Source organism: Vipera berus, assembly GCF_964194415.1.
Source record: "Vipera berus genome assembly, chromosome: 1".
Lineage (NCBI taxonomy): Eukaryota > Metazoa > Chordata > Lepidosauria > Squamata > Viperidae > Vipera > Vipera berus.
In genome coordinates, this window is record NC_138202.1 from 102,277,117 (window position 1) to 102,386,773 (window position 109,657).

The window sequence follows — 109,657 nt, forward strand, 5'->3', positions numbered from 1 at the left end:
TTCTGTTCAATGATTGTAATAAAATATTTTTATTCTGATGTCAAATGCTCCCGTTTTAGTTCTTTATCCATTACTTTAAGTTCCTTTTTTAACTAATGTCATAACCACCCTTCTTTTGGTACTTCTACCCATTCACCTATCCAGATCAATGCTAGTTTTCCTTTCCTGTTAGTTTTCTTTTAGGGAAAAAAAAGACACAGAGCAGTACTACAGCAACTTTTAAATTTGTTTCCTTCTTTCTTACAGCAGACTTTTTAAACAATAAGGATCCTTAATATCTGTTTTGCGGAAATAGCTAATGGCAATGGTTTGCCACTATCAAGAAGCTGAATGTTTCTGATTAGTAGTATGAACGTCATTTATATGTGCCCAGAGGCCTTAAGTAGCAACTGTGAAATGCTCTTGAGTCAACAGTCCGAGTATGAGATAGGCCTTGTTCCATAGTTGATCATTTCATATTTGAATCAAGCTGATAAAAAAAAATCTCCTCCTCCATTTTCTGTGCATCCATGGCAACAGATATGATAGTCATGAACTGAAAGTAATTATCTCCTCACCTTTTCTCAAGTGCTCCTAGCAATGAAAACATGTCTTTGGACCCTGAAGGCCAGGTCTTAAGTGAGTGGAAAAAAAATCAGCCCATAGAAATAAAGATGTTCTTGCTTTTAACAGCACTTCTAATATTTTGAAAATGTACTTTTCAAAACTATTTCCAATGCTATACTTACACACCTTTACAAAGTAGACATGTATGTATGTATGTATGTATGTATGTATGTATGTATGTCAGTCACAAAGCACTTGGATGAATACTTGGAGAATTGTGGCCTCTAAAATGTTAGAGAAAAATATGCTGTCTCCAGTTATAACCCAAATTTCCCAGACATTAGAATACATTGCAGTGCTACCTAATAATATGTTGTCATAAAATAAAGTTCAGATCTAACTGAATGCAAGATACAACCTTAAAACTGAAAACGTGATTATTTCAGAAGAAAACAAAATGCAGTAGAAGATTCTAACTACAGATGCTGGGATATCTTTCTAATTTTTCCTTTCAGTTGACAACTATTCTGATAGAAATTGGAACTGACCAATACAGAAAGATGTGTTTTAAAAAAGAACGAATAAACAGCATGTATTGCTTCAGTTTAATGTAACTGCCTTAATCATCATTCATAACAACCATTAATTGTATTGTTCATATTTGTTGATTGAGGTAGCCAGACATTTTTCAGGTTTCCTCCCAAATTTGGAAAAAAAGATGCTACTGCTTTAAGAATCCACTTGTTGAAATTAAAATTAATTAAAATCAATCCAGGATGTAGAACAGCAACTAATGCAGCAACTAATACAGAAGTCTGAAAAAAAGTTGAACCAGTTTAGATTAATAACAGAGATATGCTATGTGCTTCTGTGAGAGCCAAAGCATTTCTCCAAATGTTCTTTTTAATGTGTGCGCAACCCTAATGTAGAGTCTCCCAAACAGGAATAAAGCAGTGTTTTCCAACCTTGGCAGTTTGAAGATGTGCACACTTCAACTCCCCAAATTCCTGGCTGTGAAATTTCAGGAGCTGAAGTCCCAAAACTGGTTGGGGAATTTGGGAAGCTGAAGTCCACACATCTTCAAGTTGCCAGAGTTGAGAAACACTGGTTTCTTATCGAGACTTATAACAGGAGTGGATAGATAAGAAATCTCCACCTGCTGCAGCCCTGCAGACAGCCTGAGAACTAAGCCAACTTCAACAGAGTTTAACATTTGGTTCCCAAGGACATCCTTCTAAAAAAAAAAAAGGCAGTTTCTAGCTGCTATGACTCCTCTGAGTTCTGCCTCTATCCCCCCAAAGGATTCCCTTCATTTTTATTTATTTTCTGCTGGACTTCAGTAACAATCAGTAGCAGTAGCCAACCAATGGTATAAGGCAGGGGTGTCAAACTCACAAGGTCACGTGACGTGTCATGACATATTGTGACTTTTTTGTCATTGCTGGCAATGGGGTGGGCGCAGTTTTGCTATGATGCATCTGGCCCCGGGCTGGCAGTTTGACACCCCTGGTGTAAGGTGTCAGAGGGAACTGCTGTTCCAACATTTAGGACTGAGTCTATAAGTTCATTTCATATGCTTTTGAGAATGCAAAACCAAAACAAAATCACCCATTTAATTCCCATCAGTTATTCTACTACTAGTTGCCATATTATTGCAGCGCTGCTCCCTATGGCCACATAATATCTGCAGCCAAAGTAAGGATTATTTAGCATGACTGATGCTATAGGTGAGGATAGAGTGAGGAGAAAAAGTGGATATGTACATAGGGAGCAGGGGTTAGGGTAAATTCCTTATAGTGGGTTTTTCCCCAATATAGTCAGGGTGCTTTCTGCTTGTTTTGTGGTTATATAATGCAAATGGTTGCTATATGCACTAAACACTGAATCAGAGAGTTAATAGAAAAAAGAAGGTGAAGGATAGCAGTAAGTAAGAAGCAGTAACTAAATCAGCAAAAGTGGCATTGGACTAGCATTAAAATTGTGCAAATATTTGGCTAGTTGAATATTTCTAACTAATACTACCATCATTTTGCTTGGTAAATGTGCTAATTTTTGAATTGAGTCTAAAAAGCAGAGGAGAAAGAGTGGGAGAGGGATAGAGAGAACATGTGGTCTGATTTAATATTTAAGTCAAAGATGGCTGATGGATACCAGTCCACATTTCAGGTAATAAATCAAGGACGTACAACCTCTGTCACCTGAGAGTTCCACTAGTTTTTATTTTCATTTCAAAGGCCACACTCCAGAAGTGGACCAAAGCAGGACCCAAGTGGGCCCAATGTTTTGAGGGGCTATGGAGATTGAAAAGTGAAATTACTCTAAGAGCACCAAAAGAGTAGTTGTAGACCATGCATGGCTTACATCCGGGGTGTCAAACTCAATTTCATTGAGGGCCGCATCAGCATTGTGGTTACCCTTGAGGGGCTGGGTGGCTGTGGCCAGGGTGGGCATGGTCTACTGGTTGGGCATGGCTGGAGTGTGTGTGACCTACTGGGTGGGCATGGCCAGCTCTACATTGTTTGCATCAATGGTGCCTATGGGGGCCTGGGCAGGAGTGGGACAAATCTGAGGGTCTCTGGCAGAAAGAGATGGGACTGGGGCAAGTGCCGAGGAATGGTCCACTGGAGGAGCCTCACTGTTCCTCTCAGGCCATGCGGGGGGGCAGAAGGCTGGACAGTGATGCGGAGGTCAAATGCCCAGCCTAGCCCTCAAGCACCCGCAGCACTAAGCCCACCCCCACTTCCCCAAGGGGGTGCCCAGCTGCTGTGCTTGCTCTCCTTAGCCAGGTTGCTCATGATGGGTATGAGGGCAACATCAGAGGCCCCACTTCCTCTCCATGTGAGGAGATCTGGCTTTGTATCCAAAGCTTCCTTAGCAATAGGATGGGAGACCACCCAGGTTAGGCCAGGAGGAGGGGGCAAGAGGATGGTGAAAGGGCAGCAGGGAAGGACTAAGGCAGGACTTCCCTCAGACCCTCCCTCTCCTACCTTCCTTCCTTCCTTCCTTCCTTCCTTCCTTCCTTCCTTCCTTCTTCCTTCCTTCCAACAGAGTGATGGGAAAATATTTGAGATGAGGGAGGGAGAAAAACAGGCAAGAAACGCAGCTGGGGAAGTGTCATCCTTCACGAGGAATGAAGAAATGTACCACCGCCTGGAAGTGGCCAGTACATGGCCCTCTCCTCACAGCGCCGAGAGGCTGAGCCGGGTGGCACAAATCTGAAGAGAAGCACAACGCTGCCCAGCCCCTAGCCTGCCCGAAGTAGGCAGGGCCATGTGCTGGCCACTTCCAGGTGATGGTGCATTTCTTCATTCCTCACAAAGGGTGATACCTCCCCAGCGTGCACCCGGGGGCGGGGCCGATGCGGCAGGGGCCGGTCCCTCACTGTTTCCAGATGGCCTTGTGGAGCTAAGACTGAATGTATTTCAGCATAGATGACCACCACAAAATTGTACATTGGCTCCTGGCTGGCCTGGGCCGGAGCCAAGGCAGCGGGGGCCGTTCCCTCACTGTTTCCAGGATGGCTTCACGGGCCACATGAAACCACTTCGCGGGCCAGATCTGGCCCCCGGGCCTTGTGTTTGACATGTCTGGCTTACATGCTACCCTTGTTTCTCTGCAATCAGTTATGAAACATATAGAAAATATACATTTATTTATTTATCTGCAAAATCTATGCCAGCATAGGCAAGCGAAATACGTTTCTTAATGCCTTGAAAATGTTTTTGACAGAAATATCCAAGGTTAAGATGAGATAATTGCAATGGACAATTCTTAGTCTACATAAGAGTAAGCCCATCTATTTAGGGGGAAAAAACCTCATCTAAACAACTGTATATCTGTATAGAATAGATTGTTTATCTTGTATGTGGTATGTGTAATAAAAAATGTAGCTACATCATGTATAGTTGACATATCTGTAGGGTCTTCTAGACAGAGGAGAAAATAAACTTGAGATCTTGCAGACAAGTATCCCGAGTAACATTAACATTTTCCACATCTGCTGATGCTTTAACAAGCTTGGAATCTGCTTATTCCTTGTAGTACTTCAATGCTAATGCAGCTACTCTTCCGTTAACACAAGTACCTCTAAGATCTTATTATTCAAGATGCAACACGTTCTTTGACTTCCCATTGCTATAGCCATCTATCTCAGACTTTTGGGAAACCAGTTATTATTATTAGTGGTCAATCATGATAATTGTAGGATTATTATTTTTAATGAGCAACAAAAACCTCTCTACAACTTCTCAATCTCCCAGCTTTAGTTTAGGGTAATTTAGGATCATTCTCGATCTGTCTGGAAATTGTTGGAGTTGGTCCCAAGATCCAAAATGAATCTGCAAACTCGCAGCTAAAATCTAGCAGTCCTGACCTTCACAACAGAGATGGGCAATGGAAAGGAGAAAGAATGTTGTCCATATTTCAGCCACTATCAGTTGTAACAGTAAATAACTATGGTGAACTTTAACAGTATTGTTAAATAAAAGCTATTGCTACAATAAATAATGTTTGGGTGTTGCTAATATAAACTAGCTGTTTATCAAAAAGGAATCCATTCAGAGAGGATATAATGGAACAAGACTACAAGAAGCATTGGCTACTTCCTATGTATTTTCATTTTCCTTTTTTTTAATTGCACAAAGTATTTGTTGCCAGGTTTTATATGACTACCAAACCCATGTTCTTCAATCCAGACACACAGCAATTAGTTCTTCCATGTTCAGATTTTCCCTTTTATGGTCCATCAATTACTTATTATTTAGGGATAACATATAGGCATATCAAGCTAATACATATACGTAATTACATTTTTTAAAAGGAGTCTGACACTTGATTAAAGCCTGTCAGGGTCTTGAAGTTCAATTATTTGTATGGTTTAACTTGCGCACACATCACTACCTATAACAGAAAAATGTCACTGGAATAATGCAGTAGGAAGGAAACCAATGGGGGGGGGGAAATGATACTTTGTTGCCAGATGATTGACAGCCTCCAAAAAGCAATATGGTTAGCTTTTGAGGAGAGGTCACCTTAATGCTTCAAGGAGACTTTGCAAAATTATGACGAAGAAAATCTCACCAACCTGTCCCCTTGGAGATTGCCTACAGATGAATTTCTAATTAAATTGTATAACACTTTTTGCAATTAAGCATGCGGCGTTCCTCTACACTTCGTTCTGGGGAAGCCACTTCTGTGGAAGAAGAAAAATAGGCACATCTCTAGGAACTTTCCAATCTCTAGTATACCTGGCTGAAGAGGGTGACTTTCTCTTGGAACTATAAGTTGGGGAAAAAAACAGGGAATCTGGTGTTGCCAGTTAATGTCCAAAGCGAAGGAAGGAAGGAAGGAAGGAAGGAAGGAAGGAAGGAAGGAAGGAAGGAAGGAAGGAAGGAAGGAAGGAAGGAAGGAAGGGAGGGAGGGAGGGAGGGAGGGAGGGAGGGAGGGAGGGAGGGAGGGAAGGAGGGAATGTGCTAGCTTTCCATTTCTAAACCCAGAACTGCTTCCGTAGGACAGCTGCAGAAGACTTGAGGCTTTGCTAAGGAATGAGCAACAATCAGTGTCAACCTGAGTGTGCACCTTTCCCCAATGGAAGGAGGAGGTGGGAGGGAACATAAAGAGTTTGATGCACAGTACCTGTCGTAACTCCATCGACTGTAAGACATAGTCCTGTTGCCACCGACACCATCCATCCTCTGCAGCTCAGCACTTGCTTGTAATCCTGGGCAGTCTTCTCGATTGTCAAATGAGACAAATAGCTGAATGAGCTGTTGAGTCTTGTGGTTCTAATTATTTGGAAATGGAGACGCACCTGTCTCTGAAAACCTGAGCTAGTTGGAAAGATGCTGCACAGGACCTGAAAGCTCTGAAAGATGGAAGTAGAATTAAATGCACAGCAACCAATTTAGTGGAGGTTCATAATCGGAGGAATGTACCACTGCCTTTTCAAGACCAGGGGATTCTGTCTGAGCTCTAGTTCACACATGCTGTGCCAGCACCAGGAATATGACTGCAGTTTTTTTTTCTGGGGCAGAGCTCAGGCTGGTGGCAGACTGCAGCTTTATGTAGAGATGCTTTCAAGTCATTGTGTAGATGTATAGCAGTTGATTTGAGGGATGCATCTCCTGCTAGAAGCTGCCTTTGTTATTTATCCTTGTTACCACAGATACAGCTCCATCTCATTTACATCACTTTTCTTTGGCCAATCACACAAACCCTCAATCTTTCAAACATTACCTGCAGATGGATTTGTGATCGTGGAGACCTCTGCTTGTAACTCAAATGAACCACAACCCCAGTTTAACCAGTTCATTGTTTTTGCTTGATGAAGATCACTGTTAAAAAAGAAAGAAAAAAAGAAAGTTCATCCCCTTTTGCCTCTACTCAGAGCTCTCTCTCTCTTTTTTTAAGTGAAACTGCAAAGGGGGATATCCAAGGCATTCTGGATTCAGTAAAACGAATCTCAGAAGCCAATGCATTCCTTCCCCACTGCAGTGAGAACTGGAAAGTCATATACTATCGCACAAAGAAGAGAAAAAAGAGATCAGAGATCTGCATAGCCTCATACATACAGGTGAAACTCGAAAAATTAGAATATCGTGCCAAAGTTCATTTATTTCAGTAATGCAACTTAAAAGGGGAAACTAATATATGAGATAGACTCATTACATGCAAAGCAAGATAGTTCAAGCCATGATTTGTCATAATTGTGATGATTATGGCTTACAGCTCATGAAAACCCCAAATCCACAATCTCAGAAAATTAGAATATTGTGAAAAGGTGCAATATTCTAGGCTCAAAGTGTTCCACTCTAATCAGCTAATTAAACCATAACACCTGCAAAGGGTTCCTGAGCCTTTAAATGGTCTCTCAGTCTGGTTCAGTAGGAATCACAATCATGGGGAAGACTGCTGACCTGACAGTTGTGCAGAAAACCATCATTGACACCCTCCATAAGGAGGGAAAGCCTCAAAAGGTAATTGCAAAAGAAGTTGGATGTACCCCAAGTGCTGTATCAAAGCACATTAATAGAAAGTTATGTGGAAGGGAAAAGTGTGGAAGAAAAAGGTGCACAAGCAGCAGGGATGACCGCAGCCTGGAGAGGATTGTCAGGAAAAGGCCATTCAAAAGTGTTGGGGACTTTCACAAGGAGTGGACTGAGACTGGAGTCAGTGCATCAAGAGTCACCACACACAGACGGATCCTGGACATGGGCTTCAAATGTCGTATTCTTCTTGTCAAGCCACTCCTGAACAACAAACAACGTCAGAAGCGTCTTACCTGGGCTAAAGAAAAACAGACCTGGTCTGTTGCTCAGTAGTCCAAAGTCCTCTTTTCTGATGAGAGCAACTTTTGCATCTCATTTGGAAACCAAAGATCCAGAGTCTGGAGAGGCACACACTGCAAGATGCTTGAAGTCCAGTGTGAAGTTTCCACAGTCTGTGTTGATTTGGGGAGCCATGTCATCTGCTGGTATTGGTCCACTGTGCTTCATTAAGTCCAGGGTCAATGCAGCCGTCTACCAGGAGATTTTGGAGCACTTCATGCTTCCTTCTGCAGACGAGCTTTATGGGAATGCTGACTTCATTTTCCAGCAGGACTTGGCACCTGCCCACACTGCCAAAAGCACCAAAACCTGGTTCAATGACCGTGGGACTACTGTGCTTGATTGGCCAGCAAACTCACCTGACCTGAAGCCCATAGAGAATCTATGGGGCATTGCCAAGAGAAAGATGAGAGACATGAGGCCGAACAATGCAGAAGAGCTGAAGGCCACTATTGAAGTATCCTGGTCTTCAATAACACCTCAGCAGTGCCACAGGCTGATAGCTTCCATGCCACGCCACATTGAGGCAGTAATTGCTGCAAAAGGGGCCCAAACCAAGTACTGAATACATATGCATGCTTATACTATTCAGAGGTCCGATATTGTTCTATGTACACTCCTTGTTTTATTGATTGCATGTAATATTCTAATTTTCTGAGATTGTGGATTTGGGGTTTTCATGAGCTGTACACCATAATCATCACAATTATGACAAATCACAGCTTGAACTATCTTTCTTTGCATGTAATGAGTCTATCTCATATATTAGTTTCCCCTTTTAAGTTGCATTACTGAAATAAATGAACTTTTGCACGATATTCTAATTTTTCAAGTTTCACCTGTAGTATACAGATAGTTGCAAATTTTAAAATAAGAAACACTTAAATATACAATGCATATCTATGTAATACTTTTCAGTGTAGTGGGAAGATGATGACCTGGGTGCCTGCTTGGTCTGCTGTCAAAGATCTAAGCACTGATTGGGCCTTGCTGTTGACTCTTCTGAAGATTTAGAATTTCTTCAGGTAGATTTGGACATAGCAGTCCTTCAGAGAGAAGGCTGACTTCTATAAAGGAGGGTCCAGAAATGGCTCAAACCAGGACCCAGAGAGAATATTGCACATGTTCAGTTTGTTTCATATGTATTTATTTATTGATCTGTTCAAAACAAATGCCTTGAAGGCTCCTGCTTCACAATGCAAGCACATATTTTCATTTTTCTACTTTGGAGGCAATACTCTCCACAAGAGTGAAGTAAGCAAGTGTCTGAGATGAACTGAAAGTTTGATAGTTACCTTCTAGCATCCAAAGAATGTAGCAGGTAAGAATGTGACCAACAGCTTTTCACTGGGCAAGGAAGCAAACAGAGAAGGTATAGAGGGAGAACATCTAGTAGGGAAAACAGTGACTATTGTTGGCTATGGAATCTGCAAATGTCACAGTCTTAAGATAAAAGAGGAAAGAAATTGCAGAGACTCAATTTATGCTTGACCAGCCACTGTGATGATTTCACCTTATATCTAGGATAATTGACATTAAAAAAACAGAGGCTCCCCAGAGCATTTCAGAATGAAATCCAGAAATCCAGTTTGCATCTGGTGCCAAAGAAAACAAGCACAACCAAAAATGGATCAGTTTGCATCCCAACACAAGGCAAAGTAGGCAGTGATTTAGGGACTAAGAATTCAAGAAAAAAAATATTCCTTTAGCATGAAGGAAGAATTATAGGGACTGTCACCAGAGGGTCTGATCTTTTCTTTTAATGTGCAAAGATAGTGAATGCAGATATATGTCATATGAGTTCCAGATATAGATGCATCGTTCCAAAGATTACACTTTACAGGCAGATCATAATAAAAAATGCTCATGTCTTCACATTAAAATTACCTGATATTTTGAGATTAAATATTTTGATAGCCTTCAAAATTATTTTTCTTTTTCTTTTAGAAGAAGTGGATTATATATGATTTATCCCTATTATCCTGTTAGTCTGCTTGTGATCAGCATGCTTGAGGAGCCTTGGTGGAGCAGTGGGCTAATGCCTCCTTAAGTAACACCAGCTGCCTGCAATTAGTGCAGGTTCGCATCCCACCAGGCTCAAGGTTGACTCAGCCTTCCATCCTTCCAAGGTAGGTAAAATGAGGACCCAGATTGTTGGGGGCAATAAGCTGACTTTGTAATAATGCCGCTTGGAGGGGCCCGAAAGCCCTAATAAGCAGGCATATACATAGAATGAAGGCTATTGCTAAGCACATTGGTTTGTGCTTAAATTGTAAGCCGCCCTGAGTCTTCGGAGAAGGGCGGGATATAAATGGGATTAAAATAAAATAAAAATAAAAAAAATAAATATGTGTATCTAGACACATTCAAATGCAATTTTTGAATGTTTCACATTCTGTAAATAACTATGTAATAATAGAAGCTCTCATCTCGCCACCCATTTTCACATTTTCTTGTGTTCTGGCTTTTTTCTCTTTCCAGCCATGCTTTATTCCCCTGGAGAACAGGTTGCTGTCTTTCCAGTAGAGTTGTGATAGCCGAACCATGTTTTATGAACATGAAGCGTCCTAGAAAATTAACTTTTGGAGTTCTGCATTTGCTATCTGAGTGCTAATATAAGATATCGAGAAAGAAATAACAGTAGTAAAATCTATTTCCAAAATGGTGCTTACTGATAGAATAAAATAGAACATGTGAAGTGATAGCAGAGACAAATCTGGTTAATATTACAATAGATTTCCTGAAAATACCAAGGCAGCAAATTAAATTGGGACTATTTAAAAAAATAATTCTGGAAGATGACATTTGCAAATTCTTTCTTTTTTTTTGTATCATTTCCAAGGAAATTACATAGATATGTCCATAAAAACCACAAGGAGCAGAACTCAACTTTTGAAGAAGATGTACTTTTTAAATATAACGGAAATTAAAATATAAGTTTCAGACAACTTGTCAACAATGAAGGGAGGGTGGGAAGGATATGAAAAGAAAAATGAAGTGGTATAAAGCAGGGCTTTTCAACCTTTTCACCCATTGTACCACTTTTAGGATATGGCAACATTTGAGTACCAGCAGTCGCCTAGCAAGGTGTCAAAAACTTGATGACCAAAAAAAAAGGAAAAAAGTGATGAAGTACAGGTAGTCCTCGACTTACAACAGTTTGCTTAGTGACTGTTTGAAGTTACAATGGCACTGAAAAAAGTGCCCCCCAAGCCACAGCCGAGCAAGACACCTGCCTGCCCGCCCAGCGGCACTCTTCCTCCTGTCCAAGGTTTTCATTGTTGTGAGCATTTCTGTTGAGAATTGGCAGTGGGGGTAGGGTGGGGGGGTGTTTGGTTTTTATCCCCCCCACATCTGCTGGGTAGTTGCAGCAGGTTTTTGTCACTTCACATGACCCTCTGACACTGTGACTGTCATAAATATGAATCAGTTGCCAAGCATCTGAATGTAAATCACAATACCCTGGAGATGCTGCAACATTCCAGATGACCAGCGTTTCTTCTAAGCTCAGCAGAAGTGCCAGGATCAGTGCTGCTTTCCAGCTGATTGGTGCTTCTTCAGGGCTCAGCAGAAGCACCAGGATCAGTGCTGAGCTCTAGCTGGAACCTGGCACTGATCCTGGCACTTCCACTGTGCCCTGACAGCCCTGCAGCTCCAGCCATCTCTTGCTCAAGCTTGTGCGGTGCTGCCATTCCCCTCCCCCGCTACCACTTTTCTAGGATGGTCGCATACCACCTGCCAGGTGCCAATGTACCACAGGTGGTACCCGTACCACTGGTTGAAAAGCCCTGGTATAAAGCATTCAATTTCTGGGTGGAAGGAAACTTTTGCACACTACTGTGTATAAACAGACAGCAAACACCACATTCACTTGCACTGATGGAGTTACCTTGGCAGGTAATTAAAAGTCTTCAAGCAAAGGATCAAGAGCAGAGAGCAGAATGGACTCCACAGGTAACTCTGCACATGTTAAATAAGTAACAGAGATACTTCATAGCCAAACATAGCTATATGTCAGCATTTCTCCTCTTTCACCATCTACACATATAGCTTACTGTTTTTCAATATTCTCGCAGCTTTCACAGCTTTCATCATTTTGGATACAAATATTACAGCATTCACTCAGTTGCAATCTTCAGCACATTGCTATCAGTTCCATACAATTTTCTAAAACATTCCTTGCAGTATTCCTTCATTTCAGTTTTATTTCAAATCATTTTATCACGTTTATTTTAAAGTTCCTTCTCTCTGCTGGAGGCTCCTTACTTAGCTCTCTAAACCACTTCTAAGGATTATTTTTATTTCCACTGAAATTGTTCTCAATTTTCTCTGCCTCTTCTGGTATTAACTATTTCTTGCTGTCTTTGACTATGTACTTTGCAACAACTGTATTTTTTCCCCTACTGAAGACATTCACAGAGCCTTGGTGGAGCAGTGGGCTAATGCCTCCTTAAGTAACACCAGCTGCCTGCAATTAGTGCAGGTTCGCATCCCACCAGGCTCAAGGTTGACTCAGCCTTCCATCCTTCCGAGGTAGGTAAAATGAGGACCCAGATTGTTGGGGGCAATTAAGCTGACTTTGTAATAATGCCGCTTGGGGGGTGTATGAAAGCCCTAATAAGCAGGCATATACATATAATGAAGGCTACTACTAAGCTTGTAAGCCGCCCTGAGTCTTCGGAGAAGGGCGGGATATAAATGGAATTAAAATTAAAAAAAAATTCTCATTTGGGCATCAATTGTTCTCTTATGTGCATTGTTTTTCATTAATTTCCTTTATGTAATCATTCCATTAGGCATCCTTTTACATACTTCTCAGTATTTTAACTCAATACACTTCTTTATTTTGACTCTGTTCCCAGTAGCAGTCTAATTGTCTTTTCTTACATCTATGTTCTACTCCAGAGGTCCCCAACCCCCAGTCCGTGGACCTGCACTGGTCCGTAGCATGTCAGAAACTGGTCTGCGCAAACAAGTGAAGACTCATCCATGGGATGCAGGGACCACACAAAACCACACCACCACTGGTCCACGGAAAAACCTCTTTCCACAGAACTGGTCTTTGGTGCCCAAAAGGTCGGGGGCCACTGTTCTGCTCCATTCCACTGAGGGTTAATTTGTCTTCTGATAGGTTTTCATGCAGGAAGTCACTCTTGTTTCTTCCCCCCCCCCATTCAGATCAGTAGACATCACCCACAAATTGTCTGTCCTTCATTCTGAACCTCTCATTGTCCCTTGACTCCTTCATTAATTCTTTCAGTCTTTCATAATAAAGTCAAATCAGTCATGCATTTAGATTTTCATTCATTACCTAGCAATATGAATAGGTGAATAAATTCATTTTTCAGCTATACAGTGGTACTTTGGTACTCATCGTTAATTGGTTCCAGGAGGTGAGATGAGTAGCAAAAACAGTGAGTACCAAACAATTTTTTCCCGTAAGAAATAATGTAGTGAGTCACAGGGCCTCCAACAGCAACAAATTCTAGCTTGTGCGATGAATACCAAGACAAAATTTTTACATCAAAATGCGTTGAGTACCAAATTTGATGAGTTTCAAAGCACTTGAGTATCAAGGTGCCACTGTATATCTGAAGCAAACATTTTTTTCCCTAAAACAATTATCTAGCAGTTTATTTCTCATTCTTCCTAAGTCTCTGAATAACTTGGGCACTTTTGCTTACCTTCTCTTTTTATCTCTACTCTAGATCCCATTCATTCAGAATATTGTACTGGTTTTTTCAAAAACTGATCTTTGGGCAGTATATCAGAAATGTTACCTGAACCAATTTTATTACAGTCTTCTCCTGGATTTCGGTACTGTGCAATCTAGGCTTCTAATCCAGAAAGTATTTTGCAAGTCAGTGTACTGTCTCCTGCATGGCACTAATTTAAAAGAGCACAAGGTATACTGACATACATTCAGAATCCAGAGATCACTATTTATTTGAATTTAATAGCGTATTTTTGTTTCGCTGATTTCAATTACCATTTCGTGTTCTTTATTCTGTTTATATTCCTAACTGCAATCTACTATGGTCATCATCACCCATCACAGTAATATTGAATAAGATAAAGAGTTGTAGACTAGTCCAACAACTTTAGTTTTAATGGGATTGCTCCAGTTCTCCTCAGGACCCAGGAGACATGCCTTCTTTCTTACAACATCTGTTCTATGTAGATCCAGATAGCTCCACCTTCTGGAAGATTGAGAAACCTAGTTTTTCCCACCGGTGTTTGGGCTGCGTTGTTAGCACTGCTTGATACAGGTGAAACTTTGGTTAGGGAAAATGTGTGAGATATCTCAAGCTTTTGGGTTTTGTATTGATTCTGTTTGTTTGAATTTGAATGTATGCTATTTTTATCCTTTGGCACTGTGAGTCATCCAGAGGTATTTGCTTAAGATGAGCAGCCATATAAATTTCATAGATGAATAAATTGCCAAGATTCATGCAACTGTACTTCAGTTGCCAAGAACAAATATTGTGGCAAGAATAAAACAGTATCACATGGGATAAATTAATATGCATCTATCAAAATGCTTGGGCTGGATGAATCTAGTAGGGTGGATTCTGAATAGATTTTCATTTTCCTTAGGGCTCTGAAAGAAATTGCTTGTCTCAAGGCAGATAGCAAATTTGCAGAACTATTCATACATAGCGAGTTAATTTTTATATTTTTAGCAACTGGGGGGGAGTTGTCATTTCACCTTATTTTGTTTGTTTAGGCACAAATATGGTTTAAGAAATCAAGAGATGCAGACTGTAGTAGTAAGATCAGAATTGCCCAAATGGGCACTGTTGGCGGGAAGCCCTTGCACACATGCATTTTCCTAAACAGATCCAACCCCATGGACACCCAGTTTTCTTTTATTTTTGTTGGTTTGCCCTTCAGATCATGTCATTTCATGGACTAGAAATGACATTAGTATTTATCAGTTACTCTGTGTTCAGTGTTCATCCTTGTAACATTCAGTCATTAACTTAACCTTCCTTTGAACTGAAAAGAGAAGCTTCTGTTTCCCATCTCAGTAATTGTTACTGTTCATGATCTTGAATGGGGTTGGTAGAAACTGAGGCCTTTCCACCAGCCCCAGATAAGACATGATCAATGAAACTGGGAGTTGTAGTCCAACTTCACTTGCAGAGAAGTAGGCTGCCCATTCCTAGAGTTGTTCTGTCCCAGCCTATGTACATCCTTGTTACTTCACAAAGCAACCCCTAATTTAGCAGTAGACTGGATAAATAAACCCCTTTTATTGAAGTTACAGACCTTGTCCACAAACAAAACAGAGCTCAAGCCAACAGGAAATAAATCACTGGTAAAATAAACAGACTATCATCTCTTGACACAGAAGTTCTTTGCAAACGGTTGCCTCCAGCAACCAGCCCTGCCCACACATTCTCTTTTTGTTACGCAGCCCCCAAGGTGTGACTTCTCACTGCTTTCTCCTTCTCCTCTGGAGTCGACCCATTGCCTCCCTCTGATTTACTCATGTGACCTGTCTACCTTTACATGTGTTTCTGAGGTCTTCCAGATATGCTGCCTCTGAGTCTAACTCATCCTCCCAGCACAGCTGGCTTTCAGCTTGACCACGAGTGGAGTGGCCAGGTTCTTCCTCACTTTGTAAGTCTTGTAACTCATCAGAGCCATCTGTAACTCTGATGGCTCCCCAGGCCCCTCCTCCTCCTCCTCTGATTCCCCAGACTCAGCTGCCAGGATCACAGGATGGCACAGAATCACAACAAGATGAGAAGCAAAACCTAGAGACAATGTCTCGTCTCTAGAACTTGAGAAGAAATGCTGAGCTTTTCTAAAAGTTGTCGTTCAAACTTATTTTATACAAATAAGCATTAAGCAATCAAGAGGTGCATCTGATAGCAGTAAGATCATGTACTTTTGGTAAGTGACAGAACAAACACCCTATCACTCAGAATACAGCAATACATAATCAGTATGCTGCCCTGCTTTTAGTGTCATTTTCACTTTGGCATGTTGCTGGTATAGCAATTATTTTATGAGTCTAGCTTATTGAAAAAGGTGCATTTGTTCTATCATCAATGGCAATTAGGCAACAGAGTGAAAAATCTGAGGAATGTTATTATAAAATTGGCATTGCAATGTATCTAAGGTTTTCTTCTCTGGTGAAAAGGGCTTCTATTTTTCTCAGGACATTTTTTTTTCTTTTGCATTACCCTTGGAAGTATTTTTCAGCTGACTTGGTTTATGTTAATATCAAATTTATTTTACATTAATTTTATGCTGGTCTTGGCAATTTATATCATACTCCTAATCCTATTCTTGTAGAAATGATGCAAGTTACATAATTTGCATCAATTTATATCAGTTATGTAACACCTTTATTGCACAAATAAGATAAAAGACACTTAATTAATTTACATTTTAATCAATGTTTGGAATAATAGGCACTCTTTCCTATTTATTTATTTATGCATGCATGCATGCCTCCAAGTCTCTGTTGATTCCTGGCAGCTGCTTGGCGTAGTCCTAAATATGCCTTTACATCAGATTTTCACCATAGTGCCCAACTTGAGAAAATGCACTAGAACAAATTTTCTCATGATGGGTTTTCTTAGTATATAATTAAAATGTATAAAATTGCTGAAGAGATGACTGTACAACCAAAGACAAGGGATGCACACAAATCCATTATCTGCTTTGCAGTAAGTTCCAGAAGACCACATTCTACTCAAGAAGAATTTCTCCAAAAAGCTCCTCTTTGAAAGAACTGAATGAAGAATCATAAGAAAAAAACAGATTAATTCTTAGAACATAGAATAACAGAGTTGAAAGTTACATTGGAGGTCATCTAGTCCAACTCCCTGAACAAGCAGAAGAGTCTATACCATTTCAGACAAGTGGCTGTCCAGTCTCTTCTTGAAAGCCTTCAATGATGGGGCACCCACAACTTCTGAAGGCAAAGCATTCCACTGGTTGATTGTTCTCACTGTTAGGAAATTTATCCTTAGTTCTAGGCTGCTTCTCTCCTTGATTAGTTTCCATCCATTTCTGCATGGCCATGGTGTAGGAGAGGGTTTTTTTCCCCTGTGGATGGTTGCACTTCCTTAATGGTAGCATGACAAAAACTCATCTTACAGAATACAGAATAACAGAGTTGGAAGAGATTTTAGAGGTCTTCTACTCCAACTCCTGATCAAGCAGGAGACCCTATTTTCTTCTTGAAAACTTCCAAATGCACACAACTTCTGGAAACAACCTGTGCACTGATTAATTGTTCTCACTATCAGGACATTTGTCCTTAGTTTTAGATTGGATCTCTCCTTGGTAAGTTTCCATCTGTTACTTTAATGGATTGTCACTTTGTGATGGAGAAATCCAAAGCAGATACATGTGCAGATAGGCTAGAGATAAAAAGGAGGAGAAATCATTGCTCTTCTTTCTCTCCCCTTGCCTCTCCTTCCTCTTTTTTTCCTTCTTTTTCCTAACACCCTTTCTTTTTCTATTATTCATTTTTCCATCCAGCTGCTGAGGGATCAGGAGCAACTGTAGGAAGAGTCAATGTTAAGATGACAACCATGCATTTGAAGCTTCACTCATATATATTAGCCAAAGCTACACACACATATAAAGGGGGCAGGACTTCACTGTGCTGTCACAATTACCATCTTAACTTTTTGATCCCCTCTGTAAACACTGCTGTGAAGGCCACTCTCACCAGGATCTGAAATGCATCACTTTCAGATACCCGTTGAAATTAAATCAAAACTGCATGAAATGAATCTGAGGGCTATGGGCATATCCACTCTTGATCTTCCCCACAAATAGCAAATGATCTTTTCCAAAAGGATTTGAATCTTCTTCATCATCATCATCATTGTCAAATCACTGTTATCAGTGTAGCTGTTGTCAAGTCAGTTGTTGATCCGTAAGCCACTTTTGCATGCTTGCTGCTCAAGAGTGAGTAACAATGCTTCTTCTATCAAATATTTTTACACTTGCCTTTTCATTTGTGATTCTGTGTTTGTTCCCTTGTTCTACCAACAACATCTGAAAAAGCTGGAAAATATAAAGAGAACTATGTTTCAGAACAATCCCACAGGTGTGCAAAACCTAAATGTAATTATACTGGTTAAGATAAATTTTCTTGAAGCATCTCATTCCACATACATTATCTCAGACATGTCAAACACAAGGCCCAGGGGCCGTATCTGGCCCGCGAAGTGGTTTCATGTGGCCTGCGAAGCCATCCTGGAAAGAGTGAGGGAACGGCCCCCATTGCCTTGGCCCTGGCCCAGAGACCCTCCTCCTGCCAGAGACCCTCAGATCTGTCCCACTCCTGCCCAGGCCCCCATAGGCACCCTTGATGCGAACGATGTAGAGCTGGCCACGCCCACCCAGTAGGCCATACACACTCTAGCCACGCCCACCCAGTAGGCCATGCCCACCCAGGCCACACCCACCCAGCCCCTTGAGGGCAACCGCAATGCTGATGCGGCCCTCAATGAAATTGAGTTTGACACCCCTGCATTATCTGCTGTAGCAGAAAGATTGTTCATGTGTTATGTTAATAAGATAAGGGATAAGATAACCGTTATTGACATTTTTTTTACTGTGGGGACATTGCCAAAAATTAAAAATGCAATTCTGTTGCCTGCTGTTAAAAGTGTACACATACATAACACACATATAAACATGCTACATACAACATATGTATAGACCTACACCCTTACATATAAATATTAACCATTGTCCATCTTGAATACGTAGCAGAAAGAGGAAGAGTTCACAAGGTTAATACTGTATGGAACAAAACTGTGACTGAATCTGGATGTTCTACTTCGGATACCACGAAGCCTCCTCCCAAAAGGTAACAAGGAAAACAGGCCGTGAAAAGGATGTGTAGTGTCCTAGACAATCCTGAGGACACTGGTCAAGCAATGCTTATATGACATGTCCTGGACAGAAGGGAGTGAACTGCCAATAATCTTTTCTGCCATCCTCACCACTCTCTGCACTGCCTTCCTGTCTGAAGCAGTGATGCTTCCAAAACAGACTGTAATGCAATATGACAGCATGCTCTCATAATCAAATCCTTTTATGGTATGAAACAGACTTCCCAAAACTGATGGGATCCAGATGTTTTGGGGCTATAATTGACTGTGGATTCAATCCCAAGTGAAATCCTTGGACAGCAGATTGGTGAAAGCTGGCATAAGTTGTTCTATGGTGCAGTGCGTAATTATCCCTCTTGAAGCAGCAGATCTCCAAGAAAACTTCACCAAGAGGGTTTTGGTTTCAGTTCTGGAATCAAGCCAGAATAAAGAATGAGAAAAATCCAATGTGAAATATAAATTAGACACATTTCAAAGGAGCCAGAGCAGGAGCATGTAGATAGCATGAAAAATAGTAACATGGTCATGCTAATCAGGAAAAAGGACAGTTGAAATCAACAAAAATGATTTATTGAAGGTATTCTGTGCTCGTATTTTCCTATGAATGCCAATTTGTACATAAGTTTGGGGGTTTTTTCCCCTAACTCTAAAATCAGGGAGGGGTTGTTGTTGTTTTTTGTTTGTTTGTTTTGTTGTTAATGTTTCTGTAACCTTCTCTTTCAAAGAATTGCCTGTAACTAAAATCCCCCACATCTGAATCAATTGCATTTATATAAAATAAGGAGCCTTCCTTTGCATTCTGACCAGGGGAATAAGTTTCCATATATCAGTTCTCAGCAAAGTTTTCTCCTTCATTTTTAGACCTGATTTATCTGAAACAATAAAACTCAGGAAAACACAAGCCACAATATCATCCAATGCTGAAAGAATGGCGAGAGTTTTAAACTGGGGTGCAATTATTACTTCAAACATGATGTCAGGCACTGAAAAGAGATTTGGAAACTAACTCTGCTATGCCTTGGTCCCAGTGAACTGTATTTGGCCCTAGAAAAACGTGACAGCTCTTCCTTTCTCATATTTTATCCATTACTGCGTTGCATAGCAAAGTATCCTTCTGTACAAGCACCAATCTTCAGGTGTTATAGTGAGGGGGAAAATGCACATAACAGAAGGTCCCAGTAAGCATGGGGCTGTAATAAATAAATCATGTATACAGGTTTGACTATGTGTTCTCCCCATTAATGAGACTAGTCTCTCCATTAACGACACAAGAACAGAGCAATTTAGATCTGTTAATGGAAAACCAAGGTTCTAATCTTTCCATTTGGCCAACCTTTCCAAACACTTGATTGCTTGCAAAAAAAGTAGAGAAAAATAACCCTTGTTTGCTTGCAAAAAGTGCAGGTATTGTTCAATGTGTTGTGGGTGCTAATACTGTATGATCCGTTTTCTTTCAAGGGTGACACTTTTTTTCCAGGCCCAGGCAGGAAAGAACAAGCAGAGAGATAATTGTACTTTCTATCCCAATTTCCACAATAATTGAGTCCTTTTTTTCTGGAAATACTTGTAAGAAAAGTAATTGCCAATTTTCAGTAGTGAAAAGGGGAGAAAAATTCAGTCAGTCAAAATGTTATACAATTTGGAACTGAACAGAACAATGAACAAAACAGAAAATTAAATTCATTTATTTATTTTTAATGGTAATGGTATGCTTGCAGAAAATGGTTTATGGAAGAATACAGTGTATTAGTGTTCTTTGAACTCTTGTGCGTATGAAAGCTTGCAAAATCCCATTGTCTAGAATTACACATTGAACAAAACCAAAACCATCACTTGCTTGGGGTTTGACCTAGCCATTTCTGTAATCCTAACCACTGCATCTTGTAAACTGTGGTTATGGCTGGCATATTGGGTGAAGCCACTCAATTATGATTTGAGAATCTACAGTTAAAACATGTTTTGCGTGGTAAGTGAACCCAGCCTGTCTACTTTTGAATTATAGAATGAACTGAATTAGCCATTCTACTGTAATTCTGTTCTAAACAACTTTGAATGTTGTTTTTTGAGCGGCTGATCAGAGTCCTGGATTCTGATAGGCCTGCTGCTCCTTTTATAACAAAACTATTTTTTAAAAAAATAAATGTATTTTAATTTCTTTAATTTTAATTAAATGTATTTTAACTAATGATTAAATGATTTATTCTTAAATAGCTTGCTGGAGCACATCTTATAACTGCTGTAAAAATACAGAGAAACTTTTTAAGGCAATAGTTTAAAATGTGGCAAACAGAAAGTCAAATAATGGCTTACGTAAATTTTAGTCTTTTGTTCCTTTGCCTTGGTCTTTTGGTTTATTTATGCAATCTTTTGCTATACTTTGAGGAATGAACTGAGTGAACTCGTGGTCATATAAAAAAGGCTACATATCACAATACTTAATTTTGCAAGCTGTTTTAAGCTAAAACCACGACTGTATTGGCAAAATACACTGCTCCTTGGTGGAGCAGTGGGCTAATGCCTCCTTAAGTAACACCAGCTGCCTGCAATTAGTGCAGATTCGCATCCCACCAGGCTCAAGGTTGACTCAGCCTTCCATCCTTCCGAGGTAGGTAAAATGAGGACCCAGATTGTTGGGGGCAATTAAGCTGACTTTGTAATAATGCCGCTTGGGGGGGGCGAAAGCCCTAATAAGCAGGCATATACATAGAATGAAGGCTATTGCTAAGCACATTGATTTGTGCTTAGATTGTAAGCCGCCCTGAGTCTTCAGAGAACGGCGGGATATAAATGGGATTTTTTTTAAAAAAGGACTAGCAAACCCAGAGTCATTCCTGCACCTTCAACACATTGTAAAAGAGATATGAATGTTGCTCTGGCTCACAGTTGTTTAGAACAAAATTATAACCTGTGACATCTGGGGTGGGGTGACGGTATAGGAGACTTTGATATAATGTAAAGTCCTAGGAGATGGCAAGATCTTTATTGCTAGTAGGGTGATGTATCACAGTCTTGAAAACCTATTAAATTAATTATCCACTACAATTTATATTTAGTCTAATTAAAGCAGAGGTACCGAGTCTCTTTCTCAGGCTCTGTCCTGTACCCAGACTCAAAAATCTCTTCTGTCTTAGCCCTGTTTCCTATTTAGTTGCCTTGCTGCCCCCTCAGTTTTCAGGGTCTATTAGGCATTGCAAAAATCATGATGCAAACCCCTCACCTTTGTGTGTGCATGCTGATAGTTGGCTGTATGTGTGAAAGGTGCAGCAGTTGTCCTTATAACAGAGCAGACCGCCCAGAAAAATTGTTAGCAGATGTGCTGCTTTCTTCCTTTCTCTTTAAGCCCTCTCCCGAGGCGTCTCAGCATGGGGAAGTTGAGTATAAAAGCTTTGCTGTGAAACAGCATGTGGGAGACAAGAGGGAAGGAGGTGTCTGTGGGAGGAAAGAGAACAGCCTAAATCAGCCAGAAAGGAGTGGTTTTTCTCTAGCAGTACTCACAAGAAGCAGTAGTAGCAGTAGAAGTAGCAGTAGTAGAAATAGTAGTAGAAGTAGTAGTAGTAGATGGGAAGAGTGAAAAAAAATAGTAGGTAGTATATGAATATGTTTGTGTGTTGTCTAGGGACTTTTTTGTTAGCTCTTTTGTGTCTTGAGCCCACCAAATTGGGTTTATTTAAAAGAATTTGTGACAAAGTGGTCACCGTGGTGGAATAGCCAAAAGAGAGTGGGATATCCATAAAAAGGTGGCACCCACATGGGTTGTATTGGCTCAGAGTCAAGGAATGTATACGTTCTCTGAAAAGAAAAACAGTAGCTGCAAAAGGGAGTTTGGCCCTCCCAGAGCTCAGGCTTTGTATGCAATAGCCAACATCCTGTGGGAGAAAAAGCACCTCTTATTACACCAAAACAAACAGGGATGAAAAAGGTAGAAGAGGCAGATTCTCGCTTAGACATAGAAGAGCCTACTGCTTTGGTAGAGATGGGTAGGTAGGTTAAAAAAAAAAAGTCACAGCAGCCAGAAAAGGGACAAGCTCATTACATCATTACAGAAATGTTGAAGCAACAGCAAGAGGAAAAGCTTTGATTCATTAAAAAGGAGGAAGAAGAGTGACTTTGGAGAGAGACAGAGAAGGAGAGGCCAAAATGGGAAAAGAGTGAAAGAGAAAAAAGGAGGTGAGAGTTCAGGAGGCTGGTAGACTTAAAGGGGTCTAGTCACTAAGAGAGGCACGTTCATCTCCAGGGTTTTCATAACATAGAGAGAGGGAAGAGGGCAGCAAAGATATAAAAATACCTAAGTTAATGGAAGAAGAAGATACAGAAGCCTGTTTAACCATGTTGCTATCTCTTGTAAATGGACAGAGAATGAATGAGTGTCATATTAGCCCCATGTTTAACAGGAAAAGCTCTAAGGGTTTCTAGCAGTGTTCCAGCTAGGGAAGTAATGGATTATTACCATGTTAAACAAGTAATCCTATACAGGAATGGCGTAATTCCTTATACCTATAGGCAGCGGTTTATTCATGAATCCCATGACAAACATAAAGGGATTCATAAATTGTGGGCAAGATTGGAAGTTCTAGGCAGGAAATGGTTGAGAAAAGAGCAAAGAAAAAGTAGAGGAAATAATTTTAGAACAGTTTCTACATGTACTGCCTAATGTGAGATTTTGGATTGAAAAGGTGTAAAGGAGAAAGGTGTAAATGAGCATTTAATGGCTGCCCAAAAGAAAGGAAGGCATTGGAAAGCTAGAGAACTTGGTATCTCTCTAAAGAAAGATACATATTTGTCAAAAAAAAATAACCTGTGAAAGTCAGAGAAAAGGAATATCTGCAGTAGTGCAAACACCACCTGGGAGAAAAATCATAACCCTAGCAAAAGTTAATGGGGTGACTATTACAGACATATTAGACACTGGGAGTAGATGGATACTGGTAGGTGTTCATTTAGTAAAAAAGGCAACATCTATGGGAAAAGACTGAGATGGTCCCATTTGTTAAAGCCATAGTAGAGGCACAGAAAAATGAACACATAATTGTGGTAGGAGTAATCCGTAATCTCCCATGTAACCTAGTGACAGGGAGAACAAAAAACCAATAGAAGGCAAAGATGAGGATGAAGCTGAAGCAAGAAGGGATGAAATTTGGAATCCTTCCTAGTCATACTTATTTAATAGAAGTGGGATGTCCTGGAAAGGAGAAAGCCTTATGAAAGGCCAAGAAAGCTAAGGATAGAGACTCCTAAATGGGAAATTCACTTAGGATCCTTACAAAAGAAAGACCAAAGGATAGAGACTCCTAAATGGGAAATTCACTTAGGGTCCTTACAAAAGAAAGACCTAATGTTAAGGCATTGTTAGTTAGTGGCAGAAGAGAGAGAAACAAGGAAATAATACCCAGATTACAAGAAAAATCAGAGTTGCTGTTGTGAATTAGGCTTCGTCCATATTCAAAGAAACAAGTTGAACAAATAGTAGTTCTTCAGGAATATTGCAAGGTTATATTGGAATTAGTCCATGAAAATCCATGGTCTGGACATATGGGAAGATATAGGACCATATTCAGAATATTAGGTAGATTTTATTGGCCAGGATTGGTAAAGATGTGGCCCATTACTGTAAATCCTGCTCATTTGTCACTTAGTGAAGCCAAAAGGGGAACACAATAAAGTTCCAATGGAGAGAGAGAGAGACAGCCTTTAATTCCTGATCCTTTTTCTAAAATAACCATGGACATTGTAGGCCCTCTGCCACGACACAGTAGAGGGAATGAATATTTCCTCATTGTCTATGATTTGCAACCCAACTTCCTGATGCAATTTCATTAAGGAATATGACAGCTAAAAGAATATCAAAGGAGCTAATAAAAATCTTTAATAGGGTAGGCATACCAAAGGAAATCAAGGATCTAATTTCCAATCAGCTCTGCTTAAATATCTTTAATCTTAAATATCTTTAAGCAGAGTTAGGAATAAAAGGGTGCATACCAGTCCAACCTGGTGCTCTTACTCATGGATGTGCAGATTGTCTTGTGTCAATATAAAATATATAATATAGTTAACACATATAAAAAACTTTATTTTTTGTATGATCTTGTGGGACTGCATTACTACTAGACAATCCGGGGCTGTATGAGGGCCATGGGTCAGACAGGTCTACTCTTACCAACCACACCCTAAAATTTATGCTTAGGAAATATGCAGACCCAAAACACTAAGATACATTGATGCCTTTTCTATTGTTTGCATATAGGGAAATTCCCTAGGCTCCATGGGATTTAGTCCCTTTGAGTTACTTTCTGGGAGACAACCTTGAGGGGTTATTAGGGAAGGCTGGTTTGAAAACCAAGAAGGCCCTAAAAACTTACTAAACTATACACTCAGAGGAATAAATTTAAAAGCCCTAGAACCCATTGCCAAGAACATTTAGAGTCATCCAGGGAAGGTCAAATGAATAAGACACTATGGTAAGGGTTTAAAGTCAAAGCAAACGTATTGTTATTGCCTAGTAAAGAAAATAAAATTACGGGCTAAGTGGCAGATCCATACATAGTGTTATGTGCTTCTGACTATTTTCCTTCATGACCAGAGGCAAGCTCGCCTGACCAATAACCAGCCAAGACACAGTGAAGGCCTTTTGTTTCATTTATTGCAATAAGCGGGGAGAGAAGCTATCAAAGCTTGGGTTCTCTCCAAAGTTCCAACCCAAAATATTCCCTTCTTTATACAGCCCTGTCCCTACCGCTACATCCCTCCTCTTTCCCCATTGGCTGAGGTACTATGAGGTTACACTCTTTCCAACTGCCTCCTACATATTTCCTGCTACATACTAAATCATACATCACATGTACATTAAAATTAAAAGATAATTTATGCAAGGTGTGTCAGTTAATATTAATCAACTAATTGCACATGCTCAGTTGCCTGAGTTCTGCCCCCCCCCCTTTTTATGACTTCTTAGAAAAATAAGTTCTTTCCTTGCTAGTTATTTTCTCTTACACCCATGAACTTGAGCCTCGATGGCTTTATCTAATCCTGGCCACCATAAATAGCTTCATGCCACAGCTTTCATTTCTCATTCTGAAGACCCAGATAACAATTTTGCCTATGTGTTTCTCTTACATCCTTCCTTTATTCTATCCTTTCCTGGTTCCCATCTATTATAGTTGCTTCTCCACTCAGTAAATTTCCACTGCAGCAAATTCAATTTTAAATTTCTCTTTCAATATTAAATTTTTGAAGACCTTTCCTTTACTTCTATTACATAGTAAAGAGAAGAATTGGGCCAGTGAATTATAAAATGGAACTGGAAAATGGAAAAAAGAAAATCTACCATGCTCATCTGGGGAACTGGCACAATAGATCTGAATTTAAAATGGCTTTGTTTGTACTGAAAGAAATGCCTCCAGAATTGTTGGACTTGGGATGTGATAATGCAGCCATCCTATGGAAAAGTATATATTAATTCTGACCTAGGGGGCAGTCAAAAGAAAAATATAGAAAAGATGTATGGGACTGTAAACATATGTTCACCATACAACCAGGTTTATTTGCTTTGGTACAGAATAGAAACAGGAGAAACACATTCCTTTAAGCTCTCTCCCTAGCCCCAGTACAGAAAAGTTGACTATAAAAGCATTGCTGTGAAATAGCCGAGTGTGTGTGAGAGAAAACAAAAGAGGTTTGTGTGTTTGCATGTGGAAGTAAAGCAGTCTGAAGCAGCTCAAAAAAGGGTGGGTTTTCTCTAGCAATACTTGTAAAAAGTAGAAGTGGAGAAAAGTGAGTGGTGGTGACTAGCGAGTAATGGTATATATGTGAGTATGAGTGTGTGTGGACCAGAGACCTATGTTGTTAGCTCTTTTATGTCTTGGAGCCACCAAATTGGGTATAGTTTAAAACAGAAGTCCCCAACCCATAGGCTGACACACACACACACAGAGAGAGAGAGAGAGAGAGAGAGAGAGAGAGAGAGAGAGAGAGAGAGAGAGAGAGAGAGAGAGAGAGAGAGAGAGAGAGAGAGAGAGAGAGAGAGATTTTGAAAGCGATGTTTTATTGCCAACAACATCTTTCCATACTGGGGGCACCAGGCATGGAATGAAAGTCAGACTGATCCAGAATTTCTCTCAACATGTGCAGGTTTATAAATAATGCATCAAGCTGGGAACAGAACCAGCACATTTTGTGTTTTCTCATGATATGTGACACAGGCTTATTTTTTATCCGGTGGATGACTGTCAGAGAATAAAATAATTTTTGCGTTCCTTTCATTTTCCAGAGTCCTGCACAGAGCTGAACATTTCCCCAGGGGGACTTTTTGATTCTGTTCCCCAGCAAATCCTTTTCTATATGAAACAGATACAGCAGGTAGGATGCTGATGTTCACAATTCCAAGTCCAAATAAAGTTCTTTAAAGAAAAACATCTTTGCATATGAATTAATTGCTGCAAAGAAAATGGGTGAAAGGCATCCAGAGTGAAAGATTCTGTGTTGCTAACAAGTCTGAACTGTTAATTTTTCAGATGCATGAGGGCAAGCTGATGCATTATTTCCTTTGAGACCCAGGAATGGTCACTGCTACATAACTGTTTATACAAAAGAAGAAGAAGAAGAAGAACTGATACAAGTCTATATGCACAATTTTACCACTGCACAGATGGCATTTGCAACCCACTGCTTAATGCCTCTTCTTATTTTTGTAATTAAAAGATTCTGTTTCGTGTTGCCACTGAGATCCAGAATAAAACCAAAATAAAATTAACATATAGTTCTTTCTATTTGAATAAATTTGAACACTTTCAACTTGATTTAAATATTTTCTAAACAAGGAAAAACATCGGTTGTATTCATTATTAACATATTCACCTCTCAAACTATCTTTCCTAGAGATCTAGTTTCTATTCGGGGAGGGGAGAGGAGAAGCACCAAATAAGTCATGCCAACCACAAGAATTGTAGTATGTTAACATCTGTACATATCTGTATTTCTTAACCCGCTTCCTCTTTTAGATACACACATCTGCGGCAAATACATCACAAGAAGGCCTTCCCCCCCGCAAGGTTTTGATGGAATTTCCTGATTCCCCTGGAATTGCTGCCAGATACTCATGGTGTGGGAAGTCATCCCCCTGAGAAAGAAATATTCTTGGAAATATTTAAAAGGGCAAAATATATTTCCCTAAAGGATTTTAAAAGCAGAAACCAACCCTGCCCCCAAGTCTCTCTGTCCCAAACAGAAATCAAGTCTGCAGAATTACAGATGTGTTAATCTTGTCAGAAAGACTGGAGTCAGGAAGATGGGATTAGATCCTTAAAATCAACAAAAATCTAAGAGTCATCTAAGAGTCATAATAGGATTAGCCCAGCACCATCATCAGAATACCAGAAAGGCACACCCAGACTCAGGTCAGAATACATGACACAGGAAATACAAAGCCTGAAACAGGAAATAACTCCAAACAAAAGGCTCCAGAGGGTATAAAAACACACTCCCTACATGTGCTCAGCCCCCTTTTTTTCCTGCTAAAGCCATATTTCTGTCTGGCTCTCCTCTTCAATAAACTGTAACCTTCTTCCTAAAGTAGTCGCCGTGTTGTTTATCCCTGGCTTGGACTGAACCATGATGAAGACTTTTCCTTCAATAATGGCATGCCAATGCACCACAAAGTTTTTGTAGAAATTAGGGGCTGTGGGAAGCATTTGGAAAAAGGTGCTTTAGAAAAAGGTGCAGGGTATGCTTACAAATCTCTTTTTGAACTATTAAAAACAGCCACATTTGTGAGGCTCACATGGCTGTTTCAGAAGCTGCTCCTACTTTTTCCACCATTCACCACTACTTTGCTTCTCTTCATGTTTTGCAGGAGCCTAATGGAAGTAACTGATAAAGCTCTAGAGCAGGGGTGTCAAACTGCCAGCCCACAAGCCGTTTTCATCATTCGGGAGCCGTGCCCACCCTATTTCGGGCAATGGGAAAAAAAGGTGCAATACGTCACAACACATTACATGAGTTGGACACCCCTGCTCTAGAGCCAGGACAAATCTTATGGATTGTCTTCCACGACTATCACCAAGTGAGACAGCAACTGATCAGGGCAGGGAACCTCCCATCTATCTTTGAACTGCTTGATCACTTTCATCCTCTTTGCTTCTGGTGTCAGATAAATAAATAAATAATGCCCCCACATTTCTACCCCACCTTGTCATCCCCCTCCAGTCTTTTTCCCCATCTCTTCATACATTTTCCTTCCTGCTTCCTCCTCATGCTTGTATTTTTTTCTCAAATTTCCTTGATGCAAGAGAAACATCACTGTAAGAAAATCCACTAAGATCTGCATTCAAGAAAAATCTAGATCCTCACACCAGCTTGCTGAGATGGCAGGAATGGATGGATGGTTTGTGCACAGCCATATCTTCTTTAGACCTACACAGATTTTGAGCAATATTTGAATAGAATTTTGGTTTAATAATTACTAAATGTGTTTCCTTAGCAAAATTTCTAACTTGCTGGCATGGAAATGGCATTGCCATTGTTCTTCTTAAAGATAGTTCTTGAAGAATAAGTCCAAGCACCTTCACCACTGAAAGAAAAAAATGGCTTTTTTTAAAAAAAAAAAAAGAGAAACCATCCTGGTGCTTTGTCTTAAGTAACCCAAGCTTTGCTTTTAATGTAGTTGTCTTACAAACATACTTAATGCAGTTGCTTACTAGTTTACAATGTCCTTCTTCCATTCCTATTGGCTAGAACTACAAATAGTAAAAAAAAAAGTTGCAGCCGTTTGTTCTCACATTCCAATTGTTAAGAGAAAACATTTCTGTCTGCTGTATGTTTAAGCCCCCTCTGCTGGACAAACAGTTGATTCAACTGTCAACACTGCCAAGAAAACGGTTGGGTCAGAGTTCCCAGCACAATATACAACGCAAAGAATATAGTTGTATCTATGTGAGAAAGACCTTGAGAGTCGAGATCCTGCCTAGGGAATGGTCAGATAAGAGAGGACATTGCCCACAACTGCTTAATAAGAGGCTCAGAAGGATTTCTCATCCCTTTTCAGTGAAGAAGGCGAGCAGATTTGTACATTTATACTTTGCAAGATTGTGTTAATGTTGTCTTACAATGAAAAGTAGAATTAGCTTATCTGGTCATTTTTTTTGGTCTGGTTTACCAGAGAAGGCTGACAACAATCTTGCAAGTCTGGAAGGCTATCTACTGAGAAACTAGTGGGCAAGAAAGAAAGAAAAAACACCAGTATATTTTCCTGCTAAAAAGCTGGTACTTTCGAGGATTTAATTCCTCAGACTTCAGTCATTTTTCCTACATTCAAAATATCACATTTTTAAAAAAGAGGATTTTCTCACAGCCAATCCGATCCTGTTGAATTACAAAATAAAGATAGTAAGACTTTTTTGTATGTGTGCGGGGATGGGGGATCACCACATTTCTGTAAAATCCAAAAAGGCGATAATTTAACTTTATTACTGCTACATCATACTAACAGATAGAATGTTGTAGAATAACAGTAGCAAAAAGATTGGTTCCTGCCTTCAGGAGGCTATAATCTATACTGTATCAAAGGTAAGACTAGGAGCAAACATGTTATCGATGACATTTTATATCTACTGCCTTAGTTCACTGGAGGAATGGATTGAGATTTTCAAGGGCTTTACAGACGAGGTGGAATTGGGGGGAAAAAGACAGTGATAAAAAGAAGAAATAGTGTGTAGATTAGGAAGTGAAATTAATATTTTGCTATTTTTTTTGTTTCCCATCTCTTCTTGCATCTGTTTCCTTCATATTAAAGAGTTTCATAATGTTTAGCTCCAATGTGGGGAAAAAAATGCCTGGATTTATTTTTAATGATACAGGACCCATCTGTGTGACCTGAGGACACTGGAAAATAGATTTCTACATGTATATTCATTCTGGCTATCTTAAAGTGGCACATGCTGTGACAATCTTAGTACTATCTTGTGTGTGTCTACAGGGAGGGCCATAAATAAAACTTCTGGACAGCACTCCAATCTTCTTACTGGCCATATTCCCATATAGTATTCTTGATCCGGTCAGCCACTAACTCAGTCCAGGGTCTCTTATTAGAGATTTTGGTAGCACAGAATCAAACTGAGTCAAAAATCACTTTTCTGGAAATATGAAGTGCCCACTCAGTGTCTACAGAATGAATCCAGCTTCCCATGCATCAAAAGAGTAAACAACTATCTACTCTGTAATTTCTCAGTTAATATTTTACCCTGGTTTCTGTGGGTTTTTAAAACTTTAAAATATTTTTTAAGAAAACCCATTACATTAGCAGACGTTAGCACCTCAAACAGCCTTCGACCCATTGGATACACTCCAGTGATGGCAAAAATCTCTTGACTGCAAAGCCTCAATCTAATCAGTAGTCACATCAGCTAGGAATTCTGGGAAATGTAGTCCTGTACTCCAAAGTGCTTCAAGTTAGAACAGGGGTCTTCAAACTTGGCCCTTTTATGACTTGTGGACTTCAACTCCCAGAATTCCTCAGCCATGGTTGCTGGCTGAGGAACTCTGGGAGCTGAAGTCCACAAATCATACAAGGGCCAGGTTTGAGGACCCCTGAGTTAGAACATCCCCATAGAGCAGTTTCTTGGGCTAAATGCACACCTCCCGCAGTTTGAACAATTTATATGAATCCTATTCCATGTGTAAGCCACTTTTAAAAAACACTGAATTGTATTCATTTTGTTGAACTGAAAACTGCACCTGGAAGATTATAATGAAACCAGGAGAATATTGAAGACTTCACACATATCATTCTTGATGGAAGAGAAAGCCTAAGTCTTAATGGCTTGCATCACCTTCCCCCAATTATAAGAGATGTACTCGAATAAATTATACCTCTTGATTTTTTTTTACTTGTGATTATTATCATTTCCTGCGGTCTACTTGCAAGGTTGACGTGACCATTTGCTTATTGCTCCAAAACATTTTGGAAGGTTATATATCAAAAGTACCTGGGAATTCTGGTCTGGACTAACAACAGGCACCAAGTGGTCTACTTGAAAGGTGGGACTTCTGGTCCACTACCAAAGTTGAAAAATAATGTAGGTTGCAGTCTGCATTTCATGTATACCTGCCTCCACAATTCATCTGTGGGCAAGCAGGGTGAAACAAGCTATTTCACATTAATATTGTTCACTGTAATTTCTACTGATGTGGGGCTTGCAATTGACAGTTTAAGGCAGGCATCTTCCAACTTGGCCCTTGTATGACTTGTGGACTTCAACTCCAGCTTGCTTGCACTTTATTTAAATCATTTCAGAGCAGGAAGATTCAGGGAATGTAACACATTTCGTGTCTAAGACAGGGGTAGGCAGCCTTGGCTCTTTTATGACTTGTGGACTTCAACTCCCAGAATTCCTGAGCCAGCATTCTGGGACATCCACGAGTCATAAAAGAGCCAAGGTTGCCTACCCCTCATCTAAGACTAGGATCACAAGAAGCTTGTCATTCTGATTTTTTTTCTTGAGCTGAAATCCAAAACTCTAAACTCATATTTACATAGAATTTAACTGGTCTTCATAAAATGTCAGTTCTCAGCTATTACAATTCATTCTTCTTCCTCCGGAGATTGGGCAGTGTGTTTTGAACATACATTAAATCATCACCTCTGTAACTCCAGAAGGGATTTTCCAAACTCCAAACTTTTCTTCCTGGGAATTAAAGTCCCAATCTATTTAAAAAAAATAAATCAGTAGATAACACCTGTGAAAAATGATATGAGTCCTAACCTCTCCTCAAAGAATATTCAAAGATGTTAGAGAATCATCAAGACACAGTTTTATAAAAATTTTATATTTTTGCAACATAGCAATACTCCAATAAAGCCACATCAATTAGGCTTGATTTACTTGGTTGTGGATAGGTGCTCAGAGCTTTGGGATGGGACAAAGTGAAGGAAACAACATGACTGTTAAGCCATCACATGAAACTGACTTTTCTGCAGTCTATAAAGTTTGCACAATGTTTTCTTAAAGTTCTACAATCACTGTAATGAGATAATTGATTTGAAACATGGGGAAAACTTATTAGTGACTGTCAACAGTACAGGAAAGCCAAAAACAAACAAACATGGGACTTCAATATAACTGTGCACTTTAATGTATACATCAATCAGTTACACATCAAGGAAGAGCCCAACACTGGGAATCTGGTAGAGATAAAAGTTTCCTGATTTTTTTTTTTTTTGCCACTGTACACTAATGTTGCTCTTCTTCTACAAAAAGAGCAAATGTATCTAAATTGTGTTATTCATCCTGCTTGCTCTAGTTAACTTTGTAAATGACAGCTTACATGTACTCACTTGGCTGACATTACCTGCTTTCAAATAGTTAAAAAGGTAAAGGTAAAGGTTCCTCCGCACATGCGTGCTAGTTGTTTCCGACTCTACGGGCTGGTGCTCATCTCCGTTTCAAAGCCGAAGAGCCAGCGCTTGTCCGAGGACGTCTCCGTGGTCATGTGGCCGGCATGACTAGACGCCAAAGGCGCACGGAACGCTGTTACCTTCCCACCATAGTGGTCCCTATTTTTCTACTTGCATTTTTACGTGCTTTCGAAATGCTAGGTTGGCAGAAGCTGGGACGAGTAACAGGCGCTCACTCTGTTACGCGGCACTCAGCATTCGACCCGCCAAACTACCAACCTTCTGATCGACAAGCTCAGCGTCCTAACCCACTGAGCCAGTTAGTCCTAGTAGGAAAGACTACCAGGAAATAATAGTTGTATTTTTGTCTGGAAATCTCAGGAAGCTGTAGTGGCACATCATTTCCATATTGTTGCCCAAATTATAAGGATATGTCCCTAACATCACAGGGAGTGAAGATATATATATATATATATATATATATATATATATATATATATATATATATATATATATATATATATATATATATATATATATATATATATATATATATATATATATATATATATATATATATATATATATATATATATATATATATATATATATATATATATATATATATATATATATATATATATAACTAAAGGTGTAGGGGCGACGTTTCGACGGAATCCCATCCGTCATCATCAGGCTGGTGGCTTCTGCTTCCTTCTTCTGGCAGAAGCATGTGGCTGTTTGTTCCTCTTTTTTAAACTGCCAGAGGGGGTGTGTTCTGTGGGTGGAGGTGTGCTCTGATTGGGTGGGGGAGTAAGTGTGTTCTGATTGGGTGGGAGTGTGTTTTGAATGGTGGGTGTGTTCTGATTGGGTGGGGGTGTGTTTTGAGTGGATGGGCTGGTCTCAGCTGCCAGCCTTAGACCTGAGCTGGTGAGTTGTGCTGCTTTTGTTCGGCTTCGTGTTTGTGGTTAACAACAGAATAATCAGAGAAGCCATTGAGATAGAAAAACGCCCCCACAGCATAAACAAACGAGATGATACCTCTCGCCTACCAACCATTTGGAAACCCGCCTTGATTGACAGACGAGTCCCAACCACCAAGAATGATAGACCCAAAGTCATGATAACACCACATGACATCACCACCACACAACCATTCAAAAAGCAAATCCGAACCCACAATGATAACGAGGCACAACCACAAAACAGAAACCTAACTACAGCTGCAACATCAGCCACTTTAAACCCCTCCAAACCACACAATAAGCAAACTGACACCCACTATAAAAACATGGCACCACCACAAACACGAAGCCGAACAAAAGCAGCACAACTCACCAGCTCAGGTCTAAGGCTGGCAGCTGAGACCAGCCCATCCACTCAAAACACACCCCCACCCAATCAGAACACACCCACCATTCAAAACACACTCCCACCCAATCAGAACACACTTACTCCCCCACCCAATCAGAGCACACCTCCACCCACAGAACACACCCCCTCTGGCAGTTTAAAAAAGAGGAACAAACAGCCACATGCTTCTCCCAGAAGAAGGAAGCAGAAGCCACCAGCCTGATGATGACGGATGGGATTCCGTCGAAACGTCGCCCCTACACCTTTAGTTCTACGCGGGGAAAAACCCGAATAACCAAAGATCCATATATATATATATATATATATATATATATATATATATATATATATATATATATATATATATATATATATATATATATATATATATATATATATATATATATATATATATATATATATATATATATATATATATATATATATATATATATATATATATATATATAAACTACAGTACCAGGAGCTGTATTAAGGAGAACTATGGCCTCCATCTCCTATTGTGCTGTGAATGTATGTGCAGTTCTAAAATATTTTATGCTCAAATTCTGTTTCAATAATTTGTTTAGTATATACTCACAACATAATTTAGATTATAAAGCAACTCTGCTCAGTTTTCATTAGGTGAATTTGGAACATTCTGATTTTTAAGTAATTTCAGCCTGAAAATGGTTATTTGAGGTCTTTTTCACCTCTCCATTGTGGATCTGTCAATTATTGCCTTAAATTCAGTTTAATGTTACTTAAGAATATACTGAATAATCAAATAATCAAACTTTGTAAAATGATCAGTATGGCACTCTTTTACAATGTCAGAAAATGACAAATTATCAATCCCACTAAGTATGTAATCCCACAGAGTAAACCCAAAATTCTTAACCATAATTAGCATACTTTAAAGTTGTATATTGCCCACTGAACTGAACATTCAGTTAAACATTTGTACAGTTTAATAGTTATATAATGGTCAGTCATTTGTGGAGCATACGGAAGGTTTTTTGGAAAACATGATACGATAATGGATACTGTATATTGGGCAGACATCGGCTTGCCATCATTCAGTAAAGCTGGAACAAGAAAGAGTTCTACCACAGTTCTACAAATCTTGCATTATGTAGTTCCATCAGTTGAAAGTATACTGTGAGAATTAAATACTCATCTTTACATATACACAACTTATGCCATGAAAGCATATTTGCTTACAAACATATAAAAATACTTGTTAACTAGTTTGATAAGAAAATAATGTATAAAAGTATATAGCAAAAAACATTTAATCATCTGACAATGGAAAGAGCAAAATCCTCTTTTTATATTACATGAAAAACAAAAGCTACAGATTAACTTTTCTGGAATCTCTTACCTGGAAATACAAAAAGGAAGACACAATTTTACTCCAAATCAAGATGTAACATTATTTAAAACTAAAATGCTCCAGTCCATAATGAGCCCAGGTATTTGGCCATAAAGCTGTAATACTAAAAATCCTGTAGCTATTGCTGGAGCCATAAAATAAATACAGTAGACAGTTGAGCACTGGGGAAAAACTGCAGCATAAACAAGAGCTGTAACAGAAAACTTTGCCAATGAAATTCAGTGTATTGGCTTCCTGTAAGGCAGGCTGAATTTTGTTGTCTAATCTAATTAAAGGGTAAAACCTCCAAATCTACTCTTTAAAAAAATACTCTACATATTGATTAGAGAACTCTCTCTTGAGTATGATCAACAAAGATCTCACGGGGGAAGGGGGGAGAATACCCATACAGCCATTTTAAGCTTGACCTCAATAGACTCCTAAAACTACTTTTTTGTCCATTGTGAATAAAACTCCACAAAGTGCAAGTTTCTTGACTCAAGGGAAAAAGAATTTGGGAGTATTAAAAGAAGCCTTAGTGTATTGACCTCTGATGTGAGATGACTAAGGTGTCTTCTAGGTCTGGACCAGTCTGATTCTTTCCAACTAAGGCTATTTTGGTGACCATTTATACAACATGCACACGTAAAGCAAGACAAAACATCAAGATACACAGGAAGAAAAGTGAGGAGAATTAATCTGGCAGTCGATAGCTTGTTTTAAAGGATTTTTAGACGATGACGCAGTGGCACCCTTTCTTGTCCTTCTCCTTCCTCGTTGGCTCTGGGGAAGGAGGACATTCTTGTTCCTGAAATTTCCTAAGAAAGAAAAAAAATCAGATATATTTTAAGGCTTCAATCTATGCAGTTCCATATATAAGTCTGCTTAGCTTGTGCATTGCTCCAACTTTCTCTGACTATATCATGCAGACCAATGCCTGGTTTCCTCCCATGCATCCACTCAACCACCCACCCCACCCACCCCCCACACACAAAAAGGGAATAAATTTTAATTTTAGGAATTCATTGATGAAGATGTTATCCGTTTGATCATGTCCAACTCTTGGTGATTCTTTGGGCCAGGTCTTTCCACATCTTCCAATCTTGCACTACTATTTTGAATTGTACTATGCTTTGGCTGGTGTTAGCTTTGATGGTGTCCATGTTCTTTGGTGGCCTGGCTTCCTTTTACCACTAACTCTTCCATACATAATTGCTTTCTCCAGGGAATTCCCCCACATGACTTGGCCAAAAATAAGTGGGACACAGTTTTGTGATTTTGCCTTCCATTGACACGTCTGGTGTTATGGATTCTGGTACTTGCTTGGTAGTCACCTTTGCTGTCCCAAGGAGTACACAGAAGTCTTCTCCAGCACCACAGCCCAAACAAGTCCATTTTCTTCCTGTCTTTGCTTTTTTAAGGTCCAACTCCATTGAGCCCAGGCTAATTACAGCACTTTGCACCCACATAAAAGTGAAGTGGATGGAAATGAATTTTTTCACACTAATGGGTTTAACTGAGATGGGCCATTTAGATATTTGTTCAGCACGTCTTGTCAGCAATATCCTGAATGTTTCCATTCAGCTTCCTCTCTTATAGTATAGCATATCCTGCCAATATTTAGTTGGCGTGCTCAACTTTTACATTCCAGGCTTAACTTTTGTGGTCATATTTGAAAGGTCAGGAATTGGATTTCCAATATTTTAGACTCAGACTGGGAACATCCAGGTTGATATCAACATTCAAGCACAGAACTATCCTAAGCCTATCACAAAATAATACTTGGGGAAGTGGCAAGAAGATAATCCATGCTACCTTATTCCTTTACAGAAAGATCAAACTTGAAAACAAATATGAAAATGTGATAAAGAACTGACTATACAGCTGCTCCTAGAAAAGGTATTGTAGGATACAGAGGAATGTATTATCTATTGCGTAGTAACAAATACCTCATTTTTAGATTGCTCAAAAGAGTGATGATAAAACAGCTGCAAAAGTAGTTGGAAGACATCAATTATCTAGAATAGGAAGTAGGCAATCTGTTGAAATCTCCGAAGCTTCTATTAGTGGCCCTCAGCACCTCACCTGACTGCCAAATTCACAAAAAGTCCCTTTCCAAGACTTCTCCCTACAAACCCTGCACCATCCACATAGCTCAGAGGTAGGCAACCTTGGCTCTTTTATGACTCGTGGACTTCAACTCCCAGAATGCTGACTCAGGAATTCTGGGATTTGAAGTCCACGAGTCATAAAAGCGCCAAGGTTGCCTACCCCTGACATAGCTGATCAGGGTCATCTGCTTTATAGCCCCGCCCCCCCCCAAATGTTAAGCACTTTCCCCACCATCTTTCCCCACCATCCTCATACTAATTTGATCATTCCAATTAAGTTCTGCCTAATTAAGGGACAAGAAAATCTTTAGTCATCCTAATGAATGAGTGTCATCAGGAAGTCTGTAGTTGGGATAGGCTAAGATGCCTGCATTAGTATACAAAGAAAGCCTTAATAATTTGGGACCAAGAAAACTCTCCATTACATCAGGCTTTTTGGCCTCTACAACCTTTGTGGGGAATTTTGTTTTCTGTGTCTTAATATCTAAGTGTTGGTTGTGATGCTGATGTCCTTTTCCATGGACTATGTTTCAGAATCATTTCTCCTCTACATATCTCAGTAGTGATGGATTGCAGGTATCATACAAAACATCTTTTTACTTTTTTAGCCATTAACTTTGTCAGAGCTTGCACTGTCTTATTGCACTGAGGTAACCCAGGAGTAAATACAGTACATAATGGTTTGTATTTAAATGATGTACATTATAGTATCTACAAATATACTCTAGAAACAAGATGCATACATGTGCCCATTCCGCAAACTCCAATACACAGCAATTACAGCAGGAAATGGACGAGAAACTCCAGCAAGGCCTTCCCTTTTATACTCAAGCTCTTAAAGGGATACAGACTCCTGCTGAGTCATTCCTAACATTCCATTATTTAGCTTCTAAATCATTACTTTGACAAACTTCCCCTGATATTTCTATTTGAATGGATAGCTCTTCCATTTTATTTTTATTCTGCTTGATATTAGAATGATATTATTATTTATGTAACCCATTTGAGACTTTGTACGTGAGATTTTTTTTATTTATTTTTATTTTATTAAATTTATATACCGCCCTATTCCCGTAGGACTCAGGGCAGTTTACAGGGAAAAAACCATACAAAAATTAAAATCAGATTAAAAATTAATTAAATCAAGTCCCCAAAATGTAAACTAAAACCCAATAAAAATTAAAACCCCTCAGCCTGGGCCAGACAGCTCAAAGAGCCAAGTTTTCAGGTCCCGGCGAAATGAGCGAAGGTCGGGGGCAGTCCCAAATTCCATGGGGAGTTGGTTCCATAGGGCCGGCGTGCCCACAGAGAACGCTCTTCCCCTGGGAATAACCCGCCAGCATGTCATATACAAAGACTTTTAATTAAAAAAATCTTAGCAGAAGTATAAATTCAGTAATGCTAACAAAATATAATAAAAGTTAATAAAAAAGGTCTCTGGTATAGTCAAAGTATGTAGTAGAAGGAAATTTTTATTGATAACATTAATAACAAAAAGCAAGGATGGCAAAGAAAAGAGTCTCCAAATCTTGGGAAAAGTTTCATGCATCAAATTGGACTTGTGAACAAAAATAACTTTCCAAAGAATGTCATGCTAATAGAAAAAATAAGCACTCTCTTTTAAGAAACGGATTAAAAATGAAGTGAAAACTGATTTGAAAAAAAAGTGTTCATTTTGATCCATTGTTAGTGTTACATTACTGAAATAGTCTCATTATATCATCTAAGGCAGAGGTCCCCAACCTTTTGGGCACCAGGGACTGGTTACCTGGAGAGACATTTTTCTATGGACCGGAGGGGGTGTAGTTTTGTGTGCTGCCTGTATCCCACAGATGGGGCTTTGCTTGTTTGTGCGGACCGGTTGCTGGCATGCTGGGCCCAGGTGGGGGGGATCCCTGATATAAGGAACAGAGCATCCTGTAGCTCTTGGCAAATTATTTACCTGAGACACAGAAGCTAATGTTGTTGAGATTACTACATCTGAAACAGTGTATTTTCTGTTTATAAAGAGAATTCATATACATGTAAGTTTGGGGCTTTTTATAAAAACATGACAATTTTATGTATGACTTTGGCCCTCTCTCTGTATATAAAACAATCAAAGAATAAACTCCATGAATAATAAGAGAAAAGAAGAAAATCTACTTTTTAAAAGAAAAGAAATTAAAATGTATTTCAGTGCATTTGCAATTCAAGGTTTACCTTATAACCCGAACAAGTTCATGAAAAGCTTGATCTACGTTGAGTCGTATTTTTGCTGAAGCTTCCATATAGGTTACTTTCAACTGCCGTGCTAGTTGCTGACCTTCATCCTGTGTTACCTGAGAACAGAAATAAAAGATATGCTGCAGGTAACAGCAAACACTAGTGTGTTTTGGCTAACTAGGGTAACCTAATTCAGGCTCCTCACCATGGAACAAATACTTATGCTGGATTGCAATTTCTCCCATCAACTGTGATTAAATTATTTTCAACAGTAAAGATGCTTTTTGAGACCACAAGAGACTAAGCAAAGCAGAGATAAAGACTATCAACCAATGAAGCCAAATATCCAATTTGTTATAATAAATTATGCTATATAAATGTTACAGTCATACATAACAGCATTCCATTTCAGTAGCCACTGTGATGTAATAATGGACATGGTGTTCAGGGGGAGGGGAGGGAAAGTGATGTCATGTGCACCATGTGCAAATTATGACCTATATATCATATTGCCATGGCATCTGGGTCATCCCTTCAACAAGGCATCCATGATGCTGGCTGTTTGATGGGGAAAGGAGAACAGAGGCATCTCCCATAAATGCCAAGTACTGACAGGAAGATTCTACTATTTTTCATCCATATTGCTAAATGATTTCCTCTTTACATGCTATTTATTTCAAAATAACTTCTCTTTTAATTCTAATAAATCAATTTTCTGAAAGTGATATTATTATTATTATTATTATTATTATTATTATTATTATTATTATTATTATTATTACTATTACTACTACTACTACTACTACTACAAATGAAAAACAATCCTCAGTCTCAAATGCTATGAGTAATTGTTGGTATCGGAAATGCTGGAAACATAATTGGAAAGAGAGTCATGCTTTAATAATGATGTCATGATAATTGTCTCATCGCTTAGATATTGTCCTGAATAACATTCATGTGGCAATTGTTCAGGGAAAAAGCTGACTTAATGCAGAAATGCTTTCATAAATTAAGAAGAATGGCTTCCTATCTAAATATTTAAGTATGAAACTTCTTAACTGCAGAGCAAGACAGCCTGACCTACTTTATGCCAGAATGTGGTTGCTAAAAGTCAATGCCAACCTGATGGCAAATAATTAATGCATCAAGAGGGTAACCTCCTGAAAAATTAGAGCAGTACCTCTCCAGAGTTTCAAATGGAAGCATTCTATCTGGAGATGTCAATAACTGAACTCACTGCCATATATTCTTCTATACCTACATTAAGAAAAAGCCACATTCTTTTTGGCATGTCATTCCTACCAAATTCTTACCTGTCTCTGATGGTCCAGGTCAGCTTTGTTTCCAACTAGAATCATAGGGAACTCATCGCGATCTTTTACTCTAAGAATTTGTCTTTGAAATTTATAAATTTCTTCAAAACTGGGAAATAAGGGAAGAAAAACTGTTAGGGACTATCCAAATTGGTAGTTCTGTTATCTCACAACACTTAATAGAATAATAGAGTTGGAAGGGACCTTGGAGGTCATCTAGTCCAACCCCCTGCTCAGGCAGGAAATCCTATACCATTTCAGACAAATGGCTGTCCAGTCTCTTCTTAAAAACTTCCAGTGTTGGAGCATTCACAACTTCTGGAGGCAGGTTGTTCCACTGGTTAATTGTTCTAACAGTCAGGAAATTTCTCCTTAGTTCTAGGTTGCTTTTCTCCTTGATTAATTTCCATCCATTGCTTCTTGTCCTGTCCTGAAACTCTTCTTTGTGGGATGGTAAAGCTATACTCAACAAAACTAAATCCACCATTTTCTTGTTTGAACTGAATTAGTCAGACATTTCCATGGATCTTTGCAGAAAGATTATTTCACTGTGTCAAAAACCAGGGCCAAATACTCCTGGGTTACTTATTCTAGCTACAGTAGATCTGACAGATCTCATACCCACTTCCATTACCTTCCTCTGTCTGTGACTGAAAAGACAAGCAGAAAGCCTTCTCCAGTCCTCATATATTGTTCCCGCATAGCTCCAAATTCTTCTTGGCCTGCTGTATCTAGAACTAAAAATAAAAAGACTAGTTAAGTTTCCCTACCTAAAAAAACTTTCTTTGCAACCTCCGTGCATTAACTGTAGTTTAAATTATTTTTAAAAACTAAGGTTATATTCTCTTAAACTAAACATGCCCCCACCCGTGCCTTTCTGCTACATACTCCAACGCTTCTTTTAAACTTTGTCTCCAGATGAACTGGAATATTGAAAGTCAACAAAGAGGAAACTTCAAACAGTCAAATGTTGGGAGGTACAATAGCGGATATTTCCCTGACATACCACACATACTTTATTTAATCTTTAAAAATTAACTCTAACATGACTTTGCAGGAAAGCAAACGTGATACATATTTTATTATACAGACACATGTATACCATGTCCAATACTGCCTTATAGAACTTGAAACACCTCTAGAACAAAAGGTGTGAGGTTTTCTCCATCCTATAATACTGTTCTATAATAATTCTACACATGGGAGATAGAAGGTTACATAGATTTAATTTCTGCATGGGAAGACTATAGAAAATCATTGTAGAGGAGCAAAGGAGCTGATATGCTCCTCCTTCCACGTATGTAGAAGTTCTACATGCTTACAGAAAGTCAAGAGAGGAACAATTAAAGAAGTGAATACAAATAATGAAAATAGGCCCAATCCTTAAATAAACGTTCCACACCCAACACAAAATGAGTAAGAAACTTACTGTCTAATCTGGCTGCTCTTTCATCTATTACACATTGTTTTGTGTAGGAGTCTTCAATTGTGGGATCATAATCTGTAACAAAGTACGACTGCAGGAAAAAAAGAAGAAAAAAGAAACACATTAAAACCTAAAGTTATTGTGAAACCATCACAATAACCAAGATGACTCCAATCCTGAATATGACTCCAACATGGCTCCAATCCTGAAGGAGAAAAGAAGATCACTGCAATGCAATCCTCCATACTCTCAATCCACTGAGCTGATCCAAAAGAATACCATGTCCGATAGTAGCAAAAGCCTTGATAGAGCCTTGGTGGAGCAGTGGGCTAATGCCTCCTTAAGTAACACCAGCTGCCTGCAATTAGTGCAGGTTTGAGTCCCACCAGGCTCAAGGTTGACTCAGCCTTCCATCCTTCCGAGGTAGGTAAAATGAGGACCCAGATTGTTGGGGGCAATAAGCTGACTTTGTAATAATGCCGCTTGGGGGCCCCCCGAAAGCCCTAATAAGCAGGCATATACATAGAATGAAGGCTATTGCTAAGCACATTGGTTTGTGCTTAAATTGTAAGCCGCCCTGAGTCTTCGGAGAAGGGCGGGATATAAATGGGATAAAAAAAAAGCCACTGAAAAGTCTCAAAGATGCATTTGCCAGTGTCTGGATCCTTTACATGAGCCCACTCTGGAAGCTGGGGAGGTGGTCATGGATTTAACAGGTAATTCCCCCAACAGCCCCAAGGACTTTCTCTGCTTCATCAGGGCTAAAAGGGAAGGCCTGTCCAGTGTCTATCTGAATGCCATTAGAGACCTCCATGAGACTGAGTTTTCCAATTGTATCATCCAATCTGTCTTTTAACAAACCACAGTTTAGTTCTGTAGCCAGTGATGTGGGGTGAAAGTGTTTCTATTTTTAACTAACATGTTAGAATAAATTAATACAACTTCACACAATTGGAATTAGTGTTATAGCCGTTGAATGTAAAATACATAGATATTATTTTTCTTTTTACATGACTGATTATACCTAAAAAGCAGCTAGGCAGACATGCTTAGTAGATATGCTATACCCTCACGAGTGCCTCACCTTTTGAGGTTCCAGGGCAAGACTGGGGTATGCACTTCTAAAAGTAAACAAGATTAGGACAGAAAACGTGTTAGCTTTAATTTTGATTCATTAATTAAATATAATTAAGCTGAATGAAATATGGTTATACTTCTTCAAAATGCATTGTTAACTTTCCTGTTCTTTCTCATTAAAAAAATTACAATTTTGGTGGCAAGTTTTTAAGACACTGGGACTACACTCAATACTTCTGGGTGCTTTTGTGAGTCACTGGGGTCTCATGTGTTCCTGCTGGATTTAGTAATACTAAAGAGTTTCTTAGTCCTTTTTTGTTAATTGAAATAATAAAAGTGTATGCAATTAAGCTGTTTATACTTTATTATTTACTAATACTCCATAAAATGCAAACATTTCCACACAAAGGTTTGAATGCAGAACCAAGCCCAGATTCAATATGCTTAGATTCTTTTCCCCAGATGTTTGAATTCCAAAGTTAAAATACTTGTCAAATAAAGGCTACCTACAATTTTCTATCCCACGTTTTTCAGAGAACCTACTGAAAGGTATTCCAAGAGAAAAACGTCAGAAGGCAACCTGTTTCCTGCCTCACTCTTAATTTAGGTTTTAAAAAGCAAGCTGCAGAATGTTGCTTAGCAGCAGCAGCAACAACAACAATAGCAGCAACTTCCAAAAACTAGAGGGGACACCATCCTTTCCTAGTGCCCATACATACTGTACAAGAGAAGATGGTCCAAAAACACACATTGCTATAGTACAACAGTTGTTTTTATTTTTGGCTGCAGGTGTGAAAGTCTCTCAGAGGCCAGCAAGACAAACGAATCTGTGGACTTCCCTCTGAAGCACACTCAGGGGATTTTCAACCAAAACCAAACAAAAGCAAGTTTTGAATCATTTGAGGTAATAGCTGTAACATATTTAAGAGGTCTATGCTACTCAATAGCCACCATGTAGAGGTCCATGGAAACAACTGCCACTAAAATATAATCAGCTATCTTTTGAAATTCTTGGGAAAATTAAATACTTCCCATCTCCAGTACAGAGCACTACTTGATAACTTACTTCCACTACTCTGGAAGTATAATACAGATCCTGAAAAAGTGATGCAACAACTGACCACTTAGAAACAAGCATTCCTAGTAAAAGTGAAAAAAAAAGAATAAAAGTCATGTTATAGCAATTTTAGTAAAGAAAATGTCCTCTTATCAGGAACAGTCCCAGTGTATGACTCCATAAATAAAAAATCAGTTCTAATGAGTCATTAAAATAAAATGATTTGACTAAACCCAGCAGAACAGATGTTGAATTAACTTAGAATTTTGAGTTATTACTCAGGGACTTTCCTAACCTGGCTACTTGCCAAATAACTCTCTACTCACCCAGCCACCAAGCCGTATTTCAAAAAAGTATGAATTTTTATAATATCTAAGAGCATTATTCTATATTTGCTCTCCAAACTGAACCCGGAAGAGAACAAAATATTTGTCATTGTTCTTGATAATGTAACTGTTTTCCTCAACTCTCAAAATCTTATGCTTCTGGGTCTCCCCCCCGCCCCCGCTGTGGCCTACCTGATCCTGCTAAATTTTAGTTTGTGCTTGTTTCTGTAAATGTGGCAAAAATATTCTTGTTGACTCTTCTCCTTCTAGTAGGAAAAAAACTATTGGGTACAGAATGGATTTTTTTTCCTTACATTTTATTTATTGGTCTCATTATAAAATGTTTTCAAATGTTTCTATGGATTGGCTATGCTAATTGTTTCTGCATGTATTTGTGTGCATTTGTCCCACAAACATTCTTCTGTAGGTACTACAGTCAGTTGACACTTTCCAAAAAGGGACCATTACCTATTCCCATCATATATCCTTTTCTATGCAGCATCTTTCCACTATCAATCAATGAGAATAGAGCTGGAAGGGACCTTGGAGGTCTTCTAATCCAACCCCCTGCTCAAGCAGGAGACCCTATACCAGGGGTGTCAAACTCAATTTCATTGAGGGCCGCATCAGCATTGTGGTTGCCCTCAAGGGGCCGGGTGGGTGTGGCCTGGGTGGGTGTGGCCTACTGGGTGGGTGTGGCTAGAGTACGTATGGCCTACTGGGTGGGCGTGGGCAGCTCTACATCATTGGCATCAAGGGTGCCTATGGGGGCCTGAGCAGGAGTGGGACAGATCTGAGGGTCTCTGGCAGAAGGAGGGTCTCTGGGCCAGGGCCAAGGCAGTGGGGGCCGTTCCCTGTTTCCAGGATGGCTTCGCGGGCCGCATGAAACCACTTCGCGGGCCGGATCCGGCCCCCGGGCCTTGTGTTCGACATGTCTGCCCTATACCATTTCAGACAGGTGGCTGTCCAATCTCTTCTTAAAAGCCTCCAGTGATGAAACACCCACAACTTGCAAAGGCAAGCTGTTCCACTGGTTAACTGTCCAGTGTTAACTGTTAGGAAGTTTCTCCTTAATTCCAGGTCGCTTCTCTCCTTGATTAGTTTTGATCCGTTGTTTCTTGTCACTAGAATGGCCAGTGGGCTCAAAGTAAGTTTATATTTAATGTTTTCAATCAGATAACTTTTAGATAACTTCTTGATCTATGCCATGGTTTTTAAATTTTAGGTTGAAAGTAGGTTTCGGCCACACTCTCAACTCAAAAGAGAAAAGGTCCTATGGAGTATGATCATAGCATCTGTTGGCAACTCCTGAATTCAAAGGTTCAAAGAACAAAAGCAAAGACCGTAATCTTCTCATGAGCACTGATGAGAATCAGCCATAGTCACTGCTTTACAATAGTTGTTCCTTTCTTTAATCATTCTGAAAAGTGGTGTTTTTTTTAGTTTCCAAATAAGTCAGCTAGGCAATTCTTATAAATTGAAAGAATTTTCTGTGGCATCTTTGAGGACATTTATTCTTGCCTGTGACCAAAACAGGTCTATATAAATCAATCATAGGAAATCTTTGCAGCAGGTCAAAAGTAATAGTTAAGATTTATTTTTTTGTGTCTCAGGATAAAGTTGGAGATTTTCTCTTTAAAGTGTGTTTTCAGTATCAATTATCTTTGGTAGCCAGATGAAAATATTTCCAGATGGACTGGTCAGTTTTATCAGTTCTGAAAAGAATGTAGAAATAAACTGTCCTGCCCTCTGGTGCTTTGGAGAATCGTCTGACCCCCTCTTCTTTGCGGCAGCCCCTCAAATACTGGAATACTGCTATCATGACTCCCCTATTTCTTCTTTTCTTTAGACTAGCCAAATCCAGGTCCTGCAGCCATTCTTCATATGTTTTAGTCTCCAGGCCTTGGATCATCTTTTAGTTGCTCTTCTCTGAACTTTTTCCAAGGTCTCAACATCTTTTTTGTAGTATGGTGACCAAAATTGGCTGCAGTATTCCAGGTGTGGTCTCACTAGGGTTTTATAAAGCGGTACTAGTACTTTGCGTGATCTTGATTCTATGCCTCTGTTTATACAACCCAGGATTGTATTAGCTTTTTTGGCTGCTGCTGCACACTGCTGGCTCATAGTCAAGTGATTGTCCACTAGGACTCCGAGGTTCCTCTCACAGTTACTGTTTTTGAGCCAGGTCTCACCTAATCTGTACTTATACCTTTAGTTTTTCCTGCCTAAATGTAAGACTTTGCTTTTCTCCACGTTGAAACTGATTTTGTTGAATAGGGCCCATTGTTCAAGTTTGTCAAGATCTTTTTGGATCCTGAGCTTGTCTTCTGGGATGTTGGCTATTCCTGCCAGTTTAGTGTCATCTGCAAATCTGATGAGTTCCACTTCTACTTCCTCATCTAAGTCATTTATAAAGATATTGAAGAGTACTGGGCCTAAGATGGAGCCTTACGATACACCACTGCTTATTTCTCTCCAAGTGGATGTAGTGCCATTGAGGACTATTCATTGAGTACGGTTTGTCAGCGAGCTACAAATTCATCTGGTGGTGATGTTGTAATTCCGCCTCTTTCTAGCTTACCAAGAAGTAGGTTGTGGTCTACTTTGTCAAAGGCCTTACTGAAATCTAAGTATACTATATTTATAATGTATTTATGGGTTATTGTTGCCATTTATAGGTTCTACAGCAGGGGTGTCAAACTCAATTTCATTGAGGGCCACATCAGCATTGCGGTTGCCCTCAAGGGGCCGGGTGGGTGTGGCCTGGGTAGGCGTGGTCTACTGGGTGGGCGTGGCTAGAGTGCGTATGGCCTACTGGGTGGGCGTGGCCAGCTCTACATCGTTCGCATCAAGGGTGCCTATGGGGGCCTGGGCAGGAGTGGGACAGATCTGAGGGTCTCTGGCAGAAGGAGGGTCTCTGGGCCAGGGCCAAGGCAGTGGGGGCCATTCCCTCACTGTTTCCAGGATGGCTTCGCGGGCCACATGAAACCATTTCGCGGGCCGGATCCGGCCCCCGGGCCTTGTGTTTGACATGTCTGTTCTACAGTACCACGGCAGAACTTCGAAAGGATTCTGGTTGCAGCCTCAAACAAACTGAATGCCTAATCTTAATTCAGCCTAATTAAATTATTATGTTGCCTACAAAAACTCTCAGTTTATTAGAGGTGCATCTCCCTGATGCCCAAGTCCAAGGTGGATCAGAATAATTTGGAACAGATTTTAACATGGGTGGACCAAATAGGTTGAAATCCAAGTTTCCACAAAATTACATTCTTGGTGTGTTCAGAGAGCGATCCATCAAACTTCATTCCTGCTTTGGATTCCAAGTCAGACCTTTGCAAGCCTTGTTAGATTCTTTACAATGCTCCAAATTCACAATGAAAGCAGAATGGATAATTTCTAAACACCCATTTTTTATCCTTATTTAATTCTTTTCTATAATTTAAAGACAAAACAATTTTGGTCCTCTTCATATATCCCCAAAAATCAAAAGGATGAGGAACAAGCACATTTTTGAGACACATAAGCTTTTGTGAAGTAAGCTCATTTCATCAGAGGTTGCAGCTCATGAAAGATTGTACCTTCTTAATAAAGTGTATGTTTAAAAAGGTGCTACCAGATTTCTCCTGATATTTTTGCCACCGCAGACTAGTATGAACTCTCCTACCACGTCCATGTATCCAAGTACATTTGATTAAAGTGACTTAACAATTAACAAAATTTGGCTTATTAAACCACCATAATGAATTATTTTAAACCTATAAAATTTTCATCTACAGTCATACTCGAAATTGTTGGCACCCCAGAAATTTTTCCAGAAAATCAAGTATTTCTCACAGAAAAGTATTGCAGGAACACATGTTTTGCTATACACAGGTTTATTCCCTTTGTGTGTATTGGAACACAACAAAAAAAGGGAGGAAAAAAAGCAAATTGGACATAATGTCAAACAAAACTCCAAAAATGGGCCGGACAAAATTATTGGCACCCTTAACTTAATATTTGGTTGCACACCCTTTGGAAAAAATAACTGAAATCAGTCGCTTCCTATAACCATCAATAAGCTTCTTACACCTCTCACCCGGAATTTTGGACCACTCTTCCTTTACAAACTGCTCCAGGTCTCTCTTATTGGAAGGACGCCTTTTCCCAACAGCAATTTTAAGATCTCTCCACAGGTGTTCAATGGGATTCAGATCTGGACTCATTGCTGGCCACTTCAGAACTCTCCAGCGCTTTCTTGCCATCCATTTCTGGGTGCTTTTTGACGTATGTTTGGGGTCATTGTCCTGCTGGAAGACCCAAGATCTCGGACACAAACCCAGCTTTCTGACACTGGGCTCTACAGTGCGACCCAAAATCCATTGGTAATCCTCAGATTTCATGATCCCTTGCACACATTCAAGGCACCCAGTGCCAGAGGCAGCAAAACAACCCCAAAACATCATTGAACCTCCACCACATTTCACTGTAGGTACTGTGTTCTTTTCTTTGTAGGCCTCATTTCGTTTTCGGTAAACAGTAGAATGATGTGCTTTACCAAAAAGCTCTATCTTGGTCTCATCTGTCCACAAGACGTTTTCCCAGAAGGATTTTGGCTTACTCAAGTACATTTTAGCAAACTCTAATCTTGCTTTTTTATGTCTCTGTGTCAGCAGTGGGGTCCTCCTGAGTCTCCTGCCATAGCGTTTCATTTCATTTAAATGTCGACGGATACTTTGCGCTGACACTGATGCTCCCTGAGCCTGCAGGACAGCTTGCATTCCTTTGGAACTTGTTTGGGGCTGCTTATCCACCATCCGGACTATCCTGCGTTGCAACCTTTCATCAATTTTTCTCTTCTGTCCACGACCAGGGACATTCGCTACAGTGCCATGGGTTGCAAACTTCTTGATAATGTTGCGCACTGTGGACAAAGGCAAATCTAGATCTCTGGAGATGGACTTGTAACCTTGAGATTGTTGATATTTGTCCACAATTTTGGTTCTCAAGTCCTCAGACAGTTCTCTTCTCCTCTTTCTGTTGTCCATGCTTAGTGTGGCACACACAGACACACAATGCAAAGACTAAGTGAACTTCTCTCCTTTTTATCTGCTTTCAGGTGTGATTTTTATATTGCCCACACCTGTTACTTGCCCCAGGTGAGTTTAAAGGAGCATCACATGCTTGAAACAATTTTATTTACCCACAATTTTGAAAGGGTGCCAATAATTTTGTCCGGCCCATTTTTGGAGTTTTGTTTGACATTATGTCCAATTTGCTTTTTTTCCTCCCTTTTTTGTTGTGTTCCAATACACACAAAGGGAATAAACCTGTGTATAGCAAAACATGTGTTCCTGCAATACTTTTCTGTGAGAAATACTTGATTTTCTGGAAAAATTTCTGGGGTGCCAACAATTTCGAGCATGACTATATAAATGGACTTGAACCTGACCTTAGCCCCTTTTTCAAATTACAGATTTAGCTGAAGCCCATATCCACCATTTCATCCTGAGAGACTCCCAGAACAGCTCATATAACAACAAAAATGAGACATCTCTTGCTCCTCGGGCTTACAATCCAAATGTATGACCTTGAAGAAAAACAAATGAACTTGGGTACTAGTTTTATATTTTCAAGGACTGCTCATAGAAAGCCCACATATTACAGATTTTCCTTGTGAAAAAGGTTTTATAGTCCCTTCCCTAACAACAATGGGGCCCATGGGCCTCCATTAAGAACATCTACTCCCTCCATGTCAATTCATCACAGCAGCACTGAAGAAGATGGCAAAATAGAACATACCATATACACATTCTTTTTACGCAAAAAGAGATGCTGCATTTTGTTTTTCATCCCTGCAGTAGATAAGGGTTGCAAAGAAGAGATCCTGATACTCTACTCTTACAATACAGTAACTGGATGCAAATAGAGTGTTTAAAAGACTGCATCAGCAGATTACCAGCACAAAACAAGTTGTGATGACTAAAATCTATCTTTTGACATTTCTTAGAAAATGTCCTTTGTCAATATCAACCCACATTTCAGAAATGCATTATCTTTGAAAGGCAAAACCAAGTTGAAGTGGGAAATTACATGTGGCTGCTCTCAGAGAATCAAGTAATTAAAGGAACAGAGGTCCGATGCTTGAAATAGTGTTAAGACTGCACACCACAGTGTCAAAACCAAGCTTTTCATTTTAGTGTATAAAAAGCAAAGCTTACTACAAAAACATGTTTATTAACACTGACTTGTCTTCTGGTCACAATTGACAATTATAAAATTGAGCAAACAGGCTCATATCCTCCTGGTTTTCACCTCAGTCCCAAGTGTGCTTTTAGCCCTTAAAAACAACTGTCGTATTAACTAAACTCTTGCTAATCACAAACCTAGTATTATTATTTTTTTTGCAGAAGCCTATCAATTGGCACACAGAAATCAAATTAGGTATATGAATTCATCTTTCCAGTCTACAATGAACTATATTTCTCACTAAGTCCCACCTTCCCCCAAAGGACCCTGTGAGAATTAGTCAGTCCAACACATTTGGATGCCTCAAGGTTTGAAGTGTTGGCAATCTCAGGAAAAGCTGTTTTTTTAGAGTTAGTAAACATCACAAGCTGTCTTTGATATTCAAAAGCCAGCTCAAAACCATAGGATATCTAATTCTTAATTGTTTGCCAAAGCTGGCTTTCTGATTGTTGCTAATTTTAGTTCAGTATATAAGGGAGGGCAAGTGAGAAGCCACCACGAACTGGCACAAGTTCAAGAAAATAATGTTAATCTACAATAACAATTATGAGTAGAGGTGCCTTACTTCAATTTAACATCACTCATGTTTTTAGCCACTTCAAAGAAAATCCAAATATGCCTGTAAACAGCAGCAAGCTTTGCTTAAGTTTGCTTTGATGTATTAAGCATCCTCTGAGCAGAAAACTGGAATGTAAACTGATATACATAAAATAAACTAGACTTTTGCTTTGTGTTCCCAGAAATATTCAAAGCTAGGAAAAACATTATCTATCAGTTCTTCCCATTTCTCTAACCAAATATAAAATAGCCAAAGCTAATTCTAGCTAATTAAGAGACAGGAGGAGATAGAAGAAGCATATGTTAGAGAAGTCACCTATCATCAGTGTTTAAATTATTTTTGGAAGAGAATGGTGATTTACTTTGTATTTAGAAAAGTGAATAGAGAACCAGATCAGGTAACATTCTTGAGCCTGTACTCCTCAACTGGGGCCAGGTTAGATACAACCAGGGCTTTTTTTGTCATAGAACGCCCAGAACGGAGTTCCGGCACCTTTTTTGAATGGAACCTTGTAGAGTAGGCAAGGTGGGTTATATGATGTGTATGAGTTCCAGCACCCTTTTTCAAAAAAAAAGCACTGGATACAACATATACAAAACATATCATAAAGTTTTATTTGGATGTTGAATCTTTACACAGAAAGAAAGACAAATAAGTATGACTGTTAAAGATCCCAAAATTTCATGGATTTCCATCTATATAGGCAAAAGAATGACGTTTTAAATTTTATTTAAGGTCATGGACCAACACTAAGAAGTGCAAAGCTACAGACTTATCCTCATCTTACATCCCTCTTAAGCTAGATACCTAAGTTACAAACATCCATTTTAATTGTTTTTATTTTTTTGTATTCATGGTTTTAACTGCCCTGTAAACCGCCCTGAGTCCTATGGGAATAGGGCGGTATACAAATCCAATAAAATAAATAAATAAATATCACATGAATCTGATAATGAGTTTCCCATCAGTGGCTAGAAGCTTAATATATGTGTGTGATATATTCAGAATAGAATAGTCTAAGTTAATGAGTTTATGCATCTTTGGAGAAGCTAAATAATATACTTACTTTCTTTAGTTCAATCTACAAAGAGAGCTCCACTTTTTCATCCAACAAAAACAAAAAGTACTGATTAATAAAATTTCTTAAACCCTATCCTCCATTATAATATTACCCTACATTAATCCCCAATTTTACAACCACATTTAAAATCCAATGGTTATTGTGTTTTATATATATTACATCAAAAATTCTCAAACAATTCTAAGTGGCTAACAATAATTTTAAAAACCAGGAAATAAAGCAAGAAAAATAAAATAGACAATTGGCAGCCAAAATTAAGAACAATTACACTCCCCCCCCAAAAAAACACCCCATTAAAATAGAAACAAGACAAATATTTCAAACTAATTCACAGGTTGCAACAGACATTCCAACCCCCAAGCCCAAAAATACAGCCTTCATCGCTGCAGTCTTCTGGGTCCTACAAAAGGCGACCAGGGCTGGGGGTCAACTCTAAAAGCAAAAAGAGGAAGTTCAGGTCAGGGTAACACCACAAAAAGCTATTACTATGAGTTCTCAATGATGGCAACCACGATGATCGTGCTATGAAAAATACCTTATCATAACTTACAGACAGATACAGGGAGATAGATAATAAAATCCTGAGCACTGAAAGGCTTCATTTATCAAAACTATCTGTCAGTGATGACAAATAACAGCCAGTGAAGTTTGTTATATGGTTTCACAGTTCCAAAACTAGTCAACAGTCCTTAAGTAATCACTAGGTGAAACCAAGTCTATAGCTTACTAGAGGTTTTCTCTTGCTTTACAGACCTGAAACGGTTGCAGATATAAGGACCAGTCACAAAGTTACTTCTTCATCACTGTCATAACAGTCACTAAACAAGTCACTAAATGAGGACTACTCGTAATACGGTAATATCGTAGCTTGCAAGGACAAAACAGAATCAGAGCATATCCAGAGACCAATCACCAAGTTGAGGACTACATGTAATGATTTAGGTCTGGGCCTTTTTCATGGTGCAGTCAATTTAGATACTTAGGTTATATTCCCATCAATTCCCAGTAGTATGGCCACAAGAGTTGAGTTCCAATACAACTGGAAGTCCACAACTATACAAATTAGCTTTCAAAGTACATTCTATCTGTCTGGGAAAGGGGGACATAGCTGGAGCAAAGAACCATCATCCTCATCCCTTTAGTTTATAAGTCAACATTTAAAATGGCTCCTTCCATCTACTTACAAGTCTACAGATAAAATGAACATGTCGTTTTTGTGGTGAAACTTTTGCTCAACAATTTGAAGCTCTTTTCTTTCAGTAATTACTTACAGTCATACCACAGTTAGCCTCAATGGAATTTCAGGAATGCCAGTCCAAATGAGTCTCTATTCTGATGGGCAGCTGGGAACCACATTTTTTAAATACTTGGGTAGACATAAAGTTAGACTGATGAGAGGGAAAGTTAAAAAAAAATATAATGTTACTAATAGCTACGTTTGGAGAAGACATCTCCTCTTACTTCATTTTCTAACTTTATTTCAGTATCTCTTTTTTGTAATTCCTTCCATTTCTGTCCACTGTCCTTTTAAATTCCTCCCTTCACCATGATCTCATTTCTGATCATTTATTCTGGTAGTGCTATTGCCAAAAGTCTCCATTTGTCAGTACAACTCAGGCAGGAAGGGTGGTGGAAGAACACAGATAACATTGGTCAAAATACAATCAATACAGAACGAAGCATAAGTTTCTTTTGCAGGGCTAACAAATAACATTAAAATATTTGCTAAGTATGTTTTTTAAGTAAAAACAAATCAAACTAGAGAATATTTTTTGGAACAAATACTGATTTCTGGTAGAAACCAAGATTTGTATTTCTGTCTGAGAAATGTATATATACTAATGGACAAAATGAAAGACGAGTAAACCAAGAGAAGATCTTTAAAAGTAATTATAGAGGGAACCTGCAAAGCTATCTCCCTTTTTAAAGTTAAAAAATGTACATGTGGCAGTTATCTAAATTTATACACCAAAACGTTCAGGAAAAAAAAACATAAATTTTTTGGGGGAAAACACCTCCAAAAAGATTTTTGTTTGGAATCATTCCATACAGCATAAATGAAAAGTGTCATAATTTGCTAAGAGATATGTTTACGGTGGTAAGAATAATTTTGGTACAACATTGAACAACATTCAGCAATATCAAAACTATATTCATAACAGAGGGTTAACCAAATTTAAACAGCAATGGCTCCCTTATATACAGCATACTACGTAGAAAGGTTAATTAGACATTTAGAATGCATTTTTTTAGGAAAATAGTGAAGAGATTAGTTAGAAATATAAAATAAAATTATTTTAGCAGCTACAGTATAAGCAATAAACATTCAGTATTTAATATTCAAGCCTAGCATAAATTCTTAGTACTTAGTGGGATAATGGAAGGGGAATGGGAAGGGGAGAATGTGTACCCAAAGTACACCAAATTTGTACTTTTTTGTCTTGATATCTGAATCTCTATTTTTGGAACTTATATTATTGTACAATTTCTGGTTAAGCTAATGCAGCAATTATAAATCAAAACAAAAGCACAAAAATTCACTTATATGTAGTGTAGATCAGGGCTTTTCAACTTTTTCACCCATTGTACCACTTTTAGGATATGGCAACATCCGAGTACCACCAGTCACCTAAGCAAGGTGTCAAAAAACTTGATGACCAAAAAAAAAAGGGAAAAAGTGATGAAGTACAGGTAGTCCTTGACTTACAACAGTTCACTTAGTGACGGTTTGAAGTTACAATGGCACTGAAAAAAGTGCCTCCCAAGCCACAGCTGAGCAAGACAACTGCCTGCCTAGCCGGTGGTGCTCTTCCTTCTGTCTGAGGTTTTCATTGTTGTAAGCATTTCTGTTGAGGATTGGCAGCGGGGGTGGGGTGGGGGTGTGTTTGGTTTTTATTTCCCCCCCTCTGCTGGGTGGTTGCAGCAGGTTTTGGTCACTTCACATGACCCTGGGACACTGTGGCCATCATAAATATGAATCAGTTGCCAAGCATCTGAATGTAAATCACAAGACCCTGGAGATGCTGCAACATTCCAGCTGATCGGTGTTTCTTCTGGGCTCAGAAGCGCCAGGATCAGCGCTGAGCTCCAGGTGGAGCCTGGTGCTGATCCTGGCGCTTTCTCTGAGGCCTGACAGTCCCGAAGAAGCGCTGATCCTGGCGCTTCCACTGAGCCCTGTCAGCCCTGCAGCTCCAGCCGTCTCTCGCTCAAGCTTGTGCGATGCTGCCACCAGTTCTCATTCCCCTCCCCCACTACCACTTTTCTAGGATGGTCGCGTACCACCCGCCAGGTACCAATGTAACACAGGTGGTACCTGTACCACAGTTGAAAAGCCCGGGTGTATTATTGTCTTCTTTTCTTAAGAGGAGCTAAACTGTTGGCAATTGAGAGAAAGTGCTTTCAGAACTGGACATGCGTCAACAACTTTATCCTTTTTATCCTAAAGCTTATATGTTTTAAATTAAGTTTTGGGACCTTTTGGCATAAGTTCATCTTCCTAGAGGAATAAATCAACTATTTTAAGGAATGGATTTTTCCAAGATCTAAATAAAGTGATTCCTTTTAAGTCCAAGGCACTTATTTAACAAAACATTCCCTCTACATAAGTGAAATTAGGACTAATATACTCTGGAACTGGAGTTTTAGACTAATTCTCATAACACATGTTCTTATCCATTAACAGCATTAATTTGGCACTAGGACCATTAGAAAAAGTAATTAACATTATACACAGGACACTAAGAGCTGGAATTCTCTGAATGGTAAGCTGGACAGCCCCTGGTTAAATGCCATTAAGATTCCCTGAAGTCCTAATTTCTTTCTCTTCTAATAAACAAAGCAAAAAGGTATTTGCTTAGTTTTTATCCCAAAAGACATGGAAAATACTGCTTTCAAATTTTCTCTGATTTTTAAACCTTGTAAATCTAGGGTGCATTACCAACACTTTTGAAATTTTAAAAGCTTTTACTAAATAAATATTGCTGCTCCGCTTGTTGGATGCTATTTAAAAATAGTTCAGTATTTGGTTTACAGAGTAAAAGGTGAAATAGAAAGAAAAGGAGGCAAAAAAAATTAGTCCTAGATCTTGGATTATTCTAGATATTTCTATATTCTAACAATCCAACATGAAATATTTCTATTAGGAGGTGTATTCGTTTCTAAGAGTTTTGCAACTGGTAGGATCAGGCAAGAAACTGAAAGAATGGATGCTTTGGGGCAGAAGTTCCAGATTCCATATTATTCATCACTGAATAAAGAAGTGTAGCCACACCCAAAAAAAAGTTAGACAATGAGAGGAACTCTGCTGAATCAGGCCCCAGATCTACAAAACTTTAGACCTTGTTTCCCACAACGACCAACCAGATATCTATGACAAATCTGCCAGCAATTATCTTATTTTTATTCCCAGCGACTATTATTAAGAAGCACGTTGCCTCAGATAAAATAACATTGCATTTCACACCTGCTAATGTTTACCATTTAATATTCAAATAAATGCACGTTCTTGCCATGTGTGGTTTCTCCTTTATTATTTATTTACCATATTTAGATTGCTGCCCATGTCACAAAAGCACGACAGGGCGGCATACCACAGTGGATTAAAAAGAAAAGCCAATCAATGTATAAACACAGCCATCATTTTAAAAAATGAGGAAAGCTATTTAAAAGCAGAAAAGCCTCAATAAGGTCCCCTGGGATCTCTAGCCACATTGAAAGGAATGGAGCTAAACTCACTTCTGGGGGAGAAGATTCCATAATGCAGGTGCCTGAGCAGAGAAATGCTTACCTCCTGGGACCAAGCAGGTGTAATTCCCCAATAGACAAGACTTACAGCATGCCTTCTCTATCAGATCTGGTTGACAAACTAGATGGGGAGAGATGGTCCCTCAGATCAGGACTTTTCAACCTTTTCACCCATGATACCACTCTTAGGATATGGCAACATCCAAGTACCACCAGTCGCCTAGCAAGGTGTCAAAAACTTGATGACCAAAAAAAAAAGGAAAAAAACTGATGAAGCACAGGTAGTCCTCGACTTACAACAGTTCGCTTAGTGATTGTTTGAAGTTACAATGACACTGAAAAAAGTGCCCCACAAGCCAAGACACCTGCCTGCCCTCCTGGCGGCGCTCTTCCTCCTGTCCGAGGTTTTCACTGTTGTGAGCATTTCTGTTGAGTATTGGCAGTGGGGGTGGGGTGGGGTGGGGTGGGGTGTTTGGTTTTTATTTCCCTCCTGTCAATACACGTCCTTCAATGAAAGCAAGCACGAGTCTCCAACAGGAACGTGTGACATACAGGAGAGTCTTTATTCAGCTCCAAACCACAAAAAGCAAAAGTGAAGTCAGTGTGGGGAGTTAATTGCTCCCAACGCTTACATAGCTGGTCAGAGACAGGACTCTGACCCCAAACCACAAACTAGCATCCGCCCACAATCCATTATAATCCCTCCTTCCCCCTACAGCCCCGTTTGCTGCTCTCTCCTATTCACCATCCCCCCGCACGTTCATCAGTCTTTTTTCCCTCAGGTCCAACAGTCCACCGGCAACTAGGCGAGTAGTCCACGCAACCCCCACCCTTACTTCCAGGTGTCCAGGCCCACCGCATCCAGCTCCATGAGGCGACTCAACAGCACCCAACAACACTCCCTGAATCAGCTGTCCAGCGGCAGAACCATCAGGGAACTCCGGCTGCTCTGCAGCCTCCGCTGACGTTCCCAAGACCAGCTGGCCGGCAGTAGAACCAGCAGGGAACTCTGGCTGCTCCGTGGCCTCCGCCGACGTTCCCTGGACCAGCTGGCCTGTGGTAGCTCTAACAGGGAGGCCCGGCTGCGCAGCGGCACCCTCCGGGGATTCTGAAAGCAGCTGATAGGTGGCGGAAGTAACAAGACGCCCAGGGTAACCGACTGCATCAGCAGGACACAGCGAAGGCCCCGAACTCGGCTGACAGTCGTTGAGGCCTGTGGGGAGCTCGGCAGGAGTGGCGGTTCCCAGTACAGAAACAGCGGCGCGGTCAGCTGTCTGGAGGCCCCCTCCGACGCGTCCAGGATCCAGGGGAAAGGAGCCGATGTGAGGCTCCACCTCCCCCCCACTGAATGTTGGGCCCACGGGGCTCGACACCTCCCTGGTTGCAGCAGGTTTCGGTCACTTCACATGACCCTGGGATACTGTGACCGCCATAAATATGAATCAGTTGCCAAGCATCTGAATGTAAATCACAAGACCCTGGAGAGGCTGCAGCATTCCAGTTGATTGACGCTTCTTCTGGGCTCAGAAATGCCAGGATCAGCGCCAAGCTCTAGCTGGAGCCAGGCACTGATCCTTGCACTTCCGCTGAGCCCTGAGAGCCCCGAAGAAGCGCTGATCCTGGCGCTTCCACTGAACCCTGACAGCCCTGCAGCTCCAGCCGTCTCTCACTCACTGGTTTAGCTGATTCCCCTCCCCCGCTACCACTTTTCTAGGATGGTCGTGTACCACCTGCCAGGTGCCAATGTACCACAGGTGGTATCTGTACCACTGGTTGAAAAGCCCTGATATGTGCCTTGGAATGGCACATATTATATCTCTGCTCTGTGAGCTGCATTGGTTGCCATTGTGCTGGTGGATCCAATTCAAGGTGCTGGTTTTGATCTTAAAAAGCTCTTATGGCCTGCATCGGGTTATCTGAGGCAGGGCTTTTCAACCAGTGGTACGGGTACCACCTGTGGTACATTGGCACCTGGCAGGTGGTATGCAACCATCCTAGAAAAGTGGTAGTGGGGAGGGGAATGAGCTGAACTGGTGGCAGCACTGCATAAGCTTGAGTGAGAGATGGCTGGAGCTGCAGAGCTGTCAGGGCTTAGCGGAAGTGCCAGGATCAGTGCCGCTTCCCAACTGATCGGCGCTTCTTCGGGGCTGTCAGGGCTCAGTGGAAGCGCCAGGATCAGTGCCAGACTCTAACTGGAGCTCGATGCTGATCCGGGTGCTTCTGCTGAGCCCTGAAGAAGCACCAATCAGCTGGAAAGCAGCACTGATCCTGGCACTTCTGCTGAGCCCAGAAGAAGCACCGATCAGCTGGAATGTTGCAGCATCTCCAGGGTCTTGTGATTTACATTCAGATGCTTAGCAACTGATTCATATTTATGATGGTCACAGTATCCCAGGGTCATGTGAAGTGACCAAAACCTGCTGCAACCACCTAGCAGAGGGGGGGGGGAAATAAAAACCAAACACACCCCCACCCCACCCCCACTGCCAATCCTGAACAGAAATGCTCACAACAATGAAAACCTCGGACAGGAGGAAGAGCACCGTTGGGCGGGCAGGCAGGTGTCTTGCTCGGCTGTGGCTTGTGAGGCACTTTTTTCAGTGGCATTGTAACTTCAAACAGTCACTAAGCGAATTGTTGTAAGTCGAGGACTACCTGTACTTCATCACTTTTTTCCTTTTTGGGGGGAGGTCATCAAGTTTTTGACACCTTGCTAGGTGACTGGTGGTACTTGGATGTTGCCATATCCTAAAAGTGGTACAATGGGGGAAAAGGTTGAAAAGCCCTGGCACACATAACTGCCCATGCCAGTACATTTTGCACCAGCTCAAGCTAGAACTCCAACTACCTAGAGCAGACATGTCAAACACAGGGCCCGGGGGCTGGATGCAGCCCACGAAGTGGTTTCATGTGGTCCACTAAGCCATCCTGGAAACAGTGAGGGAACGGCCCCCACTGCCTTGGCCCTGGCCCAGAGACCCTCCTTCTGCCAGAGACCCTCAGATCTGTCCCACTCCTGCCCAGGCCCCTTGATGCGAACAATGTAGAGCTGGCCACGCCCACCCAGTAGGCCATATGCACTCTAGCCACGCCCACCCAATAGGCCACGCCCATCCTGGCCATACCCACCCGGCCCCCTGAGGGCAACCGCAATGCTGATGCGGCCCTCAATGAAATTGAGTTTGACACCCCTGACCTAGAGCAAGAGTGACAGTGAGCATCGCTCTCCAACCCAGGAACTGCCGCAGCTGGCACACTACACAAAGCTGTGCAAAGGCCTTCTTAGCCATGACTACTACTTGCTCTTCAAGCAGGAGACAGGAGTCCAGGATGATGCAATACTGCAGGCTAGATTTTGTCTGCGGAAGTGGCACCCTATCCAATACTAAGTATGGCATGTTCCTAGAACTGGAAGGCCCCATAACAAGGCTATTCAGCCTTGCCAAGGATTCAGCAGAAGCCTGTTGTTCCCCCTCCAGAGCCTCAGAGCCCTCCAGGCCCCAGGGGGAGACATTCACAGTAATGCTTAATTCATCAGGTATTGAAAGCTGCAGAATGACCCTCATCCTGCCCTTGCCAGAGATCATCCAAAAGCACAACCAATGCCATGCCCAACTCTGAATCCTACTGAAAGGGATCTAGATGATCCACTTCAGCCAAGGTCCTTTGAAGCTGTTGTGCAATCATCTTCTCGGTATACCTTCCCCCTTAAAAGGGATGTTAGATTCGGGACAAAAATTATCCAGTAGAGTGGGGGTCTAGTGAGAGCTTCTTGAGGAGGTGAATCAAAGCTTCCTTAAGAGGGGAAGGAACAAACCCCATTACTCAGGAAAGAATTAACCATCATCAGAACCCATTGCATGATAAACAGGCTGCTTTATCAAGCTAGAAGGGGCTTGAATCTAAAGAGCAGGTGGCTGAGCTCAGAGCCTCAAGGACCCTGTCCACTTTCTGAGAATTTCAATCCGTTCCCAGATAATAGGGAAAGACTCCTCCCTACCCACCTCTAATAGCTCCATTACACGGGTGTCAAACTCGCCATGTCATGTGACATGTCACGACGTATCGCGACTCTTTTTGTATTGCCGGCAATAGGGTGGGCGCAGCTTTGGTATGATGAAACCAGCCTGCGGGCCGGCAGTTTGACTCCCCTGCTCTATAACAAAGTTGGCACCCAACTGAGAACAAATCTGAGTGACTTTGTCTGACTGAGCAAATTCTTTCACATGCCCCTGCAAGAGGGCTTGTGTCACCTAGAACAGGGCAGCAATAAGTGGAAAAGTGATGATACTTTGTCACTCTTACCACCACTAAACAAGCTTTAATGATGGCTCTAGCCCATGTTCGCAACTTGGGCGTCCTCCTCGATTCATGGCTCAATTTTGAAGATCACATAGGAGCTGTGACCAGGGGGGCTTTTGCCCAGGTTCGCCTGGTGCGACCCTATCTGGACCGAGATGCCCTATGCACAGTCACTCATGCGCTCGTGACCTCCCGTTTAGACTACTGCAACGCTCTCTACATGGGGCTGCCCTTGAGGACCACTTGGAGGCTTCAACTGGTGCAGAATGCAGCCGCGCGAGTTGTGATGGGGTCTTCCTGATACTCCCATGTAACACCTCTACTCCGCAAGCTGCATTGGCTTCCGGTTGCCCTTCGGTTGAGATTCAAGGTGCTGGTGATGACCTATAAAGCCCTAAATGGCTTGGGTCCAGGTTATCTGAGGGAACACCTGCTGCCGGCATCAAGCTCCCTTCGTCCCGTGCGCTCCCATAGGGAGGGCCTTCTCAGGATACCGCCGGTTAGGGAATGCCGGTGGGTTATTCCCAGGGGAAGAGCATTCTCTGTGGGCGCGCCGGCCCTATGGAACCAGCTCCCCATGGAACTTAGGACTGCCCCCGACCTTCGCTCATTCCACAGGGACCTGAAAACTTGGCTCTTTGAGCTGTCTGGCCCAGGCTGAGGGGTTTTAATTTTTTATTAGGCTTTAGTTTTAAATTTCGGGGACTGACTTTATTTAATTAATTGTTTTAATCTGATTTTAATTTTTGTATGTTTGTTTTAATCTTCCCTGTACACCGCCCTGAGTCCTCCGGGAATAGGGCGGTATATAAATTTAATAAAATAAAATAAAAAATAAAATGTTCAGTCAAATTTGTCCACTGTCAAGCCCCAGTAATGCTCCAGATATCTCTTTTCTTTTCATCTTTCTCAACTCTTCCATAAATCACAGGAAGTGCCGAGATCCCCAAGAGGAGAGAGGTTGCATGGGTGCAATTTAAGTTCCCATCTCCTTATTCCAAGTAACAACCAGGGCTTTGGAGGGACTGTTCAACAGACCAGCAGGTATAAAGCCCCACCTCCCTCTGGAAGCAGGGTTCATTAGTTGCCAGGGACAGTCCGTTAGTCAGCAGGGGCAGAGAGCTAGCTGGTTGGCTCTTCTTAGCTCTCCTTCCACAGTGTAGTAAGAATGCACCCCCCATCCCTTCCCTGTACCCTTAAAGACACAGGTTCACAAAATAAACACATAAACTCCATTTTTTTTTCTTTAAGCTGCTTTGTGTCACGTGTCACAATGTTGCAATCAAAGACTGAAAGGCTCCAGCAATTGCGAAAAGCTTTAGCTTTAAAATTAAACCTTACCTTCAAAAAAAAAACTTTCTAAAAGCCATAGACAGACTAAGATAAGGGGGTAAAACTAATTACATTTGTTTAAAGGGATTAAACCTATGGAAGTCAACACTTTGGACTCACTGCTAGCCTAAAATACAGACTAAAATATTCCAATAACCAAAGCAGACAAAGGAGCCTCTGAATTACAAAATGCTGTAAAAACCTTACAAAAATCATTATGGTAACCCAATCAGGCTCTCAACATCATTTTATAATGTGGTGACCAAAACTTCATCCCCACAATGGCAGCCCCATCTCCATCAAAGTCCCTCACTTCCCAAGACAAGAAGCCACCTACTGTCCCCTGACCATCCCTGGGAGGAAAAGCTGGACCCTCTGAAGCAGTTTAGCTTTACCAGCTCTCGGCAACATCAGGATATCCAGCGACCATATCCCCACTTTATTACAACACCCTCACACAGACTAACTAGCATACCATAGATCTAGCCCCAGAATGCTTTTAGGTGAGATATTTGTCCTGGAACAGCACCTCACCTGTTCATCTATATAATTTCATGAACAATCCAGAGACAGCTATTTTGCATTTGTATTGCATGTTTCCATTTTTTTTCCTTTTTTTTATTAGAAGCCATCTGACTGGAAGAAATCTGAAAAAATAAGATACTATTTCTTAGAGCAGAGAATTCTAAACCATATATAATGACATTCTCAAATTTTAAAAATTGCCAAGACTATAGCCCTTCCTCCCTTTACACTATTGTTGCTATAGTCTACAGTGATTAGCTAGTAACTGTCAAAATAAAAGACCCAAACAAGAAAATCTGTCTATTCTAAATTAGGTAATGTCTTACCTTTAATTACATATTATTCCCATCAGCCACTGATGAAGTATTTTTTTCTCCAAGGATCCTTTAAGATCTTTCAACAGAATATTTCATATCCTTGCCATTGCTGATGTTCTCTTACCACTCACTGCTTGAAAGCTGATCTGGCTTCTGCTTTGTACAATAATTTATCTTCTTTGTATATATACAAACTATCAAACTATTCACTGCAGATGTTTCATATCCTGCATACATATTTGGAAATTCCTAGCAGGGTTTTAAAAACTTTTAACAGCAAGCCAAAATGAGAAAACAGACAGAAATTCCCTAGTTATGAAAATAGTAACCTGTTATTATAACTTAGAATTCTGAATTTGTAGTCTGAGATGCTTCTAAGGCCTGAATATTTTTATAAGCGCAACTGCATTTTTTCCCCAGTAGTGCTTTATATTCTTTTTTTTTTAAGAACACAAAGCATCTTGATGATAATTCTCAATGTTTGTCAGCCCTCCCAGGTAAACAAGACCGGAAATCTGAGTAGATGAGCTAATTCTATTTTATTTTAAGGCTACACTAACAAAATCTTGCAAGTCTGAAGGTTACAAACTTCCCCCTGCCCCATTTAACTGCTTGATCAATTAGAGCAGACATGTCAAACACAAGGCCCGGGGGCCGGATCCGGCCCGCGAAGTGGTTTCATGTGGCCCGCAAAGCCATCCTGGAAACAGTGAGGGAACGGCCCCCACTGCCTTGGCCCTGGCCCAGAGACCCCCCTTCTGCCAGAGACCCTCAGATCTGTCCCACTCCTGCCCAGGACCCCATAGGCACCCTTGATGCGAACGATGTAGAGCTGGCCACGCCCACCCAGTAGGCCGTACGCACTTTAGCCATGCCTACCCAGGCCACGCCCACCTGGCCCCCTGAGGGCAACCGCAATACTGATGCGGCCCTCAATGAAATTGAATTTGACACCCCTGAATTAGAGCAAGACCTTCCTCAGTTTCTTTCTCTGACTGTTAAGCCACTGGGAGGTCCTGCCTCTCTTGTTGGATTGTTTCCTAGGCTCCATCTCTTCCCTTTTTTCCCCAAAGTCATTCACACACATTCCACTACATTGTTACACTTAGAAGCTCTGCACACACCAACTAACTTAGCTTTAACTGAAACATGCTATCTTAAAACTTTGCAGGAGTTAGAGATCCTTTTCTGAATGGCAATGAAACTATGCAGGCTTTTTGTGATTGTTGATATTTTTGCTGCTAAATGATTAGGCTGGACTTATATACACTGCATCATTCACAGACTGTTTAAGGTTGAATACTTTGAATATACAGTATTCTCCTAATCTGGTTTGCTAGACCAGAGGTCCCCAACCTTTTGGGCACCAGGGACCGGTTCTGTGGCGAGAGGTTTTTCCATGGACCGGAGGGGGTGCAGTTTTGTGTGTTGCCTGCATCCTGCAGATGGGGCTTTACCTGTTTGTGTGGACCGGTTGCTGGCATGCTGCGGCCTGGTACTGGTCCATGGACTGGGGGTTGGGAACCCCTGCGCTAGACCTATTTATCCCATATCTAAGCTGCAAAAATCAATTTCATCACTAGGCGGCAGCAAAAAGTAAGAAAATTCTATCTTTTTTGCTGCCACCTAGGGATGAAATAAAGGGATGCGGTGGCTCAGTGGGTTAGGACGCTGAGCTTGTCGATCAGAAGGTCGGCAGTTTGGCGGGTCGAATCCCGAGTGCCGCGTAGCAGAGTGAGCGCCTGTTACTTGTCCCAGCTTCTGCCCACCTAGCAGTTCGAAAGCACATTAAAATGCAAGTAGAAAAATAGGGACCAGTACAGTGGGAAGGTAACAGCGTTCCATGCGCCTTTGGCATCTAGTCATGCCGGCCATATGACCACGGAGACATCCTCGGACAAGCACTGGCTCTTCGGCTTCGAAACAGAGATGAGCACCGGCCCCTAGAGTCGGAAACGACTAGCACGCATGTGCGGAGGAACCTTTACCTTTACCTTTAGGGATGAAATGGCTATTTTCCAGACTCAAGATATGATAGCCCTAGATCAGGGGTAGGTAACCTTGGCTCTTTTATGACTTGTGGAGTTCAACTCCCAGAATTCCTGAACCAGCCATGCTGACTCAGAAATTCTGGGAGTTGAAGTCCACAAGTCATAAAAGAGCCAAGGTTGCCTACCCCTGCCCTAGATCAAGCAAAGAACATGAGAAAAATACATTCAAAGCACCTCGCGTTAGACTGGGAAAATCCTTCCCATTGCATATCATGTCCCAAAGGAAAAAAGAAAAAGTCATACTCCAGATAACATCACTGTTTTCACATACAGCACATACATAAGACAGCTGGGTTAATCTTTAGCTGCTAATGATTAGATCAGCAAATCAGATTGGACACTGTTTAGATGTTGGAACAAAGTTAATCATTAATTTACATCAGGGCAAAATACTTAAGATAATCTGGCTATGACTAATCATGCCCACCACCCAATTTACTGAGGGACAACATTGAAGCAAGACAAATATAGCAATAATTTTCATCTACCCCCCTATCCCCTACCCCCAAATTTAAAATAACTTCTATTGGTGTAGTAATTCAGACATCAGGCTAGACCAGGGGTAGGCAACCTTGCTCTTTTATGACTCGTGGACTTCAACTCCCAGAATTCCTGAGCCAGCATGGCTCAGCATGGCTGGCTCAGGAATTCTGGGAGTTGAAGTCCACGAGTCATAAAAGAGCCAAGGTTGCCTACCCCTGGGCTAGACATCAGGAGTCACAAGCCTTGCCAAAAAAGCTGCAAGGACTTGCCAGACAGTCACCAGGAGCCAACACTCACTAGAAGGCACACACTATTTCGCAACCATGCTAAATGCAATGCAGTGGGGCAGAATAGCAAATATATCTACAATACCTACAACAAAAAAAGAAATAACATTAGATCTTTGAACACTAATTAAGAATATGAAACTTGCTTTTCAAAACATGAATTTGGGGAACATAGAGTATATAGGCCAGAAAAGGAACTTGGGGGAAAAAATGACTCTGAAGAAAGCAATGGCAAACCACTTCCATACTATTGCAAACAAATCTGCTTGGATGCATCTGTGAAGTCACCAGGAGTTGATCTTTCACTCAAGGCTGCATGAGAAAACATGTACCATAAAATCAAAATAAAATTCAGATCATTTAAATATAAATAAATAAGAATATACACACTTAGGTACAAACACACATATACACTAACTGCAGGGGATTTCCAAAAAGGTGCTTCCCCTTGATATCTTTCATCCCAACTAATTCTCATGCCTTGTTCTTTGCATAACAGTTGTTCTCAGGTTACAAATAAACTGCCTTCTAAAACAGTGAAAAAACAATGAAGCAATGTTGGCTATCTGAACGGGAAAGAAAAGCAGACCAAATAGCACAGTTGTTCTCGGCAGGATTCTTATGTTTTGAATTTCACGGTCATAAAGCTTCCATGTTTGCAACATTAAATGAAGGATAACCTGCATATTTAAAAAGGTACATACTGAAGACTCTAAGTCTGGACTTTATCTGAAACAGTTAAGAATCATCTGCTAACAAATACCAATTTCCATCTCTCATAGTTACATAAATCTTTTCGATCATTAATTCCAGGCTGCAGAAAAACAGTAATTCCGTCAATTAAAACATCCTGAAATCTAATTCAACTCCTGGTGACCATTCACTATGGAAGTGAATACCACTATCAAGCTTAATTTCAACTTCCCTGTCTAGCTATCAGTCCTGGAATTCCTAGCACGCTGGCTGAGGAATTCTGGGAGTTGAAGTCCAGAAGTCATAAAAGGGCCAAGTTTGAAGACCCCTGCCCTATGGTGTAGTTGGTTAATGTTTGAAAAGGATTTGCAATAGACTCACTCAATGCCCAGATTGTAAGGATGGAACAGTGTAATTCAGAGTAGAATTTAGAATTAATTCTACCTTTATGGAGGTGAATTGGAAACATTCCCTTTTGAACTACCATAAAGGTCCAGTTTTGAAAGGCTGAAGACTGAGGAAAAGAATTAATTCTACAATTTATTTTAAGCAATAGCCATGCAGCCTTATATCCTAAAAAGTAGTTTCATACCATTTTATAATTTACATTTCCACAAAAAATATTTTATGGAAAAGACCATTGTGTTACTCTTTTATACTTCCACTTCTGACAATCAGCTCCATTGCATTCAGAATGGGCATCCTCATTTCTTAAGAGAATGTCTTTTCTTAATCCTATGAAGCTTGCCAAGCTTCACCCCAGCATAGAAATATAACTTTCATATGAATTCCATCTCACTCGCATAAAAATGAACTGATACTCGTAATTTTCCCCAAACACTATTTCCTTTTCACATTTCAGTTCCAAAAATGTAAAGGTAAAGGTTCCCCCGCACATGCGTGCTAGTCGTTTCCGACTCTAGGGGCCGGTGCTCATCTCCGTTTCAAAGCCAAAGAGCCAGTGCTTGTCCGAGGACGTCTCCGTGGTCATGTGGCTGGCATGACTAGATGCCAAAGGCGCACGGAACACTGTTACCTTCCCACCGTAGCGGTCCCTATTTTTCTACTCGCATTTTTACGTGCTTTTGAACTGCTAGGTTGGCAGAAGCTGGGACGAGTAACAGGCGCTCACTCTGTTACGCGGCACTCGGGATTCGACCCGCCAAACTGCCGACCTTCTGACCAAGCTCAGCGTCCTAACCCACTGAGCCACCGCGTCCCTTCACCGCATTCAGTTCCAAACATCAAAACAAATCAGGCTTCTAAATTGGAGAAGGTGACAATTTAAAGCAGAATATCTGTTTTATAAGTTTCATCACCAGTGAAACTACCTACTCAATGGTATTTTGACTTCCTAAGCACATTTGGAACTTACTAACTTGATTTAGAGTAAAATAAGTGGAGGGGACGGAAGAGGAAAATGTTAATAGCTGAGAGTAAAGGAAAAAACAGCAGACTTAAGATATCAATGGCTTATAAGCTTAAATAAATTTCTTGGGCAGCTAAGTGTTATCATAGAGGAGCTTCCGAACTGGCTATATGTAAGTTGAAACTAGAACTTAAAACTATTTCATTAAAAGTAATTCTAAAGCAGACTTGACACAAGAAAAAAAATTGGTATGTGAAATGTAGCTCTTCCCAAGTACATTTTTAGCATTTTTACTTTCTATATAAGTATTTGTGGTTGCTTTGTTTTTTTAAAAAAATAAAAGGATATGCAGGATGCATATGCAGTATTTCTGTCAAGCATCTGGTAAGCTGCGATTTGAGTTCTTAAGCCACTTTCTTTTTATTTGCAAAATAAAAGCTTTTTTGCCTTTTTTGGCAAATAAAAAGAATTCACTAAATTGCAATTTTGTGCATTGGAGCATTGTATCAGTTTCTGAACTCCAGAAAAAGGTTTTAAGGAGACAATACATCTCACTCCTATTTTGCTGGTTTGCTAGTTTTAAAGAAGACAAGATGCTTTGTAAAATAAGCTTAGCTCATATATTCCAATTATTAATTTACTTCAAGAACCTCATCCTCTCACAAATGATCCTTGAATTAGAAAGTACCCCCTACTCACAAAGCTTGCATTTATATCCTTAGAGAAGCTTACATGGAAGCTTTCTGCATTGTTTGACAAGAAACAATGTCTGCAAACCACTTTCATATGTTTTTTCATGATAAGGATAATAAATGATACTGATATTATCCAAGGATTTGATAGTAACCCTGTGTAATCCTGCCACATATTACTCTTGAAAATGCACTCAAAAAGCTGTTTTGTAGAGAATTGGAAGGATCTTTGTAATGAACAGAAAATTAATTTGCTCACAGCTTATAGAATCCAATCTCTTAGTAAGAAAATTTGCCACTTCCACTCTGTGGTAAGTCAATGTGCCATTTGGTGGCTCAAACTGAGGCAGAAGGAAACTTGTACTACAGGAACAGGCTTTATCTCAAGGTGTATCATAGTTATTAATTAATCTTCTGTAACCCATTTCTCTCCAAATGTTGTGGAACTGTAAACCCCTAAATTTTGATTTTATATAGAGGTCCTGCATTCCTATGGAAGGAAAGAGAAGAGGACTCTGCAGTAAGGTGGATGGACTTAGTTACAATGGTGACGAGTACATTGTTTGAAGAACTGAAAGACCAGGTTATGGACAGATCATCATGGAGGAAATCTATATATGCAGTTGCTCAGATGATGGCATATTATCATCATCCTACATTTCTGAAGTGCCTTATGTACCTCATATTTGGATCCAGTGATTCAGACTATCAAGTTATCATTTAATGTTGCTTTGGCATTTCTATCTGATGAGCCATTTTTATGGCATTTTCTTCTACCTTAACTGACCATCACAAAATTCCTATAAGTGTGCTGGTGTTTGTGGTAAATACTTCTTTGTGGTACATCTTTTAGCCATGACAGATTCAAAAGTTCTTTTTTTTAAGTTCCACAAAAGGGAATAGATAATTATGGTTGTATTTCAGAAAAGTATTTTAACATATTATGAGGAAATTCAGCTTGTTTCGCACTGTAAAAATTTAAGATTAAATCTTACTCAATATGACTGGAACCCAACCTCTTTTCAAATCAGACTCCTTCCCCCACTTCTGTTAAGGAAAAGATTGTTTTTCTACTGTCCTAACAGCAGGTTTGCAGTAATTATAAGCCACAAAACCAAATTGTTCAAAGTACTGTGGCTGCTGGCCTCCTCTATTTGGATAAAAGCTGTGGTTCCATGAGGCTAAACACTATTATCTGAAAAAGTCCTGAAGTGAACAGACTTTGAAATAAAAGTATGTGCAGCCCCTAGATAAGGCTCCTGCAACGGGATTGCAAACATCCAAATTACAACTTGACACGAAATATTGATGCTAGTTTCCCTCTGATGCCATATGGATTTTTGTAGGTCAAATATCACATGCCTAACATGCATTAAACGGAGTTCTTTCAAGAAAGTCCCTGTGGCTACTAGAGTTCAATACATGCCATGTCTGATGGGGAAAGATGTATTTGTGGCTCTCCTTCGGTTATTTACCATACATACTTGCATATAAGCCCATCTTCTGAACCAGATTTTTGGGTGTATTTTGCTATCCTATCCCTGTGATATGTGAATCTGTGAACCAACAAATTTGCATCAGGTTAGCCCAGGCATTCTTATCTCTTCTAGCTATTCTCTGGAATTCTGCATTCAATTGGGTGTATTTTTCTTTTTCTCCCTTGCCTTTCGCTTCCCTCCTGCCTTCTTAAATGAACAGTGCAAAGAAATAGAAGAAAACAATAGAACAGGGAGGACTAGAGATCTCTTCAAGAAAATTGGAGAGATGAAGGGAACGTTTCATGCAAAAATGGGTATGATAAAGGACCAAAATGGCAGGGACCTAACAGAGGCAGAAGAGATTAAGAAGAGGTGGCAAAATTACACAGAAGAACTATACAAGAATGAGCTTAACATCCCAGATAACCATGATGAGGTGGTCACTGACCTCGAGCCAGACATCCTAGAATGTGAAGTGAAATGGGCCTTAGGAAAGCTGAGCAACAACAAAGCTAGTGGAGGTGACAGTATTCCAGCTGAGCTATTCAAAATCTTAAAAGACGATGCAGTAAAAGTGTTACACTCAATTTGACAGCAAATTTGGAAAACTCAACAGTGGCCACAGGATTGGAAAAGATCAGTTTACATTCCAATTCCAAAGAAAGGCAGTGCCAAAGAATGTTCAAACTATTGCACCATTGTACTCATAAAAGAGCCTTGGTGGAGCAGTGGGCTAATGCCTCCTTAAGTAACACCAGCTGCCTGCAATTAGTGCAGGTTCGAGTCCCACCAGGCTCAAGGTTGACTCAGCCTTCCATCCTTCCAAGGTAGGTAAAATGAGGACCCAGATTGTTGGGGGCAATAAGCTGACTTTGTAATAATGCCGCTTGGGGGTGTGTGTGAAAGCCCTAATAAGCAGGCATATACATAGAATGAAGGCTACTGCTAAGCTTGTAAGCTGCCCTGAGTCTTCGGAGAAGGGCGGGATATAAATGGAATTAAAATAAAAATAAATAAAAATTTCACATGCTAGTAAAGTTATGCTTAAAATCCTACAAGCTAGACTCCAGCAGTATGTGGATTGAGAACTACCAGAAGTACAAGCAGGATCTCGAAGAGGCAGAGGAACTAGAAATCAAATTGCCATATGCTGGATCATGGAGAAAGCTAGGGAGTTCCAGAAAAACATCTACTTCTGCTTCATTGACTATGCTAAAGCATTTGATTGTGTGGATCACAACAAACTGTGGCAAGTTCTTAAAGAGATGGGAGTATCAGACCATCTTATTTATCTCTTGAGAAACCTATATGTGGGTCAAGAAGCAACAGTGAGAACTGGACACGGAACCACTGACTGGTTCAAAATTGAGAAAGGAGTCCGGCAAGGCTGTATACTGTCACCCTGCCTGTTTAACTTATATGCAGAGCACATCATGAAAAGGCAGGGCTAGATGAATCAAAAGTTGGAATTAAGATTGCTGGGAGAAATACCAACAACCTAAGATATGCAGATGATACCACTCTAATGGCAGAAAGTGAAGAGGAAATAAAGAGCCTCTTGTTGCGAGTGAAGAAGGAGAGTGCAAAAGTTGGCTTGAAACTGAACATTAAGAAAATCAAGATCATGGCATCCGGCCCTCTCAATTCCTGGCAAATAGATGGGGAAGAAATTGAGGTAGTGACAGATTTTATTTTCCTGGGCTCCAAGATCACCACAGACAGGGACTGCAGCCAAGAAATTAAAAGACGCTTGCTGCTGGGGAGGAAAGCCATGGCAAACCTAGACAGCACACTAAAAAGCAGAGACATCACCCTGTCAACAAAAGTCCGTATAGTCAAGGCTATGGTCTTCCCAGTTGCAATGTATGGCAGTGAAAGTTGGACCATAAGAAAGGCTGAGCGCCAAAGAATTGAGGTCTTTGAACTATTGTGCTGGAGAAGAAACCTGCGAGTCCCTTGGACTGCTAGGTGATGCAACCGGTCAGTCCTAGAGGAGATCAACCCTGACTGCTCTTTAGAAGGCCAGATCCTGAAGTTGAAACTCAAATACTTTGGCCACCTAATGAGAAGGAAGGACTCACTGGAGAAGAGCCTAATGCTGGGAAAGATTGAGGGCAAGAGAAGAAGGGGACGACAGAGAATGAGGTGGCTGGATGGAGTCACTGAAGCAGTAGGCGTGAGCTTAAATGGACTCCAGAAGATGGTAGAGGACAGGAAGGCCTGGAGGAACGTTGTCCATAGGGTCGCGATGGGTCAGACATGACTTCGCAATTAACAAGAACAGCCCAGGCAATTCACCCTTCATTACTTTCCAAGTTAGCTAACAGAAATAAATTATATGCCAATTTATTCTTCCAGAAATTATATAAACTATGTGATCTTTATATTAAATGTTTTGAAAGATTACATTGATACATTTAGAATTAGTACCAATTTACTCTGCAGATTTTTTTCAATTAGATGAAAAGGGAACTGCTTATTATTCACTTTTTCACTGTCAAATGTTCATAAAATTGTAGTCTTTATAGTTACCTTTAAATAGTAGTAGCTGAATCTGTATATGTGCTCTGTGTGTGTATGAGAGACAGAGAATGAGAGAGAGAGAGAATATGAACATGTGAGATACAAACCCTTTTTTAAAATGATAAAATTATCACCCCAGTGGTCTGTAGCCTCCCTGGCATCCTATCATCCTGCTCAGCTGTAAGGGAAGACATCATGGGGACAATTTTTTTTTAAATCTATGAATGAGTTCAGGCAAGGCAGTGACATGTGAAAGAAGGCACTGCCACTGCCACTTCAGGATGGGAGACACCAGCGCAACACCATCAGTACCTTCCAACAACAATAGTTGTAACAAATATGTACGGCATATTTTGCCTTGAAAAGTTGTGCATAATGTTTGTGCCTTCTCTCAGCCCCCTTGCCTGTTCACATTCTTTAACATTAGGCTGCTTAACTGGGTTTTCATACAGAGCAGGCCTGCACAGCATGCCACACAGCCTAGTGCAGCTCACCAGTGTGTTTTAAAAACAAATAACTCGGCCATTGCTGACTCAAAGTGTTTCCAAGCCTTACTACCACCAGTGCTAGTTCCAGTGCTGCCACTGCTTTGCTAATACCTGAACAGTTGACCTGCACAGCAAAAATTCCTTTGCAGCTGTGATGACTTTTACTTTATTATTGTGGCTCTACAAGAGATGGCCTTTTTTCTTTATTAACCACAACAACAACTCCCACATGAAAAATAGTAAAAAATACTCTGTTCTCAAATTAAACCTCTGATTTTATGTGTTGTTCAGTTGCTAAGGCATGTCTGACTCTTTGCGACCCCATGGACCAGGGGTGTCAAACTCGCCATGTCACGTGACATGTGACATATCACAACTTTTTTCCCCTTCCCGGGGCTGGGGTGAGCACGGTTTCCATGTGATGCATCCAGCCCCATGGACCGGAAGTTTGACACCCCTGCCATGGGCCATAGCACATCAGTGCCCCCCTCTTCCACTGTCTCCCGGAGTTTGCCCAAATTCATATTCATTACGTTGATGACACTATTTAACCATCTCTTCCTCTGCTACCCCTTTCTTCTGATTTTATGTATCTTTAGATAAACTCACTGGAAATGAATGCTAATTAGATATACAGATTATTATACTGTAGGAATGTCATTTACCAATTAAGTTATTTCCCATATCTGTTTATTATCAGTTTTTGCTTATGGAAAGTTCAAGATACCTTGACTAAAAATAATAATCTTGTTTTATATTCTTTCATGTATACAGAGATAAAAAACAACTATTTGTTGTACAACTAACTTTTAATTATAAACTTAGAACACTTTACATTTAATTGTGAGCAAAATCATATGAACATAATAAGCTATGTTTCACTTTGAGTGAACATGCTTCGTAATATCAATACCAAGTTAAACTTACTCAAAAGTGGGTAAAATTACAAGTGAGATAAGACACTAGCATCTGGGCTTCCAGATAGGTGGCGTGGCGTGATGGACACAGGAAGATGAGGCTCTGTCTTCCATGTTTGATTTCGTCCCACTGGGGACCCTAAAAAGGGTCAAAAGCCACCCTGGAGAGGCGACAAAGGAGGGGACCCTTGTTGATTGTGGAGGGGCAGCGGTCCTTCTGTTTTGATCTGAGGAAGCCCTCCAAACTGGCAGGGGAAAGACTGGCTACAAATGTGGCCAGTCAGAAGCTGCTGACAACTGAAGAAAATAAATATTAACCAGCAACTTTTGAGCAATGTGGATGGAACTGGATGAGACTTTACTCTCTCATTATGAATTTAAGACCTTTTCCTGGAAAAAAATGTCCAAAGCAAAGAATCCTCCCTGATGAGAGAGGGAAGAGGAATTTCTGCCCCATTCTCTCAGGAAAAGAAAAGCGGAGAACTAATTTCTTGGGGGAAAACAGAGAAAATTATAAGATTAATTTAGAATCAATACAGATATATAAGTTTGAAATTTGGGGACTAAAAGTGCTTTTGAGACTTTGTTAGAAAAGAGACTTGAAAAGCTTGCAATATAAGTTTGGATTTAAAAAACTGGAAGACGGTGTCGATGCCATCTAGTGGCAAACCACAGCACTACAATATATTATCCTTAAAGGAAACTTGGCTTGAAGCCCAGACTCAGATAAGACTTTTGTTGTCCTTGGAAACTTTCACTTTTGAAGACTGCAGCTAGGAAAAGGGGGGGGGAACCTCTTGGGCTGCCTATCTGTGTGGCAGAGACAATAAACTATTTTGAAACTGGCCTGCCAGGATTACGAATACAAATATTAACTGACTTTTAGAGCTGTGTTATGGAGCTATTTCCCTGTATAAGAAACATGCATTACTGATTGAGATGATGGAATATCTTGGATTATAAACCTTTAATTGATGAACAACTTTTAATTGATTTTTTTTTTCTCTTGACAGAAAAAACTGGAATTTTGGACAGAAAAACTGGAATTTTGCTTATATTTGTTTAGGAGAGGCTTAAAGACAGACTGATAGGCCAGCTGGATAATTTAGAGTTCAAATGACAATTGACTGAAACTTTTTTAAAATCCCTAAATAGACTGGACTATAAATTTAATTTAATTTAATTTAATAATTTGATTTCTATACCGCCCTTCTCCCGAAGGACTCAGGGCGGTGAACAGGGCAATACACAATAAAAATCAGATACAAAAATTAAAAAACCATTAAAAACCAATTAAACATCATGCCCATAAAATCAATACATATTGAGTTAAGAACTAATTTTAAAAACCCAACCCCATCCCGTCAGACCAGGCCAGCTTGTTCGAAAAAGAATGTTTTAAGATTGCGCCGGAAGGAGCGAAGGTCGGGGGCCGTCCGGAGCTCAACCGGTAAGCTGTTCCAAAGGTCTGGCGCGCCCAATAAAGACCACATACAAAAACAAAATGGATGTTCCTTAGCCTTAAATGGTAAAAAATCATTCCTAACACTTGTCTTCAAAACCCCCAGCTTGACATACCAACAAGAAAATATTGATGAATCTCAGAAAAAAATTCTTTCTATGTTGAAATCAATACAACAGACAATTGCCTTAACTCATGATAAGACTAAAAATAACGCAAAGGAGATAAAAGAACAATTTTCTAATCTAAACCTATAAATTCAGAAAATGGCTACAAAGAAGGAACTAGTAACCCAGAAAATAGAAGGAAAATTAGAGGAAGCAGATCCAGAGATGGAGGACCTAAAGGAAGGAATCAACAGACAGACTCAGACAAATGAAGAATTAGAAGACGTAGTGATAATACCGGAAATGGAAAAGATATCTTACTTGCCAAGATCTCAGAATACATTTGAGGATAAGGAAGAAGAGCTGGTTGAATGGAAGATAAAGCTGTTAGGAGAATTGTGGAAAATTAGAGAAGGAGGGAGGCTACTTAATGAATATAAATGGGCTGAGTCTTCTTCCAAAAATACTTTAATCAAATTGTCTTTCTTATTCCAAACAATATACACAAAAATAGAGGAAGAACAAATGCATTGACTTGGAAAGTTAGTTGGCAAAAGAAGAAAGCTAGAGTAAGACTGAAGAAAATAGAGATTTTGACCCATTAGATGGGATATTATATTATTAAATAGATGTTTGAACATGGCTAAGAGAATAGATAATTGTTAGAAATAAAAGTATTATTATAACTAGAAAGATAGGATCTGCAACTAGATTATATTTTGGTATAAGAAGGGAAATATAAAAATGTTAAGAGGGTCTGAATAAAGGAAGTTTCTGGTTACCCAAATATAATATAAGCGATAGACATTCTGAACACTGATGGGAAATCAAAATTTTAAAAAGTGGGAAAAACAGGATATTGATTGAACAAATGGATTTTAAGTGCAAATGCAATTGAGATGTGTTTTGGTTAGAAAAGATATTTTAAACTGACACTATTGATATTATGTATAATATTAAAAAAATGTGATAAAGATGTTGATATTCAATTGTATACATATTAGCAACAATAAGAATTGTATTTGCTTAGTGTGAAAAAATGTATACCACTGAAGAAGAGAGGAAGCACTGGATGGTGTAGTATTGGATCTAGATTGAGGAAGTTAATATGTTACTATTGGACCCAGACAACACCTTGTTTGTTAAGTACTTATGATTTCAAAACTAGAAAATTAATAAAATATTTATTTTTTTAAAAAGACACTAGCATATGTACACAGGCCAAGGTCATTTATAAACAGTCCTACCAGTTTTGCCCAAAAAGAAAATTATTTTTAACTTCTATGATGCACATAGACATGTACATAAGTCATTGCATTTAATACATGTTGCATTCAACTATCCAAGCATCTATTTAATGTCAGCTAGAATTGTTCAGCTTTAGCTCCCTTCAATCTTAACCATAGCCACAGAGAATTTAAAATGTGTGTATGATCTTATTTATTAAGCCATATACCAGAGTGTTATTTTAAGAGCGTATATCATACATTCACATTCTACTTTAGGGTGTGTGGTTCTACTTTTTTTTCTTTTTGGTAAAGTCAGGTCTTAAACACTTTGTTTACCACTTCCTTTACTCTATCCTACCAAACACATCCAGAAAGAAAAGTGTAAAAACCTCAAAAACAGCTTAAATACCAGCCCAGTGAAAAACAGTCAGTCTCCTGGTTTTAAATTGTTGAAAGTTAAGCATTTTCAACACCCAATATCAATACTTAGTTATCAATTCAAACAGTTATCAATTCTCCCCAAAATAAAATTGTTTCCTCCTATCTATTTGTATATCTCTTAGAAATCCTAAATGTCAAAGTGTATCTCCATTTGTGTATTATTTCTATATTTGTTGTAGTGGTTAATGTATTTGCATCAGCCTTATCGAAATATTGACAATAAAACATTTCTCAGCTTCAAGTTTCTTTCTCGATATATTTATCAATTTAAGAGTTTTACAATTTCAGTGTGATATAGAGGTACCAGCTTCTGCTGTCTCCCCATCACCAGCACATACATATTTGTAATATTTTAGTATTTTAAATTCCTAATTTAATGGAGAAAAGTGAGCACAGATTATCAAAGTACCTGTCAGAAGCTGTTGTGAAATCAAAAATATGCCTGCAACAAAAATGGGTTGTTTTTTTTAAAAAAATAGTCATATCTATTAGGATTGGGGATGTAAGAAGAATAAGCATTCTTTTTTTCCTGCTTAAAAAAACAAGAAAAAAAACAGGTCACTTTTGGAGCTTGACTTTTAAAATTTTAAAAATTGGCATATCCTGTAATTTCACCAAAAATCTATTTATATTGGGAAATATGGTGCTATTTAAGTTAATGCGTACAGCAAATTAATGTGTTCAGAATCAGATAAATTTAAAAAAAATCAAAGTATAAAATATAGGACAAGAATAAGACCATGTGTTGTAGGCAGAGTAAATTAAGTAAAAGAAATATAAATCATATTTCTGTGTTACTCCTACAATTTACCCCAATCAGATCCACATATAGTTCTCAGTTGTACTGTTGGTAAAAGGCTGTATTATGTAATTTTTGGATAAAACAGCTGTATTATACAATTTTGGGATTCTGATTGCCCATGAAATATGTTGTTTTAATTTAAGGATCCCAATAGGCTGTTTGCCAAATATGCTATCCAAAATATTGAATGACACTGTAATCAACTGTTTTTTAATGGACAACAGGCAAAAAAGGAAAATATCTAAGATATACAACATCCTTACACTTCTATTACCCCATTTTTTGCACATCACTTTATTTGTATCATGAACCATCCAACCAAGGTGAGCCACATAAATTATCAACTCTCCAAAAGTTTAATGAATAGTGGCTTACTCTGAATTATGCTGTCCTGCCCCCATAATAAAGATCTTCGCCTTCCATATTCTGAGAATGAACTTAATGCTGGCAAAGGCAGGTTTGCTGCAATCACACAACCATATCCCCACTAAAATAAGCTAAAATGCTTATGAAGTTAAATCAGTTACCTTTAGATTGCTAAAAAGATGAAACATATAGTAACATACGTGTTTATGGGAAAAACCTAAGGCTGCTCTTCAAATTTTGTGCGTAAAATAAGTAAAAAGTAAGTTGCTGTTAATAGGTTTTTAAAAACTACTAGACAACTTATGACCTGTTGGATCATTCTTTGAGAAAAAGGTAGTGCAGCGTGATGTGACCAGAATTAACATTATTTTTTTTCTGAATGGTACTGCTATTACTTTGACAGGAGGGCAAAAAACAAACAAACAGTGGGAACAAAAGCAATTTCCAATTTTCTGCCAGCTTTCCCTTTTACTTTGCTTGTGGGAAGCTGGCAGGAAGCATTGGAAATCACTATCACATGACTGCACCTGACTGGTGGTGCGGCAGCACTGCAGCAGCCACAACTTTGCCAACACAACTGATCTGAAGATCTTTGAAATTTCAATTCCACTAGAGTAGTGGGTCTTGAGTTTTGTACATGTTCTTTAAGTTAGCTGCTTGAGATACATTGGTTCAAAATGTTGCACCATTTCAGCTAACTGAAGGTTACAAACAGACAAATACGGGCAGTTTTAGTAGTCTACAAATGCAGCAATTCCACTACACTCCGTTCTTCAGAGAAGCACAAATGTTACGAGGGTTAAATTGGAAGATAATGCAGAGTTATACTGCGAAAGGCTGGCGTGCGACAGCTGGGGAAAGCTCCATGACAGCAGCTGCTCTTGTTATATAGTAAATCACAAAGGAGCTCATTTCTACCTTATTTCAGGCAAAAGCAATTTATTCAGGTCACTTTTCCAAGCAATTGGCCAAGATCAGATTCTTCAAGGAGTTCAGCATATAAACTGCTTTGTCTCCATCCTCATCTCCCCGCTGAAATAACTAACCTTATCTTACCCGTGTTTAATGTAGCATTTCTTTTTCAGATATCCAAACTGGGGCATATTTGACTATTATTGATGTTTTGTTTGCAAGCAGAAAAGAATAAGGATTACTTACATCCAGAAAATTATTTTTTCTGTATTTCCTCATCAGTCAATAGTCCATTCACAATTCCTAATTAGAATTAATGACTGAAATGACATAAAAAAACAAAAGACCACAATCCAAATAAGTTAACATATCATAATATCTCTGTGTTATTGCTCTTCCCATTGTGTCTGGTGACTTATGTTGGTGTGCACACTTGGAGAATTGTCTTGCTCCTGATTTAACACTGATCCAATTGTAAACACCACTGTTTGCCACTCTGAAACAGTCCTTTAAATATGGCACCCTGCTACTGTTGCTTAATCAAGCTATACAACAAACGTATCTTGATCTATTCCATCACAAAAGGAGGGGGATTTTGATTCAGGATGGCCAGTATAAGTTGAAAACAAAGGAGAGCAGTATTATGAGCACAGCAGCATAATAAATGAAAACAAAGCAGTTTAAGTTTGAAATAGTGCAAGAATTCATAGACTGAAAACACTTCATCTATCTCCGCATTGAGTAACAGAGATATGGCAAACAGTCCTCGCACTGTTAAAGAGACTGTAACGTGGATCTAATACTACTTAATTTTAGACATTCCTAAGAACTCTCCTACAATCAGTTCATTCTTTCCCTGCCAAAAAGATGATAGCAATTCTCCTTCCCACACCCAGTTGTTCAGAATAGAACTGGGGCTGGTTTATATAATAGTAATAACTTTATTTAGCCTTTAAAAGACCCCATTTGATTGCTAAAATTAAATGAATGTTTTATTGTGTTTCTATGTCAATTATGAAGGGTTTTGTGCGGAGACAATGAATGGATTGTGGAAATAGTTGGCATAATTAAGAAGCCTACCAACACACTAACTTTGATCTAGAATTCTCTGCCACTCTCATGAAGCTACTGTTCAGACCTGGCTCAGTTATCACATATTTTCCCATATTTTTAATTGCTACTTAGCAATTAAATTTCTTTTTTAATATAATTTCATTAAAACTTTTATGAAAGAAAATAAAAAAGAACAGAAATTAATATAAAGCAAGAAAAAGGTAAGGGTCCAGAAGCAAAGAAAATACAAAGAGGTAGATTTCAATTTTCTTCACAGCAGTTACAAATACAATAATAAATTTACCTCTTGCTCTATGATTGCAGTATTACTCAGGTTTTTTTTTCTATAGTCTATCCTATCTAATCATCAAAAGCATAAATCGTAAGTTCATTTTTTTCCCCTGTTTCCTGTAAAAAGTCCCTGAGGGTTTTCCAGTCAGCAATAGATGTAGATAAAGTCTTCTGTTTAATCAACTAAGTCAGCTTGGCCATTTCCCACAAATTCCATCATCTTCACCACCCATTCCTCCATTGCGGATAATTCCAAATCTTTCCGTAATCTCACCGCAATTGTCATGCATAAAACCGAATTTCCATGACTTTTTTTTAGAACTATTCACTTATCAGTACAAAATGGAAAGCCTTCAGTTTCAATTGCATATTAATTTTTAAAGCGCTCTGCATTAACGTATGTATCTGTATCCAAAACTTTCTGGCTTTTTTACAAGTCCACCAAGCATGGTAAGAAGTACACCAAAATTCATATCTTCCAATACCTTGAACAAAAAAAGGGCTAGTTCAAATTGTCAAAGGCCTTTTCTGCATCCAAGAAAATTAGTGTGGCTTGTTTTTCATTAGATTGCTCTAAGTATTCCAAAATGTCCAACACATTTCTAACACTGTTTTTTAATTATCTTTTAGGTTAAAAAAACCACACTGATCCTCATGAATGAAATCTCGCATAATTATTCTCAATCTATCAGCTAGAATCATGAACAACTTATAATCGTTATTCAATAGTGATATCAAACTATAGTTTTTTGTTAAATTCCAATCTTGTCCCTCTTCAGATATTAATGCTAATTAGCTTCTTTCCAAGTCTTACTGTTAACATAGATAACCGGCATTGTAACAGCTTAAACTGCTAGGAAATATTAATCTTCTTGAGGAATTTCTTTTATTCTTCTTGAATTTACTGTAATTTATTGTATAAAATAGCTTCCAATAAAAGCCAATTTGTATCCTAAACCATTCTTAGTGACTTTGCCTATATTATCGTTAAAAAAATATTTTAATTTCTTTTTATAATCCTCCAGTATTGCTGTTTTGTAGCAGCATTATATTTAGTCTCCATCTAAAAGACCTGGGTTGGCTTTTATAAAAACACAACTGAGCAATTAAATTTCTATAGCAAGAAAGAAGTTTAACCAAGATATCATAGAAACTGTGCAAATATATTCAAAACATTTAATTTGTTATATATTCGGGCTGTGATTAGTTTTCTATGTGCTTCTGACACGAATACAGACTTTAGATTCAAGGCCAAAACAGAAAATATGAGGGCACCAACCTGGCATCTGCCTGCAACTCATTAAGCTAGCTGTGTCTTTCTCCATGATGATGCAAATCCCCTCTGTAGCTGCCCTGCAATTTCTGGAAAAACCATCTTTGCTTTAGGGAAGTTACAGACAGTATGCATCCCTGTGCATTCTAAAGTGCCTTTTTGCCTCTGTATACAATGTGCTACACAGTCTATATTATATATATATATATATTTATTTTAATTCCATTTATATCCCGCCCTTCTCCGAAGACTCAGGGCGGCTTACAAGCTTAGCAATATATTGGCATTACAGATGACTGTGTTGTTCCTCATGAGACACTCCACACTATAGTCAGATTTTACAAAATTGGGCACAACTGCAGTGTACCACACATCTTCAGAACAGTGTCCAGACTCAAATCTGCTCTTGGAGTTCAATATATAATTGATGCTGAAGCTCTTCCAATAAATGCCTGAACTGTATTATCTCTACTTGCTTCCCAGTGGAAGCAGCAACTGACCTGCTACACACCAAAAGATAGGGCACATGGATAACTCCTTCCATTTCAATTACGTGTTGCTAAAATTATGTCAACGGTAAAATCAATGAAGTAAACTAAGCTCAAGTCTAGACAGCAAATGTTGTCAACAGCATTAACTTTCTAAAGTAAGACAAAGCAAATGTGAACCCAGTGATCTTTGCCTAAAAGAAATTTTTGCAAAGTCTGCACAGCTGACAAGAGATGTGCACTGAAGCCCAATAAGAACAAGTCTGTTTATCATTCAGATGTAACAATGAAAGAAGAACAAACAATTTTATCCAGAAGGAAAACTGTTCAATATAGTCCCAACAGGGTAAAGTTAATCTAGTAAAATACATCTTCCCATCTTCTTAGGTAATTTAAAGTCAATTATTAATTTGGCAAACATAACCTATTCAGTTATTAACAACTATCTGGAGTCATGTGTACCTTAATAAATGCTGATAGCAGATTAGACATTTCAATGGAACAGAAGATAAGACAGCATCAAACATATACCTTGATTCCAGTAAAGGGGAGGGTGAAGAGTCGGGAGGAGAGGAAAGAGGAGGGGTGGGGAGGAGAGGAGGTACTGTAGTTCCCTAGGTATTTTATTTTGATGATGCTGAGCCAAAGAAACTTGACTAAATAATAGCTTTGTGATCTGTTTCTCAGATAGTAAATGACACAACTTGATTCTAGAATTCTGCTTCAGATACAGGTTAAGTCTCTCATGACCAAATGTAAAACAAAATATATGCAACCAAACAAGAGAATGAAGTATCACATGGAATACTATGTATCAAAAGGATTCTATCTTGGTTTCTCTCCAGAACCCACCCCCATAAACTAGTTTTCTTCTATTTGCAGGCTTAACAGTATATCCTAAAAATACACCATCCCCAAGCAAATTCAGTGACAGAAGAGATGGTACACCTCCACTTTCAGCTTTAAGAGCTTCGAAAATTCTTAGAGGCAACCGTGTACAGTATGCGCAGACAGGAGCTCACCCTGGTTTAAATCCCTTGCTAATCTCTTGCCATTGCTACCCACTGATCTCTATACAGAATCACTCTGCTGAGGACAAATGAAGCACCGCTTCCCTTCTATGTATTTCTGCCTTTGGGGCCTCATGAGATGAAAGCCTGCTTGGCAGGCCAGATCCTAAGCTCATAAAAGCTTCCACCGTGCAGCTTTACAATGCCACATCAATCAATCTGTGCTACAAAAGATTATCAAGACGATCCTTCTGTACATTAAAACTATCTAGCCATAGTCAGCATCCAGACAGCACTATCTAAGCACAGCCTGCCTGAATGTGAACTATAGCTTCAGCCATGCAGGGATAAGCTAATTATCTCCGTCCATCAGTAAAGATCCACTGATAAGATTAACAAAATAGGATTATAATAATTCTAATCCCAGTATTTCAGAGATGCCAAACTATTCGGATCTTTGCTGCCACATGACAACAATGGAAGACAGCAAACATTCAGCGTGATAAACAAATCCAACAGTATGCGTGGATAGCCACAAACAGTCCTTTAATTCAAACCAGGACTCAAATGTAAATGGATACTTTTTTGATGCTGCCTGGGCTTTCGTTTTCGGCTTTATTAGTCTGGCATCCAACATCACATCAGTAGAGAGCCAGAACTCAAGAGTCATCAGATACAGTAACAACTCAGTTCTGGGCATACTTAGGTTTAATTGCAAGTAACACTGTGTTCAGTTGGGAGGATTCCATGGAAAGAATATATAAGCTTATTGTCTTAAAATGCAGCAACAGTTTACAGGCTTTATGACACGCTATCTAAGGCCAATGCAAAACTTTTAAAAATAAATTGTTTATCAAATATTTTCCCCGCCTCCAGAACAGGATAAAGGCTCTGGCTTCCCTTGGAACAAGTTTTTTAAAATGACCACAGAGTAAAGAAAGAGGAATCCAAAAAAGGGTGCTAAATAAGAGACTAACAGCTGTTACAAACTGGAGCCTCCTTCCCTTGTCTTCAGCCAGATTTGAGTTTCCTATTCAGGCTGCTCACTTGTAACAGTCTTCATCTGCTCCAAGACCCAAGATTAAAGTTTCACAAAAGCTTGTCGGGGAAGCGGGTGAGGGAACGCAGTCCCCTCCCCACAACATAGTTAGCACGAAGGGCAGCGGTTAACAAAAAAGGAAACAGGTTTAGACAGTGCATTAGGTTAAACCAGGGGTCTTCAAACTTGGCCCTTTTATGACTTGTGGACTTCAACTCCCAGAATTCCTCAGCCAGCTTTGCTGGCTGAGGAATTCTGGGAGTTGAAGTCCACAAGTCATAAAAGGGCCAAGTTTGAAGACCCCTGGGTTAAACAGACGACACAGTGCTTGTGAAAAGCCGCTGCGCAGTGTTTTTCGATAAAAGAAATGAACCGGAAAAGATGTTGAACTTTATGGAGTTTAAAACATGAGGGTAGCGCCGTGGAAGTAAAGTATCGCACGGCGTTTGGTCAGCCATGATGCGAGCAGAGGATTCGGAATGGATCGAAGCGGGATAAAAGCAAACTGGAAATGGATGATAAATGCAACGAGGGCGGCCGGACGCTGCTGGCTGGGTTCCGGACAGCGATCGAGGGAACCTGTTGAAAGGCATTGGGAGAGTCCCGCTTTTCACCGCACCAGAAGCGATCAGCCTGCAACTCCAGCGAGCGCCGGCTTCCGCGGACCTTACGGCTAAAGAAGGGGAGCGAAGCAGGCAGCCCCGAACGGCACTGCGCCCAGAAAGCTGGAGCTCGGCTTCACACAACAGCGATGAGGCAAATCATGGGCTTTACAAGGCGCTTTGGCTCAAGCCAGCCTGGAGCTGCCGTCAGTCCCGCAAAAAGCCGGCAGCGGAGGTCGGATACCTCTTAGACCAGGGGTCTTCAAACTTGGCCCTTTTATGACTTGTGGACTTCAACTCCCAGAATTCCTCAGCCAGCAAAGCTGGCTGAGGAATTCTGGGAGTTGAAGTCCACAAGTCATAAAAGGGCCAAGTTTGAAGACCCCCGTCTTAGACCAAAAAAAGGGCGCCCAGGCAGGACGACCAGGGGAACCCCCTCGGCCTCCGGACAGAGGATTCCCGAGGTTAGGCGCCAGGTTTCTCCCGCTTCCAAGCAGAGAAGGGCCCCTCCGGGCCTCGAAGCCTCTCCCTGGCTCTCCCTATGGGGCGAGGGCACCTCCCGAGGAGGCACCCACCCACCCAGCAGCAGCGAAGCCAGGACAGAGGAAGAGGAAGGGGCTCCGGCCGCCTGGCCGATCCGCTGCGCCCCACCCTTAGCAGAGCGCCGAGGAAGAAGACGAGAAAACTGACACCGCCGCCGCCGCCGCCCCATTCCGGGCCTCTCACCTGGATGAACTGGATGGTGAGCGCAGACTTGCCCACTCCGCCGCCGCCCACCACGACCAGCCGGTACTTTTCCTGCCCCGGGCCGTCCTTGCAGCCCGCGGCCATCGAGGAAGAGCCCAGGCTAAGAGAGGCGAGCGAGGCGCAGCGCTGCCGGGCTTCGCGGCTCCCTCTGTGCCCGGGCAGTGGATTTTGCTAGGCGCCGCTTAGCCAGCCGCGAGAACCGCAGGCCCAGCCGCTTCTGAGCCTCGAGCGAACAGTAGCGAAAGGAGGGGCGAAGAAGCCGAGTCCGCCACTCGAAGGCGGCTCCAGACTCCTCCTCCTCCTCCTCCTCCTCCTCCTCCTCCTTTCCTGCGCGGCGGCCTCGCACAGAGCGAAAGCGACAGCAGCCCCCGCCGCTTCGGCTAACAAATGGCCGTCGGGAGGTGGGAGCAGCCATGCAAAATAGCGATGAATATTCAGCGGCTGGGCAGGAGGTTTTCTTCCTCCGCCAGCCTGGGGAGAAGAGCGGAGGCCACGCGCCCAGGCATTGTCTTAAGCGCGGGAGGGGAGGGGGACGATTTCACCCTTGGGAACCTCTGGGGAAGATCGACGCCCATTTCTTGCCCGAACCGCGGCGACAGATGTTTCTTTTTTTCATCTCCCCAGTGAAGGAAGCCCCGTCCCACCCCAACGGCCGCCTGTGGAAGGAATTCACTCCCGGCGGAATTCGGGCTGCCACGCCCCGGGCTCATTCCCGTACAAGTCCACCTTTGGTCCCGACATCTCTTCAAATCTCTTTGTCGAGAGGAATGCAGATTCCAGAGGTGCGATTCGATTCGTTTTAAAAGCAAATAATCTCCCTACCTACCCCCTTTGTGGAAGAGTTTCGTTTCAGGCAGAGATAACCCCGGATGCTTCTTTAATCTTCCACTGTAACATAGGAAGATTTCTTTTTTTTTACCTGTACCGATCCTTTCTCCAAGGAATTAATTATAATAATAATAATAATATAAAGTTGGAAGGGACCTTGGAGGTCATCTAGTCCAACCCCCTGCTCAGGCAGGCAACCCTATACCATTTCAGGCAAATGGCTGTCCAGAATTGGGTCAGAGAATTTGTTTATGGTCCCACAATTCTGCAAAACGAAGAAGGGAAGAAGGCGGAGGCCTCCAGGCACAGTTTTTCAGCGGCTGCAGCTCCATTATAGACCAGCCTCAGGAAAAATCCCTCTAGCCCCCCCCCCCAATGCTGTTAGCCTTCCAAAAGCTATTAAAAACTGAACTAGACAGGAAGAAATGGGTCGACAAAGTCTTGGCCCGTTAGATCCTCAAAAGCCTGAGTAAATGGTTCTAGATCAGGATTGTTCCCAATCTCTTTTCTGCATTCTCCAGAATTTGTGGTACTGACATTTCCGCAGAGGATCCTTTATAAATAGGCAATGTTTTTCATGCCTTGTGAGGGGAAAAACAACATGAAAAGGGCACGCGAGCGATAGGATAGGGGGTATAAAATAAAAAGAAAGCAATTAAAAATGAGAAAAGTTTCTTTTCACTAATTCTTCCCTAAACCCTGTTCCTTCGTATTTGTGTGATGTCATCAGAACATAACCCCACCCACTGTTGTCATTAGTGGCCCTTCTCCCAAAAATGTGCAACATTCAATCTGTTGTAGACAGATGACGCCTAAGCATCATCGGTCTCACCACATTGTGCAGCTGTTGCCTTCCTTCAGCAGATGTTCTGTGAAGAGAAAAAAGGTTAAGTTTGCCAGCAGAAAAAGACATTATCTAAATGTATTTTAAAAGCTTAGGAATGAGATCAAATTTGACCAGTGAGCATTTAATCTCAAGGTCAAACTTAACCTATAATCTTCAGGAGATACTTGGTTGTATATAATTTAATTCTGATCTTCTTGTTCTCACAACATCTCCATTTATATCAACAAAAATCTATTTGAAATATTTTTCCGATATCCCTTGTAGGAAATAAACACCCAATATATACATCATACCAATTTCCTTGAGAGGAAGATACATATTTGCTTAGACTAACGTTATAATAATGCTAAATTCCTTGTAGAACAGACCAAGTACAAATGGCATCTCTGATTAGAGAAGGCAAAAAAGATACCATGAACCTGAACTCTGAGGGTCATTGGCCCTTTACTTTTCAGTGATTCAACATAATGTCTTGTCTCATAGTTCGTGTCCCATCTCAATCATATGTATTCAGACACAAGCTATATAGAGTATATGCCAGGGGTAGGCAACCTTGGCTCTTTTATGACTCGTGGACTTCAACTCCCAGAATTCCTGAGCCAGCTGGCTCAGGAATTCTGGGAGTTAAAGTCTACATGTCATAAAAGAACCAAGGTTGCCTACCCCTAGATGCAGACCTCCTCCTTTTATTACCTTTTTTACAAATTTTATTGATTTTCTAATATTACATTCACATATTTGAAAAGCAACGTGGTGGCTGGGTAGTAGTAATTCAATTACATACAGAAATCATTAGTACAGATTTCAAATTGCTATCATAAACATTTCCTCTCTTTTTCCCTTCATATATACTGTCTATTTGTAGATTTAAAGACAGGTTTTATCCTATCAATCACATAGAAAATAACTTCCTTACATATTGTATATCCATAGTTTTTAGTTTACACATATTCTAATTGTTTTAACATACAGTCTTTTAGACAATCAATGATCTAATAGATTTTTCAATTTTAATTTCCACTAACATTTAGATTTAATTTTTGATATTTATCATTCCCAAGATTTTTAGTATACTCCCAATTCATCTAACACCATTCCTCACAAAATCTAATATTCAAAATACACATGCTATTTTCTTAACTTCTCACCCTCTATGTCAACAAATTAAGGATACAATATGATATCCTTCCTTTTTGCTAATTCTCAGTTGTTTTTTAAGTAGTAATCAAAATTTCTTTTTATTTCAATATTTAATACTTCCTCTTTTCCTCTTTGTATCTGCTATCTCTTGCTTAAACTGATAATTTTCTTTTTTAACATTCCATATAGACCTATTTATTACTTTCAACAATAGGTTTTTAGCTTGTCTACATTATTCACCTTTACATGACCTTTATTCAAAAATTAATATTCAAATTAGCTATTAATATTTATACTGCTAAATTTTAATGACCAATTTTTTTTCTTTATCTCAGTTTATAACAGTTTCTTGTGTTCAGCATACACATCTTATCTATTTAAGTACATTCTGTTTCAGATTTCAATAAGATAGTCGAAACTCCATTCTTCTTGAGTCTTATTCTGGCTTTTTTCCTTTGCCAAATCATCTTCCTTGTCCTTCTTTTTGGGTCATTGAACCAATCTCCTTGTAATATGTATATTAATTGATATTTGCAAAACCATCCAATCACCATTTTTTTGAGAGGACTTGTAGGTCTAGTGGGTCATCTCTTTATTCTTCCATATCGACGTAGTTGTTCTGAATTGTTTGTCTTCTCATCCAACTGTTCTTTTTCTAGATCCTCTAGTTCCTTCTGAGTTGTATAAGAAACCTTTTCCTTTTTTTTTATTTATTTATTTATTTATTTATTTATTTATTTATTTATTTATTTAGATTTATATACCGCCCTTTCCCGAAGGACTCAGGGCGGTTTACAGGGTATTTAAAAGAAAATCAATACAAAAGTTAAAACAAATTAAAAAAGATTAAATGAAACCCTGAGAAAAAATAAAAACCCAGTTAAAATTAAAAATTAAAAAATTCTCAGCCTGGGCCAGAGAGCTCGAAGAGCCAGGTCTTCAGGTCCCGGTGGAATGAACGGAGGTCAGGGGCAGTCCTAAGCTCCGCGGGCAGCTGGTTCCAGAGGGCAGGCGCGCCCACTGAGAAGGCCCTACCCCTGGGTGTTACCCGCTGGCAATCTTTAAGCGGCGGCACCCTGAGAAGACCCTCCCTGTGGGAGCGCACTGGACGAAGGGAGCTTGATGCTGGCAGCAGGTGTTCCCTCAAATATCCCGGACCCTCGCCATTTAGGGCTTTATAGGTCATCACCAGCAAGTTGTCAATGTCTTTTCTGGATTTTCAAATATCAATATTTGTTTAATAGTAGATTCTTCTGTCATCTTACTTGAATGTTTCATTTTTTCTATTGTATTTTGTATAGATGATTCTTTAGTTGTGGTCAAAGTTTGGGCTTTCATATCTGGGCTGTCTTCTTGTTCCTTCACGTAGCCTCTTAGTATTACATTGGTTGTGGTAAGAATTTGATTAGTGTTTTCAACATAGCGAGAGTTTGTTGATCTTCATCCATAAATAAATTTTGTTCCTGGTCTTCTTCCATATTGGTATTTTAAGCTAAAGGCTTTACACTTAGAAAATCCAAAAGAGATTTCTTTTTTGTTTCTAGCTTAAGAAGGTACAGAAAGTAATTAGGGTGTAAAAGAGGTAGATCTCACCCAGTCTCTTCCACACTGCTTTAGGAGTTGCCTGGTGGAAAATGTGACTTTGGCTGTTCACAGCTTAGGGATGAGCCATAAAGGCCGGTCCTTTCATCCGCCGGTTTAGAGGGAGTGCCAGGTCTAACGGGAGATTTGCGGCTCTCCCTCAATCCAGCGAGCGCCCCTCCTTACTGGTCGCCTCTTCAGGGTGACTTTTGGCCCTTTTCAGGGCCCCCCAACAATGCGAAACTGGATGGGGGTGAGAGAGCAAGTCTCCCAGCCATCCATAGCGGCTGTGTGGCAAACCAGAAGCCCCCTTTTATTACCCTTTTGTCAGTCCCCAAAGACCCTTAGATTGAGTGAAGGAAACATTTATCTTGTTTTTATTGTAAGACTAGTGCTACTCTCTAATATGTTGTATTTAAAACATTGTAGACCAAATTTTAGCTTCCCCAGAGATGTTAGATTACAGTGTTTAGCATCCACAAATAGCAAAGGGAACAGGGATGACAGAATTTGTGGATTAAGATATTTGGAGGGCACTAGAAAAGGAAAGCTCTTATAAACTTCAGACTGAAACAGACAATGATGTCCACAGATGGTATGTGCATGTTGTTACAATATCCTTTGTTTTGAATGTGTTTCCTATGAAGCAGATTGGAAATACTTTTATTATAACTGTTCTGAAAAGCACACACTCTTCAATAATAATAGTAAAAATAGCGTTAAGGCCAAGACAATGGATGATTAATGCAGTTTGTAGTCATGAAAGAAAGTTTTGAAAATAGAGCATACCACTATGGTATTAATATTGCTCTTCATCTATCAGATTTTGGGTTATAGTTTCTTTGGGCGAGAAATTCCCTTTTTTTGTGAGATAGCGTAATCAAATACAGATACAGAGTTTTGCATATTACATGACTGAACAAGTAGCTGCCAGATAAACTGCTGAACAAGCAGCAGACAAGTTAGACTCTTCCAAGCCGAATTATTTCAGGGGTGAGGATGACTACCCAATAGGAGTTTCCAAAGGAGCAGTCCAAATGGACAAAGGAGAGCCATTCTCAGATGGAGTGCACAATGATTTCCAATTTCATAGGCTGCACTAAGAAGAGGAGAGGAATCACCTTCTAACAAACACCCAAGTAGAAAAATAATTGTGTTCCATCATCTTATCTCCACCCACCCCCAGCAGAGCCAACAATGTGTAGCAGCAGCCAAAAAAGCTAATACAATCCTGGGTTGTATAAATAGAGGCATAGAATCAAGATCACATGAAGTATTAGTACCGCTTTATAAAACCCTAGTGAGACCACACCTGGAATACTACAACCAATTTTGTTCACCATACTACATAAAAGATGTTGAGACCTTGGAAAAAGTTCAGAGAAGAGCAACTAAGATGATCCAAGGCCTAAAACTAAAACATATGAAGAACGGCTGCAGGACTTGGGTTTGGCTAGTCTAAAGAAAAGAAGAAATAGGGGTGACGTGACAGCAGTATACCAGTATTTGAGAGGCTGCCACAAAGAAGAGGGCGTCAAACTATTCGCCAAAGCATCAGAAGGCAGGACAAGAAACAATGGTTGGAAACTGACCAAAGAGAGAAGCAACCTGGAATTAAGGAGAAACTTCCTAACAGGACAATTAACCAGTGGAACAGCTTGCTTTCAGAAACCGTGGGCACTCCATCAATGGAGGTTTTTAAGAAGAGACTAGATAGTCACTTGTCTGAAATGTTGTAGGTTCTCCTGCTTGGGCAGGGGGCTGGATTAGAAGACCTCCAAGGTCCCTTCCAGCTCTATTCTAAGATGGCCAAGGCTATTGGCTCTTATAGTACACCTCACTGTTTAAGGGGAAGATAGACTCCGGGTTCTTATTTTGCTGCCCACCAGATGGTCAATAGATAGAGCACTGAACATCTGCACTGTGAGAGAAGGGAAGGACTTTGTGTCAGATCTTCAGCTTGGCTTCTACATTTGTGGACTTCAGCCAATATTGCTAAACAATTGCACAAAGGACAATGAGATGGGATGGGTAAAGTGAGGCCATGTTGTAAGGACATAGGCCTCACTGTAATTGTTTGAATGAAAGTACTCCAAGAGGGAGGGGGGTTACTATTGTATCCAAATGTCATGAATTTTAGATGGGTGGGACCATGGTAAGACAAAACAATGAAAATGATTGGACCAGTCAGACATCCAAGACTGAATTAGAATGGCAATTGTTTGATAAATATTTGCTGTTTAGAAAACAGTTTGTTTTCAATAGGTGGCACATTCATCTACATACATAGAAGAATAATGAATCAAAAGCACAATTGATTTAATTATTTCAAATGAAATATTTAAAGAGTTGATGAAATATACAAAGATGATGAGATGGAAAGAAGTGGAGGGGGGGCGGAAACTAGAGTAACTATAGAACACTTGCAGAAAGAGAAAGTACCAAAAAAAGAAGATAAGATTAATCTCCCAAAATGAATTAAATGTGGATAAGAAACCTTGGAACAGAGTGCAAACAATTATATTTCAGTGCAAGTAATTATGCTTGCGAAGTAAGAAAAAGAATGCTTGGAGGAATGATGAAATGAAAGAGGCCATGGATGAAAAACAAAAGTATATTAAGAATGATTGCTGCAAAAAAAATTAGGATGTAAGAGATTGTGTAATATAGAAAAGATAGAGAAAAAGATAGCTGCAAAAATTTAATAAAAGAGAGCAAGGAATTATTTAAGATTAAGGAGGAATCAATACGGTACCAGATCAGCAGCCCTTTTGGTAAGTACAGTGCTTAGTAAGTTTTATTCTTATGAGGATAAAATAGGATTCTATTGTAAGGAGTGGGTGATAACAATTTAAAGGTAAAAATTAAACTTAAGATACAAAATAGCAAAACAAACACGGGATTTACTTCCTTTAACATTAATTGTTAGGCTTGGTTGGACTGTGAGTCAAAAGAGTTTCTCTTCATAGGACATGAGAGGCAGTTCATTTCTTCCTTTTCAGCATTTTTAAATTATTTCTTTTCAGTGCAATGAGGGTTGATCAGAGCAATGTCAGAAGCTTAACTACTAATATTTAATTCTTGGCTTTGACTTACTTTGTCAGTCCATTGGGCTCCTCTTCTGCACTTCATTCCATCAGAAAGAAATCCCTTAAGCAGCAGCTTCTTTCATGTGGCCTTTCCAGGCCATTTTAGGTAACCTTGGCTGGTCTCAGGCTAAAAAAATTTGACCTGCTGATAATTACTCAAAATTGAGCTGCAGTATAATTTGAACTGACTTCCCAGCTTTTTTCTGCTATCAAAAACAACGAACCAAAGAGGAATGGTTCTCTATAGTTACACCCTGACTTACTCAAAGTACAACTGTGCTATTTATTGTTGGGCCTAAATACAACACCTTTCCTTCAGCATTGCAATTGCAAAGTCCCCGTGGCCCAGTCTCTCTGCCCTCACAGTACAAAAGAAGTAGACACAATAACATATGTTCTTTTATATTGCAATTTTATGTGACATTACATCAAAATCTTCTTGCTGCTACAATCCCCAGGCAATTTGTTCCTGCACTGATTTTTCTGATTGTCGATAAGGTTTTTATGTTACTTACAATGGTGCAAAGTTTATTTGGCATCAAGGCTTCAGCAAGAGTTCCATAGTAGGAATTAAGAAGGGTTGCTATATATTGTTATTTGTGTTTATTTTTATTCTCCCCCCACTCTTTTTATCTCTGTTTTATTTTCTAGATAAAGGCCATAATGAAATTAATGTGATGCTTAAGGTTTTCAGCAGAGCAGCGTGGTGGCCTAGTGGAGGAGACGCTTGCCTCCCATTTGAAAGGTTGAGAGTTCAATCCTAGGTAGTGGCAGATGTGTCTCTCCTAGAGTGCAAAGAGAAAAAATCTACTGTGACCTGAACTCCATGTAGGCATCAGGAAGGGCATCCAGCCAGTAAATGTTCAGCTCCACTTCAGTCGCCCCGACTCTACCCCAAATCAAGGGACTACAGGGTCATAAAAAGAAGGGGGAAAAAAATAAGTTTTTCAGCAGGGAAAAGAATAAATGAATTTGATGCAAATTAATAAAAAAAGTGCTTGGGAACTTAATAAAAGGGACTAAGCAAAACCCTCCAGAAGTGATTGATTGATTGATTGATGACTGACTGACTGACTGACTGACTGACTATGTGCCATCAGGTTGCTCTTGAATCATTATAATAACATAGATAGATTTTCGTCCATGACAATCTGTTCCTAATTTGGTTTTTCAGGTCTTCTGATAATGCATCCATGACCACTATAACTGAATCTACTCACTTTGCTGCTGGTCTTCCTTTTCTCTCTTCCCTTCCGCTCCAGCAGTGGTCAGAATCAAAACTAAAAGGGATTAAATTTGGTGTGACACAAAAGCGAGGCCATGCAGGAAAGACTATTTTGGAGATTTGCATGGTAATAACAGTGGTATGTCAAAAATAGGGTTGGAATTAGTGCTCTAAGTATTAGTGTCCATTAAAAGGGAAGGGAAGGGGAATCATAAATGATGTGAGCATGGCAAGCATGATAAGGCTACAGATACAGCCGGTGTAACTTGAGAAACATTAAAATATGAATAAAATATGAATGTGGGTTCTTACGGAATGATTGTATTTAATGTGCATGCGTGAGGACTGCATTTGCGATGGATGAGGGAAAGAACGTTTTATTCTTCCAAAGAAAAAGATACGAAGAATGAATGCAAAACTAGAGGGAGATTTATTTGTCACGTGTGCCTGAGAAGGGGTTTGGGAGGTGCCGTGCAGAGGTTTGAAGAACAGCTGTTTGCTCATCAGGTTGGTGATTGAGAAATATCTGAATGTCAGCGTGTTCATTATATATCTATTGGTATAGCAAAATTTATTCTATATAAATAGAATAAATAGGCTTGAATTATGGAGTGCTTCATATAACATTTTCAAGCTTCCTGGCTAGAACACAGCAGAAGCATCCCAGGCACTTGATGTGCCATGGCTAGATTAAAAAAGAGCCTTGGTGGAGCAGTGGGCTAATGCCTCCTTAAGTAACACCAGCTGCCTGCAATTAGTGCAGGTTCGAGTCCCACCAGGCTCAAGGTTGACTCAGCCTTCCATCCTTCCGAGGTAGGTAAAATGAGGACCCAGATTGTTGGGGGCAATTAAGCTGACTTTGTAATAATGCCGCTTGGGGTGTGTGTGAAAGCCCTGACAAGCAGGCATATACATAGAATGAAGGCTACTGCTAAGCTTGTAAGCCGCCCTGAGTCTTCGGAGAAGGGCGGGATATAAATGGAATTAAAAAAAAAAAAAAGTCCTCACTGCATAGTGGATTGGAGCTACTTTAACCAGGTGATCGTCCTTGCTAGAAAAACTTTCTTACAGTATCAGCAGTGAATAACAGTGTCTTTTTCCCCCCCGCACCTTTTCCATGGTTTACTAGACATATATTTGATGCATTCAAGTCTTTGTTGTCTGCTGATAATTGCCTAGATTAGTCCCTTCAGTTTTCTTAGCAAGTTTTCAGTGGTTCCTTTGCCTCCTTATTCCAATACTATGCCAGGGTGGATTATAAAATGGGTTAGGCTTTGTCAGCTATTATTGTTGGGAGAAGGGAGAGTCAGGCGACCAGACACGACTAGGAAGAGAGGTAATAGAGGCAAGAGCAGGACTGACAATAAGGTCAATCAATATAGGGCTAGCGTATTGTCGGAAAGCACTTCATTTCAAAAGTAAAGAAAGTCCATGAAAGCACTATTTTAATTTCCTTTATTTCTACATCACCATATACCGTAAGGATTCATGGCACTTATATAGCAAAGACCATTTAAAGCTGCTAAAAGGCACTGCCCAGCAGAAATAAAATGAATTAAAAAGCAGAGTTCCCAAACCCTTGTGCAGTCTTTACAGTATATGTACCTTTCATCCTTATTTGTAAAGAGCAGAGAGCTTCTTAACTGTATGAACAATCATGCTGGTGATAAACCAGCTAAGCTGAAAGCTGTAATTTTGCCGAGTTTGCTTTTCTCTTTCCTATTACCGTTGCGCTAATCAACATATTAGTTGGTTCAAGGGAAATATTTTTACCCCAGTTGCAGTTTATATCTTGTTCTTTTATGTTTTATGCTTATTTACCTTCCCAGAGTCTTGAATTTGAGATGGGTGGCCAAAGAAACAACAAACTCTAGACAACACAAGAATATGTGGATTCCTAGGGTACCAGCCTGTGGGTGGGAATTCTTCTATAATTTTAAGTGTGAGTGTGTGTGCGTGTGTGTGCGTGTACATGTTCGCAACCATTCTTTTATGCTGAAGTCAGCAACATAAGAAATGAATTAGTTACCATTTGTAATGTTTCCATTAAAACAAAAAGTCTATTCCCAATTAGTGGTGAATTCCTTAGAGACTCTAGTGACAACAGGAGATTGTGAAGTGGTAAATATTATCGCAGTGATTTATGGTTGCTTCAGAAAGCAAATAATTCTTTGCTCCCTTTGCCAGCTCACATTCCACATTCCCTCCTATCTAATACATTTTTTAAATTCCAGAGATAATTCAACAACTTTGTGAATTTTTTGCAAGACAGTGGCTGAATCTTAAAGAAGTATTATTATATTTAATCATTGTAGTTTCTATATATAAATAGATGAATATGTTTGTTTACATGTGCTGAGATTTCAAAGTTTTTTTAGCCATGAAGGGGTGGAACAGGCAACATCTTGCAAGCATCATCAATATTTGTATTAGCTAGTCCCACTGTATTCTCAGCCTTCTGTCTGCCTTTGGTTTTTTTGCTCCTTGATTGGGCTTTGTTTACTGTTCAAGCTCTTGGTCTAATATTAACCTTGGTGTTAATTCTTGCTCATCTTGGAGTAGATTGCTAGGGCATGTGATTTAATGGGGCGAATATTAATGTTTGCCATTTTTTTTCAGTGAGGGATGCTAAAAATATGTGTTTTTAAATCAAGAATTCAAATCTGCTCTTATTTTTGCAATTGCACAACGCTTAGCTCAGTAAATCCACATCTGATCATATGCCCCACAAAAATCTCTTGTAACTCAAATACTGTTAACATTATCTTCTCAAAATTACACCTTGTGCTACAAAAATTAAAGTTCTTTTTTCTGCATGAATCTTACCTAGCTAAGCAAAAAATAATAATAATCCATGCAATCATAAACTAACATCTGAAAGCAATTACCTGAGTTACAAAAATGTTGAAGCGAGTTTCATCAAGTCCTGTTTTGATTCATTCTTCGACACCAGCTGCTGATTTGCTTCTTGGCCTGTGATATAACCCTCATGTTTCTCATGCGTATACACTCTGCTTGCTGCCTCTGTGGCCTGTTTCACACATCTCTCTATTGATTGGGCACACAGGGCCACTGTGGTACTTGCATTGGTTCATCAATGAACTTCAGTTTGCATGTCAAAGGTGGGTCATATACACCTTCAGACCAATCAATCAGCTCCAGCAGAGTGGATGCTCTGGTGGTGTTTAAAGGCGTTTTTCTTGCACGTACAGAAAAATCTCCCAGCGTGTCATCATCTGTACCCCTCAAGTCAATGATCTTTTGCACACCAGCTCTCCTCTCTTGAATGTCATCTGAAAACAAGAGCGTCTGGATTATTGTTTCACTGAAATCATACCGTGCTGAGTGCTAAATGGCAAAACAGCCTTCTTTTGCAGTCTGACTTGCCACAGTGGGAACAACACACGATGCGGGCCTTCAATCCAGGAATGTTTTACTTTGATTTTGAACCAGCAAAGGTAGTACACACCAATGATGTATTCCACTATCATTCTTAAGTTTTGGAGAGTTTTGCCTTCAAAGCCATGTTTTGAAACCCATATTCGACAAAGCCTATTTGCAGTTGTCAACCAGCATGAATGTCTTACGGGGCCAGTTTCCAGAAGAGTCAGTTCTGTGGGAAGTTCTGTCCTTATTGCCTATGTGATCCTATAGCCATACGCTTGATTAGTGGGATCCTTTACAACAGTGTCGGTCAGTGAAACGAGAGGTTCACCAATTGAAACTCTGATGAATGAAGGATCAGTGTCAAGTTCTGCTGCAGTGTCTAGCATGTTGCCAATTTTACCTGCCCATGGGTTGTTAGACAAGGTTTTCCCATCCAATTTTTTTATTGTCATAGGGGTAACTCATTCGTGTGGAGTGCACACATCAACCAGATCAACCTCTGGTGAAGCTCAACCTCTACCCAGTGCATGGCACCACCTTCACAACCAGTATTAACATTTGTATAATCTCCTCCAATGGCTTTCAAGCTTTTGCCAATGCCTTTCTTCTTCATGAAATACTCCAGATTATCTGCAATCACTTGAGCAGGTTTTCCTATTTTTGAGCCTTTCTCTGGAGTGAAATGATAAAGATACCTTCCACTTGGCTCACTGCACACAGAATAATGTTCTTTTGATGGTACTGGGGATTTGCTAGTCTGAATTGTTTGCTTCCAGCAAAACTTTAATTGCATCTTTACAGCCATCAAAGAAGATGCATTCTATTTTGCCCTTCTTACAGAGCTCATCAAAGTTTAAAAATTTGACATGCCCTAGTAGCTTGCTGGGCAAGAGGTAATTTGATCTTTTTGTTTCCCTTTTGGCTTTTTGATTGTCTCTTTTGAATAGCCTATAGATCTAGTTTACTTTAAGGGAGAAAAATAATTAAGTAAACAAGCTCAGAGAGCACCAAGAACCCATCATAGACCCTCAGAATAGAGCTGGAAGGGACCTTGGAGGTCTTCTAGTCCAGCCCCCTGCTTGAGCAGGGGAACCTATAGCATCTCAGACAAGTGACTGTCTAGCCTCTTCTTAAAAGATTCTGGAGGCAAGTTGTTCCACTGGTTGATTGTCCTCACTGTCAGGAAGTTTGCCCTTAATTCTAGGTTGCTTCTCTCTTTGGTCAGTTTCCAACCATTGTTTCTCGTCCTTCCCTCTGGTGCTCTGGTGAACAACATGACCCCCTCTTCCTTGTGGCAGCCCCTCAAATACTGGAACACTGCTATCATGTCTCCCCTATTTCTTCTTTTCTTTAGACTAGCCAAACCCAAGTCCTGCAGCTGTTCTTTGTATGTTTTAGTCTCCAGGCCTTTGATCATCTTAGTTGCTCTTCTCTGAATTTTTTTTTCCAAACTCTCAACATCGTTTTTGTAATATGGTGACCAAAATTGGCTGTAGTATTCCAGGTGTGGTCTTACTAGGGTTTTATAAAATGGTACATACATACCCCATACTAACCCTTTTCTAATGACATTTAGAAATTGCTTATTAAGCATATTTGAGCTATTAGAAACCCATTCAAATGACAAGTTATCAGGTAAGAAATTGGATACAGGAAGAAGAGATCAATGTTACTTAAGAAAAATGTGAAAAGTTACTAAAATTGTTTATACGTGATGAACGTTAAGAGGCACTTATTTATATATATTCTTTTTTTCTTTTTTGTTACTACATTCTTAGTTTTCCTTTCTTTTTATTTCTATTTTTATATCTCTTTAATGTTTATCTTTTGCACTGTTTACTTCTTTCTATTTTTCTACCTTTATTTTAGTTTTTTTTGGTTGTTGTTGTTATTATTATTATTATTATTATTATTATTATTATTATTATTATTGTTATTATTATCTTAAGTAAAATTACTTGGGGAAAACAATGAATGGCATTAGATGCTTGAAAGCTATATTGGGTAACTGGCTCTTCAGAATATAAAAGCCAGACATTTGGAAGGGATTTCTTCCATGGAACATGATAGCAGTGTTCCAATAAATTGAGGGGCTGCCACAAAGAAGAGGGAGTCAACATACTTTCCAAAGCACCAGAAGGCTAGACAAGAAACCATGGATGGAAACTAATCAAAGAGAGAAGCAAGAAGAAATTTCCTAACAGTGAGAACAATTAACCAATGAAACGGTTTGCCTTCAGAAGTTGTGGGTCCTCCCTCACTGAAGGCTTTTAAGAAGACACTGAACAGCCACTTGTCTGGACTGGCATAGGGTCTCCTGCTTGTGTGGGGGGTTGGACTAGAAGAGCTTTGAGGTCCCTTCCAATTCTGTTATTCCGTTATTGTATTATTCCAGGGGTGTCAAACTCAATTTCATTGAGGGCCGCATCAGCATTGCGGTTGCCCTCAGGGGGCCGGGTGGGTAGGGCCAGGGTGGGCGTGGCCTACTGGGTGGGCGTGGCTAGAGTGTGTATGGCCTACTGGGTGGGCGTGGCCAGCTCTACATCGTTCGCATCAAGGGTGCCTATGGGGGCCCGGGCAGGACTGGGACAGATCTGAGAGTCTCTGGCAGAAGGAGGGTCTCTGGGCCAGGGCCAAGGCAGTGGGGGCTGTTCCCTCACTGTTTCCAGGATGGCTTCATGGGCCACATGAAACCACTTCGCGGGCCGAATCCGGCCCCCGGGCCTTGTGTTTGACATGTCTGTATTATTCTAACTGAGTCTCCTTCTAAGCTCAGTCAACAAGCATATTCCCGTCACAAGCTGGAAGGTGAAAGATTCAGTCTGAAAGACAATAGTGAATATTTTGGTTTCATTTAGATCTGGAAAGCATTCCTAAAGGTTCTGCTACAGCAGCATCCTGTGTCTTTTCAGTGTTTGTGTTAACTATCTATTTCTTTGTCTAAACAGTAGAGAAAAAAAATCACCAAGAGTGGAGAAAGATTCAAAATCTTGCTGGTCAAACCGTTTGCATCCCGGTTCATACGTGAAAGAAATGCTGACGTTTTGTGAGTTGTATTAAAAATTGGTTATTTTGATCTAGAAACAAAAGGCAAATGCATCATTGAGGTACACTACTGGAGTAAGCTACTTAAAATCATGGAGAGTGTGTTTACTGGGTTCCTAGATGTCAGCAAACAATGATAATGCAAACATGTTTGCTAGCACTAATGAATGATGGTTCTTACTAGTTTAGATTTCTGTTGTGAATTTTGAATGACATGGCACAGGGTTATTCAAGGGAATTTTTTATTGATAGCTTGTTCAACCTTCTCTCTGAGCACAGTATTTGTCATTAAGTTGCTTTTCACCTACAGTATGGTATGACTTTGTATTTGTTTTTGCTATAGTAAGGAACAAATGCCCGAATCATGCTTTGGGTGATTTACTTTTTTTAATGTACCGCTGACAATAAAAGTTATTGTTTTCTGACCAGAATGAGTTGTTTTACACTTATTTCAAAAGAAAAACCCTACTGGCTTTCTAGTGCATTCATTTATTTGAAACTTGCACAGCAAAATACATCAGTAAGGCATGAGTGTCATTTGAGCTGAATGAAATATTATATTTAGATATTAATCATATTTATATTCACAGTTACCCCTTTTCTTTTTCATTTGCAAGATTACAGTTCCACTTGGCACTGCACATACGGACTCCCAGTCAGTAACTCACTTGAGACTTTTTGGCTGTTGTCCATTCTCTGAGTTTCAGTACTTATTTTGCCACTTGTGTTATCACATGTGTGCTTCAATTAGCCCATTTTCAGCCACAGATCCACTTTCATGAACCAGCTGGCTGGCAGTGAATGCTGGATGCCAAGACTTGAGGTATGAGGGAGCTAAGTGGTGGCGCACATGGGGAAGTTGCAATGAAGTCATCAATTGTTCATGGACCAAAATTTAACAGTCACTGATATAATTAGATTTCCAGCCCATTTAGTATCGGATTACAGACATAGTTTGCTAGTCAGATAATATTTTCAGTATGATTGTTCTTTTCTAAATGTCTCCCACACAACTGGCAGAATATCACTTGAATCATATTATTATAGAAATAGCACTAGGCATCTGTTAGTATAATTGGTATAATTGATTATTCCTGTTCATTCGTAAAGCATACTTGAGCTTTTGTCCCTACAAAATTAGATCTTAATTGAATTCATATTCATATGGCTAATAAGTGCTCAAGGAAATAATGCTGTCAAAGCCAGCACAACTGAGATGCAGGCTGAAAATTAAGGTACAGTTCAAGGCAAGGTTAATTGTCTATGGAGATTATCAATCATCCAGGTCATTGTTGTCGCAAAGGTGCTTTTTTTTTTTCCAAAAAGGCAACTGGACTTTCTTGTTTTTTTCTTTTGAAAATCTTTCGCTTCTCATCCAAAAACTTCTTCAATTTAGTTCAGTTTAGGGGTGGGGGAAGGGGAGGAGAGGAGAGGAGAGAGGAGAGAGGGGGAAAGGGAGGGAAAGAGGAAGCGGAGGGGAGGGGAAGAGGAGAAGAGGGAAGTGGAAGAGAAGGGAGGAGCAGAGGAAGGAAGGGGAAGGAGAGGAGAAGGGGTGAGGGGGCGGGAGAGGGGTGGGGAGGGGGAGGAGAGAAGGGAAGGGGAGGGGAAAGGTAAGGAGCAGCAAAGGAGAGGAGAGGACCTAAGTAGTACTTGGACAAGACACCATTAGAGAATCCCATTTAGCTGGAAATGCAACCAAATTCTAGGTACATTTTATCATATGTGGTGGTCTTGTAAGTATGCTAAATCATACTGGATAAATTTAATAATGACAAGGCAGAAAATATTTATTTGTACAAATATTAATGAAACCTGAAGCCTTTCTGTTAGGTATTATGGACAAATTGTTTGAAAAACAATTTGGGACATTATTTCCCTACATGGTGATTGCTGCGAGGATTGTTTATATCTAAGCCTTGGAAGAAAAAGGGGACATTGACTGTTGAATTAAATATATTAAATAAAATTAAATTAAATATATTTAATTATTAATTAAGAATTAAATATATTGATTAGAGACAATGGATTAGATAGGCTTACAAAAGACTGGAAGCAATTTGTGGATTTTCTGTGTGTTAAATATAAGAACAGATGGTTAACAGAGGGATTTGAAGATTAGTTTTATCTTTGGGGTTACCTGTTGACTGTATGTGTGTGTGTGTGTGTGTGTATCAAATAGAGGTTGGGTTGATTGGATAGCTAGATAAATAGATTTCCACATCAGAGAATTTTTTTATGTAACATAGTACAGATAGTCTTTGACTTACAACGGTTCGGTTAATGCCCGTTCGAAGTTACAAAGGCACTGAAAAAAGTGACTTAGGACCATTTTTCACACTTATGATTGTTGCAGCATCCTCAGGGTCACATAATTCACATTCAGATGCTTGACACTTGACTTGTATTTATGATGGTTTCAGTGTCCCAGAGTCATGGGATCCCCTTCTGACAAGCAAAGTCAACGGGGAAGCCAGATTCACGTAACGACTGTGTTACTAATTTAACAACTGCAGCGATTCACTTAACAAATGTGGCAAGAAAAGTCATAAAAGTTGAAGACTACCTAATACAGATGGGAAAGTTTATAACTAATTGTAGGCCTGTTATGTAAGGGGAGGAGAACATATCAGATATCCCATTTAGACTGGAAAGACAAAAATCATTTTGATGTTATCTTGAGTTCAGTCAATTTTGGGACTAAAAAGGTTGAGAAACACCCCTAGTGCAGACATTATCTTTTCAAGCCCTGTGACTGCTAATTATCCTCCTATATAAGGGCAGTACCTCCAATAACTCTAATCTTACTTGTAGGAACTTTCCACATTGTAAGCGGGTGTCTAAAGGAGAATGGGCCAAACTGGTTCAAATAGCAGTGATCAAGAGAAAATTAAAGGTAAGAAGACTGCAGGAAGCTATTTTAGAATAATTATTTAGATGCTGGTGGAAACTTTTCTCAGCTATGTTTTTATCATCTTGATTGTTTTGTATTGTATGAGTTGTTATCACTCTTAACTCATCCCTATGAGTCAGTATTTAACGTCATTCTATTTTAAACCAAGAACTGCGTGTAAGCAAAGGCAGTGCTTTTTAAAAAAAAACATTCTGGGCTTCTGAGTCATGTTAAGATAAACATTATAACTAAAAATGCTAATTTACTTCTGGACAAATTTGATAGTTTAAAGCAGGGATCTTCAAACATGGCCCTCTTACGACTTGCTGGCTGAGGAATTCTGGGAGTTGAAATCCACAAGTCATAAAAGGGCCAGGTTTGAAGACCCCCTGCTTTAAAGCATCACTGAGAACTTCTCCTGTTCCAGGTTAACTAAAACCAATGAGATGTCCACAAAAAATGTTAAATATTTGAAGAAGATGGGAAATAAACAAGAGAGGAAAAAAAACCTTAAACCTATATCAAGAAGAATGAGATCCAATGGAAAGCAGGTTTGCTACCTGTCCTCCTATATTGTTTTCCAAGAATTCAAGTTATCCAGATGTCCACATGCAGAAGGTAGAGGCGCAGTAGTTCAGTGGCTTAATGATGGTGGAGATCATTAAGCCTCTCCTCTGGCGGTTCTAGCCCTAGCATCACGTGATGAGGTGAGATCCTATCACTTGTCTCAGCTTCTGCCCACCTAGCAGTTCAAAAGCATATTATATGAAAGTAGATAAATAGGTGCCACTTTGGTAGGAAGAATGTGGGAACGGCCAGTTTTTGGCCTCCCAACCTTCAGCTTTCCCAAACGTTTCTTATCGGCCTCTACGTGAATTACAGTGATGAGCAAACTCTCCTGGTTCGCACAGGATGGCATGTGGGAGGCTTGGGAAACGCTTTGATAGAGGTTTCACATATATCTTTTAGTATCTTGTTTTTGTAATGATCTCATAGGCACCTGAGAAGTTCTCACTAGTATCCAATTATCACTATGTATCCTATTTTTTTGAGATTGATGGGGTTTATGTAATGTTGTATTTGGTATTCAGAAAAAGGAGGTGAATAAAAGTTCAGCGGGCAGTTACTCAGGGTTTTTGGGGAGAGACAAGGCTGCCTGGCTGGTTCAGAGCATCTCTATTGACCCGGGTCTGAATTCTTTTCCCTACAGAAGAAGAGCTGGCAGTTTATGCAGTCAGATCCCTGCTGCCGCTGGCCCTTCCCTGATGTTGCGCCCATTTGTGGAGCCACTTGGGTTAGAGGGAGAAAGACCCAGATGACGCTGCAGGATGCAGTTTGCTTTTCTTTCTGGTGCAGAGCTAACTCACCCGCTTTGGTTCACCAAGGATAGCACATGTGTGTAAACCCAATGGGCTAGCAGTCTTAAGGCAGTCAAATAACAATTCTGTGTTAGGGTAATAGTCTGCTGGCTAATGTAACATCACCATATGATAGACAGACAGACAGACAGACAGATAGACAGACAGAGACAGACAGACAGACAGACAGACAGACAGACAGACAGACAGACAGACAGACAATAAAGAAATAGTGCAAAAGGCAAAGCAGGTATAGAAGACTAAAGCTTTGATCATACTGCCATGATCACTATCCTGACTTTTTATACTCTTCCCCTCTCCATGGACGATGGTGTAAGAGAACATGGTTTCTATGTTTCTCTGAAAGTTATGGAATTCAGGTATACAAGGACAGGGCATACATACAACTGACATCTCTACAACTGACCTCTCTAATCTGAGAGTTTAAGAAAAGTAAAGAGATCCAGAAATACAATTCTAAAGAGAGTCTTTCTGGAAGAATTCAATTTAGTGACCCCCATCATAATCTAGCAGAGTACATATATCATCTGAATGCCACAGCATTCATGAATGAATGAAAGCATTAGAAAAAGGGGGGGAAATAGAATTACTTAATAAATGTAAATCTTATTTATGGACAGAAGTTACAGAGACAGATGTAATATGTGGGTTTTGAGATTGCAAGAATGTAGTCAGCATTAAATATTTATAATTCCACTGAATGCAGAATTCTGAGAGTATGTAGGAGTTCTCACAAAGTGGCTGATGCAGAAGACATAAATAGAAAGCAGGCATCAATTAACTATTACTATGCATATATCTCTCTATCCCATTCATCAGGAAACTATCTTTTCCTGCTTACTTTTCTGGGCATGTGGGCACACTACCAACCAAACCAACTCTATCTCTCTATGTCTATGGAGATTCTCAGTCATCTGGGTCATGGTTGTCCCAAAGGTGCTTTTTCAGGAGGCAACTGGACTTTCTTGTTTTTTCTTTGAAGACGTTTTGCTTCTCATCCAAGTAGCTTGGTGACCCTTTGAGAGCCTATATGCAACTAAATTTCATTTTAATGTATGCCGATTAGTGTACATTCAAAGTGACAATAGTTCTAGTCTGTTCTACTCTACTCTACTCTACTCTACTCTACTCTACTCTACTCTATTCTATTCTATTCTATTCTATTCTATTCTATTCTATTCTATTCTATTCTATTCTATTCTATTCTTCAGTTCTGACTGGACGGTGAGGAATGGAAGGATTTATATTCCTTGCAGACAGCTGGTCATTTGCATTCTTTTAGAGAGTCATTGAGGCCATTTGGAGATTTATCTGTGTACTCGGGGTCACCTGAGAAGGGCAAATGTGTGTGGAGCCTTCTTAGCTGCAGGTTGTCCTGAAAAAGCACCTTTGGGACAACCATGACCTGGATGACTGAGAATCTTCATAGATATTTAGCTATGTACTTTGGGATGAACACTCTTCAAATGGTGCGGGAGTATGAACGGATTTCCAGAAAACATTGCAGACTACAGGAACCATTTGTGCTTCAGTTTAAGTTTCAGACAACACAGATTCATCCCCAACAACCTGCACCTGTCTTCAACGGTGAAGGGACACAGGGCAGAAAACATCCTGCAGCCTAGAAGGCTCTACACACATTTGCACTACTCAGGTGTCCCTGAGGACACGGATGAACCTCCAAATGGCCTCAATGACGCTAAAAGAATGTTTTCAGTTGTCCAAATCTTTTGGCAAGTAATTGTAGGAAGGTGTTGGATTTGGTAGACCATTTTTAAGGTAAGGAGTTACAGTTGTTAATAACAGTTCAATAACATTTATTGAAGTATATTTATAAACAGTTAGAAATGAATGGATCCTGAGGATGCTATCCATTCAGGGAAGTGAACAAAAGGTAGGCTACAAACTGTATATGGTTTCCTGGGAAATTTTGTTGGGGGAAAAAAACTATTTTTTTCCTATATTGCGTTACATTTTCTTTTGGTTTTTCAGGCAACAGGAAGCAATTGTTGGAAGACTGAAGGAGATGCTCCTCTTGTTGCAGTACAATGAGCAACAGAAACTTGCAAGGTAGCCTATAGAATCAAGTTCAGACAATTGCAGAATGTCAAGCAGTTGAGCAAGGAAACTTTCAGAGATGATAATTTCTGTAAACGAAGGACTTGCAAAAACAAGCAGAGGACAAGCCAAACAATAATTGTTCTGAAAATAAACCTTATTACTCTACACTGTAATCTATTTCAGGCATTTCTACCCCTTTACAATATCTTTTACACAGTTCTTCCTGCCACATAGGAAAGGTGTTTGTTTTTAACCTATTGCTTTTCTTATTACAGAAAATCTTGGGACAGGAAGCAATATCATGAATTGTCTGCTTAGGTGCAATTTTCCATTTCTCCTTTATATATAAATGTATAGTTGAGGCTTATTTTTTCATAAATAAATGGTCCATAATAACTTACAGAGGAATATCTTTATTGGTTCCTCATATCAGCACGATGGCAGTACAGATTTCCTTGGCATTCCAACACATAATTATCCTTTCCAAAAGTGACAATGTTCCCATGGCAACATAAGCATTTTATTACTGAAGAACTCAAACATTCCAAAGTGAGAACTCACATTGTAATGGTTAAAAGAAAAAAAAGTTATCACTTACTAAGGAAGAAGCATAAAAAGCCAGATGCACTGATCTAAAATGAGAGATGTACCAGCGTGGAGAACATCCTCACTTAGTCTCCATTATTTCCTCACACGTATATTATTTGCATGAAGCAGCTTTTAGATTATTTTCAATGTGTTAAACAGCGTGGGTTAGACCTCTTTTCTGGATGATGAATGCACTCATTTTTTATTTTACTTTTGGCTTCTGTGGCTATGTCCAATATAGGTAGTCCTCAACTTATGACAATTCATTTAGTGACCGTTCAAAGTTACATTGGCACTGAAAAAAGTGACTTACGACCGCTTTTCATACTTACA

The 109,657-nt window shown here is 39.9% G+C and overlaps 1 protein-coding gene and 1 long non-coding RNA gene across 4 annotated transcripts; one reads left to right on the plus strand and one right to left on the minus strand.

The window, feature by feature from the left end:
• Positions 1 to 35,434: 35,434 nt before the first annotated feature.
• RRAS2 (RAS related 2) lies at positions 35,435 to 87,492 on the minus strand. 3 transcript variants are annotated; one of them, XM_081315335.1, is made up of 8 exons: positions 87,244 to 87,293; positions 53,228 to 53,259; positions 43,996 to 44,032; positions 42,915 to 43,002; positions 42,120 to 42,222; positions 41,486 to 41,594; positions 40,170 to 40,288; positions 35,435 to 36,674 (listed from the first exon to the last, which is right to left on the minus strand). In XM_081315335.1, the coding sequence occupies exons 5-8, from the start codon at positions 42,185 to 42,187 to the stop codon at positions 36,587 to 36,589; spliced, it is 384 nt and encodes a 127-aa protein (XP_081171461.1). In that variant the 5' UTR covers positions 42,188 to 42,222; positions 42,915 to 43,002; positions 43,996 to 44,032; positions 53,228 to 53,259; positions 87,244 to 87,293; the 3' UTR covers positions 35,435 to 36,586. The 3 variants fall into 3 exon arrangements, with proteins under 3 accessions (XP_081171461.1, XP_081171460.1, XP_081171459.1); XM_081315334.1 differs by lacking the exon at positions 53,228 to 53,259 and having other exon boundaries at positions 87,244 to 87,480; XM_081315333.1 differs by lacking the exons at positions 43,996 to 44,032; positions 53,228 to 53,259 and having other exon boundaries at positions 87,244 to 87,492.
• A 328-nt stretch (positions 87,493 to 87,820) lies between these two features.
• Positions 87,821 to 106,640, plus strand: LOC308665851. The gene is made up of 4 exons (XR_014025971.1): positions 87,821 to 88,046; positions 102,310 to 102,407; positions 105,218 to 105,299; positions 106,507 to 106,640. It is a non-coding gene; the product is annotated as an uncharacterized lncRNA (long non-coding RNA).
• The last annotated feature ends 3,017 nt before the right edge of the window (positions 106,641 to 109,657 follow it).

Bases quoted from the DNA above. Each gene is read 5' to 3' on its own strand.
- RRAS2 (XM_081315333.1), bottom strand. From the start codon at position 87,348: ATGGCCGCGGGCTGCAAGGACGGCCCGGGGCAGGAAAAGTACCGGCTG. The intron at 42,223-42,914 runs GTAAGTTTCTTA...TTTTATTTTTAG, and splicing joins AAGAGCAGCCAGATTAGACA to TTCTAGATACAGCAGGCCAA. The intron at 41,595-42,119 runs GTAATGGAAGTG...CTTATTTCCCAG, and splicing joins TCAGTCACAGACAGAGGAAG to TTTTGAAGAAATTTATAAAT.